This window comes from Bos indicus, chromosome 16, assembly GCF_029378745.1.
Source record: "Bos indicus isolate NIAB-ARS_2022 breed Sahiwal x Tharparkar chromosome 16, NIAB-ARS_B.indTharparkar_mat_pri_1.0, whole genome shotgun sequence".
NCBI lineage: Eukaryota > Metazoa > Chordata > Mammalia > Artiodactyla > Bovidae > Bos > Bos indicus.
The window spans coordinates 76,617,349-76,750,192 of NC_091775.1; the positions used below are offsets into that span (position 1 = coordinate 76,617,349).

A 132,844-nucleotide genomic window follows, 5' to 3' on the forward strand; every position below is an offset into this window, starting at 1 on the left:
ATTATAGTTGTGGTTGAGCGTCTACTACTGAAATCTCTCATGGCCTGATAGATTTCAGAATCAGAAAAGATTTGCCCATTCCTCTCCCAATTGCTAGGATCAGTCAGTCTCCCACATATTTCCGAGAGAGTGCCCTGGGAAGGTAAATTATTAAATAACATAGGCCGTTAGCATCAGTTCAGTTCAGTTTCAGTTCAGTTGCTCAGTCGTGTCCGACTCTTTGCAACCCCATGAATTGCAGCACGCCAGGCCTCCCTGTCCATCACCAACTCCCAGAGTTCACTCAAACTCAGGTCCATCGAGTCCGTGATGCCATCCAGCCATCTCATCCTCTGTCGTCCCCTTCTCCTCCCGCCCCCAATCCCTCCCAGCATCAGAGTCTTTTCCAATGAGTCAACTCTTTGCATGAGGTGGCCAAAGTATTGGAGTTTCAGTTTTAGCAACAGTCCTTCAAAGAACACCCAAGACTGATCTCCTTTAGAATGGACTGATTGGATCTCCTTGCAGTCCAAGGGACTCTCAAGAGTCTTCTCCAACACCACAGTTCAAAAGCATCAATTCTTCGGCGCTCAGCTTTCTTTACAGTCCAACTCTCACATCCATACATGACCACTGGAAAAACTATAGCCTTGACTAGACGGACCTTTGTTGGTAATGTCTCTGTTTTTGAATGTGCTATCTAGGTTGGTTATAACTTTCCTTCAAAGGAGTAAGCGTCTTTTAATTTCATGGCTGCAATCACCATCTGCAGTGACTTTGGAGCCCCTGCAAAATAAAATCTGACACTGTTTCCACTGTTTCCCCATCCATTTCCCATGAAGTGATGGGACCAGATGCCATGATCTTATGGGTTTCTACTCTCAGGAACCCTTGTCATTGAATGACTAAATGTTTTATTAAAGATGAAATACACTTTTATTGAAAAGGTGAAGACAAGGATGCATTAAGTGCAAAATTCTTGGAAGCAATGAATGTCATTAGAGTTGGGAGGGGTAGGAATTGGTTAGGTGAAGTGGCAAGGGGGAGAACTTTTCTGTTGAAACAGTCTTGCAAAGATGCTGCAAAATCAAGAGTGAGCACAATTTATTTGTAAAGTTATAAGTAAACCTGTATGCTTAGTAGAAGAAAGACAAAAGTAACATGACTGGCAGTAAAGAGCAGACAAAAGGAGTTGACAGTTTCTTATTCTTAGTTGAGAAAAACTAAAAAGGGCAACCAATGTGAGTAAACATATTGGGAGACCAGTACTCTCAAATTTTTATATTTAACATAACATTTTATATGCCACAAGTTTTAAAATGAACATGACTTCTTAACAATTTAGCCATCCCATTTAGAGTTTATCCCAAAGAATCATCTATGAGCAAAGATTTATAGTTTTGGGAAAAAATTTAAGCCCTATGTACTTAGCAGAAGTCTTAAGGATTCTATGATAGGTAATTTAAAGGATGGAATTCTGTGCAGCAGCTTAAAAAATATCAATGTGGGAAACTATGATATATTTTAAGTGGACAAAACAGACTCCAAACCACTTCATAACGTTTGTCATTCCTTCCATTAAAACAAAAGTACTACTTGATACACATAAAGGGATTAGCTGGAAATATTCCAAAATTAAGTAATAGTTGATAGGATTATGGATATTTCATTTTCCTTGTGCTTTTCAGCTTTCTATATTGACCCTATGTTACATTCGAACCAGGTAAAGAAAAAAATTTACATGTAACCTGCATTTCAAATGTTACTTTGTTCATAGAATGGCTGGGACAGAGCCTGTATCACAGAGTAAAGGTTTGAGAGGATTGTGAGGAAATGAAAATTCTCCTTATAAAGTCAAATGTATCAGGTGGAACTATTATACTTTATAAACATTTAAGCAATTTTATATCAAATATGCTAAAGATATTCTGGGATACACAAACCATGGAATTTCTTCTTCCTCCCAGACCAACACAATTTTTTGAATTCTTGGAAGAGCATATAAAACCCAAAGTGTTGGTGTGATGTATAAAAGAAATACCTTAGTGTCTTGGGTTGTAAAAGCCAGATATTTCATCCATGATAATGCAATTAATGGAGTTATAATTATAAAGACAATGAAAGGAAACACAATGAGAGAGAACTGAAATTTCTTTTAATTCTTGTATTTGTGGAAGAGTGATATAACAGAAATAATCTGTGGTTTATTGTTGGCAATTATTTGTGAAAGGAGAATCCATTTAATTATATTTCAATAAAACTGAGAACAGTTTCCTGTGTATTTTTAGGTTTGTAAGTAAGTTGTGTGTTTCCTCATCCGATTTTTAAAAGGTACATGTATGCAACATACATATGTTACATACATATGTTACATGGTACATATACACAATGGAGTATTACTCAGCCATTAAAAAGAATACATTTGAATCAGTTCTAATGCGATGGATGAAACTGGAACCTATTATACAGAGTGAAGTAAGCCAGAAAGAAAAACACCAATACAGTATACTAACGCATATATATGGAATTTAGAAAGATGGAAACAATAACCCTGTGTACAAGACAGCAAAAGAGACACCGATGTATAGATCAGTCTTATGGACTCTGTGGGAGAGGGAGAGGGTGGGGAGATTTGGGAAAATAGCATTGAAACATGTATAATATCATGTATGAAACGAGTCGCCAGTCCAGGTTCGATGCACGGTACTGGATGCTTGGGGCTGGTGCACTGGGACGACCCAGAGGGAGGGGAGGAGAGGGAGGAGGGTGGAGGGTTCAGGATGGGGAACGAGGGTATACCTGTGGTGGATTCATTTCAATATTTGGCAAAACTAATACAATATTGTAAAGTTTAAAAATAAAATAAAATTTAAAAAAAGTAAAACACACAAAAAAAAAATGGTAGGAAAGAGATAAGGCTATTTTTTGGTTTCCTAGTTTCAGTTGGTATATCAGATTTAAAGGTTGGGTTTTACTGAAATGTTCTTATGATCTCTAAAATTTCTACACCTGGGATCCATCAAATTATTCTAGATTAAAAACTTTCACATGGATTTCTTCAGCTTATTTTGATTTGACAAAAAGGAGGTTCCATTTGCAAGGTTTTGAGTCTTGTTTTCTATTTTTCTGTATGAGTTCCATTGGGCAGAGATAGTTTTCTTGCTGTATCTCCAATACTGAGACAGTTCTGGACCTATATTAGGTGCATAATACATACCATTAAATGCTGAATAAAATAAATGGGTGTTGCTGTCAGATGCATTTAACATGTCTCTACTATTCCTCCCCCAGTGTGGATTTACCCAAATCTTGGGAAGGTTATGAGAGATTTTAATAATGTTAGGTTCTGGGAACAAAGCAGGATTTGCCTCTGAAAAGAATGACCTACAAGTGTCTGCACAGAAAACTTTCCTAAATCAGGCAGACAAGCTGACCTATGAAGTGGATCTGTTCACTGTCTAACCCTTAGCTTTGAGATCATTTTAGTGACAGAGTTCAAAGGGGTGGGGGGTTATTGACTGTGAACTTCCTAAGGTCCTGAGAGGAATAGAACTTAAGAGTCAAGGCTCTGAGTGAAGTAGGGGCTTAAACACTAGTGGTTCCTCCAAATCCCCCTAAAGATTTTGTGAAAGTGCCAATGAGAAAATGAGGAGAGAACGGAGAGTATAGGCTTTGAGCTCTGTAGTAGCTCTCCTGCAAACTTTAGGAATGATGACAGGGTAGAGGGAGGTGTCTGGGGATGTCATTAAATGAAGAGTTGCAGCGACTTCCCTGGAGGTCCCGTGGTTAAGACTCTGTGCTTCCACCAGGGAGCATGGGTTCTATCCCTGGCCAGGGAACTAACTAAGCTCTTGTATGCGACTAAGTGCAACCAAAGAATAAAAATAAATGAACCGATGGGGACTTCATTAAATGAACAATGTTAGATGATCCTTTGCCTCCTCAATGGGTATATTTGCATTCTGCTTTTCAGAAGTGGGCACAGCAGCATGAAGGGACCTGTGAACGCTCTCAGAAGGGGCTTGCCCCCCTCTCTACAGGTTGGGTGTTTGCGGAAACCTGAAAGAGAATGGCTTAACGAAGCATAGTTAAGCCGCCTTCTGATGTTGGTCCTGGGAGCCCCGCCACCTCTGCTTGCACCTGGTAGGCACCTGCCAGACCTCAGGAGGATCCCTGTGGAGCCACACCCGACACAGGGATCCGGAACCGCCAGGCGCAGGGAGGAGGGCCTTGCAGAAGGACCACGCACTCGCTTTCTTTCCTCTTGGTTTTTGGAAGCTTCACACTGTAAATATGTTACGTTACAAACCGTATTCCAGAAGTAGCCTTGCAAAGATAGTATCTTTTATTCCTTTCTCATTATAATGCTAGAGACAGTACATTTAAACATCGTAGACTTAAACTGACTTACATCTCACGCTTAACCACACAAAAAAAGCAAATGAAACAAAATTAGAATGCTGTCACTAGGGATAGCTTCCAGACCAATTGTTGCAGTTTCTGCTTTTCAGATAAAAAATGTAAGGCCAGAGGTGAACAGAGTTGCTCAACACTACAAGTAAAGTTAGGCAATATAGTATTTCATCCATAGTTAATACAGTATTTCCATAGATAACTGAAGTTTTAAAAAAATCATGGATCTCTTGCAATTACCTTTTTTCCCTTAAGAAAGGAAAAAACTGATACACTATATATATTACTTTAGTCTGTCTACAGGAAATATATTATAAATCTATAAAATAATAATAACTTAAAAATAATAACTATAAAAATAATAGCTATTTTAAAAAGGTATATGTGTATAAAGAAATATAAAGAAAGATTACAAGAAAATTAAAGAATTAATAATGGTTATCATTGAGTAGTATAAGTACATGTGACTGATACGTGTTACATATTATCTTCCTGCATTTTCTAAATTCTCCTTGATGACTCCGTTCTATATTATAAACATTTGAACATAAGAAAGATGACAAAGATGTAAGCAGAAACCCTACGTGACATCTTTCTTTTAAGTAATTGAGATTACTTATAAGTCCCAACGGAGAAGGCAATGGCACCCCACTCCAGTACTTTTGCCTGGAAAATCCCATGGACGCAGGAGCCTGGTGGGCTGCAGTCCCTGGGGTCGCTGAGGGTCGGACACGACTGAGTGACTTCACTTTCACCCTTCACCTTCCTGCACTGGAGAAGGAAATGGCAACCCACTCCAGTGTTCTTGCCTGGAGAATCCCAGGGACGGGGGAGCCCAGTGGGCTGCCCTCTATGAGGTCGCACAGAGTCGGACACGACTGAAGCGACTTAGCAGCAGCAGCAGACTAGTGTGTCTACATTTGGGGGCAGTTTGAGAGTTTTCCTTGAACACAAGGAACGTATGCTTTGTGTCTATTCTAATGTGAGTCTGTCCTACCCACCTTCCCATCACAATCACCCAAGGGGCCGTCAGAGTAGCGGTTTTCAGGTCCCACCCCTACAGTTCTGATTTGTGAGTTGCCCAGGTTATGCTGCTGTGCGGTCAGCGGCGAGAGCCCCTCTGTCTTAGCTTTTCTGTGGCTGCTTTCACAAAGTACAGCAAACCTGGTGTTTGTCGTAGTGGCTTCGGGCGGCTATAACAAACACTCCAGACAAGGCAGCCTGGAAACAACAGATTTGTTTCTCTCAGTTTGGAATCTGGGAAGACCAAGATCAAGGCCCTGGCGGAGGTGGTGTCTGGGGAGAACCAGCTTTCTGGTTTGCAGACAGTGCCCTCTAGCGGTAACTTCCTGGGGCAGCAGGGTGAGCAAATTTTACTGGGTCTTTTTCCATAAGGACACTAACCCCAGTCATCAGGCCTCCACCCTCGTGACCTAATCACTTCTCAGTGGCTCCCACTGGCTAATGCTGTCACCTCTGGAGTAGTATTTTAACAGAAATTTCGATGTGATGCAAACACTCACACAATTACTGTTTAAAACAACGCATCTGTGTTCTTTGAGTTCTGGAGGTCAGAGTCTGAGATCAGGTTACAGGCAGGGCCACATTCCCCGCAAGATGTACTGGAAGGGAATCCGTTTCCACGCCTTCTTCAGCTTCCAGAGCGGCATGCTGTGGCTTGCGGCCCCTCCTGCGTCCTCCAAGCCAGCACCCTGGCACGCGGCCTCAGCGGTCTCACCACCTTTCTGCTGTTCTCAGGTCTCCCTCTGCATGCTTCTCGTGAGGATTAAATGTGGTTACATTTAGGGCCCCACCTGGGGGTGGGGGGATAATCTTCTCATCCAAGATCTTTTCTTCAAAGACCTTTTTTTTTAATTACAAGAAAACATTCCCAGTTTGCAGGCATTAGGACTCAGATACCTCTGGAGGCTGTTAGACATCCCCCACAAACAGTGTATGGAACACAAAGAAATACAGAACCCCAGCAATCTCAAAAACGATGAGTGATTTCTGTTTTTTGTCAAGGCAAACCATTCAATATCACGGTAATCCAAGTCCCTGACCTGTAATGCTGAAGAAGCTGAAGTTGAGCAGTATTATGAAGACCTATAAGACCTTCTAGAGTTAAAACCCCCCAAAAGATGTCCTTTTAATTATAGGGGACAGGAATTCAAAAGTAGGAAGTCAAGAAACACCTGGAGTAACACGCAAATTTGGCCATGGAGTACAGAATGAAGCAGGGCAAAGGCTAATAGAGTTCTGCCAAGAGAATGCACTGGTCATAGCAAACACCCTCTTCCAACAACACAAGAGAAGACTCTACACATGGACATCACCAGATGGTCAACACTGAAATCAGAATGATTATATTATTTGCAGCCAAAGATGGAGAAGCTCTGTACAGTCAGCAAAAACAAGACTGGAGCTCACTGTGGCTCAGATCATGAACTCCTTATTGCCAACTTCTGCTGCTAAGAAGCTTCAGTCATGTCCAACTCTGTGCAACCCCATAGATGGCAGCCCACCAGGCTCCCCCGTCCCTGGGATTCTCCAGGCAAGAACACTGGAGTGGGTTGCCATTTCCTTCTCCAATGCATGAAAGTGAAAAGTGAAAGTGAAGTCGCTCAATTGTGTCTGACTCTAAGTGACCCCATGGACTGCAGCCTACCAGGCTCCTCTCTCCATGGGGTTTTCCAGGCAAGAGTACTGGAATGGGGTGCCATTGCCTTCTCCACCTTATTGTCAAATTCAGACTTAAATTGAAGAAAGTAGGGAAAACCACTAGACCACTCAGGTATGACCTAAATCAAATCGCTAATGATTATACAGTGGAAGTGAGAAATAGATTTAAGGGACTAGATCTGATAGAGTGCTTGATGAACTATAGACTGAGGTTTGTGACATGTACAGGAGACAGGGAGCAAGACCATCCCAAGAAAAAGAAATGCAAAACAGAAAAATGGCTATCTGAGGAGGCCTTACAAATAGCTGTGAAAAGAGAAGCAAAAAGCAAAGGAGAAAAAGAAAGATATACCCATTTGAATGCAGAGTTCCAAAGACTAGCAAGGAGAGATAAGAAAGCCTTCTTCAGCGATCAATGCAAAGAAATAGAGGAAAACCGTAGAATGGGAAAGACTAGAGATCTCTTCAAGAAAATTAGAGATACCAAGGGAACATTTCATGCAAAGATGGGCTCAATAAGGGACAGAAATGGTATGGACCTAACAGAAGAAGAAGATATTCAGAAGAGGTGGCAAGAATACACAGAACTGTACAAAAAAGAGCTTCATGACCCAGATAATCACGATGGTGTGATCACTCACCTAGAGCCAGACATCCTGGAATGTGAAGTCAAGTGGGCCTTAGGAAGCATCACTATGAACAAAGCTAGTGGAGGTGATGGAATTCCAGTTGAGCTATTTCAAATCCTGAAGGAGGATGCTGTGAAAGTGCTGCACTCAATATGCCAACAAATTTGGAAAACTCAGCAGTGGCCACAGGACTGGAAAAGGTCAGTTTTCATCCCAACCCCAAAGAAAGGCAATGCCAAAGAATGCTCAAACTACCACACAATTGCACTCATCTCACACGCTAGTAAAGTAATGCTCAAAATTCTCCAAGCCAGGCTTCAGCAGTACGTGAACCGTGAACTTCCAGATGTTCAAGCTGGTTTTAGAAAAGGCAGAGGAACCAGAGATCAAATTGCCAACATCCACTGGATCATGGAAAAAGCAAGAGAGTTCCAGAAAAACATCTACTTCTGCTTTATTGACTATGCCAAAGCCTTTGACTGTGTGGATCACAATAAACTGTGGAAAATTCTGAAAGAGATGGGAATACCAGACCACCTGACCTTTCTCCTGAGAAATCTGTATGCAGGTCAGGAAGCATCAGTTAGAACTAGACATGGAACAACAGACTGGTTCCAAATAGGAAAAGGAGTACGTCAAGGCTGTATATTGTCACCCTGCTTATGTAATTTCTATGCAGAGTACATCATGAGAAATGCTGGGCTGGAAGAAGCACAAGCTGGAATCAAGATTGCCGGGAGAAATATCAATGACCTCAGATATGTAGATGACACCACCCTTATGGCAGAAAGTGAAGAGGAACTCAAAAGCCTCTTGATGAAAGTGAAAGAGGAGAGTGAAAAAGTTGGCTTAAAGCTCAACATTCAGAAAACGAAGATCATGGCATCTGCTCCCATCACTTCATGGCAAATAGATGGCGAATCAGAAGAAATAGTGTCAGACTTTATTTTTTGGGGCTCCAAAATCACTGCAGATGGTGACTGCAGCCATGAAATTAAAAGACGCTTACTCCTTGGAAGGAAAGTTATGACCAACCTAGACAGCATATTAAAAAGCAGAGACATTACTTTGCCAACCAAAGGTCCGTCTAGTCAAAGCTATGGTTTTTCCAGTAGTCATGTGTGGATGTGAGAGCTGGACAATAAAAAAGACTGAGTGCCTAAGTTTGATGCCCAGCTAATATGAGTTTACTACCCCAAACAAGTTTGTTTTCTTGGGGGGGTTGCAGGTGGCTACCAAGTCAGGAATCAGGGCGGTTCCTTTCTCAGTGTGATTCATACTTAAGGCAATTTAGTCACTTTCTTTAGATTTTTAAGCCAGAGGGAAGGAAAAACAGTTGATTGACCACACAGATGTTAGCCTCTTTTCAAAAGTTAATTTCCTAGAAGGGAAGCAGAAAATAGATAATTAATTAAAACAAAATAAAAAATGGCTTCTGGGAATCCGCAATGTCGGAAATCTGACCAAGTTAAGGGAAGGGACTGTCAAATACCTTAATAGTCCACATGAGGGCAGCAGCGCTAAGACTATAAAGCCGGACCATTCCAGGGTAAGCGTTTCTGAATGGATGAGCCTGGGAAGTGATGAAAGCAATGCAGGTTAGGGGAAAAAAATGTGTGCGCTCACTCAGTTTTGCAGTATTTCTGGAAGTCAATAGACGATGTTAAATTCTGCTCTTGAGTACAAATATATAAACTTTTATTATACAAAATTATTCATTCTTGTTTGCAATATTGCCAAGAATTAAAGTTTTAGAATGCCAGATTTGCCTATTTTCCTTAGGCCTAGAATGTTCTTCAACAATTTAAAAATTCCTGCCTACACCAGCTGTCTTCAGAATTCTTGTACAGGACTTTTATTATTCACTTTAAAAGAGCTTCCTGTGTATTTAATACCAACTTAAAAAATATACTATAGTCTCAAGTTAAAGAAAAATTTTGATAAAACACATTTTAAAATTAGAGCCAAACTAATGTTCATCTAGTGTGGATATTAGAAAGATTGCTTCTGTTTTATTTTGTTTTGCTTTTTAAACCACAGATAGTCTCCTTTGGTTAGGCAGGAAACAAGATTTTATTCACTTTTCAGATTTTTAAAAAAAATATCTTTAATAAGCTGAATTGCAACACCATGGTTATATTTTGTAATTAAAATCATTTTTACCATATGTCTTTATAAGTTCATATGCAGAAGTGGACTCTGGGACTTGAAAACCAATAATGAGGACATTCTCACACTTAGCTACATGTTATAATCACTTGGGAAGCTTGTAATGATGCCTAGGTCACACTCCAGGTCAAGGGCATGTCAAATCTCAGAGGGGTGGGATCTCAGAGGGGTGGGATCCAGGCATTAGTAAAACTTCCCAGGATATTCCAGGGCACAGCTGTGGTTCAGAAAGACTGAGGATGGATCTCAAGGTATCACAATGAGATTCAAATCTGCCAAGAAAGCATTTTTTTTTTTTTTGCATAATTTGAAAGAAATTCCATTATTAGTTCCATACAGAAACATGTTATGCTTTCATGGTTGGACCTTGGGATTTTACTCAGCTATAGGCATGCAATAACGTGAAGTGGAAGATAGGTCTTCTACCAAACACATGTACTTGGATACTAAAATGTGGTTCTCTCAAGGCCGGGTGATCATAGAGACTATGAGAGCTGGGTAGAATCCCGGAGCGCACTTCGTGAGCTGGGCCTTGAAGGATGCTCAGGATCAGACAGGAGAGGGGGCGCTTCGGACAACAGTGAGCTAGGATTACAGCTGAGAGCGGGGAGCAGATGGTCTAGCTGGACTGGGAGCAGGTTATCTGAAGTGCAGCAGAAAGAGGCGGCTTGGAAGCGAAAAGCTGGGATTTAGTGGTTCAAAGTCTTCGAGCATCACGAAAGAAAGTTGAACTTCGTGCTGTAGGTAATATGGCGGGACTGAACGCCTCTGAGCAGGCGAGACACAGGACCGACTCGGAGAGAAGGCTGAACATACTGCCGACTCTGAGACGGGAGGGACGGGAGTGGTGACGGGGCGGCGGGGGGCATGTTCAGAGAAGGTGGGCCCCGTTAGAAGCATACTCTCATTTGAGTTAAAACGCATTAGAAACCAATGCACCATTCCAAACGTAACTTCTGCAAAAGGACATTTTATTTTTTAAATAGACTTGAAGATCCAATTCTCAAAAAAAAAAAAAAAAAAGAACAATACACAGACATTAGACCACGGGGGATACATTCTTGCAGTTTTAAGACACCTTTGAACTCAAATACATGTTTCCTCTCTCATTTAAACAAACTTTCCTAGAGAAAAAGTTTCACTATATATTTAGGTAATTGACAAATCATTTGACACATAGAACATAATTTATATTAATATACATATATCAATCTCACATATAAAACAAACAACTATAAAAGTCAATTTATTTTGATTAGCATAAAACTTTTGTTTGAAAAACTCCCCAGTCAGGGTTAAAAAGATAAATCATACAGTCACCCCTTGCTTCTAAGCAAGTGCTCCATTCTTGAAAAGGATGTGAAAATGGTTACAAGTGCAACTTCAACTCTGTATTTATTTCAGAAATCCTGTTTATTTCTGCTCAAACTTATCTACCTAAAGTTCCTCACCAGAGATTACAAAGGGAAGGACCTCAAATATGTCCTTAAGGAGTAAAACAATATTTACTCTGGTCCACTCTTAATTTCTCATTTATATCCTTCTCAAGGCAACATTTCTTTGGCCCAGTTTATGCTACTACCTATAAAAGTCTGAGAAAACACCTATAAAAACATAATCTGAGTTAGAGCAGAGTCCCTCCTCTGTGGCCGCTGGCATGAGGACAGAGGAGAGGGCTGAGGTCTGTCCCACCCGAGTGTTCAGACCCCCCTGAGCTGTTTCCTCTTTCCATTCCACTGCATGCATGCACACTCAGGCACGTCTGACTCTTCTGCAATGCCATGGACTGTAGCCCGCCAGGCTCCCCTGTCCCTGGGATTCTCCAGGCAGGAATACTGTAGTGGGTTGCCATTTCTTTCTCCACATTCTGTTGTATGACCTACAGCAAATCCGCAAAGCCTGCTTTTCTGAAATACGGGGCTTCATTTTCACTCCGCCCTTTATAGATGAGGTGAGGAGCCCACAAAGACTCTCATGCAACTTGAGGTTATCTGATGTGGCCCTACAGACTGCTGACATTCAGGTAACATGTTTAAAGTAAGACATCTCCTTTATTAAAGTGGGGAGAGAATACCATCTACAGCCAGAATTTAGACTGGATTCCAATTCTCTTAAAGAGTGGAATTCTTTGTTAAGAAAACATCAAGCCTGCTGTGTTCACTTTGGCCTGAGCTGGCATTCCTGCTACGAGTAGGAGCCCTCTGTTTACAGAAGCCTGAAACTGATGCTGAATTCTTTTTGATTTCTTAGACTGGTTTACTGTTATTAAAAGGGTGAAGAACAAATGCCAGACATAAATTTTATTGCTTTTCTAAATCATTAGGAAGTTACAACTAATTTTTAAACACAGAATTTTACCCTACTACTTTAAGCATATTTTCTAGCAATATGCTTAGTTAAGGAAGTCAGACTTGTTCAAATTCCAAATCTGCAGTGTTGTCCTTTTTACTGTCTAAGGGCTGATGTGATGTACATATATTTCTAAAGGCTTTTTATGATAAACATATAAAATACATTGTGTGGGTGTTAAATAATTACTCAATAGTCAGCATTCATCTTTGAACAAAAATCCTTTCAAAATCATTTTCTTTAAGAAACAAAATGCAGTTTCATTTTGAATTATATTTCTCTGAGTTTGGAGATTTTATTTCTTAAAAATTTCTTCACCTAATACTACCAGGGATGCTGTGTTGACTTGCCCTTATAAATTCAACTGTTATTTGAGGGAAAACACACACAACGTTCAGTTCCAAATCCTACACGTTTCAGTTCAGTTCAGTCGCTCAGTCGTGTCCGACTCTTTGCGACCCCATGAATCGCAGCACGCCAGGCCTCCCTGTCCATCACCAACTCCTGGAGTTCACTCAAACTACATGTTTCAGAAAAGTGTAAAGGATGGTGAGTATGTTCAAGCCACAGTAAAATACTAGCACTGTGACTTAACAGTTGCATTTGTGAGATTAAAAAGAAACTGGAGAATAAACTTTGTGGATTGTTCTTCTCCTTCTGTTTTCACTGAGACATAACTGACATACAGGCATAACTTGGAGACATTGTGGGCTTGGTTCTAGACTACTGTGTTAAAGTGGGCATCTCAATAAAGCGAGTAGTATAAATTGTTCTATTTCCCAGTTTTATGTTTAAACTGTCCTTCAGTCTATTATGTGTGCAGTTTTTTGTGTCTAACAAAAAAGTACAAGTCTTAACTAAAAATAAGTTATCGCTAAGACTGCTAATCACCACCTGAGCCTTCAGTGAGTCATAGCAGTAACTGGAATGATAACTGAACACAGATCACCATCACAAACAGAAAAATAATTTTTAAAATTTGAATTATTGCAAGAATTACCAAAATGTGAAACAGATACATGAAATGAGCAAATGCTATTGGAAAAATGGCACCAATAAACTTGTTCATAAAGGGCTGCCATAAACCTTCAATTTGTAAAAAAAAAAAAACCAAAAAAGCAGTATCTGCAAAGTGCAACAAAACAGGAAAATGAGGTATGGCTATGTAACACTGTATAAGTTCATGGTGTATAGCATGATTTGATAATGTATACATTGTGAAATAGTTATGACAATACATTTCTTAACACCCAATCATTCTTATGATTAGAAATGTTAAGATCTACTCTCTTAGCAATTTGCCAGTGCCATCATTCCTTGGATCTGAGGCTGATTGGTTCTGGATCCCCCATTCCTTCCCCAGCAAATAAAAATCTGAACGCGCGAGTCCTTTAACATGGCACAGCACCGGCAGCTCTCTCTATCTGGGAATGAGCAACTGTCAGGATGTCAACTGTTGTACAATGTAGCGTCACTGATTACAGTCACTATGCTGAACTGTGGTGTTGGAGAAGACTCTTGAGAGTCCCTTGGACTGCAAGGACATCCAACCAGTCCATCCGAAAGGATATCAGTCCTGGGTGTTCATTGGAAGGACTGATGCTGAAGCTGAAACTCCAGTACTTTAGCCACCTGACACAAAGAGCTGACTCATTTGAAAAGACCCTGATGCTGGGAAAGATTGAAGGCAGGAGGAGAAGGGGACGACAGAGGATGAGATGGTTGGATGGCATCACTGACTCAATGGACACAGGTTTGGGTGAACTCCAGGAGCTGGTGATGGACAGGGAGGCCTGGCGTGCTGCGGTTCACGGGGTCACAAAGAGTCGGACACGACTGAGCGACTGAACTGAACTGAACAGATGCTGTACATTGTGTCTCAGTATTGTTTATCTTATAACTGGGATTTTATACCTTTTGACACCCTTCACCCAGTTCCTCCATCATCCTTAGCCCCTGCCTCTGAAAACCAGAAATCTGGTTTCTTTTCCTGTGAGTGTAGATTTTTGGATTCCATGTATCAGTGAGGTCATTCAGTATTTGTCTCTTTCTGTATGACTGATTCACTTAGTGTAATGCCCTAGAGTTCTACAAACGCTGTTGCAAATGACAGGATTTCCTTATTTTTTATGTTGAATGGTATTCCACTGTATGTGTATATATGTGTATGTACATACACATACATGTGTGTGTGTGTGTGTGTGTATATATATATATATATATATATATATATATATATATAATCTATATATCTCACGTTTTATTTGCCCATTCATCTGGCAATGAACACTGATATTTCTTTCATGTCACAGTTATTATAAATAATTCTGCAACACACAGGGAGGTGTAGTTATCTTTTCCATACGGTGATTTTGCTTCCTTTGGGCATATACCTGCGGTGGAATTATGGAATCATATGGTGGTGCTATTTTTAACTTTTTGAGGAACCTGTATACTGTTTTCCATAGTTGATGTATGAGTTTACTGTAGATCTTAACATATTAGTATAATCAAAATATAAATTGATGCACGGGTTTGTGGAAAATAATTAGCGCTTCTGCACCACTGGACTGGTAGGTTTTTTCTGCTGAGTGGTGGGTCCAGCACCAACTCCCTTTTTCCTACAAGGAAAGACAAAAAGACAGCATCAGAGGTAAACATAGTTGAGTACAGAAATTAAACTCTAGCAGCCCATTTGGAAACAATGAAAAAAAAATGCATTTTCAACACAAAAAGTCACTGAACTGGGAAATGATTTCTTTCTTAAAAATGATTTGGTTTCTTTAAAATGGTTCTTTTAAAGACATTTCAAATGTTCAATTAGTCTCACTCCAGAAATCCCCTTTCTATATCTGCATTATACTTTTGATTCCCTCTAAAACAAGAAATAGAGCAGTTGCATATACTCAGTAAATATTTCCCTATTTTAGTTTAGGACCAGTGGGAAAGGCTAGAGAGAAACATGCATTTTCCCTAAAATGCAATTTTAATTCTGGCTCTGAGATGAAACCTTTACAAAGGTAATGATATTGAGCATGTTAAAGTTCAGTAATGCCTCATTTATCCCTCACTGTAAGGAAAGCACATGTTCTGGTTAGAGCCTCCTAAGTAACTAAAACTCACATTACACTGTTTTGGGAAACAGTGGACAGCTTAATAATATCTATTATCCAAGACCATCATTGCCCAAAGAAATACAGTGCGAGTCATATAGGTAATTTTGAATTTTCTAGAAGCTACATTTAAAAAAACAAAAAGAAGCAGGAAAATTAGTTTTAATTATATCTTGCCTAATCCAGTATTCATGGAGTGTACATATTTTGTATTAGGTCTTTGAATCTTATGTGTACTGTGCACTCAAGCTCATTTTACATAGAATGAAACACTTTTGATGTCCTTGGCAGCCACTGGCTCTGGAGCTGGAAAACGCAGTTCCACTCCCTGCTTCGGAAACTGACTACAACAGACAAAGTGAATCGTGAAGCCGCTCAGTCGTGTCCAACTCTGTGACCCCATGGACTATACAGTCCATGAATTCTCCAGGCCAGAATACTGGAGTGCGTAGCTGTTCCCTTCTCCAGGGGATGTTCCCAACTCAGGGATCGAACTCAGGTCTCCTGCATTGCAGGAGGCTAATTATTTTACAATATTGTAGTGGTTTTTGCCATATATTGACATGAATCGGCCATAGGTGTACATGTGTTCCCCATCCTGAGCCCCCCCTCCCACCTTCCTCCCCATCGCATCCCTCAGGGTCATCCCAGTGCACCAGCCCTGAACACCCTGTCTCATGCATCAAACCTGAACTGACAATCTATTTCACATACAGTAATATACATGTTTCAATGTTATTCTTTCAAATCATCCCACCCTCACCTTCTCCCACAGAGTCCAAAAGTCTGTTCTTTATATCTGTGTTTCTTTTGCTGTCTCACATATAGGGTCATCGTTACCATCTTTCTAAATTCCATATATATGTGTTAGTATACTGTATTGGTGTTTTTCTTTCTGGCTTACTTCACCCTGTATAATAGGCTCCAGTTTCATCCACCTCATTAGCACTGATTCAAATGTATTCTTTTTAATGGCTGAGTAATACTCCATTGTGTATATGTACCACAGCTTTCTTATCCATTCATCTGCTGATGGACATCTAGGTTGCTTCCATGTCCTGACTATTATAAACAGTGCTGCGATGAACATTGGGGTACATGTGTCTCTTTCCCTTCTGGTTTCCTCAGTGTGTATGCCCAGCAGTGGGATTGCTGGATCATAAGGCAGTTCTATTTCCAGTTTTTTAAGGAATCTCCACACTGTTCTCCATAGTGGCTGTACTAGTTTGCATTCCCCCCAACAGTGAAAGAGGATTCCCTTTTCTCTGCACCCTCGCCAGCATTTATTGTCTGTAGACTTTTTGATAGCAGCCACTTTGACTGGTGTGAGATGGTACCTCACTGTGGTTTTGATTTGCATTTCTCTGATAATGAGTGATGTTGAGCATCTTTTCATGTGTTTGTTAGCCATCTGTATGTCTTCTTTGGAGAAATGTCTGTTTAGTTCTTTGGCCCATTTTTTGATTGGGTCGTTTGTTTTTCTGGAATTGAGCTGCAAGAGCTGCTTGTATATTTTTGAGATTAATTCTTTGTCAATTGCTTCATTTGCTATTATTTTCTCCCATTCTGAAGGCTGCCTTTTCACCATGCTTATAGTTTCCTTAATTGTGCAAAAACTTTTAAGTTTAATTAGGTCCCATTTGTTTATTTTTGCTTTTATTTCCATTACTCTGGGAGGTGGGTCACAGAGGATCCTGCTGTGATTTCTGTCAGAGACTGTTTTGCCTATGTATTCCTCTAGGAGTTTTATACTTTCTGGTCTTACATTTAGATCTTTAATCCAATTTGGGTTTATTTTTGTGTATGGTGTTAGAAAGTGTTCTAGTTTCATTCTTGAGCTATTTCAAATCCTGGAAGATGATGCTGTGAAAATGCTGCACTCAATATGCCAGCAAATTTGGAAAACTCAGCAGTGGCCACAGGACTGGAAAAGGTCAATTTTCATTCCAATCCCAAGGAAAGGCAATGCCAAAGAATGCTCAAACTACCGCACAACTGCTCTAATTTCACACACTAGTAATGTAATGCTGAAAATTCTCCAAGCCAGGCTTCAGCAATACATGAACCGTGAATTTCCAGATGTTCAAGCTGGTTTTAGAAAAGGCAGAGGAACCAGAGATCAAATTGCCAACATCTGCTGGATCATGGAAAAAGCAAGAGAGTTCCAGAAAAACATCTATTTCTGCTTTATTGACTATGCCAAAGCCTTTGACTGTGTGAATCACAATAAACTGTGGGAAATTCTTATAGAGATGGGCATACCAGACCACCTGACCTGCCTCTTGAGAAACCTGTATGCAGGTCAGGAAGCAATAGTTAGAACTGGACATGGAACAACAGACTGGTTCCAAATAGGAAAAGGAGTTCGTCAAGGCTGTATATTGTCACCCTGCTTATTTAACTTATATCCAGAGTACATCATGAGAAATGCTGGGCTGGAAGAAGCACAAGCTGGAATTAAGATTGCCGGGAGAAATATCAATAACCTCAGATATGCAGATGATAGCACCCTTATGGCAGAAAGTGAAGAGGAACTAAAAAGCCTCTTGATGAAAGTGAAAGAGGAGAGTGAAAAAGTTGGCTTAAAGCTCAACATTCATAAAACTAAGATCATGGCATCTGGTCCCGTCACTTCATGGCAAAGAGAGGGGGAAACAGTGGAAACAGTGTCAGACTTTATTTTTTTGGGCTCCAAAATCACTGCAGATGGTGACTGAAGCCATGAAATTAAAAGACGCTTACTCCTTGGAAGGAAAGTTATGACCAACCTAGATAGCACATTCAAAAGCAGAGACATTATGTTGCCAACAAAGGTCCGTCTAGTCAAGGCTATGGTTCTTCCAGTGGTCGTGTATGGATGTGAGAGTTGGACTGTGAAGAAAGCTGAGCACCGAAGAATTGATGCTTTTGAACTGTGGTGTTGGAGAAGACTCTTGAGAGTCCCTTGGACTGCAAGGATATCCAACCAGTCCATTTTAAAGGAGATCAGTCCTGGGTGTTCATCGAAAGGACTGATGCTAAAGCTGACACTCCAATACTTTGGCCACCTGATGCAAAGAGTTGACTCATTGGAAAAGACTCTGATGCTGGCAAGGATTGGGGGCAGGAGGAGAAGGGGACGACAGAGGATTAGATGGCTGGATGGCATCACCGACTCGATGGATATGAGTTTGGGTGAACTCTGGGAGTTGGCAATGGACAGGGAACCTGGTGTGCTGCAAGTCATGGGGTCGCAAAGAGTTGGTCACAACTGAGCGACTGAACTGAACTGAACTGAACTGACCAGTTTTCCCAGCACCACTTGTTAAAGAGATTGTCTTTTCTCCATTGTATGTTCTTGCCTCCTTTGTCAAAGATAAGGTGTCAGTAGGTGCGTGGATTTATCTCTAGGCTTTCTATTTTGTTGCATTGATCTATATTTCTGTCTTTGTGCCAGTACCATACTGTCTTGATGGGTGTAGCTTTATAGTATAGTCTGAAGTCAGACAGGTTGATTCCTCCGGTTCCATTCTTCTTTCTCAAGATGGCTTTGGCTATTCAAGATTTTTTGTATTCCCATACAAATTGTGAAATTATTTGTTATAGTTCTCTGAAGAATACTATTGGTAGCTTGATAGGGATTGCATTGAATCTATAAATTGCATTGGGTAGTATACTCATTTTCACTATATTGATTATTCCAATCCATGAACATTGTATATTTCTCCATCTATTTGTGTCACCTTTGATTTCTTTCATCAGTGTTCTATAGTTTTCTATAGATAGGTCTTTTGTTTCTTTAGGTAGATTTATTCATAAGTATTTTATTCTTTTCATTGCAATGGTGAATGGAATTGTTTCCTTAATTTCTCTTTCTGTTTTATCCCTGTTAGTGATAGGAATGCAAGGGATTTCTGTGTTGATTTTATATCCTGCAACTTTACTATATTCATTGATTAGTTCTAGTAATTTTCTGGTGGTGTCTTTAGGGTTTTCTACGTAGAGGATCATGTCATCTGCAAACAGTGAGAGTTTTACTTCTTCTTTTCCAATCTGGATTCCTTTTATTTCTTTTTCTGCTCTGATTGCTGTGGCTAAAATTTCCAAAACTATGTTGAATAGTAGTGGTGAGACTGGGCACCCTTGTCTTGCTCCTGACTTTAGGGAAAATGCTTTCAGTTTTTCACCATTGAGGATAATGTTTGCTGTGGGTTTATCATATATGGCTTTTATTATGTTGAGGTATGTTCCTTTTATGCCTGTTTTCTGGAGGGTTTTTATCATAAATGAATGTTGAATTTTGTCAAAGGCTTTTTCTGCATCTATTGAGATAATGTGGTGTATCACATTGATTGATTTGTGAATATTGAAGAATCCTTGCATCCCTGGGATAAAGCCCACTTGGTCATGGTGTATGATCTTTTTAATATGTTGTTGGATTATGTTTGCTAGAATTTTGTTAAGGATTTTTGCATCTATGTTCATCAGTGATATTGGCCTGTAGTTTTCTTTTTTTGTGGCATCTTTGTCTGGTTTTGGTATTAGGGTGATGGTGGCCTCAGAATGAGTTGGGAAGTTTACCTTCCTCTGCAATTTTCTGAAAGAGTTCGAGTAGGATAGGTGTTAGCTCTTCTCTAAATTTTTGGTAGAATTCACCTGTGAAGCCATCTGGTCCTGGGCTTTTGTTTGTTGGAAGATTTCTGATTACAGTTTCAATTTCCATACTTGTGATGGGTCTGTTAAGATTTTCTATTTCTTCCTTATTCAGTTTTGGAAAGTTATACTTTTCTAAGAATTTGTCCATTTCTTCAAAGTCGTCTATTTTATTGGCATATAGTTGCTGATAGTAGTGTCTTATGAGCCTTTGTATTTCTGTCTTGTCTGTTGTGATTCTCCATTTTCATTTCTAATTTTGTTTATTTGGTTCTCCCTGTTTTTCTTGATGAGTCTGGCTATTATCTTCTCAAAGAACCAGCTTTTAGCTTTGTTGATTTTTGGTATAGTCTCCTTTGTTTCTCTTTCATTTATTTCTGCCCTAATTTTTATGATTTCTTTCCTTTTACTAACCCTACGGTTCTTCTTTCCTTTTTCTAGTTGCTTTAGGTGTAGAGTTAGGTTATTTATTTAATTTTTCTCTTGTATCTTGAGGTAAGCTTGTATTGCTATAGAACCTTCCCCTTAGCACTGCTTTTACTGAATCCCATAGATTTGGGGTCGTTGTTTTCATTTTCATTTGTTTCTGTGAATATTTTGATTTCTTTTTTGATTTCTTCTGTGGTTTGTTGGTTATTCAGAAACATGTTGTTTAGCTTCCATATGTGTGTGTGTTTAATATTTTTTTCCTGTAGTTGACATGTAATCTTACTGCGTTGTGATCAGAAAAGATGCTTGAAATGATTTCATTTTTTAAAAATTTACCAAGGCTAGATTTATGGCCCAGGATGTGATCTATCCTGGAGAAGGTTCCATGTGCACTTGAGAAAAAGGTGAAATTCATTGTTTTGGTGTGAAATGTCCTATAGATATCAATTAGGTCTAACTGGTCCATTGTATCATTTTAAGTTTGTGTTTCCTTGCTAATTTTCTGTTTAGTTGATCTATCCATAGGTGTGAGTGGGGTATAGAAGTCTCCCACTATTATTGTGTTACTGTTAATTTCCCCTTTCACATTTGTTAGCATTTGCCTTACATATTGTGGTGCTCCTATGTTGGGTGCATATATATATATATATATATATATATATATATATATATATATAATTGTTATATCTTCTGCTTGGATTGATCCTTTGATCATTATGTAGTGTCCTTCTCTGTCTCTTTTCACAGCCTTTATTTCAAAGTCTATTTTATCTGATATGAATATTGCTACTCCTGCTTTCTTTTGGTCTCCATTTGCATGAAATATCTTTTTCAAGCCCTTCACTTTCAGTCTGTATGTGTCCCTTGTTTTGAGGTGGGTCTCTTGTAGACAACATATATAGGGGTCTTGTTTTTGTATCCATTCAGCCAGTCTTTGTCTTTTGCTTGGGGCATTCAACCCATTTACATTTAAGGTAATTATTGATAAGTATGATCCCATTGCCATTTGCTTTGTTGTTTTGGGTTTGAGTTTATAAACCTTTTCTGTGTTTCCTGTCTAGAGAAGATCCTTCAGCATTTGTTGAAGAGCTGGTTTGGTGGTGCTGAATTCTCCCAGCTTTTGCTTGTGTGTAAAGCTTTTGATTTCTCCTTCATATTTGAATGAGATCCTTGTTTGGTACAGTAAAATCTGGATTGTGGGTTTTTCTCTTTCATCACTTTAAGTATGTCCTGCCATTCCCTTCTGGCCTGAAGAGTGTCTACTGAAAGATCAGCTGTCATCCTTATTGGAATCCCCTTGTGTGTTATTTGTTGTTTTTCCCTTGCTGCTTTTAATATTTGCTCTTTTTGTTTGATCTTTGTTAATTTGATTAATATGTGTCTTGGGGTGTTTCACCTTGGGTTTATCCTGTTTGGGACTCTATGGGTTTCTTGGACTTGGATGGCTATTTCCTTCCCCATTTTAGGGAAGTTTTCAACTATTATCTCAAGTATTTTTGTCTTCTTCTTCTGAGACTCCTATGATTTGAATGTTGGGGCATTTAACATTGTCCCAGAGGTCTCTGAGATTGTCCTTGTTTCTTTTAATTCTTTTTTCCTCTCTGCTTCATTTATTTCCATCATTCTATCTTCCACTTCACTTATCCTATCTTCTGCCTAAAGGCAGATTCTTTACCAACTGAGCCACCAGGGAACCACAAAAGGAACCAAACGTGGACCCGTTGGTTATTTACAGTATGCCTGCCCCAGCAAACCCTTGGGGTGCCTACTTCGTGTAAGAGTTAACCATGTTAATGCTGGAGACTCTAATGTTTCCCCTGGTGGGAGAGGCATCACTGTGAACCAGCACTGTCCAGCACAGCACCTGTTCCACTGCTATTTCCTCAGGGTTATTGTGGAGAGAGATTCAATAGTTAGGTCTGATCACTATATTTTTCTAATGGAATCCTTTTTTAAAATAGAGTTATAAATAGAATACTAATATGTGAGAAAGATAAATAGCATTAGTATAAACTTAAATATTCATTTTACATAACAATGTAGATATTTGAAGATGATTAAAATGCAAAAATGAATTACTAATTACAGCTTTGTTATATTACCTTTGGCATTTGTTAACTTCAAGTATTTACAGACACTTGTTTTTTTGGGCTCCAAAATCACTGCAGATGGTGACTGCAGCCATGAAATTAAAAGATTCTTACTCCTTGGAAGGAAAGTTATGACCAACCTAGATAGCATATTCAAAAGCAGAGACATGACTTTGCCAGCAAAGGTCCATCTAGTTAAGGCTATGGTTTTTACTGTGGTCATGTATGGATGTGAGAGTTGGACTGTGAAGAAAGCTGAGCACTGAAGAATTTATGCTTTTGAAGTGTGGTGTTGGAGAAGACTCTTGAGAGTCCCTTGGACTGCAAAGAGATCCAACCAGTCCATTCTGAAGGAGATCAGTCCTGGGATTTCTTTGGAAGGAATGATGCTAAAGCTGAAACTCTAGTACTTTAGCCACATCATGAGAAGAGTTGACTCATTGGAAAAGACTCTGATGCTGGGAGGGATTGGGGGCAAGAGGAGAAGGGGATGACAGAGGATGAGATGGCTGGATGGCATCACGGACTCTATAGACGTGAGTTTGAGTGAACTCCGGGAGTTGGTGATGGACAGGGAGGCCTGGCGTGCTGCAATTCATGGGGTTGCAAAGAGTCAGCCACTACTGAGCGACTGAACTAACTAACAGAAGCATAAGATATTAAGAAGAGGTGGCAAGAATACACAGAAGAACTGTACTAAAAAGATCTTCACGATGGTGTGATCACTCACCTAGAGCCAGACATCCTGGAATGTGAAGTCAAGGGGGCCTTAGGAAGCATTGCTATGAACAAAGTTAGTGGAAGTGACAGAATTCCAGTTGAGCTATTTCAAATCCTGAAAGATGATGCTGTGAAAATGCTGCACTCAATATGCCAGCAAATATGGAAAACTGAGCAGTAGCCACAGGACTGGAAAAGGTCAGTTTTCATTCTAATCCCAAAGAAAGTCAATGCCAAAGAATGCTCAAACTACCGCACAGTTGCATTCATCTCACACGCTAGTAAAGTAATGCTCAAAATTCTCCAAGCCAGGCTTCAGCAATATGTGAACCATGAACTTCCAGATGTTCAAGCTGGTTTTAGAAAAGGCAGAGGAACCAGAGATCAAATTGCCAACCTTCACTGTATCATCAAAAAAGCAAGAGAGTTCCAGAAAAATATCTATTTCTGCTTATTGACTTTGCATGCCAGTCTTTGACAGTGTGGATCACAATAAACTGTGGAAAATTCTGAAAGAGATGGGAATACCAGATCCAAGGAGATCCAACCAGTCCATCCTAAAGGAGATCAGTCCTGGGTGTTCATTGGAAGGACTGACGTTGAAGCTGAAACTCCAATACTTTGGCCACCGGATGTGAAGAGCTGACTCATTGGAAAAGACCCTGATGCTAGGAGGCATTGGGGGCAGGAGGAGAAGGGGATGACAGACGATGAGATGGTTGGATGGCATCACCGACTCAGTGGACATGAGTTTGAGTAGACTCCGGGAGTTGGTGATGGACAGGCATGCCTGGCGTGCTGTGGTTCATGGGGTCGCAAAGAGTCAGACATGACTGAGCGACTGAATGGAACTGAACTGAACTGATTGATAAGATTGTATAACTTTTATTCTATATTTTGTTAATGTGGTATAGCACATTGATTATTTTGCAGATGTTGAACCATCCTTGCATCACTGCTACAAATTCTACTTGATCACAGTGTGTGATCCATTTAATGTTTTGTTGAATTCTGTTTGTTAAGGATTTTTTGTGCCTATGTTAATCAGGTTTATTAGCCATGACTTATTCTAAATATTTCATTAAACTGTGAATTATTTCCTTAAAATTTAAGTTTTATGTTTAAAACCTCAATTTTCCTTAAACAATATGAATTTGTGCACTTTTTAAACTCTCAGTCCCCCTAGCAGACTTTTCATTTTTATAGATCAAGACAAAACTAATGAGATGCCTTGTAAATCCTACTCCTTTCAGTAATTTTAACCCCATCAGTTTCACTGCAACTTAGCAAATTAAGAAAACATAAAGGGAAATCAAAAATGCTGCTTTTAGTTCTTCAGTATAACATAAATAACAACTCTAAATGAATCTGTTTTTAGCTACACAGCTTCTTACAATGACCTAAGTTATACAGACAAATGGAGATCTTCATCATAAAAATTCTAGTGAATACAAATGCCAAAGTCTTCACAGTGAACCATTTAAAAATTCATCTGGGCCACTAGTCCAATCCAGGGAGGAGGGTATACCTAGGGTGGGAAAAACCCCATAACCGTTCATGATTTGCTGTAGAACTTAAACCTCAAACTCCACAGAAATTTTTCTTACAGTCATAGTAGCTGATAAAATTCTGCACAATTTCCTCCTGTTGCAGTGATATTAAAAGCAGCTAAAAACATTTCTAGTAATGAAATGAAATTCAGACAGTGTACTCATGCAGGCACATTTTAAAAAGCAAAAGAAACAAAAGAGACCATAGCAAAAATCAACAAAGCCAAAAGCTGGTTCTTTGAAAGGATAAATAAAATTGACAAACCATTAGCCAGACTCATCAAGAAACAAAGGGATAAAAATCAAATCAATAAAATTAGAAATGAAAATGGAGAGATCACAACAGACAACAGAGAAATACAAAGGACCATAAGAGACTACTATCAGCAATTATATGCCAATAAAATAGACAACGTGGAAGAAATGGAAAAATTCTTAGAAAAGGACAACTTTCCAAAACTGAATAAGGAAGAAATAGAAAATATTAACAGACCCATCACAAGCACGGATTGAAACTGTAATCAAAAATCTTCCAGCAAACAAAAGCCCAGGTCCAGACGGCTTCACAGCTGAATTCTACCAAAAATTTAGAGAAGAGCTAACACCTATCCTTCTCAAACTCTTCCAGAAAATTGCAATGGAAGGTAAACTTCCAAACTCATTCCCTGAGGCCACCATCACCCTAATACCAAAACCAGACAAAGATGCCACAAAAAAAGAAAACTACAGGCCAATATCACTGATGAACATAGATGCAAAAATCCTTAACAAAATTCTAGCAATCAGAATCCAACAACACATTAAAAAGATCATACACCATGACCAAGTGGGCTTTATCCCAGGGATGCAAGGATTCTTCAATATTCACAAATCAATCAATGTGATACACCACATTATCTCAATAGATGCAGAGAAAGCCGTTGACAAAATTCAACATTCATTTATGATAAAAACCCTCCAGAAAACAGGCATAAAAGGAACATACCTCAACATAATAAAAGCCATATATGATAAACCCACAGCAAACATTATCCTCAATGGTGAAAAATTGAAAGCATTTCCTCTAAAGTCAGGAACAAGACAAGGGTGCCCACTTTCACCATTACTATTCAACATAGTTTTGGAAATATTAGCCACAGCAATCAGAGCAGAAAAAGAAATAAAAGGAATCCAGATTGGAAAAGAAGAAGTAAAACTCTCACTGTTTGCAGATGACATGATCCTCTATATAGAAAACCCTAAAGACTCCACCAGAAAATTACTAGAACTAATCAATGAATATAGTAAAGTTGCAGGATATAAAATCAACACACAGAAATCCCTTGCATTCCTATCACTAACAGGGATAAATAGAAAGAGAAATTAAGGAAACAATTCCATTCACCATTGCAACAAAAAGTATAAAATACTTAGGAATATATCTACCTAAAGAAACTAAAGACCTATATATAGAAAACTATAAAACACTGGTGAAAAAAATCAAAGAGGACACTAATAGATGGAGAAATATACCATGTTCATGGATTGGAAGAATCAATATAGTGAAAATGAGTATACTACCCAAAGCAATCTATAGATTCAATGCAATCCCTATCAAGCTACCAACGGTATTCTTCACAGAGCTAGAACAAATAATTTCACAATTTGTATGGAAATACAAAAAACCTCAAATAGACAAAGCCATCTTGAGAAAGAAGAATGGAACCGGAGGAATCAGCCTGCCTGACTTCAGGTTCTACTACAAAGCCACAGTCATCAAGACAGTATGGTACTGGCACAAAGACAGAAATATAGATCAATGGAACAAAATAGAAAGCCCAGAGATAAATCCACACACATATGGACAACTTATCTTTGACAAAGGAGGCAAGAATATACAATGGATTAAAGACAATCTCTTTAACAAGTGGTGCTGGGAAAACTGGTCAACCACTTGTAAAAGAATAAAACTAGAACACTTTCTAACACCATACACAAAAATAAACTCAAAATGGATTAAAGATCTAAATGTAAGACCAGAAACTATAAAACTTCTAGAGGAGAACATAGGCAAAACACTCTCTGACATACATCACAGCAGGATCCTCTATGAACCACCTCCCAGAATATTGGAAATAAAAGCAAAAATAAACAAATGGGACCTAATTAAAATTAAAAGCTTCTGCACAACAAAGGAAACTATAAGCAAGGTGAAAAGACAGCCTTCAGAATGGGAGAAAATAATAGCAAATGAAGCAACTGACAAACAACTAATCTCAAAAATATACAAGCAACTCCTACAGCTCAATTCCAGAAAAATAAATGACCCTATCAAAAAATGGGCCAAAGAACTAAATAGACATTTCTTCAAAGAAGACATACAGATGGCTAACAAACACATGAAAAGATGCTCAACATCACTCATTATCAGAGAAATGCAAATCAAAACCACAATGAGGTACCATTTCACGCCAGTCAGAATGGCTGCGATCCAAAAGTCTACAAGTAATAAATGCTGGAGAGGGTGTGGAGAAAAGGGAACCCTCTTACACTGTTGGTGGGAATGCAAACTAGTACAGCTACTATGGAGAACAGTGTGGAGATTCCTTAAAAAACTGGAAATAGAACTGCCTTATGATCCAGCAGTCCCACTGCTGGGCATACACACTGAGGAAACCAGAATTGAAAGAGACACGTGTACCCCAATGTTCATCGCAGCACTGTTTACAATAGCCAGGACATGGAAGCAACCTAGATGTCCATCAGCAGATGAATGGATAAGAAAGCTATGGTATATATACACAATGGAATATTACTAAGCTATTAAAAAGAATACATATGAATCAGTTCTAATGAGGTGGATGAAACTGGAGCCTATTATACAGAGTGAAGTAAGGCAGAAAGAAAAACACCAATACAGTATACTATCACATATATATGGAATTTAGAAAGATGGTAACAATAACTCTGTATACGAGACAGCAAAAGAGACACTGATGTATAGAACAGTCTTTTGGACTCTGTGGGAGAGGGAGAGGGTGGGATGATTTGGGAGAATGGCATTGAAATATGTATAATATCATATATGAAATGAGTCACCAGTCCAGGTTCGATACATGATACTGGATGCTTGGGGCTGGTGCACTGGGGCAACCCAGAGGGATGGTATGGGGAGTGAGGAGGGAGGAGGGTTCAGGATGGGGAACACATGTATTCCTGTGGTGGATTCATTTCGATATATGGCAGAATCAATACAATATTGTAAAGTTTAAAAATAAAATAAAAATTAAAAAAATATATAGCATGCAATACAGAAGACAAACAAAAACTGCATAAAAATATGTCAAAAGTAAAAAGGCTAGAATAAGTTAGAAGAAATGTGTTTTGATTTACCCTTTCATCTCCTTCTCCTCTTTCTGCTTCTTCTCTTTCTCCTTCTTCTCCTTCATCTCCTTTTCCTTCTGCTTCTTCTCCTTCTCTTTCTCCTTCCTCTCCTTCTCTTTTTCCTTCCTCTCCTTCTCTTTCTTCTCCTCCTTCTCCTTCTCCTCCTTCCTCTGCTTCTCCTCCTTCTCCCTCTCCTCTTCTTTCATATCCCTCACTTCCTTCTCCTTTACTTCCTTCGCCTTCTCTTTCATATCCTTCTCTTCCTTCTTCCCACTGAAAAGACATCTGTACAGGCACGTGCAAACTACTACAACAGCAACAACTACAAGAAAACAGGAAGCAAATGGCGTGTGACTCTGGAAACTAACTGCCAAGATTCCAGACCAAGCAGAAGAAATCAGTGTTAGTTATGTTTATTTCTGACCATTTCTATCATCAGAAAATACTGTTTTATTTAAGCCCGTGTACATTTACATTCCATCTTGATTCTTCAGTATCTAAATCCAGCCCCCTGGAATCACTTGAACAGTCTACAGTAAGTTAGAGCCCTTACTTAATTTAGGAAATTATCCAAAGCATATTTGGGAAATAGACTCACATGACCAATCGTCATGGTCATTTCCATGACCAATTGGAAAAACATGTATTATTTAGGGCTTGTTACTAAGAGGATATGTAGAATATAAAACAATATACAATCACCAACATAAGGCAGTATATCATAGAAAAGGTCAGATATTATTAGACTATTCTACTGTAAAAACTATAGTAATGGAAAATCATTGAAAAAATGCACATCTCATCTTCATATTACATCATTATTTAAGTGGTATTAAAATTTGAGACACTTACTTGCAGTAAGAATAGCCAGAGCAATGATTCCTGCATCTGAGAAAAAGTTTTAAAAGTTTTGAAGATATGGAACACATATGGATCCCAGATAGCAGCTATACTTTAATTTTGATCAGATCATCTAAGAACTACAGCAAAAATGTTTATCAATATAGTTTGCACATGACTGCTGAGTGCATCCAAGTCATTTTGATCACAGAACCCTTTTAAATAGATTCCAGGTACAGGATCCATCTTGTTAAACTCTTAACAGGAACCTCCCTTTTCATTGTGTTCTGCTATAGCTACCACTCCAGGTTACTGAGTACAGCTTATCAAGGGCTTCCTAAGTGGCTCAGTGGTAAAGAATCTGTCTTCCAATGCAGGACATGCAAGAGACAGGGTTCAATCCCTGGGTTGGGAAAAATCCCCTGGAGGAGGAAATGGCAACCCACTCCAGTATTCTGGCAGGCTTACAGTCCATGGGGTCACGAGTTGGACATGACTTAGTGATTTAGCATACAAGCACACGAAGACTATTAGAATCCACTAGATTAGAGAAAATTACCTACATGTGTCTCTATATCCCACCACTTAACATCTGTCGTGGTATCTGCATTAATAACACAATTGTAAATGTCAATTATTACCAATTATTTGTGACACATTATTTCTTCCCTACCTACAAATGATTGAACCATGATGTTTCTATATAGAAATCTAAGGTTTCGTAATGCAGGTTATTAATAATCAAAATAATACCTAAATCCTCAAAGTCTTCAAGTGATGGTATTTCGTCACTGGGATTGGGGTATCCTAGGGGAAAAAATTGGAAATAAGTTAAAAGGAAGACTAAATAAATCTTAAAGATCTATAAATTCATTGCTGTTGGTTTTGTACCTTTTTATAATTCATAATTATAATTTAATTTTCCTTAGAAATTATATTAATGTTTCTCATTCAAAGTTGCATCATTAAATTTTATAAATTTTTATTTTAACTTATATTATATTATTATATTCAATGCCATTAGCATTCTTCTTCTGGTCTATTGATAGTCCTGTGACTAACTCTATGTACAGCAAGCAAATTTATCATCAGCATAGTCTCAAAATCAGCCTTGAATTCAATGTGATTCTAGATAGCTGCTACTGCTAAGTCACTTCAGTTGTGTCCAGCTCTGGGCGACCCCATAAACGGCAGCCCACCAGGCTTCCCCATCCCTGGGATTCTCCAGGCAAGAATACTGGAGTGGGTTGCCATTTCCTTCTCCAGTGCATGAAAGTGAGAAGTGAAAGTGAAGTCATTCAGTCGTGTCCGACTCTTCGAGACCCCATGGACTGCAGCCTACCAGGCTCCTCCATCCATGGGATTTTCCAGGCAAGAGTACTGGAGTGGAGTGCCATTGCCTTCTCCGGATTCTAGATAGAGGAGAGCTTAAAAGTGATTTGGAAATTGCTCTGGAGTACACTCCTCAACATAATACAGGCCATTTATATAATACTCATAGCTAACATCATACTCAATGTCGAACGACTAAAACTTTATTTTCAGGTCAAGAACAAGACAGAATTCCTGCATGTGCCACTTCAAGTCAACATAATATTGGAAGTTTGGGTCACAGTCATTGTGCAAAAAAGAAGTTAAAAATATCCAGATGGGAAGGAAGAAATAAAATGATCTGTTTATAGATGACATGATCTTTCACATAGAAAGCTCTCTAAAGATCACACATACATTCACACAAATGCACACAACTGCTAGAACTAGTGCATTAATTCCTCAAAGCTGAAGGATACAAAATCAACACACACAACAGCTGTGTTTCTACACACTAACAATGAACAATCCAAACAGGAAAGTAAGCAAACAATTCAATTAACAATGGCATCAAAAATAAGAAAATACTCAAATAAGTTTAACCAAGAAGATAGAAGACTTGTACATTGAAAACTGTAAGAAAATTGCTGAAAGTGAAGAAGACTTAAATGAATGAAGGAGATTTCAAAACTTACCAAAATCAGGACAATAATCAGGACAATACTGGTATACAGACAGACATACAGACCGATGGTATAGAATATAGGGCCCAGAAATAAACCCTTGCTTATATGGTCAAATGATTGTTCACAAGGGTGCTAAGAGCATTCAGTGGGGAAAGGGCAGCTTTTCTCAACAAACGATTTTCAGAAAACTGGATATCCACATGCAAAGGATGAAATTTGACATCTATGTTATACTATATACAAAAAGTAATTAAAATGAATTGAAAAACAAAGGACATAGAACTATAAAACTCTTAGAAGAAAATAACGAGGACAATTTCATAATATTGAACTGGAAACGATTTCTTAGATGTGACATCAAAAGCACATGTAACAAAGAGAATAATAGATATATCAGACTACATCAAAACTAAAAACTTTTGTGCATCAAAGGACACTATTAATAGAGTGAAAAGCAACTCACAGAACAAGCAGAAACATCTGCAAACAATAAACCTGATAAGGGATTAATATCCAAAATATATCATACACTTCTAAAACTCAACAACAACACAAAGCCATTTTACAAATAGGCAAGAGACATGAATAGACATTTCTCCAAAGAAGATATATAAATGGCCAAGTAGCACATGAAAAGCTGCTCACATCGCCAATCATTAGGGAAATGCAAATAAAAGCCATGAGATACTACTTCACACCTGTTAACTAACATAGATAATTTTGGTTATTATAAAAACCAGAAATTAACATGTATTGGAAAAGAGGGCAAGAAATTAGAAACTTTTCACTGGTGGGAATGAAAATGGTGCAACCAAATGAGATGGATGAAACTGGAACCTATTATACAGAGTGAAGTAAGCCAGAAAGAAAAACACCAATACAGTATACTAACGCATATATATGGAATTTAGAAAGATGGTAACAATAGCCCTGTGTATGAGACAGCAAAAGAGACACTGATGTATAGATCAGTCTTATGGACCCTGTGGGAGAGGGAGAGGGTGGGGAGATTTGGGAAAATAGCAGTGAAACATGTATAATATCATGTATGAAACGAGTCGCCAGTCCAGGTTCGATGCACGATACTGGATGCTTGGGGCTGGTGCACTGGGACGACCCAGAGGGAGGGTATGGGGAGGGAGGAGGGAGGAGGGTTCAAGATGGGGAACACAGGTATACCTGTGGCGGATTCATTTCGATATTTGGCAAAACTAATACAATATTGTAAAGTTTAAAAATAAAATAAAATTTAAAAAAAATGGAGGATAGTATTTTCAGTTCCTCTGTAAATTAAACAAGAATTAACATATAACCCAATAATTCCAGTCCATGGTATATACCCACTCCCAAAATTCAAAACAGGGGCTCCAAATAGATACTTAGATGCCAATATTCTGAGAGGCATCATTTAGAATTGTAAAAAGGTAAAAACAACCCAGTATCTATTGACAGATGAAATTACAAATAAAATGTGGTATATACAAACACTGGAATATTTTCGGCCATAAAAGGAATAAAGTTCTGAGATAAGGTAGATGAGCTTTGAAGACATTATGCTAAGAGAAATAACCCAGACACAAAAAGACACATGCAAAATTCTAATTAAATGAGCTATCTAGGTAAGTTAAATTCATAGATAAAGAAAGTAGAATAGAGGTTACTGAAGCTGGGATGATGGTTGAGAAAGAAGCATTACTGCTTATAATGGGTATAAAGTTTAGTCTGAGGTGGTGAAAAAGTTTGAGAGATAGTAGTGATGGTTGTACAACAATGTGAATACGTTTAATGCTACTGAATTGGCTGAAGTGGTAAGGAAAAGTACATAAATGCTGATCTCAAAACACTCAGAGAAAAGACAAGTTATTCAACAAATGGTGTCACTTTGCCATTGGATGGGAGTTGGGTGAAGTGAAGAGGGATCCGATCTCATTCCGTATCATAATAAATTTCAGACGTACCAAAGGATGCAGTCAGTATGCATGGTTGATATGTTTATAAAGTTTTGGCATGGGGAAATCCTAAAGCTTTTATAAGAAAGACACAACACTCATAGCCGGCAGACAAAAGATGCATACATCCGGCTACCTATTAACATACAACTTTTGCACATATAAATGACCTCTGATAGGAGAATAGTTAAATAAAATATAATGGTGCATATTAAAGTCATCATTTAAAAGGATAAGAATAACACAAACTATAATCCCAATACAAGACATTAAGTAGAAAAAATCAAGTTTCAGAAAAATATGAACAGTATGATGTCATTTTTGCTTAAGAAAAAGAGAAACACACCAAATTAAATGTGTAGCTACACATGTGAGGATTTTGATAAACAGAAATAGATACAAAGACACCTTAAACTATTTTTCTTTGTTTTTAGTTTTAATTTTTAAAATTTTCTTAAAATTATGAAAGCATAAAACTGGAGCCTATTATACAGAGTGAAGTAAGCCAGAAAGAAAAACACCAATACAGTATACTAACGTATATATATGGAATTTAGAAAGATGGTAACAATAACCCTGTATATGAGACAGCAAAAGAGACACTGATGTATAGAACAGTCTTGTGGACTCTGTGGGACAGGGAGAGGGTGGGATGATTTGGGAGAATGGCACTGAAATATGTATAATATCATATATGAAATGAGTCGCCAGTCCAGGTTCGATGCACGATACTGGATGCTTGGGGCTGGTGCACTGGGATGACCCAGAGGGATGGTATAGGGAGGAAGGAGGGAAGAGGGTTCAGGATGGGGAACACATGTATACCTGTGGCGGATTCATGTTGATATATGTCAAAACCAATACAATATTGTAAAGTTAAAAAATAAAATTAAAAAAAGAAAAAAATTATGAAAGCATAATAACATATTTTCAGGAGACTTGGAAAATACAGAACAAAGTTACATATAATTCTACTATATATTATAATTATTTTTAAGTAGATAAATTAAGATTTTTGGTTAGAGTTTCAATATCAAAATCTCAAAAGTTAATAGGATGAGTAGACAGAAAAGTAGAAGGATATAGTAGACCTGAAAGGCACTATGAGCCAATTAAACATAATTAAATTTATATAATTTTCACACAAAGGCAGGATATAAATTCTATTCAAGTTTCCATAGACTATAAACCAGGAGACACTGGAACATATCCAATGACTTAAGGTGCAAAAATTTCATGGTTTAAAGGTATTGAAATCATACAGAGTCTATTCTCTTATTGTGGAATTATGCTAGAAATCATTATTAAAAGATATTTGAAACTAACCTGCATAGTTTCAAGAGCAATGTGACATTTACCAAGAGAAATCTTTGACTTAGCCATTTGAAATCTTCAATGAAGTTAAGACAAAAAACACAGAAGGCAATTGCAGAGAAGAAAGTATTTAAATGAGAAACTGATATCAAAATGAGAAATTAATATCAAAGATACTTTAGAAAGCCAATCAATTCAGAACTGTCTACTTTTATATGATGAAGACACCCTAAATTATTACGAATGATAATAGTAATAGGCTATAGAAAGAAAAGAAGAATTCACCTTTTACTCTGTACACATTGGTAATATTTGAAAATTTAAAAACATATATTCATATATAAAACTAGTGACTAGTGAAAATAAAGCAAAAAAAAAGAAAGAAAAAATAAACTAACAACCCTCTGGAAAAATTTCATATTAAAGGATTTTATAAGTTCAAATTAACAATAAAAAATATTTTAGAAACAATAGAAAAATGAACAAAAAACATGAATAAATAAATGTAGACAATAAAACTTCAGTCTCACTGATTAAAGAAATGCAAATTAAAATAAAACATATGATTTTGCACCCGTATAAAGCAACTTTTGCACCTTATAAAGCTCTTAAGAAGTAGGATAAAGAATTACTGAACCTGGATATTTTGAAAGTGGAGTCTTCGTTGGATGAGTTGGCTTGTAACCTGGAAACATAAATTTGACTTCATTTACCAGCCATATCAATACAAAATTATGAATTTAATTTTGGTCTTTATTCTTTAAAAATTATTTCTTAAAATAAATAACAACATAGGCTCAGAACTTTGCACTTCTCTTTCTGGGTTTAACCTAAATAAATATTAGCACAAGCACATAAGGATGTATGTGTAAAATGTTCACTACAACTAAGTATTTTATAAAGAACATCCTAGTAGTTAATTAACTAATAATAAATCATAAAATTTATGTTTCTTTAAAAAAATCCAGGTAGTACCATATTCCAAACTTCTTCTTTTTCACTAAGGATTTCTTGGATCTAAATTAGCACATTTAGATCTGACTTAACACCAGTAACTCAGATGACCATTATATGTACTACTGTGGGCAAGAATACCTTAGAAGAAATGGAGTAGTCATCATAGTCAACAAAAGAGTCCAAAATGCAGTACTTGGATGCAATCTCAAAAATGACAGAATGATCTCCGTTTGTTTCCAAGGCAAACCATTCAATATCATGGTATTCCAAGTCTACGCCCCAACCAGTAATGCTGAAGAAGCTGAAGTTGAACAGTTCTATGAAGAACTACAAGACCTTCTAGAACTAACACCAAAAAAAAGATGTCTTTTTCATTATAGGGGACTGGAATGCAAAAGTAGGAAGTCAAGAAACACCTGGAGTAACACGCAAATTTGGCCTTGGAGTACAGAATGAAGCAGGGCAAAGGCTAATAGAGTTCTGCCAAGAGAATGCACGGGTCATAGCAAACACCCTCTTCCAACAACGCAAGAGAAGACTACATATGGACATCACCAGATGGTCGACACCAAAATCAGACTGATTATATTCTTTGCAGCCAAAGATGGAGAAGCTCTATACAGTCAGCAAAAACAAGACCAGGAGCTGACTGTGGCTCAGATCATGAACTCCTTATTGCAAAATTCAGATTTAAATTTAAAAAGGTGAGGAAAACCACTAGACCATTCAGGTATGACCTAAATCAAATCCCTTATGATATACAGTGGAAGTGAGAAACAGATTTAAGGGACTAGATGTGATAGACAGAGTGCCTGATGAACTATGGACGGAGGTTCATTACATTATACAGGAGACAGGAATCAAGACCATCCCCAAGAAAAGGAAATGCAAAAAAAGCAAAACGGCTGAGGAGGCCTTACAAATAGCTGTGAAAAGAAGAGAAGAGAAAAGCAAAGGAGAAAAGGAAAGATATACCCATTTGAATGCAGAGTTCCAAAGAATAGTAAGGAGAGATAAGAAAGCCTTCCTCAGTGATCAATGCAAAGAAATAGAGGAAAACAATAGAATGGGAAAGACTAGAGATCTCTTCAAGAAAATTAGAGATACCAAGGGAACATTTCAAGGATGGCTTAACAAAGGACAGAAATGGTAAGGACCTAACAGAAGCAGAAGATATTAAGAAGAGGTGGCAAGAATACACAGAAGAACTGTACAAAAAAGGTCTTCATGAGCCAGGTAATCATGATGGTGTGATCACTCACACTCACCTAGAGCCAGACATCCTGGAATGTGAAGTCAAGTGGGCCTTAGGAAGCATCACTACGAACAAAGCTAGTGGAGGTGATGGAATTCCAGTTGAGCTATTTCAAATCCTGAAAGATGTTGCTGTGAAAGTGCTGCAGTCAATATGCCAACAAATTTGGAAAACTCAGCAGTGGCCACAGGACTGGAAAAGGTCAGTTTTCATCCCAATGCCAAAGAAAGGCAATGCCAAAGAATGTTCAAACTACTGCATAATTGCACTCATCTCACATGTTAGTAAAGTAACACTCAAAATTTTCCAAGCCAGGCTTCAGCAATGCATGAACTGTGAACTTCCAGATGTTCAAGCTGGTTTTAGAAAAGGCAGAGGAACCAGAGATCATATTGCCAACATCTGCTGGATCATCAAAAAAGCAAGAGAGTTCCAGAAAAACATCTATTTCTGCCTTATTGACTATGCCAAAGCCTTTGACTGTGTGGATCACAATAAGCTGTGGGAAATTCTTATAGAGATGGGCATACCAGACCACGTGACCTGCCTCTTGAGAAACCTGTATGCAGGTCAGGAAGCAACAGTTAGAACTGGACATGCCAGTTGGAACCAGACAACAGACTGGTTCCAAATAGGAAAAGGAGTACATCAAGGCTGTATGTTGTCACACTGCTTATTTAACTTATATCCAGAGTACATCATGAGAAACGCTGGGCTGGAAGAAGCACAAGCTGGAATCAAGATTGCCGGGAGAAATATCAATAACCTCAGATATGCAGATGACACCACCCTTATGGCAGAAAGTGAAGAACTAAAGAGCCTCTTGATGAAAGTAAAAGTGGAGAGTGAAAAAGTTGGCTTAAATCTCAACTTTCAGAAAACTAAGATCATGGCATCCAGTCCCATCACTTCATGGCAAATAGATGGGGAAACAGCGGAAACAGTGGCTGACTTTATTATTATTATTATTATTATTTTGGCTCCAACATCTCTGCAGCTGGTGATTGCAGCCATGAAATAAAAGACGCTTACTCCTTGGAAGGAAAGTTATGACCAACCTAGACAGCTTACTGAAAAGCAGAGACATTACTTTGTTAACAAAGGTCCGTCTAGTCAAGGCTATGGCTTTTCCAGTAGTCATGTATGGATGTGAGAGTTGGACTGTGAAGAAGGCTGAGCGCCAAAGAATTGATGCTTTTGAAGTGTGGTGTTGGAGAAGACTCTTGAGAGTCCCTTGGACTGCAAGGAGATCCAAGCAGTCCATCCTAAAGGAGATCAGTCCTGGGTGTTCATTGGAAGGACTGATGTTGAAGCTGAAACTCCAATAGTTTGGCTACCTGATGCGAAGAGTTGACTCATTGGAAAAGACCCTGATGCTGAGAAAGATTGAAGGCAGAAGGAGAAGGGGACAACAGAGTACGAGATGGTTGGATGGCATCACTGACTCAATGGACATGGGTTTGGGTGGACTCCAGGAGTTGGTGATGGACAGGGATGCCTGGCATGCTGCGGTTAATGGGGTCGCAAAGAGTTGGACAGGACTGAGTGTCTGAACTAACACCATTATATATTGCTAGTGATCCTTTGTTGGATTATTTCTCTAACTGAGGATAAAAAATGACTGACAATTCTATAATGAAAGTTTATTTTTTATTAGTAAAGGAAAGATCCCTGTAGTCTTTTCATGTGCTTTTTCTCACAAAATATTCACCTCTTCTTCTAACAGTAAACTGTATCAGTGTTTTAAAAATCCTTGATTATTGTTCAGTTTCTTTGATCATGTTTGACTCTTTGCCACTCTGTAGACAGCGGCATGCCAGGCCCCCCTGTTCTTCACTGTCTCCTGGAGTTTGTTCAGATTCATGTTCATTGAGTTGGTGATGCCATCCAACCATCTCATCCTCTGTCATCCCTTTCTCCTCCTGCCTTCAATCTTTCCCAGCATCAGGGTCTTTCCCAATGAGTCAGCTCTTCGCATCAGGTGGCCAAAGTATTGGAGTATCAGCTTCAGCATCAACAGCATCAGTCCTTCCAATGAATATTCAGGGTTTATTTCCTTTAGGATGGACTCATTTGATCTCCTTGCTGTCCAAGAGACTCCAAGAGTCCTCCCAGAACCACAATTCAAAAGCATCAGTTCTTCAGCATTCAACTTTCTTTGTGGTCCAACTCTTACATCTGTACATGGCTATTGGAAAACCATAACTTTGACTATATGGACCTTAGTTGGCAAAGGGATGTCTCTGATTTTTAATACACTGTCTAGGCTTGTCATAGCTTTTCTTTCAAGGAGCAGGCATCTTAACTTCATGGCTGCAGTCACTGTCCACAGTGATTTTGGAACTGAAGAAAATAAAATCTGTCACTGCTTCTACTTTTATCCCTTCTATTTGCCATGAAGTGGGGAGACCAGATGCCATGATGTTAGTTTTATCAGTGATGAGTTTTAAGCCAGCTTTTTCACTCTCCTCTTTCAATTTCATCAAGAGGCTCTTTAGTTCCTCCTTCACTTTCTGCCGTTAGAGTGGTATCATCTGCATATGAGGTTGTTGATACTTTTCTCAGCAATCTTGATCCCAGCTTATGCTTCATCTAGCCTAGCATTTTGCATGATGTGATCTGCATAGAAGTTAAATAAGCAGGGCAACAATATATAGCCTTGATGTACTCCTTTCCCAATTTTGAACCAGTCTGTTGTTCCATGTCCAGTTCAAACTGTTGCTTCTTGCTCTGCATACAGGTTTCTCAGGAGGCAGGTAACCTGGTCTGGTGTTCCTATCTCTTTAAGAATTTTCCACAGTTTTTTTGATCCACACATCAAAGACTTTCGCATAGTCAGTGAATCAGTAGATGCTTTTCTGGAATTCCCTTGCTCTGTATGATCCAACGGATGTTGGCAATTTGATCTCTGGTTTGTCTGCCTTTTCTAAACCCAGTTTTTACATCTGGAAGTTTTCATTTCACATACTGCTGAAGCTTAGCTTGAAGGATTTTGATCATTACCTTACTAGCATGTGAACTGAGCACCCTTGTACGATGGTTTGAACATTCGTGGCATTGTCGTTCTTTAGGATTGAAACAAAAACTGACCTTTGCCAGTCCTGTGGCCACTGATGAGTTTTCCAAATTTGCTGACATATTGAGGGCAGCACTTTAACAGTCACATCTTTTAGAACTTTAAATGGCTCAGTTGGAATTCCATCACCTCCATTAGGTTTGCTCATATAATACTTCTTGAGGCCCACTTGACTTCACACCCCAGGATGCCTGGCTCTAGGTGAGTCACCACACGATTGCGGTCGTTCAGGTCATTGAGACCTTTGTCTGTGCAGTTCTCCTCTGTACTCTTGCTCCCTCTGCTTCATCTCTTCTGCTTCTGTTAGCGCCCTGTCGTTTCTGTCCTTTGTGGTCTGCATCCTTGCAGAATATGCTCCCTTGATATCTCCAATATTCGTGAAGAGATCTCCAGTCTTTCCCATTCTATTGTTTCCCTCTTTCTTTGTTCATTTAAGAAGGCCTTCCTATCTCTCCTTGCTATTCTCTGGAACTCTGCATTCAGTTGGATATATCTTTCCTTTTCTCCCTTGCCTTTAGCATCTCTTCTTTTCATGGCTATTTGTAAAGACTCCTCAGACAATCACTTTGCCATCTTGTATTGCTTTTTCTTCTTATGAAATGTTTATGGTCAACTTTGAAAAAGACATATCGACAAACACTGTATACCACAGTGCATAGTCTCACTAACCATATGAGTAAACATGGGTGGGACTGTGAGTATAGATTTAATATGCAATATTTATATATATAATATAATATATAAAATATTTACATAAAATATGTAATTATATAATTTATCTATAAAATTTTATAATTTATATAGTTCAGTTCAGTTGCTCAGTCGTGTCCAATTCTTTGCGACCCCATGAATCGCAGCATGCCAGGCCTCCCTGTCCATCACCAACTCCCAGAGTTCACTCAAACTTATGTCCATCGAGTCAGTGATGCCATCCAGCCATCTCATCCTCTGTTGTCCCCTTCTCCTCCTGCCCCCAATCCCTCCCAGCATCAGAGTCTTTTCCAATGAGTCAACTCTTCACATGAGGTGGCCAAAGTCCTGGAGTTTCAGCTTTAGCATCATTCCTTCCAAAGAAATCCCAGGACTTATCTCCTTCAGAATGGACTGGTTGGATCTCCTTGCAGTCCAAGGGACTCTCAAGAGTCTTCTCCAATACCACAGTTCAAAAGCATCAATTCTTCGGCGCTCAGCCTTCTTCACAGTCCAACTCTCACATCCATACATGACCACTGGAAAAACCATGGCCTTGACTAGATGGACCTTTGTTGGCAAAGTAATGTCTCTGCTTTTGAATATACTATCTAGGTTGGTCACAACTTTCCTTCCAAGGAGTAAGAGTCTTTTAATTTCATGGCTGCAGTTACCATCTGCAGTGATTTTGGAGCCCCCAAAAATAAAGTCTGACACTGTTTCCCCATCTATTTCCCACGAAGTGATAGGACCGGATGCCATGATCTTCGTTTTCTGAATGTTGAGCCTTAAACCAACTTTTTCACTCTCCACTTTCACTTTCATCAAGAGGCTTTTTAGTTCCTCTTCACTTTCTACTATAAGGGTGGTATCATCTGCATATGGAGAAGGCAATGGCACCCTACTCCAATACTGTTGCCCGGAAAATCCCATGGATAGAGGAGCCTGGTAGGCTGCAGTCCATGGGGTCGCTAAGAGTCAGACACGACTGAGCAACTTCACTTTCATTTTCCACTTTCATGCATTGGAGAAGGAAATGGCAACCCACTCCAGTGTTCTTGCCTGGAGAATCCCATGGACGGAGAAGCCTGGTAGGCTGCAGTCCATGGGGTCGCACAGAGTCGGACATGACTGAAGCAACTTAGCAGCAGCAGCATCTGCATATCTGAGGTTATTGATATTTCTCCCGGCAATCTTGATTCCAGCTTGTGTTTCTTCCAGCCCAGCACTTCTCATGATGTACTCTGCATATAAATTAAATAAGCAGGGTGACAATATACAACCTTGACGTACTCCTTTTCCTATTTGGAACCAGTCTGTTGTTCCATGTCCAGTTCTAAATAAATAAATATATTTATATATAAATATATGAGATATACATATATATCTCATCCATCAGAAAAACATATTTTTCCCCACAAAACTTCATAGCACTCACCAAAGTACTCAAAGAGGCTACTGGGTACCAGGTTTACAGGAATTACAAAAAGGAGTTCTAATTACCATGTTAACATGAATAATGCCCCTCAATACTCTAAACTATTTGGACAATAGGAAACACATTAGAAGCCAGTAAGTGACATTTGTTTGTGTCAATGGACAACAGGAAACTAGAACCCACAGAAATGATGTTATTTGACTGAGCAGAGCCAGCTAGGACCCTGAGAGCACCTGCCCAGGCTAACCCTCTTCAGAGTGTTCCTCTTGTCTCTAGCTTCTGATGCAACTAAATAGAAGCAGCCAGATAAAGCAACCCCGAAATTAGGAAGACAATTTCTTCCACCATATCAAATAGTCTCTTAAGTCTTAGGAAGAGCAGCTGACAAATAGTCCCTGCCAGAAATCCTCCATGTCATTTCAGTAAGGACTTTTCCTGTTTTTCAGTTGTTAAGAAATTTACATTCTGTTGCAAAATAAAAATGCCCAGTAAACAGAAAAATAATAATTGTATGAGGTGGGAATGATGGGGGTGGTAGAAACACTGGTATTATTCTGGTGACAGCAGAAATTACCCAGTTTTATGAAAAGAAGTGGGTGCAGTCTGGAAAATGAAACACAGTCTTGGATCTGGAAAATATTCTCTAAATGTGATGCTGGAAGTCACACAAGCTGCCTTTAAAGAGCTTTCTAAATCCAGGCATTGTGCTACAGGGTTTAAATGGGCCTATTTTAACTTTGCTTCACCCAGTGAGGAAAGCACAAACCTTTACATGGAAGTAAGCATATGTAAAGCTTACATACCTTGCCCAAGTTTACATACCTGTTGATATCTGCAGACCTCAACAAATACTTTTAGAATCACTAAGTATAACTAAATGGCTGTGAATATATTCTTCTTCTTTTTATTACTGAAAATGATGAATGAGTGTAAATTGTATGAATTTAAAGAATTTTTTGTAAAATATAAGCAAGAAGATACTAAATCTGAATGGCTCAAAGTTGTGATCTTTGTATTGAGAGAAATCACCACTGAAAAAGAAATAATGTAGGGCCAACCAGGTGAGATTATGGCTTTCATTTACATGAATTACGCCTCTCATTCTTTTCTTGACTTCAATAGATAAAAATTCTCATGCTTCAGTTTACTTTGAAAGATGGTTCCCCATTTATTTTTATACATAAAAATACTGAACAAGAGAAATACATACTCCTGTGTTATTTGAAACAGAACGTGCTAAGACTCCATAAAGCATACCAAATCACAATAGAATTCTATGTAAATTCTGACATACATCTGCCATGGAAATGGGTACAAGACAGAGTTAAATACAAAGATTTTTTTCAATTATTATCAATGTTTCAATTAGTCTTAAAAACTAAAAGACAAAATTAGAAAAAGTAAAAAACCACTTGTACCTTTAATACAGGTTGGCATCTCAGGTTCCCAAGTGTCATTACCACCACAGAACACTAGGTTGCTGCCATTCAGGTAAAAACCCTGGAGGCACTCAAACACCACCACTGACTGGTACGAAAATTTGTCTCTACTTCCTGACACCATTATTCCATGTTCGAGAAATGGCCGTTGACATTTGACAACTGGAAAGTGGAGAAATTCCAGAATTAATAAAAAGCTGCTTTCACACGGGACCTGAAAAACCAGTGCAAAGTGGGAAGAAAGAGGCCAGGAGTAAAAAGCAAGAGGCTAACTGGAAAAGAAGACTTCATTTGTGCATTGAATCCCAGGGAAACAGATTTAGAAAAACAGTATTTTTCCACGTAGAAGAGACTGTTGTTATAGTTGATTGGCTCCCTACAATTTTTGTATGTTGATCCTATAGTTTGCGATCTTGCTAAAACATCAGTTTTTGAGACAATCGTGTTGTAAGTGAATACGGACTATTTTATTTCTTTCTCTCCAATGTAGTTGTTCAGTCATTCAGTTGTATCCAACTCTTTGTGACCCCATGGACTGTGGCATGCAGGACTTCCATGGACTGTGGCATGCAGGACTTCCCTTTGTTGAGAAGTTCTATATTAAGTAAGGATCATGTTTATAATTTTCTTTCACATTTTTTGTCTGCCTTTGGTACCAGGGTAAAGTCCCCATGAAATGAGTTGCGAAGCACTTGTTTCTCAAATTTCTTGAAGAGTTTGTGTAGAGGTGCTATTATTTATTCCTGCAGTGTATGGTAAATTCCCCCAAGAAGGCCATCTCTCAGATCAAGGAGGTCTCTGTTCTCATTGTGGGAAGGTTTTTAAATACAAATTATATTTCCTTAATAGGTATAAGACTATTCAGGCTACCTACATCTTTGTGTGGAGATATTTTGGTATATTTTTCTTCAAGTTCAGTTCAGTCGCTCAGTCGTGTCCGACTCTTTGCGACCCCATGAACTGCAGCATGCCATCACCTCCCTGTCCATCACCAACTCCCGGAGTTCACTCAGACTCACGTCCTTTGAGTCATTGATGCCATCCAGCCATCTCATCCTCTGTCGTCCCCTTCTCCACCTGCCCTCAATCTTTCCCAGCATCAGGGTCTTTTCCAATGAGTCAACTCTTCGCATGAGGTGGCCAAAGTACTGGAGTTTCAGCTTCAACATCAGTCCTTTCAATGAATACCCAGGACTGATCTCCTTTAGGATGGACTGCTTGGATCTCTTTGCAGTCCAAGGTACTCTTAAGACTCTTCTCCAACACCACAGTTCAAAAGCAGCAATTCTTTGGCACTCAGCTTTCTTTATAGTCCAAATCTCACATCCATACATGACCATTGGAAAAACCATAGCCTTGACTAGACTGATCTTTGTTGGCAAAATAATGTCTCTGCTTTTTAATATGCTGTCTAGGTTGGTCATAACTTTCCTTCCAAGGAGTAAGTGTCTTAATTTCATGGCTGCAATCACAATCTGCAGTGATTTTGGAGCCCAGAAAAATAAAATCAGCCACTGTTTCCACTGATTCCCCATCTATCTGTCATGAAGTGATGGGACCAGATACCATGATCTTAGTTTTCTGAATGTTGAGCTTTAAGCCAACTTTTTCACTCTCCACTTTCACTTTCATCAAGAGGCTTTTTAGTTCTTCACTTTCTGCCATAAGGGTGGTGTCATCTGCATATCTGAGGTTATTGATATCTCTCCTAGCAATCTTGATTCCACCTTGTGCTTCACCCAGCCCAGCATTTATCATGATGTACTCTGCATAGAAGTTAAATAAGCAGGGTGACAATATATAGCCTTGATGAACTCCTTTTCCTATTTGGAACCAGTCTGTTGTTCCATGTCTAGTTCTAACTGTTGCTTCCTGACCTGCATACAGGTTTCTCAAGAGGCAGGTCAGGTGGTCTGGTATTCCCATCTCTTTCAGAATTTTCCACAGTTTATTGTGATCCACACAGTCAAAGGCTTTGGCATAGTCAATAAACAAGAAATAGATGTTTTTCTGGAACTCTCTTGCTTTTTCCATGATCCAGCGGATGTTGGCAATTTGATCTCTGGTTCCTCTGCCTTTTCTAAAACCAGCTTGAATATCAGGAAGTTCACGGTCCACGTATTGCTAAAGCCTAGCTTGGAGAATTTTGAGCATTACTTTACTAGCGTGTGAGATGAGTGCAATTGTGTGGTAGTTTGAGCATTCTTTGGCATTGCCTTTCTTTGGGATTGGAATGAAAACTGCCCTTTTCCAGTCCTGTGGCCACTGCTGAGTTTTCCAAATGTGCTGGCATATTGAGTGCAGCACTTTCACAGCATCATCTTTTAGGATTTGAAATAGCTCAACTGGAATTCCATCACCTCCCCTAGCTTTATTTGTAGTGATGCTTCCTAAGGCCCACTTGACTTCACATTCCAGGATGTCTGGCTCTAGGTGAGTGATCACACCATTGTGATTATCTGGGTCATGAAGATCTTTTTTGTACAGTTCTTCTGTGTATTCTTTCTGTCCTTTATTGAGTCCATCTTTGCATGAAATGTTCCCTTGGTATCTCTAATTTTCTTAAAGAGATCTCTACTCTTTCCTATTCTATTTTTTTCCCTCTATTTCTTTGCATTTATCGCTGAGGAAGGCTTTCTTATCTCTCCTTGCTATTCGTTGGAACTCTGCATTCAAAAGGGTATATCTTTCCTTTTCTCCTCTGCTTTTCACTTCCCTTCTTTTCACAGCTACTTGTAAGGCCTCCTCAGACAGCCATTTTTCTTTTTTGCATTTCTTTTTCTTGGGGATGGTCTTGATCCCTGTCTCCTGTACAATGTCATGAACCTCCATCCATAGTTCATCAGGCACTCTGTCTATCAGATCTAGTCCCTTAAATCTATTTCTCACTCCACTGTATAGTCATAAGGGATTTGATTTAGGTCATACCTGAATGGTCTAGTGGTTTTCTCCACTTTCTTCAATTTAAGTCTGAATTTGGCAATAAGAAGTTCACGATCTGAGCCACAGTCAGCTCCCGGTCTTGTTTTTGCTGACTGTACAGAGCTTCTCCATCTTTGGCTGCAAAGAATATAATCAGTCTGATTTCGGTGTTGAGCATCTGGTGATGTCCACATGCAGAGTCTTCTCTTGTGTTGTTGGAAGAGGGTGTTCGCTATGACCCGTGCATTCTCTTGGCAGAACTCTATTAGCCTTTGCCCTGCTTCATTCTGTACTCCAAGGCCAAATTTGCGTGTTACTCCAGGTGTTTCTTGACTTCTTACTTTTGCATTTCAGTCCCCTATAATGAAAAGGACATCTTTTTGGGGTGTTAGTTCTAGAAGGTCTTGCAGGTCTCCATAGAACTGTTCAACTTCAGCTTCTTAAGCATTACTGGTTGGGGCATAGACTTGAATTACCGTGATACTGAATGGTTTGCTCTGGAAACGAATGGAGATCATTCTGTCATTTCTGAGATTGCATCCAAGTACTGCATTTCAGACTCTTTTGTTGATTATGATGGCTACTCCATTTCTTCTAAGGGATTCCTGCCCACAGTAGTAGATATAATGGTCATCTGAGTTAAATTCACCCATCCCAGTCCATCTTAGTTCACTGATTCCTAGAATGTCAATGTTCACTCTTGCCATCTCCTGTTTGACTACCTGCAATTTGCCTTGATTCATGGACCTAATATTCCAGGTTCCTATGCAATATTGCTCTTTACAGTATGGAATGTTGCTTCTATCACCAGTCCCATTCACAACTGGGTGTTGTTTTTGCTTTGGCTCCATCCCTTCATTCTTTCTGGAGTTATTTCTCCACTGATCTCCAGTAGCATATTGGGTACCTTCTGAGCTGGGGAGTTCATCTTTCTTTGTCCTATCTTTTTGCCTTTTCATACTGTTCATGGGGTTCTCAAGGCAAGAATACTGAAGTGGTTTGTTTTTTATTTTTTCAAAGGAATTTTGAAAACTTTTCTTCAAAGCAATTTGTTAATTTCATTTGTTGTCAAATTTATAAGCATGAATTTGTGATATTACAACTATCATCATCATCGTATTCTTTAATCATCCCTTTAAATGTCTGTATAATATATTAGCAATGTCTTCTTTTATATTCTTTGTAAAAGTTTATTTTTAATTTTTAAACAGCTTTTAAAGGGAACATTCCATTTACGGTTATTACAAAATAGCGACTATGTTCCTCATGTCATACAACACATTCTTGTAGCCTGTCTTATAGCCATGCTCCCTACCCCTATATTGCCTCTCTTTCCTCTCCCTGCTAATAACCAGTAGCTTGTTCTCTGTATCTGTGAGTCTGTTTCTTTTTTGTTATATTTACTAGTTTGTTGTATTATTTAGATTTTCTATATAAATGATATCATATGATATTTTTCTTTCTCTGATTTATTAAATATCTTTTTTCTTTCTTGTCAGCCTAGTTATAGCTTTATTTATCAACCTTCTCCAAGAACCACAGAGTTTCATTGGTTTTCTGTATTATTTTCTCTTTACAATTTTATTGATCTTTCTCTATTTATGATTATCTTATGTCTCCTTATTTTGAGTTCGTTTGCTCTTTCTTTTTTAGTTTTGTAAGGTGGAAGCTTCAATTATTGACTTGAGACTTTTCTTTTTCCTAACACAAATTCATGCTATAAATTTCCCTCTAAGCAATGCTTTTGCTTATCATACACATTTTGCTATTTTGATATATCATGTTTTTCACTTTTATTCAATTCAGAATATGTTCTAACTTTCCTTGTTACTTAACTATGGGTTATTTATGAGTATCTTTCATAATTTTCAAATATTTGAGAATTTTCTAGACTAGATGTTTTAATTTCTGCATTTATTCCATTTTGATCAGATAATGTATTCAGAATGATTTTAATTCTTTGGAATGTGGTAGAGTATGATCTCCCTTAGAAAATGTTCCCTGCACAGCTGAAAAGAGTAAACATTATCCTGTGCTCGGTGATTGTTTCCTTCCAAGAGTCAAAGCCCCTCTAGCATCTCCTTGCTTCATGTCACTCGAGTGCCTTAAACATTGTTTTAAAAATATATTTTGTCCAGAGCTTATCATTATTATCAATGAGAGAGTTAGCCTTTAAAAATCTGCCCTGTCATTGTTTGTAGCCAGAATGCTCAGACATCTTGCAATATAAGGAAAAACTTTACTTTTAAGGCAGTGTGTGTTGAATTTTTTAGTTTTTGAAGCAAAAAATCCCAACTTTTACACACACACACATATTAGTTCACAATGTGTAAACTGGAATGTCAGTAACATCTGGGGTGAGGAGTGGGAAACCCCACAACTAGAACTATTTTCTATTCAATTCGGCCTAAATTAAATTAGAAGTCAATGTAAACAGAGGAGGAAACTTGTATGATTGTTTTACTCATTGGAAAAATTATTTACTTATTGGTAAAACCCAATGGACATGAGTTTGAGCAAGCTCCAAGAAATGGTGAAGGACAGAGAAGCCTGGCGTCCTGCAGTCCATGAGGTTGCAAAGAGTCGGACACAGCTAAGTGACTGAACAACAACAAAACTATTTACAAAGTATTCCACAGTATTTACAAATAAAGGAGATAAATGGAAATATGATTACCTTTACATAGAGGAGGGTCACTACTCCATTTGTTAGGTTCAATACAAATTAGCTTGTTCTGTCCAACAAGTGAATATTCATCTGGTCCATTTGAAGGATCACAACTATAAGTTATTAATTCATTATATTCAAATATATTCCTGTAGCTATTGGTGTGTTTTCCATGTTTTATTTTTGGAGGTTGTCCACAATAAATCTCTTAAAAAGGGAAAAAAAGAGCAAACGAAGGCAAAAGAAAGGCGAAAGAGTAAGACAGCATTAGTAAAGTCCTATGCGCTACCTTCAATACGCTCTTTAACTTAGGATTTCTAGAAGTTAACTGTGAATCCATTACCCATTTAGAGAAAGTTTCCATGAGAGAATGTATTATCCCAAATTCAACTCATATAGAAATTAACTTTTAAGAACCAAACTCATTTCCTTAAATACCTATTAAAGTATCTATATGAAATTCCTATATTATCTATAAGGACATGCAAAGTTTTGTTCTAGACATCATAAGAGATGAAAATTTAATGAGAAAATATGCTTGTGGCTACATGAAAACTTACATTACCATATGTAAAATAGGTAGCCAACGGGAATTTGCTGTATGGCCCAGGAAACTCAAACAGGGGCTCTGTATCAACCTAGAGGGGTGGAGTGGGGAGGGAGATGGGAGGGAGTTCCAAAAGGGAGGGGATACATGTATGCCTATGGCTGATTTATATTGAGGTTTGACAGAAAACATCAAAATTCTGTAAAGCAATTGTCCTTCAATTAAAAAAATTAATTAATTTAAAAATAATAATAAAATCCACCACTAGCTAAGAAATTCCTTATAATTTATAAACATATCCATTCACTAGATCAGAGTCTTATTTCACTGTCATCCTTGTAACTGTATAGTGAAATTTCCCAGAATCTACAAATTGTGTGAATTTGAAACAGACTGAATCCAGATGTCTTCCTTTAAGCCAGATATTTGCAAAAAAATGTAAAACAATGCCACTATTCTCACTGTTTTGGAAATTTTTTATTTTTTCATAAAAATATGGTGTATATGTTAACATGTATTGACTTTATACAAGTCTTAAAATTGATTTAATAAAAAATGATTTTAAAAACTTTCATTCTAATTTCAGTAAAATGAATACCAGTAGACATAAATCACACAAAGAAAGTTTCCCAGGCGGCGCTAGTAGTAAGAACCCGTCTGCCAATACAGGAGACATAAGAGACGCAAGTTCATTCTCTGGGTGGGGAAGATCCCAAGGAGAGTGACATGGTAACCCACTCTAGCATTCTTGCCTGGAGAATCCCAGGGTGGGCTACAGTCCATAGGTCACAGAGTTGGACACGACTGAAGCAACTTAGCACAGCAAGGCACATAAAGAAAAGCTCTTTGGGATAACTGCTGATTTAAAAGCAAAAACACTTTTGATTTCTCCTTCATATTTGAAAGAGATCCTTGCTGGGTACAATAATCTGGGCTGTAGGTTATTTTCTTTCATCACTTTAAGTATGTCTTGCCATTCTCTCCTGGCTTGGAGAGTTTCTATTGAAAGATCAGCTGTTTATCCTTATGGGAATTCCCTTGTGTGTTATTTGTTGTTTTTCCCTTGCTGCTTTTAATATTTGTTCTTTGTGTTTGATCTTTGTTAATTTGATTAATATGTGTCTTGGAGTGTTTCGCCTTGGGTTTATCCTGTTTGGGATTCTCTGGGTTTCTTGGACTTGAGTGATTATTTCCTTCCCCATTATGGGAAGTTTTCAACTATTATCTCCTCAAGTATTTTCTCATGGTCTTTCTTTTTGTCTTCTTCTTCTGGAACCCCTATGATTTGAATGTTGTAGCGTTTAATATTGTCCTGGAGGTCTCTGAGATTGTCCTCATTTCTTTTAATTAGATTTTCTTTTTTCCTCTCTGATTCATTTATTTCTACCATTCTATCTTCTAATTCACTAATCCTATCTTCTGCCTCTGTTATTCTACTATTTGTTGCCTTCAGAGTGTTTTTGATCTCATTTATTGCATTATTCATTATATATTGACTCTTTTTTATTTCTTCTAGGTCCTTGTTAAACCTTTCTTGCATCTTCTCAATCCTTGTCTCCAGGCTATTTATCTGTGATTCCATTTTGATTTCAAGATTTTGGATCAACTTCACTATCATTATTCGGAATTCTTTATCAGGTAGATTCCCTATCTCTTCCTCTTTTGTTTGGTTTGGTGGGCATTTATCCTGTTCCTTTATCTGCTGGGTATTCCTCTGTCTCTTCATCTTGTTTAAATTGCTGAGTTTGGGGTGTCCTTTCTGTATTCTGGCAGTTTGTGGAGTTCTCTTTATTGTGGCATTTCCTCACTGTGTGTGGGTTTGTACAGGTGGCTTGTCAAGGTTTCTTGGTTAGGGAAGCTTGTGTCGGTATTCTGGTGGGTGGAGCTGGATTTCTTCTCTCTGGAGTGCAATGAAGATGCAGAGAAAGCCTTTGACAAAATTCAACATCCATTTATGATAAAAACTCTCCAGAAAGCAGGAATAGAAGGAACATACCCCAACATAATAAAAGCTATATATGACAAGCCAACAGCAAACATTATCCTCAATGGTGAAAAATTGAAAGCATTTCCTCTAAAGTCAGGAACAAGACAAGGGTGCCCACTTTCACCATTACTATTCAACATAGTTTTGGAAGTTTTGGCCACAGCAATCAGAGCAGAAAAAGAAATAAAAGGAATCCAAATTGGAAAAGAAGAAGTAAAACTCTCACTGTTTGCAGATGACATGATTCTCCACATAGAAAACCCTAAAGACTCCACCAGAAAATTACTAGAACTAATCAATGAATATAGTAAAGTTGCAGGATATAAAATCAACACACAGAAATCCCTTGCATTCCTATACACTAATAATGAGAAAATAGAAAGAGAAGTTAAGGAAACAATTCCATTCACCATTGCAACAAAAAGAATAAAATACTTAGGAATATATCTACCTAAAGAAACTATAAGACCTATATATAGAAAATTATAAAACACTGGTGAAAGAAATCAAAGAGTACACTAATAGATAGAGAAATATACCATGTTCATGGATTGGAAGACTCAATATAGTGAAAATGAGTATACTACCCAAAGCAATTTATAGATTCAATGCAATCCCTATCAAGCTACCAACGGTATTCTTCACAGAGCTAGAACAAATAATTTCACAATTTGTATGGAAATACAAAAAACCTCAAATAGCCAAAGCCATCTTGAGAAAGAAGAATGGAACCAGAGGAATCAGCCTGCCTGACTTCAGGCTCTACTACAAAGCCACAGTCATCAAGACAGTATGGTACTGGCACAAAGACAGAAATATAGATCAATGGAACAAAATAGAAAGCCCAGAGATAAACCCACACACATATGGACAACTTATCTTTGACAAAGGAGGCAAGAATATACAATGGATTAAAGACAATCTCTTTAACAAGTGGTGCTGGGAAAACTGGTCAACCACTTGTAAGAATGAAACTAGAACACTGTCTAACACCATACACAAAAATAAACTCAAAATGGATTAAAGATCTAAATGTAAGACCAGAAACTATAAAACTCCTAGAGGAGAACATAGGCAAAACACTCTCCGACATACATCACAGCAGGATCCTCTATGACCCACCTCCCAGAATATTGGAAATGCAAAAATAAACAAATGGGACCTAATTAAACTTAAAAGCTTCTGCACAACAAAGGAAACTATAAGCAAGGTGAAAAGACAGCCTTCAGAATGGGAGAAAATAATAGCAAATGAAGCAACTGACAAACAACTAATCTCAAAAATATACAAGCAACTCCTACAGCTCAATTCCAGAAAAATAAATGACCCAATCAAAAAATGGGCCAAAGAACTAAATAGACATTTCTCCAAAGAAGACATACAGATGGCTAACAAACACATGAAAAGATGCTCAACATCACTCATTATCAGAGAAATGCAAATCAAAACCACCATGAGGTACCATTTCACGCCAGTCAGAATGGCTGCGGTCCAAAAGTCTACAAGTAATAAATGCTGGAGAGGGTGTGGAGAAAAGGGAATCCTCTTACACTGTTGGTGGGAATGCAAACTAGTACAGCCACTATGGAGAACAGTGTGGAGATTCCGTAACAAACTGGAAATAGAACTGCCTTATGATCCAGCAATCCCACTGCTGGGCATACACACTGAGGAAACCAGAAGGGAAAGAGACACGTGTATGCCAATGTTCATCGCAGCACTGTCTATAATAGCCAGGACATGGAAGCAACCTAGATGTCCATCAGCAGATGAGTGGATAAGAAAGCTGTGGTACATATACACAATGGAGTATTACTCAACCATTAAAAAGAATACATTTGAATCAGTTCTAATGAGGTGGATGAAACTGGAGCCTATTATACAGGGTGAAGTAAGCCAGAAAGAAAAACACCAATACAGTATACTAACACATATATATGGAATTTATAAAGATGGTAACAATAACCCTGTATACGAGACAGCAAAAGAGACACTGATGTATAGAACAGTCTTTTGGACTCTGTGGGAGAGGGAGAGAGTGGGATGATTTGGGAGAATGGCATTGAAATATGTATAATATCATATATGAAATGAGTTGCCAGTCCAGGTTCGATACACGATACTGGATGCTTGGGGCTGGTGCACTGGGACGACCCAGAGGGATGGTATGGGGAGGGAGGAGGGAGAAGGGTTCAGGATGGAGAACACATGTATACCTGTGGCAGATTCATTTTGATATATGGCAAAACCAATACAATATTGTAAAGTTAAATAAAATAAAATTAAAAAAAATAAAAGCAAAAACAGATCCTGAAGCCAAAAAGTTTGAACATTCTTGATCTAAATTCTAAAGTGAGAATTTACTTACTTTCACAGTGTGGAATTGTATCACTCCAAGACACATTCTCTCCAATAAGGTTACAAATTATAATAGGTTTTCCTCTTAAGAAATAACTAAATAGAAAAAAGAAAAGGTTACTATTTCTTTAACAGCACACATAATAATGAAAACTTGTATCTGGCTGTTTTTCTATACTCTAGTACTTGGAGGGAGACATTTCTTAAGTGACATGATAAAAATGAAAGTGCTAACCAGGTCTGCAATTCTAATCAAATAAAGAGTTATTGCCTGTGAACACACATTGGCCCACAGCAAAAAGCCTCCATGACTGTCATGCTGTCAGGCTGGCATCTTTGCTCTCTCTGGCAAATGCATCACTTTCACCTCTAAGCTTTTGCTCCCACCACTGTGTTCAGTTAGAACTGAGAAAGAGAGACCAGGCTCTAGAGCTTGGCTGCCTGGATTCAAATTCTAGTTGCATGACGGACTTGTTATTTGAGCTTGGGAAAGTCTTTCTACTGTTTTTCTTGTTCAATTTCCTCATCTATGTAAATGACACAATAGCATACCTCATGGGATTGTTTAGAGAATAAGGTAGCATCTGACACATAGTGAGTGCTGGGTAAGTTTTAGCTCTTTTTAATATTCTTTAGATCAGAATATCTTCCTAGGAACAGCTTAGGACTGCTACTTAATGCAATCTTCTCTTAATCTTTTCTGATAATTTAAATTCACAGTGCTCTCTCCTCCCTCTGGACTCTCATTGTAATGATCACAAATAATTTTATGTATTCGTCACTTCTTATTTACTATTTTGCTTTAATATATTATACTAGTATATATTGTGTTTCAATTTTTTTATTTTTTTTGAGAACAGTCTATGCTTTAAGTTTTTGGAACCTCTCAAAGTGCCTAATAGGCTCTCTATATCTATGACAGGACGTTTTAATATCTTTATTTGATCAATTTAAAACTAATCAGTGAAACTGCTTGCACAGGGTTCTAGTAGACTTGTCCATCAAGTTCCCTCATTTTTTGTATATTGTAGTGTTTTAGGAGAGGACTTGGATAAGGTGGCAGAGTTGGAGGCACTAGGAATCTGTCTCCATAACTCGACAAAAACTACAAGGGCAGAGTCTGCCTGATGTCACTATTTTTGGGCTTTGGAGTCTGTTGAAGAATTGTAAGTTCCAGAGGAAAACTCAGACAGGAAAATCACATTCATTTCAGTCAATTTTAGCTCTTAGGAAAATAGCAGCTACCCATTCCCACTCTCAGCAGTGTAGCAGGCAGCTGTGCATGTGTTCCTGAGCAGCTCACACACAGATTGCAGGAGGCAGAGCACCCAGAAAGGACTGTCCTCCAAGAACCAAGGATTTGTACTCTGATCGCTGACTTTTGTTCCTGATCACAGGAAATGGTGGGTAGCCATTGTTGTCATGTCTTGCTGATGCTTGCAAGGACCTTCCTTGTTGGTTGAAGTGAATTACATGGGATTTAAAGATCGAGCACCATTTGCTTCCAATTTGATTTTTGCTTTCAACTTCATTTTAATGCTTCAGGAGCCAATAATTAAAGATTAGACATTCAAAAACAACTGCATATGAGGGGAAATTTAGAAAGTAAGTGTGCATATTCAGGGAAAAACTCAGAAATGGCCTGAGAAGACCTTCAGTTTACAACTCAGGCTGATTTCTGGCAGAGAAATATCCTACAGCAATCAAAAAACAATAACAAAAACTGCAATGTCCAGGGAAAGGGGAGGATCTGACTTCCAAAGTTACCATATTATTAAATTCCAATGTCCAGTATTCCACAAAAAATCACCAGGCATACAAAGAAACAGGAAAGTATGGCCCATTCAAAATAAAAATAAAATTAAATGAACAGAAACTGCTCCTGAAAAACATCTGATGACAGATAGATTAGACAAGGACTATCTTAAATATGCTCAAACAACTAAAGAAAGATGTGCAGAAAATCAAGAAAATGATGTATGAGCAAAGCAGAACAGTCATAAGGAGAATGCTCATGTGTGCCCGCTCAGTTGTGTCTGACTGTGACCCCATGGACTGCAGCTTGCCAGGCTTCTCTGCCATGAAATTTTCCAGGCAAGAACACTGGAGTTGGTTGGCATCTCTTACTCCAGAGTATCTTCCCAACTCAGGGATCCATCCCTCATCTCTCATGTCTCCTGCATTGACAGGCAGATTCTTTACCATTGTGCCACCTAGGAAGCCCATCATGAGGAGACAGATAACCTAAGAAGAAATCAAGAAGGAATTCTGGGCTTAAAGTACAATACCTGGTATACAAAATTCAGTAGAGGGATTTAAAGAAAATTTGAGCAGACAGAAAGAAGAATTAGTGAACCTAAATATAGAATGGGCGAAGTTATTGAATCTGAGCAACAGAAAGAAAAAAGAGTAAAGAAAAATGAGCAGTCCCTAAAGGACTTGTGTGACATCATCAAGTGGATCATACACACCGGGGGAATCTCAGAGGGAGAGGAGAGATAGAAAGCGACAGAGAGAACATTTTAACAATAATGGCAGACCACTTCCAAAACTTGATGAGAAACACAAATACAACTTCCAGGTGAAAAGAACTCAAAGAAGTCCACACTAAGACACATAATAATCAAACTCTCAAAAGACAAAGACAGAGCAGCTAAGATGGCAGAGTAGAAGGACCCTGAACTCACATCCTCTAACAAGAATACCAAAATCACAACAATCTACAGGACAATCATCATCGAAAAAGACGGAAGCCTACCAGAAGAGGTGCCCTAGAGCTAGAAACAAAAAGATGGAACCACAAAGAGACTGGTAGGAGGGCAGATTAGGAATATAATCAAATCCCATTCCCTTAGGTGGGTGCCCCACAAATTGGAGAATAATTATAGAGGTTTTACCACTAGAGTGAATTCTGAGTCCAAATGACGTGCCCCTAGCCCAAGACTCCAGCACTGGGAAGAGGAGATCCCAGAGCATCTGGCTTTGAAAGCCACCAGAGCTTGATTACAGGAGCTCACAGGACTGGGAGAAACAGAAACTTCACTCTAAAAGGGTACACAAAAGTCTCATAGACACCAGGAACAAAGGCGAAAGCAATAACTTCATAGGATCCTGGGTCAGAACTACCTATGGATCTTGAAAGGTGTCCTGAGGAAGCAGGGGGTGGCTGTGATTCACTCTGGGAATATAGACATTGGTGGCAGATATACAGGACTTCTCAGATGGCCCAGTAAAGAATCTCCCTGTCAGTGTAGGAGATGCAGGTTGATCCCTGGGTTGGGGAGATTCCCTGGAGAAGAAAATGGTAACACACTCCAGTAGTCTTGCCTGGGAAAGTCCATGGACAGAGGAGCCTGGAGGGCTACAGCCCACAGGGTCACAAAGTTGAACACGACTGAGCACACATGCACGGCAGGTATATCAGGGAACATTCATCTGTGTGAGCTCTCCCAGAGGCTGATATTTTGGCAACAAGACCTGGCCCCACCCAACAGTCTGTAGGATCCAGTGCTGGAAACACCTCAGGCCAAACAACAAATGAGCATGAGCAGACAGGCCGCCTAAAGACTTCCTGAGCCCACAGCCTCATGTGGGCTTCCCTTGTGGCTCAGCTGGGGAAGAATCTGCTCACAGTGCAGGAGACCTGGGTTCAGTCCCTGGACTGGGAAAATCCCCTGGAGAAGGAAAAGGCTAGCCAGTCCAGTATTCTGGCCTGGAGAATTCCATGTACTGTATAGATCACGGGGTTGCAAAGAGTCAGACATGACTGAGCGACTTTCACTTTCACTTCACTAGACAGGACCCTGCCCAACAGAGGACCAAGATCCACCTCCAGGGGCCATGGGGCTGACACTAGAAGCAAGAACATTACAGCCCTGCAGCCTGCAGATTGAGTCAACAAATGCAGGCCAGCTAATCCTGGGCCCTTGAGTGATGAGAGGGGAGTGCACTGCTGGGATGCTTTGAAGGTCATATTTACTATCATTACTCTGAACTCTTTCTTGGGTAGATTCCATTTCTCCATGTCAATTAGTTCTTCTGGGGTTTTATCTTGTTGCTTCATCTGAAATATATTTTTCTGTTTTCATTTTCTTTAATTTGCTATTTGTAGTTTTTGTATGTGATAAGTTGGTTACTCTTTTTTGATTTTGGAGAAGTGACCCTCTGTAGGAAATGTTCAAAGCATCCCAGCGGTGCACTGGATCCTACAGACTGTTGGGTGGGGCCAGGTCTTGGTGCCAAAATATCAGCCTCTGGGAGAGCTCACACAGATGAATGTTCCCTGATATACCTGCCGTGCATGTGTGCTCGGTCGTGTTCAACTTTGCAACCCCGTGGGCTGTAGCCCTCCAGGCTCCTCTGTCCATGGACTTTCCCAGGCAAGACTACTGGAGTGTGTTACCATTTTCTTCTCCAGGGGATCTTCCTAACCCAGGGATCAACCAAAAGTAGGAAGTCAAGAAACACCTGGAGTAACAGGCAAATTTGGCCTTGGAATACGGAATGAAGCAGGGCAAAGACTAATAGAGTTTTGCCAAGAAAAAGCACTGGTCATACCAAACACTCTCTTCCAACAACACAAGAGAAGACTCTATACATGGACATCACCAGATGGTTAACACTGAAGTCAGATTGATTATATTATTTGCAGCCAAAGATGGAGAAGCTCTATACAGTCAGCAAAAACAAGACCAGGAGCTGACTGTGGCTCAGACCATGAACTCCTTATTGCCAAATTCAGGCTTAAATTGAAGAAAGTAGGGAAAACCACTAGACCATTCAGGTATGACCTAAATCAAATCCCTTATGATTATACAGTGGAAGTGAGAAATAGATTTAAGGGCCTAGATCTGATAGATAGAGTGCCTGATGAACTATGGAATGAGGTTCGTGACATTGTACAGGAGACAGATCAAGATCATCCCCATGGAAAAGAAATGCAAAAAAGCAAAATGGCTGTCTGGGAGGCCTTACAAATAGCTGTGAAAAGAAGAGAAGCAAAAAGCAAAGGAGAAATGGAAAGATATAAGCATCTGAATGCAGAGTTCCAAAGACTAGCAAGAAGAGATAAGAAAGCCTTCTTCAGCGATCAATGCAAAGAAATAGAGGAAAACAACAGAATGGGAAAGACTAGAGATCTCTTCAAGAAAATTAGAGATACCAAGGGAACATTTCATGCAAAGATGGGCTCGATAAAGGACAGAAATGGTATGGACCTAACAGAAGCAGAAGATATTAAGAAGAGATGGCAAGAATACACAAAAGAACTATACAAAAAAGATCTTCACGAGCCAGATAATCAGGATGGTGTGATCACTGACCTAGAGCCAGACATCCTGGAATGTGAAGTCAAGTGGGCCTTAGAAAGCATCACTACGAACAAAGCTAGTGGAGGTGATGGAATTCCAGTTGAGCTATTCCAAATCCTGAAAGATGATGCTGTGAAAGTGCTGCACTCAATATGCCAGCAAATCTGGAAAACTCAGCAGTGGCCACAGGACTGGAAAAGGTCAATTTTCATTCCAATCCCAAAGAAAGGCAAGGCCAAAGAATGCTTAAACTACCTCACAACTGCACTCATCTCACACGCTAGTAAAGTAATGCTCAAAATTCTCCAAGCCAGGCTTCAGCAGTACGTGAACCGTGAACTTCCAGATGTTCAAGCTGGTTTTAGAAAAGGCAGAGGAACCAGAGATCATATTGCCAACATCTGCTGGATCATGGAGAAAGCAAGAGAGTTCCAGAAAAACATCTATTTCTGCTTTATTGACTATGCCAAAGCCTTTGACTGTGTGGATCACAATAAACTGTGGAAAATTCTGAAAGAGATGGGAATACCAGACCACCTGATCTGCCTCTTGAGAAACCTGTATGCAGGTCAGGAAGCAACAGTTAGAACTGGACATGGAACAACAGACTGGTTCCAAATAGGAAAAGGAGTACGTCAAGGCTGTATATTGTCACCCTGCTTATTTAACTTCTATGCAGAGTACATCATGAGAAACGCTGGGCTGGAAGAAGCACAAGCTGGAATCAAGATTGCTGGGAGAAATATCAATAACCTCAGATATGCAGATGACACCACCCTTATGGCAGAAAGTGAAGAGGAACTCAAAAGGCTTTTGATGAAAGTGAAAGAGGAGAGTGAAAAAGTTGGCTTAAAGCTCAACATTCAGAAAATGAAGATCATGGCATCTGGTCCCACCACTTCATGGGAAATAGATGGGGAAACAGTGGAAACAGTGTCAGATTTTATTTTTCTGGGCTCCAAAATCACTGCAGATGGTGACTGCAGCCATGAAATTAAAAGATGCTTACTCCTTGGAAGGAAAGTTATGACCAACCTAGATAGCATATTCAAAAGCAGAGACATTACCTTGCCAACAAAGGTTCGTCTAGTCAAGGCTATGGTTTTTCCTGTGGTCATGTATGGATGAGAGAGTTGGACTGTGAAGAAGGCTGAGCACTGAAGAATTGATGCTTTTGAACTGTGGTGTTGGAGAAGACTCTTGAGAGTCCCTTGGACTGCAAGGAGATCCAGCCAGTCCATTCTGAAGGAGATCAGCCCTGGGATTTCTTTGGAAGGAATGATGCTAAAGCTGAAACTCCAGTCCTTTGGCCACCTCATGCGAAGAGTCGACTCATTGGAAAAGACTCTGATGCTGGGAAGGATTGGGGGCAGGAGGAGAAGGGGACGACAGAAGATGAGATGGCTGATGGCATCACTGACTTGATGGACGTGAGTCTGAGTGAACTCTGGGAGTTGGTGATGGACAGGGAGGCCTGGCATGCTGCGATTCATGGGGTCGCAAAGAGTCGGACAGAACTGAGGGACTGAACTGAACTGAGTAAATATGACCAAAGAACTCAGGCGAACTGGATGCACAAAGTGAAAAATTAGACGTTTTTAACAAAGAATTAGAAAACATAAAGAGAAACCAATACAATTAAAGAATACAATAACTGAAATGAAAACTACACTAGAAGGAATCAATAGTAGAGTAAATGAGGCAGAAGGACTGGTTGAACTGACCGACTGAACTGAATTGAACTACAAGAGACAAAGAAGGACACTATATAATGAGCAAAGAATCAATCCAAGAAGAAAAATATAACAATTTAAATACATATGCACCCAATATAGGAGCATCTTGGTACATATGACCAAGTGCTAACAGCCAAAAAGGGAAAATTGACAGTAATACAGTAATAGTAGGGCACTTTAACACCCCACTTACATCAGTGGATAGATCATCCAGACAGAAAATTAATAAGGAAACAAGAGCCATAAGTGACATGTTGAACTAGATGGACTTAATTGATATTTATATAGCATTTCATCCAAGAACAGCAGAATACACATTCTTTTCAAGTACACATGGAACATTTTCTAGCGTAGATCACACGCTGGGCCAAAAAGCAGTTCCTGCTAATTTAAGAAAACTGAAATCATACCAACCATCTTTTTCAACCATGACCCTCAGTTCAGTTCAGTTGCTCAGTTGTGTCTGACTCTTTGCGATCCCATGAATCGCAGCACGCCAGGCCTCCCTGTCCATCACCAACTCCCAGAGTTCACTCAAACTCACGTCCATCAAGTCGGTGATGCCATCAGCCATCTCATCCTCTGTTGTCCCCTTCTCCTCCTGCCCCCAATCTTTCCCAGCATCAGAGTCTTTTCCAATGAGTCAACTCTTTGTGTGAGCTAGCCAAAGTATTGGAGTTTCAGCTTTAGCATCAGTCCTTCCAATGAACACCCAGGACTGATCTCCTTTAGAATGGACTGGTTGGATCTCCTTGCAGTCCAAGGGACTCTCAAGAGTCTTCTCCAATACCACAGTTCAAAAGCATCAATTCTTCGGCTCTCAGCCTTCTTCACAGTCCAACTCTCACATCCATACATGACCACTGGAAAAACCATAGCCTTGACTAGACAGACCTTTGTTGGCAAAGTAATGTCTCTGCTTTTTAATATGCTATCTATCTATGACCCTATGAGGTCAGAAATCAACTATAAGGAAAAAAAAAAAACTGCAAAAAACACAAGCATGTGGAGGCTACATGGTTTGCTACAGAACAACCAATGAATCACTGAAGAAACCAAAGAGGAAATTTTTTAAAAATACATAGACACAAATGAAAATGAAAACATGATCTAAAGCCTATGGGCTGCAGCAAAAGCAGTAAGAGGGAATGTTACAGTGATACAAACTTACCTCAGGAAACAAGAAATATCTCAAATAAACAACCTAACATTACACTTAAAGCAACTAGAGAAAGAAGAATAAATAAAAGTCAAAGTCAGTAAAAAGAAGGAAATCATAAGATCAGAGCAGCAACAAACGAAATAGAGACTTCGAAAACAGTTCCAATAAGATGCATGAAACTGGAACCTATTATACAGAGAGAAGTAAGTCAGAGAAAAACACCAATACAGTATATTAACTCATATATATGGAATTTAGAAAGATGGTAACGAAAACCCTATATGCAAAACAGCAAAAGAGGCACAGATACAAAGAACAGACTTTTGGACTCTGTGGGAGAAGGCAAGGGTGGGATGATTTGAGAGAATAGCACTGAAACATGTATACTACCGTATGTGGAATAGACGACCACTCCAAGCTCGATGCATGAACCAGGGAACTCAAAGTCGGTGCACTGGGACAACCCAGAGGGATGGGATGGGGAGGGAGGTGGAAGAGGGGTTCAGGATGGGGGACACATGTACACCCATGGCTGATTCATGTCAATGTATGGTAAAACCATCACAACATTGTAAAGTAATTAGCCTCCAATTTAAATAAATAAACTTTAAAAAATAGAAAAGACCAATGAAACTAAAAGCTGCTTCTTTGAAAAGATAAAAAAATTGATAGATTTTTAGCCAGACTCATCAAGAAAAAAGAGGAGAGGGCCCAAATCAATAGAACCAGAAAGGGAAAAGAACTTACAACCAAGACATCAGAAATACAAAGGATCACAAAAGACTACTACAGGCAACTATCTGCCAATAAAATGGACAATCTACTGTAGAAGAAATGGAAATATTCTTAGAAAGAGATAATCTCCCAAGACTGAACCAAGACGAAATAGAAAGTAAGAACAGACTAATCACCAGTACTGAAATTGAATCAGTAATTTAAAAACTCCCAAAAAGCAAAATATTCCAGGACCAGATGGCTTCACAGGTGAATTCTACCAAACATCCATCTATCTTTCTGAAACTATTCCAAAAATTTGCAGAAGAAAGAACAGTTCCAAATGTATAAGACCAGCATCACCCTAATACCAAAACCAGATATCACACAAAAAAGAAAATTTTTTGTCACTCACTGATGAAAATATAAATGAAAATTCTCAACAAAATACTAGCAGACCAACTCCAACAATACATTAAAAGGATCATACATCATGATCCAGTGAGATTTATCCCAGGGATATGATTTTTAAATACTCATTAATCAACCAGTGCATTACACCATATTAACAAATTGAAGAACAAAAACCATGTGATCCTTTCAATAGATGCAGAAAAAACTTATGATAAAATTCAATATCCATTTATGATTTTAAAAATCCTCTTTAGAAAGTGAGCTTAGAGAAAACATGGCTCAACATAATAAGGCCATATATGACAAATCCACAGCTAATATCATACTCAATGATGAAAATGGATAACATTTTCTCTAAGATCAGGAAAAATACCAGCATGCCCACTCTTATCACTTTAATTTAACCTAGTTTTGGAAGTTCTGGCCACAGGAAATGGAGAAGAAAAATGAATAAAAGGAGTACAAATTGGAAAAGAAGTAAAACCATCACTATTTGCAGATGATGTGATGCTATACATAGAAAATCCTAAAGACACTACCAGAAAACTACTGGAGCTCATCATTGAATTTTGAAAAGTTGCTGAATACTAAATTAATATACAGAAATTGTTGCACTTCTATACTCTAGCAATGAAATATCAGAAAAAGAAATTAAGGAAACAATCCCATTTACTATTGCATCAAAAAGAATAAAATATATAGAAATAAACCTATATCTGAGGAGGCAAAAAACCTATACTCTGAAAACTATAAGATACTGATGAAAGGAACTGAAGATGACTCAAACAGATGGAAAGATATTCTGTGTTCTTGTATTTGGAGAATCAGCATTGTCAAAATAACTATACTACCCAAGACAATCTATAGATTCAATGCAATCCCTACCAAATTACCAAAGGCACTTTTAACAGAACTAGAGTAAAAAATGTTTTAAGTTGTATGGAAACACAAAAGACCCCTAACAGCCAAAACAATCTTGAGAAGGAAGAATGGAGCTGGAGGAATCATGGTCCCTGACTTCAAACTATACTGTAATGCTACAGTCTTCAAAATAGTATGGTACTGGCAGAAAAGGAGATGCACAGAACCATAGAACAGGATAGAAAGCCCACCAATAAACTCATACACTGATAACTAATCTAGAACAAAGGAGGCAAGAATAGACAATGGAGATAAGGCAGTCTCTTCAATAAGTGGTGCTGGGAAAACTAGACAGCTATATGTGAAAAGAATGAAACATTGTTTTACACCACATAGAACATTCTACACAGAGAACACTTTACACCATATAGAACGTAGAATATTCTTTTACACCATATACAAATAAATACAAAACCAAACTCAAAATGGATTAAAGACCTAAATGTAAGACCTGATATTATAAAACTCTTCAAGGAAAACATAGGCAGAACACTCTTTAACATAAATTGTGGCAATATTTTTTTGGGTACATCTCCTAGAGTAATGAAAATAAAAACAAATAAAAAAACTGGGATCTAATTAAATGGGAAGCCCTTTTGCATGGCAAAGGAAATCATAAATAAAGGAAACCTATGGACTGGGAGAAAATATTTATAAATGATGCTACCAAGAAGGGATTAATTTCCAATATATGGAGTTCACACAGCTTAATACCAAAAACAACAACATAATCAAAAAATGAGCAGAAGGACTAGACAGACATTTTTTCAAAGAAGCATACGAGTGTCTTTTTCAGGCACATGAAAAAAAGTGCTAAATATTGCTAATTATTAGAGAAATGCAAATCAAAACTACAGTGAGATATTACCTTATATCTGTAAGAATGGCCATCATTTAAAAGTCTACCAATAATAAATGCTGGAAAGGGTGTGGAGAAAAAGGAGCCCTTCTACACTGTTGATATCAGTCATTTCTGTGAGCCCTCCTTCAACTCTGAGAATGTCCATTTTAAACAGGTGTACTTTGTAGTTTAGGATAAAGCTATCATAATTATTACATTTTTGCCACATCCAATAGGCTTATTCTAATATATAATAAGTATACAATCTTGCTTTTCTTCAATTTAAATTTCTGTCTATTAATTACACATTTTTTGAGTGTAACTTATCATTTCAGTATAACACATCATTTCAAGTCAACTTACCACATAGAAAGAAAAATGAAATCAACTTTAAGGAAATGATCAAGTTGAGAAGCAAATAAAAATGAAATTCACAATGTTTACCTTATTTCTTTCTAAAGAGTAACTTACCCCTCATCACAAGAAATGTGAGCTTCTGATTCCCACTCAAATGTGTCATTTGGGGCAACTACTTTACCATGTTTTACTTGTGGATCTGGACATGATTTTCCTAAAAGAAAATTTTCAAATTTGTTTTTTCATACCAATTTCAAAACATTTAAATCAAGATCAAAATTCTACACTGCTCTTTTCTATTGATGAAATATTATTTTCTTTATTTAATTATTATAAGGGCAAACTTGAAATTCACATTTATCGAGGGACCAATCCCCAAGAAAGATTCCCTGGAGATTTCTCAAAACCAGAAGAAATGGATTGCTATCTACAACCTAGTTTCTTATGAGAAAATCATTACTGTTGTAGTGGAAAATTAACTCTTAAAATGTGTAAAAATCTCTAGAGAATGGAAAAAACAAGAAATAAAAATGGTTTAGTTTCCTTACTTAAACATGCTTCTTCGATACGGCTCCATGAGCCATTAGGCTCACAAGTGGCTGAGAGGAGATAAGGCCACACATAAAAGTATCCTCGGTAACACTCGTAGTCTATTCTGTCCCCAGGATAATAGTGGCGCTTAATGACACCCTTAAGCTTCATACTGTCCAATACTGGTGGATCAATGCAGCGTACTAGGAATAAGAGAATAAAAACAGAAAATTAGGAATTTAATCCCTGGGTTGGGAAGATCCCCTGGAGGAGGGCATGGCAACAGACTAAAGCGTTCTTGCCTGGAGAATCCCATGGAAAGAGGATCCTGGCTGGCTACAGTCCAGGGGGTGGCAAAAAAGTCAGGCACGACTAAAGCAACTTAGCACAGCACAGCACATGTTTCCTTACATATTTTTTCTCTAAATTTATTTCAAAACTCACCTCTCATCTTAAAAGTTCTTTTATAGTCTGTAACACTCTGCTCAGATTACTCTTCCATAGTTTGAAACACAAGCATATGATCACTTGTCAATTCAGGCTCAGTTTCCTCTCAGAAGGCAAGATTCTAGAGGGAAGGGATCATATACTTTCTTTTTCTACTACACTCTGTACACACTGGGTGCTCAAGACTTGCTGTAGTAGGAAGAGATTATTAACTAAGCCTTGTGGATTTCAAAGACCAAAATAGATGTGGACTATGTATTTCAAAATATGACTTCACTTTATATATTCACAAAAGTAATTGTGGCTTCACACTGAATTTTAAATCATTGTAACTAGGCTCAAACACACCTTTATTAACCAAAATAGGATCCATTACAATCAACACATTTTTGCCAATGAGAAATAAGTTTTTTGATTCCAGTAGCATAAAAATCCGTGCTTTGGGATTCGAAGAACTCTTGGAAACCATTTTCTACCTCTTGCTTTTTGTGGAAGCATTTTCCCTACAAAAAGTTGTCAAGACACTTGGAGAAGTGGCCGTTGGTTGGTGAGAGGTCAGGTGAATATGGAGGATGTTCAACTTTTGAAGTGCTGTTTGTGTGATGTGTGGTTGGGTGCAGTTGGGGAGAAGAACTGGGCCCTTTCTCTTCACCAGTGTTGGCTGCGGGCGCTGCAGCTTCTGGTCCATCTCACTGACTTGCTGAGCATACTTCTCAGCTGTAATGGTTTTGTCAGGATTCAGAAAGCTATAGTGGATTAAATGGGCAGCAGACCACCAAACAGTGACCATGACCTTTTTTGAGGGGGTGCAAGTTTGGTTTTAGGCGGTGCTTTGGAGATTCTCAGTCAAACCCCTGAGCTGGTTGTTGTCAGTTGTCATAGAAAATCCACTTTTCATCGCATGTCACAATCTGATCAAGAAATGCTGCATTGGTGCTGTGTAAAATAAGAGAAAACAACACTTCAAAATGATGATTTATTTGATTTTCAGTCAGCTCATCAGACACCCATTTATCAAGCTTTTTCACCTTTCCAGTTTGCTTCAAATGCTGAATGACTGTAGAATGGTCGAAACTGAGTTCTTTGACAACTTCTTGTGTAATTGTAGAGGATAAGCTTTGATAATCCTCTCAACTGGTCATTATCAACTTTCCATGGCCAGCCACTATGCTCCTCATCTTCAAGGCTCTCATCTCCTTTGCAAAACTTCTTGAACTTCCACTCCACTGTACGTTTGTTAGCAGTTCCAGGGCCAAATAGAGTGTTAATGTTGTAACTTGTCTCCAATGCTTTACGACCCACTTTGAACTCAAATAAAAATTCACTCAAATTTGCTTTTTGTCTAATGTCATTTCTATAGTCTCAAGTAAATACAAACTAAATATCAAATAATAAGTCATTAGCAAAAAATAAGGCAAGAAATGCAATATTACACTTTAAAAATAGGTATTATTACATAATATAATAGGCTGAATTCAGAAAATTCCCCAGTACTCCAGGTAAGTGATAGAAAAGTGATATAGTACTCTGCTATGAATCAAGAGAACTGTTCACTTTCTACACACTTGCAAAAATTATGCAGTCACTCTCTGCTGCTGCTGCTAAGTCACTTCAGTCATGTCCGACTCTGTGCAACCCCATAGACGGCAGCCCACCAGGCTCCCCCGTCCCTGGGATTCTCCAGGCAGGAACACTGGAGTGGGTTGCCATTTCCTTCTCCAATGCATGAAAGTGAAAAGTGAAAGGGAAGTTGCTCAGTTGTGTCCAACTCTTCGCGACCCCATGGACTGCAGCCTATCAGGCTCATCCATCCATGGGATTTTCCAGGCAAGAGTACTGGAGTGGGGTGCCATCGCCTTCTCCTACCTGCCGGGAGCTGATGAGGCATTCCACTCGTGACAAAGGTCATGAGGAAGGAGGCTCGGCATACACAAAGGTGGGATCGAGCCTCAGGAGTCCCCCCGGATATTCTCGAGCATCTATCCCCCAAAAACCAGAGTCTGCCTACTTTATTGCTTTGTGCTCTCACCTGACTTTACTGGGGGCTGTCCCCTACCACCATCTCACTCTCTCTGTCAAAGAGTTAACTTACAGCTCCAATTAATAAAGTTCCTGGGCAATTAGGAGTGTTTAAATCCAAACCCCTCAGATGGCTCTCTAACTCGCCTGACAAGTTTACCCGGACTCCTACAGCTATGCATAAGATTGTTTACAGTCTCCCAGCCTCGAGAGGCATGGGAAGCTTAAGATATTCAAATAGCTTAGAGCCTCTCAGAGAGTTAGAAACTGTCAGAATAAAACTAGTAAAAGATTTCATTGATGAGCCAATGCTTGCTGCCAAGTTTTCACATCCCCTGAATTGTATCCTTGAATATGTATTAATTATAGTTGGTATATGGAAAAAATAAGTAGTGGCCTTGGTGTTAGTAACTTTAGACCCTTAAGGTAATAAGTTCTTTGCTTTGTTGTAAACCCATTGCACATCCGCCCTATAGGCATGCAATTTTATCTTCGGAAGATGGCACCAAACCTTAAAATAATTACTCTTAGAGAAAATACGTCTTTGTTGATAAGTCCTTGTCAAGAGTCATAAAATGTTAGTAGACCTTCTGGCCAGATGATGTAAATCACCTAAACAATTTGTATACGATAAATTTGCAGGAAAGAAACCCTGGTTTTTGATAAGACTCAAAGACTGCTGACTTTGCATCCCCTATTATCCTCTATGTGTAACTTAGGGTATATAAGCCCCTGTTAAAAATAAAGCTACGGGCCTTGCTCACCAACGCTTGGTCTCCCCATGTCATTCCTCCCTTTAACTTCTGGCTGAAGTCTCCATCTGGAGCGTGGATATCCTCTACGACCATTTATTTGCCTGGGCTTCTAAGACCCACTCGAGAAGGTGTCTAAGGTGGGGCACCTTCCGCTATTCGAGAGGGCGCCTGCGGCCTCCATGGTCAGAGCTAACCTGGTGTCACGGGTTATATTGATTTTCTGCGTAAACCAAGCTACTCAGCCTCTTTTCTCCACTGAATTTTCCTACTGAGCTATCCTCATTCTATTACTCTTTATATCTCTAATTAGCATATAAATAGTCGCCTAGGCTGTCTCTCCTTCGAATACCCTGGATCAGCCGGGGCTGGATCCCGGCACCTACCCACTTGCAAAAATTAAAAATAAGTCTCTGACACAAGCATACACCCATACCCCTTCTCATGTAGTCCCCTCAGGAAATCATGGTCTCTGACCCAAGACATAATTCCCCCAAATCTTATCTATTTTTAAAATGTCTTTGCTTCTTCAAAGTGAAAATTCTAACACATAATCTGTCAATTTTACTTCTAAATTTCCACTCATTTATAACATACTTTCAAAGTCATTAAGTAGCCTCCTTCTAGGTAAATTCACCCTAACACTTTCCTTTGCTCCTTCATGCCCGAAAAGCTCTTTCCCTTGGTTTTCAGGAAACAGATGACCTTGATGTTCAGTCTGTCCTCTGGCTACTCTTCCTTCTATGTCTGATTGCATTATGTGACATTACTTGTGGGTTATTCTAGGAACGTTCCTAATTTTCATTCTGCAAATCCCCCTGGGTGAGAATACGTACTCTCATGACATCATTAACACTGAGAAGAGCTACCTCCCAAACCCCTCTATCCATCACAGATCTCTAGCTGGGGTGCCAGGTCTATGTATCCAATTCCCTCCCAACACAGCTCTACTTGGAAGATGTTGCCCTTTCTCAAATAACATAATGAAGCCAGAGTGTGGTCTCTTTTGACTCTTCATATCCAGTTTCCACAACTGCATGCCTGTTCTCTATTTCCACCTTTACTTCTACTAAAAACTCAAGCCACTATCATTTCTTATTTGAACTGCTGCAAGAGTTTCTGAACAGGTCTCCGTACTGGTCTTGCTGCCATGAAATTAAAAAAACACTTACTCCTTGGAAGGAAAGTTATGACCAACCTAGATAGCATATTCAAAAGCAGAGACATTACTTTGCCAACAAAGTCCGTCTAGTCAAGGCTATGGTTTTTCCAGTGGTCATGTATGGATGTGAGAGTTGGACAGTGAAGAAGGCTGAGCACCAAAGAATTGATGCTTTTGAACTGTGGTGTTGGAGAAGACTCTTGAGAGTCCCTTGGACTGCAAGGAGATCCAACCAGTCCATTCTAAAGGAGATCAGTCCTGGTCAAAGCTGAAACTCCAGTACTTTGGCCACCTCATGCAAAGAGTGGAAAAGATTTTGACTCATTGGAAAAGACTCTGATGCTGGGAGGGATTGGGGGCAGGAGGAGAAGGGGATGACAGAGGATGAGATGGCTGGATGGCATCACTGACTCGATGGACGTGAGTTTGAGTGAACTCTGGGAGATGGTGATGGACAGGGAGGCCTGGCATGCTGCAATTCATGGGGTCGCAAAGAGTCGGACACGACTGAGTGACTGAACTGAACTGAACTGAACCATATAATACTAATACTATGACCAGAGCTCTTCCAAGTCAGATATATTTCAATGGCTCCCTTATTCCCTCATGATAATGTATAAGGTTCCTTGATACGGCTAAGACAGCTTTAGTATCTGCTCACTCTTGCACACTTGTCTAAGCCACATTCAATTCCACCAGCAGTGCCCATTAAGTCACTCAGCTTCCTGTAGCACTCTGGACCTCTATGCATCATTTGACTTCAGCTTTGACCAGAGACCTTGCCATTCCTCCTTCAGTGTCATCTTAGATGCCACTTCTTCCCTGAGGCTCTTAACATCTATCACGCAAAAAACTGGGTCAAGTGTCCTCACGGCTGCCACAATTTACTTCTTTCATAGCACTTTTCATGCCGGATTGCTCATTGCTTATATTCCTAGGACATGGTAACCTTCCTGGGAGCCATGTCTCATTCATCACTGCGTTTCTAGTTCCTAGGGCCACAGCTGAAGGAGCACTGTTATCAGCTTTACATACTTTTGATAAAATTAAAACTCTTTATTCTTCAGCCAAACTGCTCCAGAAATATATTCAAACCATCACTTTTTTTTTTTACTGCTGTTTTTGTCTGTTTCCATTTTGGGGGGGTTTCTTTACAAAAATTTCATTTTATCAGAATTTTTCACTTCTTTCATGTCAAAATATTTGTTTCAATATTTTATTATAAACCTATTTTATATCACTTATATGACTAGAAATAGTATTTTAACATTAAAAGTGAACTTCAAAGACTGTAGGTTATATTTTCCCTAAAGATTAGCAATGGACAATTCCAGAACATGTTTCTTACAAAAACATTGGTGATATCAATCATTTTAGAAACAGCAAATCAGGCATTACCTGTGCCAATCATTGTTTCCGTGTTTTTTAAACTAACGTATCCTTCACAGTCTTCCTATGAATTGAGTGCTACTTTCCCTTCTTCAAGATAAGCAATCTGAACTTTCCCATGAATACATTCCTAGTAGGTAGCACACCCAGGGTCAAGCCAGGAATCTTGGTTCCATTACCAACACTGTGTTCCCTCACTGTCAGTCATCTGAAACCCTCTATGGTAACGACAGCATCCGCATTTAGTCCTTAAGAAATGGTCTTATACTGAGCCTGGGGAAATTAAAGCAACCTGGTTTAGATGTGGTTTCCTGGGTGGTGCAGTGGTAAAGGGTCTGCCTACAAACGCAAGAGACACCAGTTAGATCCCTGGGTCAGAAGATCCCCTGGAGTAGGAACTGGCAACTCACTTCAGTATTCTTGCCTAGAAAATTCCATGGACAAAGGAGCCTGGCAGGCTGCAGTCCAAGGGTCGCAAAAAGTCAGACACAACCGAGTACACACACACGCAGAGTTTAGATGTGCATTTGCTAGAGCCCACAAAAAGTCTCACGGTGCCCAAAAAGAACAAGTAATAATATCGTAATCTGATTTTTAGGATTTTAATTGTTCATTCCTAACTATCCTGTTTCTCCACAATTATTCACTCTGTGATCTACGCTGCTTCCTTCCTCTTGCCTCCTTCACCCCACTGCTGCCACACGGGGTAGCTGGACAGGTCAACACTGCCCCAAGCCACGTCATCTCTCTGAGCCTTTGCTCACACTCCTCCCTCTGCTCTGAACACCTTTCTTCCTTCTCTGGAGCAACTCCTTCAGCTCCTGTCTTCCTTGTTCACTCAACGTCTCCTCTAGGAAGTAGTTTCTGCTTCCCTAGGGAGGCAGTGACCAGTCCCTTTTCTTGTGTAAGCAGCTTTTTGTAGGAAAGAGCTATCTGTAGGAGGTCCCCTTTGGCTTGTCACTTGATCAAAGCTATATTTTAACTAACCTCTGGCCTAATCATACTTTTCACATCTTTTGATCACACAATACTCTGCCTATTGGCTCTTTTCTAAGTTCGAGAAATAGAAATGAAGAATAATTAAGAGATGGCCAGCTCTTTCCCCCAGTTTTCCCTTCAGTAATCTTGAGAGCAAACTCTGGGAGAGAGAATCTAAAGAAAGATCACAAGGAGTCAAGAAGTCTGCAGGCAATTGGAGATGTCAACAAATATGACTCCCTATTACAATGACTGGGCTTCACGGTGATGCAGTGGTAAAGAATCTGCCTGTACACGTATGAGACGTGGGTTCAATCTCTGGGATCAGGAAGATTCTCCCGGAGTAGGAAATGGCAACCAACTCCAGCATTCTTGCCTCGAGAACCCCATGGACAGAGGAGCCTGGTGGGCTACAGTTCATGGGGTTGCAAAGAGTCAGACACGACTGAGCATGCACGGCCATCACAATGATTAACTTTGGAGATTACTTTCCCTTTAAAAACTTCCAGGGCCAAGCAGAATCTTCAGAGTAGGTTCTGGGACAGAAGTCTGCCTTCTCCCCAGATGCCAGCCTTCTGCTTAAAGCAACCTTTCCATTCCTACCAGCACTTGTCTCTTAAGTATTGACCTTCTGAGCGGTGAGTCGTCCAACCGAAGTTGAGCAGCACTTGGACTTTCCTCTGCATGCTTCTCATTACATGATTTTATGTTTAGCACATAATAGAGTGGACTCCCTTCATCCCTGTGGCCAACATCATCTCACACAGCATGTCCGTCACAGTCACTCTTTAAAACACTTTGGTTTTCAAAGTATCACTACCGTTCAACAGAAATCAATGGTAAAAAATATAGTACAATAAATCCAACCATTGAAAATAATCATTTAAAACTTTATGCACTGGAGAAGTATTTGACCACATCATTTCCTTTGTTGTCTATCTCCCGGTAGTATGGTAACCTAGCAACTGACCGATAAGGACTGTTCTTCTTGCACTGTAATACGAAGAGTAGGAAAACTAAGAAACTATCATGTAAGCATTTACTGGTCTTGGCTTCTTTCATTAGGAAGAAAGAAAAGACTTAATATAGGCAGAAGAGATCACCTATGAAAAGAAATTATAGGTTTTGGCCCAAAAAACAGACCTTGCTCTGGAGGAATGAGACTGGTCCCTTCTGTGGGATCCTGCCATTTGGCAACTACCTCTGAGCTAGCAAGCCTTCCAGGCACAACAACTGCTGCTGCTGAGTCGCTTCAGTTGTGTCCGACTCTGTGCGACCCCATAGACGGCAGTGCACCAGGCTCCACCATCCCTGGGATTCTCCAGGCAAGAGCACTGGATGGGGTTGCCATTTCCTTCAGGCACAACAACTACTACTTCTTAAACCTGCTCCTCAAGAGCCACTTCTGTGACTGTTAGTACCCACATACTTTCCATGCCCAGTATAGTGAGCTCCCATTTATACCTTATTTAGGTTTCCTACCTATCCTGATTTTACCTTTCAACCTTAAACATAACCTTTTAATCTATTCATTTTATCTTTTTTTCTCTATTTTGAACAATTTTCATCATCTCATTCAACTTCTAGCCTTAAGCATATTTTAAACATCATTAAAGAATTCCTTTTAATGTCTTGTTAGCACGGCCGTTCCATCACTCACACCTCTCCTGCAGAGAAATAAACTTTTTAAATCATCTGTAACAAGCAAGACTGTAGTCGTGTGAGCCCTGAGGAGTCTACTATCAGGAGCATATAAATCCTTTCTGATCCTCAGCTGCCTCTGCCTTAGCTTTTAGGCACCACAGAAAGGCCATCCTAAGTGTGGCTCTTTAGAGAACATTCCTCCTGGAAGCAAGAGAAGTTGTTTCTGGGATCTAAGCCCCAGCTGAAAGTTACCTGTAATTTTCCAGTACTTGATAGTTATACGAGAGTGTTGACACTGAGGCAAAAAAAAAAAAAAAAAGGGCATTTTGAACCACGAGTGTGCCAAGACAGCCAAGATCTCTGCATTCTAGTGAGGAGAGAATGGAGAACACAGTTTGGGTGGGTGACTACCAGTTAGCAGGGGGACTAAACTGAAGTGTGTGTGTCCACTGGGAATGGTAGGTCAGAGAAGGTCCCTCTGAAAAGGTGACATCACAGAGCTTGAAGAATAAGAAAGAGTTAATTATGCATAAGGCAGAAGAATTTTCCAAGCCCTCTGAGGAAATAGCAAGTGCACAAGACAGGGTGGCAGAGTCTAGCCTGTTTGTTGAGCAGAAAGTCTTCCCTCCCACCGGCCCTTTGTTAAATGCCATCAGAGAATCACGCTTCTTTCCTCTTGGGCACTTCTCTTGGGTTATAACATATTCATTAATCTTATGTGTTGGCTACCGTCTGCCACTCCCAACAAATTCTAGCAAATATTAATATTTGATTTCCTAATGTGTGCCTGGCACTGGGGATGTAACAGTGAGCAAAACTCAGTCCCTGCATACACTCACATGTGTGTGCGGGAGGGGGACAGACAGACAGTGAAATCAGGATAGTGAAAATAGGAATGCTGCGTTTATTGTTCACCAGTGCATCCTCAGGACCTGGACAGGACCTGGCATACAGAAGACAAGTATTTGTTGAGTGAATGCTGCTAAGAAAAACTGCAGCAAACAAACTACATGAAATAGATCCTAAAAATATCCGGGGCATAGAAACACATCTGTGGACAAAGACCAGGAGATATACCAAAATACTAAAAAATGGTTGTCCTTGTTTATGTGTTATACAATAAGCATGTATTTTTGTACATATTTAAAGTATTATTTATTTGATTCAATGAAACACACAAACTTAGTGAACGGGGTCTCAGCTCTAATTTGTGAGCTTTAAGGGAACACCAGGTGAACATCATTTATAGTTCATTTCCAGGATACTCATTTCTCACCAGGTTTGACTACCAATGTGTTTTTGGTTGCTTTGGTAAGCCCCATGCAAAGCAAACAGTAAGCTTCCTAGTCCCACACTGGGCACCACTGGGTTGGTGACTTTCACAAAGCTTATACCGGGGTACACTTCTCCCGGCTCCCCCAGCGGGACACAACCCACCGCCCCCCCGCAACCGCTCAGGGAACACAAGGCAAACTCTTCCCCTCGCAACATCCTCAGACACTTAAGCCCTCCCCACCAGCACCAGGGCCCTGCACCTGTCCTCATTAGGCTCTGTCCTGTAAACACCCTACAAGCTCTTGCCAGGGAACCAGCCTGGCCCTGGTCAACCCAGGCCGAGCCCACCATCGCGCAGCTCTCAGTGCCCCCCAACAAGCAAGCCTTCTCCTTAGGTGTCCGCACAGCTAAACCCGGGAAACACCCGCCCCGCCCTCTACCCCAGCTCCGCCCTCTACCCCAACTCCGCAGGATCGCCGGTGGATCCAACTCCGTGTCAGCGCCCCCCGCCCCGGGTTCTGGCCTGCCCGCCTCCGACCCACTCCAGTTCGCCGCCTGGGCGCACGCTGTCTACAGTCTCCTACCGGAGAATATGGGTAACGGGAGCACTAGAGCCGCCAAGAGCATCCCGACGCAGCACCAAGGGAAGGGGGGACTCTCGGGGCGAGCGGGAGGTGCCTGGCGAGGCGCGCAAGACGCTGTCATTTTCTGGACGAACAGCGGGACACCGCAGACCAACGCGGGACAGACCTTTCCGAATTGAGTTACCGCGCGCAACAATCCGCGGATTCACCCAGTCCGGTGCTGTCACGAAGGTGGGCGTGGCCTGGAACGCGGCCCGGCCGGCCAATGGGCGGGCTGCAACGCGGGGCCTCGGGCCAGGGGCGGTCCTTAGGCCGGGAAGGGCGGGGTGTTGCCCCCGCCCAGGTCTAACCCGTGAGCATGCGGGCCGCTTTGCACCTCCTGCTCAGACCCGGCCCAGACATCACTTCTCCGTCTGCAGACCTAAAGGAGAACCTCAGCGGCTCGGGGGAAATGTTCACCGCCTCTTCGTGAACACACTGTCACTGCCCTACTTAGGAAGGATGGGAAGGAATCAAGGGCAGGCGCAGTCGTCGTTGGCCCTTTTCCAGAACGCTGTACTAAATAAAAAGAATCAAGCGCCTCCATCTGAAAACAGTCTGGATCCCTGTGGGGCAGACACAGCTCAGGACTCCACTTTGGACCTGGGGCCCTCCAGACTGTCCCGACACCTAGGCCCTTGCTCAGTCTTTGGCGTTGCTGCTGCTGCTGCTGCTAAGTCGCTTCAGTCGTGTCCGACTCTGTGCGACCCCATGGACAGCAGCCCACCAGGCTCCCCCGTCCCTGGGATTCTCCAGGCAAGAACACTGGAGTGGGTTGTCATTTCCTTCTCCAATGCAGGAAAGTGAAAAGTCAAAGTGAAGTCGCTCAGTTGTGTCCAACTCTTAGCGACCCCATGGACTGCAGCTCACCAGGCTCCTCCGTCCATGGGATTTTCTAGGCAAGAGTACTGGAGTGGGGTGCCATTGCCTCCGCCTACAACAAGGATTAGATGAGGTATTTTGGATGGAGCACTTATGAACAGGATTGGGGTCACCCGAAGACGTGCTTCCTTTTGCTTCCATTTGTTCTTTTTATTTCATGCTCTCCCTGAGAATTGGTAGAATGTTCGTTCCTGCTCTGTAGCTTCTAGGAGTGGGCATCTATCTTTGTTTTTTTTTTGGCTTGTAGCTGCATCATTCTAATCTCTGCCTCTCTGGTCACAAAAATATCTCCCTGATTGTCTTTGTCTTTACATGTATTTTCTTCTTCTTACAAGAATGTCAGTCATATTTGATTGGAGGTCACCATAATGACCTTATCTTAATTTGATTACATCTGGTAGACACCCTAATTCCAAATAAGGTAACACTTTTAGGTCCTGGCTGTAAGGGACCCTGTTTGACACATAACTGTTCACATTGCAATCTCTCAGATTCCTATTTTCCCATATGTCAAATAGATTCACCCAATTCCAACATCCTCCAAAGTTTTCATTCTTTACAGCATCAACTCGAAGGCCCAAATTTTACTTAAATGTCTTCTAAATAAGTTATGAGCGAGACTCAGTTTCTGGACCATCCCTGGGAAAAATTTGTAGTCACATGTGACCCTGTGAACCAGAAAACAAGTAATGTGCTTCCAAAGTACAATGTTAATATTGACGTAGGATAGAAATTACCATTCATAAATGGAGAAAGAGATAAGAAAGGGGTCATAAGTCTTAAATTCAAAACCCACCAAGAGAAATCTCATTAGATTCTGGGACCAGAGAACACTCCTCTGTGAAAGTAATGCTCCATGTCAGCCCCTACGCAGGCAGACTCAGCTTTATGGACCACCAGGGAGGTAAGACTATTTTCTCAGCTGGAACAGGCCCTGTTGGCCCCGCCTCTTCCTGTTGGCCCCGCCTCTTCCTGTCGGCCCCGCCTCCCAGGGCGCTATCTCTGGAGACATTCCTCCTCTACATGTATGATGCCTGCTCCTTTCAGTCCTAGCTGGAAGCATTTCTGCTAGAATAACCTTCTCAAAAACTTTGTCAGTCTCTTGTGCCCTAATACATGCCAGCTGTTAGTTGTGTGTGTACATCATACATCTTCCCTGGATAACATATCCGTGCTTCTGGCTTAGGCTGAGACAACTGATTGGATCTCTACACTCACCTGCATACCCTTGTAAGCAAAGGACTGTCCAGCCTCACTATGGGCTTGATTGGTGAGTATAGTATGTGGATAGGCTGACTCATTTCAAATCATCTCACATTGGTTCCTTCTTCTTTGACAGTTCATTCTTCAATTTTCATCGCATTGAATGTATTTTACTACAAGAAGCAAGACAAAATCAGGTGGATCTTTCATAGTTGGGTTGGGAATCTTTGGAACTAAATATCCAAGTTCATCTTGGATATTTTGTGTGGTGGTTAATTTTGTGTCAACTTGGCTAGACAGTAGTATTCAGATGCTTGGTGAAATTATCAGCTAGATGTTTATGTGAAGGTATCTTAAAGATTAGATACATACAGTTATATAACCACCCTATTATCAAGATGTAGAATATTTTCATCATCCCAAAGGTTCCTTCATGCCTTTTGAAATCACTCCCTATTCCATAATTATATTATTATTTTTTTAGGGTGAAAGTTTGAGTTCAATGAAAAAAATGAACATTTGAAATAAAACAGTAACTGTTAACTTTATTCTTCAGAAAAATGGTATTTTTAAAGCTAAAGTAAACATATAAATAGTTAAGTACCTAAAGTGAAATTAACCTTAAGTGTTCTGATTGATGTCTCTTAATCACATATATATACCCATATAACTACTACCTAGAACTAAAGAGAGCAAATTTCCAGTACAACATAAGATTTCCTTTTGTCTTTTCCCATTCTGTACCACACCTTACCTCCATAGGCAACCACCCTTATGGTCAGGTTTTCCACGTTTTAAAATTTATATCAATAATAAATTGATTAACCTAGTGAGTGTGTTTGACTTTTTTGTTTAGCTCATGAGAACTGTGAGATTTTGTGAAATTGCTGTCAACAGCTATACTTCATTTTGGTTTCTAAATTAGTGAATATTAATCCATTGTATGAAAATGCTACAAATGCTTTGTCCAGTCTCTGAATGTTCATGGGAACAATTTGTACTTTTGCCATTTATAAATAAAGCTACCGTGGACCCTGCTGTATGTGTCTTTTTATGGGCATGCACTCCTGATCCTCTGGTGAGGGAGGTTAGGGAGGACAAACTGCCAGTCCAAAATATGTGAGTCAGGAGCATGAAATATTCAATGTAAAGAATATGATCATTAATTGTGTAATTTTTAAAATGTTGATAGATGGTAATTAGATTTATTGTGGTGATTATTTTGAAATAAACAGAAACGTGTAATCACTACACTGGGTAACAGGAAGTAACAGTGTTCTTGGCCAATTCTACGTAAAAAAACAAGCACACTGAAAAAGATCTGGTATGTGTTTATCAAGGCTAAGGCTGGGGATGGGAGAATTGGATGAAGGCAGTCAAAAGGTAACAACTTCCAGGTGTGAGATAAATTAGAACCAAGGATGTAGCATACAATGTGGTAAATATGGTTAATATTGCTGTATCTTATGTATGAAAGTTAGTAGAACAGTAAGTCCTAAGAGTTATTTTCACACAAAAAAATTTTTTTCTATCTTTAATTTTGTATTTATATGAGATGATCTGAAAGTGAAAGTTGTTCAGTTGTGTCCAACTCTTTGTGAGGCCGTGGACTAGACAGTCCAGGAATTCTCCAGGCCAGAATCCTGGAGTGGGGAGCCTTTCCCTTCTCCAGGGAATCTTCCCAACCCAGGGATCGAACTCAAGTCTCCTGCATTGCAGGCGATTCTTTACCAGCTGAGCCACAAGGGAAGCCCAAGAATACTGGTGTGAATAGCCTATCCCTTTGCCAGTGGATCTTCCCAACCCAAGAATTGAACTGGGGTCTTCTGCATTGCAGGGGGATTCTTTACCACCTGAGCTATCAGGGAAGCCCATATGAGATGATAGATATTCACAAAAGTTGTAGTCATCATTTCAAGATATATATAAATTAAATGATTATGCTCTATATATGGAATCTAGAAAGATTGTACTAACGATCCTACATACAAGACAGCAAAGGAGACACAGATGTAAAGAACAGATGTTTGGACTCAGTAGGAGAAGGCAAGGGTGGGATGCCTTGAGAGAACAGCACTGAAATACATACATTACTGTATGTAAAATAGATAACCAGTGTGAGTTTGATGTATGAAGCAGGGCACCCAAAGCCAGTGCTCTATGACAACCTGGAGGGGTAGAGTGGGGAGGGATGTGGGAGGGGAGCTCAGGATGTATACCTATGGCTGATTCACACTGATATATGGCAAAGCCCATCACAATATTCTAAGATAATTATCCTTCAATTAAAATAAATACAATTTAAAAACAGAACAAAACAATTATGCTCTGCACACTTGAAACTTATGCAGTGCTGCATGTCAAGTATATGTCAAAAGAGCTGGAAAAAATAACAACCATAAAATATGCTCCCCAGTCCCTGGGATTCTCCAGGCAAGAACATTGGACTGGGTTGCCATTTCCTTCTCCAGTGCATGAAAGTGAAAAGTGAAAGTGATGTTGCTCAGTCGTATCCGACTCTTAGGGACCCCACGAACTGAGCCTACCAGGCTCCTCCGTCCATGGGATTTTCCAGGCAAGAGTACTGGAGTGGGGTGCCATTGCCTTCTCTGACCCACACATAAGTATCATATAAATACAAAGAATTCACCATAACTTGTGTACTTGGTATTAAGATCTAATGTAATTTTTTAATAATCTCCTCACTTCCCTGCTGCTGCTGCTAAGTCACTTCAGTCGTGTCCGACTCTGTGCGACCCCATAGATGGCAGCCCATCAGGCTCCACCGTCCCTGGGATTTTCCAGGCAAGAACACTGGAGTGGGTTGCCATTTCCTTCTCCAGCGCATGAAAGTGAAAAGTGAAAGTGAAGTCGCTCAGTCGTGTCCGACTCTTAGCGACCCCATGGACTGCAGCCTACCAGGCTCCTCCATCCATGGGATTTTCCAGGCAAGAGTACTGGAGTGGGGTGCTTGCCACTGCCTTCTCTGCCTCACTTCCCTAGGCATGTGAAAATACAGATAATTCAAAGGCTGGGAAAAACTTTACCTATTCTCTAGAAATGTTTTAATAAAAATTAATATTTTATGTTACTTTGAAGCCAGTCCACACCCAGTCCCACACAAAGTTGTACACGGACATAACAGGTGTTGAACACAATAGCTTATTGTGAAACCACCAATAGAAATCATTTATGGACATTGTAAAACATTGAACTTTGATATTTATTAAATGGCACTAATTAACTAGCTTCATTGTAAGGCACTTAAATTCGAAGTCACATTTGCTAGCTGCAAATGAAGTAGATTTTAAACCTCAAAGACGGCCACTGGAGTATTTGTGTGAATGTATCATCAGAAAATCGAACATGTTTTTGCTAATCAATATTGTTCTCACCTTGTGGTTTTCCTGTGCTCATGGGCAAGGTAAGTTGAAAAAGGTATGAACACTCACCCTTCCTCCTACTTCGTTTCTACTTTCATGTATGTATTTTTGATTGAATCAACTGGCAGAAATAGTCTTCAGGATGTGATAACCATAAAGAATATCTTAATGAAATAATGATCACATATTCACCTGAGGGGGAAATAAGATAAATTATCTTCTACATCCTCTGAGTACCACAGTATGCAGAGCCACTGAATATTGATTTGTGAGGTCATGTGAATATGCTCATGAAAATGTGAACAGAAAATATGTCACAGAAAAGCTAGAGTATGACTCCAAAATGTTTAGGGGATTCTTCTTTGTAATACAAGAAATTTAGAGAACAATGTATATCTTCATAATCTTATATGTGGTAAGATTATTGATTTTGCAGATTCACACTTCATCAAATACTAAATTTTAAGTATGTTCAGTTGACTGTATTTCAATTATATCTTAGTAAAGCTACTAAAAGTCATTAACATCACTGCCAAATTAATGTTTTAACAAAATTAGCTACAGGTAACAGGCATCTCTTTTAACAAAATCCGGAGTATATTCTTTATTTCTGCTGCAATGCCAAAACTTTAAAATTGTTTTCAGAGAGCATTAGAAATTGTGAATTAAAAAAAAAAATTAATCACTTCTATCTTGAAATTTATAAGTTCTTCATTATGATGCTTTTCTTCTGTTTTTCTTTTTTAATAATTCAGTCCTTTCTTTCTTGTAAATATGTCTTCTAATGAGTTTTACAATTCCTCATTAAACACTGCTACTGCTAAGTCGCTTCAGTTGTGTCCGACTCTGTGCGACCCCAGAAATGGCAGCAGGCTCCCCCGTCCCTGGGATTCTCCAGGCAAGAACACTGGCGTGGGTTGCCATTTCCTCCTCCAATACATGAAACTGAAAAGTGAAAGTGAAGTCGCTCAGTCATGTCCAACTCCTAGCGACCCCATGGACTGCAGCCCACCAGGCTCCTCTGTCTATGGGATTTGCCAGGCAAGAGTACTGGAGTGGGGTGCCATTGCCTTCCCCAACACTAGGTGTGACTATAATATGCATTGCTCTGCATTATTGATTTCATAATATGTTGCATGTTGGGTTTTGCATATTATTTAAATCAATTTGTCAATTTTCCTCATAAACAATGTTTACAACACAACAGAGCTTCCTGTCCAGTCCTAAAGGTAACAATTAAAAGCACCTCAGGTCCCAGGTCACCTATAAGAATGGCTCCATTACCAGAGTGCTTGCTGAAAGGGAAGACAGATGTGTTACTCAGTTTATCCCTGGTTCTCAGGTATATGGGAGATGGTCTATTAATCAGTTACAGAAAATATTAAAGGCATATTTCTAAGTAAGAGAGATAGCAGAGGAGAAGGAGTATACAAGAATGAGAGAAATTTGGAATTTTGACAAATCCTTGCCTGATATTCCAGTTGAAAACCAGTCGTCTCATTAGCAAGGGAACTCTTTCTAAAAGTGGCCTTAGAGATAAATGTTCTGAATATTTGTGAATAATTATTTTTCACAATAGATAAGTGCTTCACAATTGTAGACTTCTTGTAAGAACTACTTCCTCATCCAACAGAAATAGAAAGTCATATCTTTTTCTTAATTGAAACTCAAAATTACAGAAATAGATTCATCATCTGTTGTTCATGACCCATTCTCATCATGAAATCACACTTGTTAACGACATATGCTGAAAACTGAAAAATCCAAGAGTAAAGAATAATTATTCCAAATCTCCAACAGTGTTGGAAACATACACTAGAATGTTAACCAAAAGGAATGAGATTAAATTAGTAGTTTATTCCCAATATGGGAAGTGAAGGGGAAGGGGAAAAAAATCCAACATTACAACATGTTACAGCATTAGAGTATCCTGCATGCAACCGTACACTTACATTTACCAGTGTACTGTGTATTTTCATGATATTAATTCACATGCTTCAATTTCACCTTGAATAACTCTTTTCAGGGTTTCTAGTAAGGCAAGTCTAGAGGTATTCAGTTCCCTCAGCATTTGTTGGTCTGGAGAAGTCTTTATCTTCAATTCATTTCTGAATGACAGTATTCTTGGCAGTTTTCTCTTTCAGCACTTGGAATATATCATCCCACTTTCTCCTGGCTACTTAGGATTCTGCTTTGAAATATGCTTAGAGACATATGAGTGTTCCTTTGTAAGTTTCAAGCTTTTATGTTTTGCTTTGATTTTTTTTTTCATGCTTTAAGATTTTAAGCCTTTAAGACTTCAAGCCCTTAAATCTTCTCTGTTTTTCTTTAATTTTTGAAGCTTCATTATAGTATGTGTTGTAGCTGCGTCTTAATGTTGATTTTGTTTCAGTTCAGTTCAGTTCAGTCACTCAGTTGTGTCCGACTCTTTGCGACCCCATGAATCGCAGCATGCCAGGCCTCCCTGTTCATCACCAACTCCCGGAGTTCACTCAAACTCACGTTCGTCAATTCAGTGATGCCATCCAGCCATCTCATCCTCTGTCGTCCCCTTCTCCTCCTGCCCCCAATTCCTCCCAGCATCAGAGTCTTTTCCAATGAGTCAACTCTTCACATGAGGTGGCCAAAGTACTGGAGTTTCAGCTTCAGCATCATTCCTTCCAAAGAAATCCCAGGGCTGATCTCCTTCAGAATGGACTGGTTGGATCTCCTTGCAGTCCAAGGGACTCTCAAGAGTCTTCTCCAACACCACAGTTCAAAAGCATCAATTCTTCGGCGCTCAGCTTTCTTCACAGTCCAACTCTCACATCCATACATGACCACAGGAAAAACCATAGCCTTGACCAGACGAACCTTTGTTGGCAAAGTAACGTCTCTGCTTTTGAATATGCTATCCAGGTTGGTCATAACTTTCCTTCCAAGAAGTAAGCGTCTTTTAATTTCATGGCTGCAGTCACCATCTGCAGTGATTTTGGAGCCCAAAAAAATAAAGTCTGACACTGTTCCCACTGTTTCCCCATCTATTTCCCATGAAGTGATGGGACCGGATGCCATGATCTTCGTTTTCTGAATGTTGAGCTTTAAGCCAACTTTTTCACTCTCCACTTTCACTTTCATCAAGAGGCTTTTTAGCTCCTCTTCACTTTCTGCCATAAGGGTGGTGTCATGTGCATATCTGAGGTTATTGATATTTCTCCCGGCAATCTTGATTCCAGCTTGTGCTTCTTCCAGTCCAGCATTTCTCATAATGTACTCTGCATATAAGTTAAATAAACAGGGTGACAATATACAGCCTTGACCCACTCCTTTTCCTATTTGGAACCAGTCTGTTGTTCCATGTCCAGTTCTAACTGTTGCTTTCTGACCTGCATACAGGTTTCTCAAGAGGCAGGTCAGGTGGTCTGGTATTCCCATCTCTTTCAGAATTTTCCACAGTTTATTGTGATCCACACAGTCAAAGGCTTTGGCATAGTCAATAAAGCAGACATAGATGTTTTTCTGGAACTCTCTTGCTTTTTCCATGATCCAGCGGATGTTGCCACTTTGATCTCTGGTTCCTAAAACCAGCTTGACCATCAGGAAGTTCACGGTTCACATATTGCTGAAGCCTGGCTTGGAGAATTTTGAGCATTACTAGCGTGTGAGATGAGTGCAATTATGCGGTAGTTTGAGCATTCTTTGGCATTGCCTTTCTTTGGGATTGGAATGAAAACTGCCCTTTTCCAGTCCTGTGGCCACTGCTGAGTTTTCCAAATTTGCTGGCATATTGAGTGCAGCACTTTCACAACATCATCTTTCAGGATTTGGAATAGCTCAACTGGAATTCCATCACCTCCACTAGCTTTGTTCATAGTGATGCTTTCTAAGGCCCACTTGACTTCACATTCCAGGATGTCTGGCTCTAGGTCAGTGATCACACCATCCTGATTATCTGGCTCGTGAAGATCTTTTTTGTACAGTTCTTCTGTGTATTCTTGTCACCTCTTCTTAATATCTTCTGCTTCTGTTAGGTCCATACCATTTCTGTCCTTTATCGAGCCCATCTTTGCATGAAATGTTCCCTTGGTATCTCTAATTTTCTTGAAGAGATCTCTAGTCTTTCCCATTCTGTTGTTTTCCTCTATTTCTTTGCATTGATCGCTGAAGAAGGCTTTCTTATCTCTTCTTGCTAGTCTTTGGAACTCTGCATTCAGATGTTTATATCTTTCCTTTTCTCCTTTGCTTTTTGCTTCTCTTCTTTTCACAGCTATTTGTAAGGCCTCCCCAGACAGCCATTTTGCTTTTTTGCATTTCTGTTCCATGGGGATGGTCTTGATCCCTGTCTCCTGTACAATGTCACGAACCTCATTCCATAGTTCATCAGGCACTCTGTCTATCAGATCTAATCCCTTGAATCTATTTCTCACTTCCACTGTATAATCATAAGGGATTTGATTTAGGTCATACCTGAATGGTCTAGTGGTTTTCCCTATTTTCTTCAATTTAAGTCGGAATTTGGTAATAAGGAATTCATGATCTGAGCCACAGTCAGCTCCCGGTCTTATTTTTGCTGACTATATAGCGCTTCCTCATCTTTGGCTGCAAATAATATAATCAATCTGATTTCGGTGTTGACCATCTGGTGATGTCCATGTGTAGAGTCTTCTTTTGTGTTGTTGGAAGAGGATGTTTGATTTTGTTTAGTCACATATAAACTTCATGAACTTCGATATCCAATCACACCCCTGATTTTGGAAGTTCTCAGTTATTCTTTAAATTAGCTTTCACACTCATCTCCCCTTTCCTCCTTCTGAAAATTCAAGAGTTCACAAGTTAGTTCTGTTGATGCTGCTCCATAGATCATATAGACTTTTTTCATTCTTTTTTTGTTTTTTATTTTTATTTTTGTTGTTGTTGTTTTATTTTCTTTTTGTTCTCCTCTAACTGGATAACTTCAATATGTCACCTATCTCACAGATTCTTTCTTCTGCTTGTTTCATTCTGTGGTTGATGCTCTCTAAAGCATTTTCATTTCATCCTTGAATCCTTCAGTACCACAATTTCTGGAGTTTTTATATGATTTGTTTATTTTTTTAAACTGCTCGTTTTGTTCATTTATTGTTTTCCTGCTTTTGTTTGACTGTCTTACTGTATTTTCTTGTAGCACATGGAGTTTTTAAAAACAGCTGTTTTTAAATCTTCATTGGGTAAATCACAGGTCTCCAATCTTTGGGTGGAAATGTGCATGCATGCATGCTAAGTCACTTCAGTTCAGTTCAGTCGCTCAGTCGTGTCTGACTCTTTGCGAGCTGTAGCACGCCAGGCCTTCCTATCCAACACCATCTCCCGGAGTTTACTCCAACTCATGTCCATTGAGTTGGTGATGCCATCCAACCATCTCATCCTCTGTCGTCCCCTTCTCCTCCTGCCCTCAATCTTTCCCAGCATCAGGGTCTTTTCAAATGAGTCAGCTCTTTGCATCAGGTGGCCAAAGTATTGGAGTTTCCGCTTCAACATCAGATTTTCCAATGAACACCCAGGACTGATCTCCTTTAGGTTGGACTGGTTGGATCTCCTTGCAGTCCAAGGGACTCTCAAGAGTCTTCTCCAACACCACAGTTCAAAAGCATCAATTCTTCGGTGCTCAGCTTTCTTTATAGTCCAACTCTCACATCCATACACGACTACTGGAAAAGCCTTGACTAGACGGACCTTTGTTGGCAAAGTAATATCTCTGCTTTTTAATATGGTGTCTGCTGCTGCTAAGTCACTTCAGTCATGTCTGACTCTGTGCGACCCCAGAGATGGCAGCCCACCAGGGTCCCCCGTCCCTGGGATTCTGTAGGCAAGAACACTGGAGTGGGTTACCATTTCCTTCTCCAGTGGGTGAACGTGAAAAGTGAAAGTGAAGTCACTCAGTCGTGTTCAACTCCTAGCAGTCCCATGGACTGCAGCATACCAGGCTCCTCCGTCCATGGGATTTGCCAGGCAAGAGTACTGGAGTGGGTTGCCATTGCCTTCACCGAATATACTGTCTAGGTTGGTCATAACTTTTCTTCCAAGGAACAAGCGTCTTTTAATTTCATGGCTGCAGTCACCATCTGCAGTGATTTTGGAGCCCAGAAAAATAAAGTCTATCACTGTTACCATTGTCTCCCCATCTATTTGCCATGAAATGATGGAACCAGATGCCATGATCTTAGTTTTCTGAATGTTGAGCTCTAAGCCAAAATTTTCACTCTCCTCTTTCACTTTCAATAGGCTCTTTAGTTCTTCTTCACTTTCTGCCATAAGGGTGGTGTCATCTGAGTATCTGAGGTTATTGATATTTCTCCTGGCAAACTTGATTCCAACTTGTGCATCATCCAGCCCAGCATTTCTCATGATGTACTCTGCATAGAAGTTAAATAAGCAGGGTGACAATATACAGCCTTGATGTACACCTTTCCCAATTTGGAAGCAGTCTGTTGTTCCATGTCCAGTTCTAACTGTTGCTTATTGACCTGCATACAGATTTCTCAAGAGGCAGGTCAGGTGGTCTGGTATTCCCACCTCTTTAAGAATTTTCCACAGTTTGTTGTGATCCACACAGTCAAAGGCTTTGGCATAGTCAATAAAGCATAGTCAACCTTTCTAGAGACTCTCAAACTAACTCAGATCTTCTACCGGGCACCTTCTGACACTTATTATCCCTCTTTTCCCAGAATTTCTGCGCCTTGTCTGTATCCTGTAATGCACAAGAAAGGGCACTGACAGCCTGTCTTTTGTTTCCCCAAAAGCAGCACCACACCTTGAACTCATGGTCTCCTCCTGTCCCACAGATTTGAGCCAGATTTCTGTGCACACTCACTGGTGACCTGTCAAAGCTTGCTCTTGCCTCCGATGTCAGTTGTACCCACAGGGAGCTGGCTATAAGGTGGGAAGGTGTGTGAGTGAGGAAGACAGAGTTTCTGTGAAAACTGGACTTCTGCATAAGGACTTAGCTCCATGTTGATTTTCTAAGATAGTGTTTACAGGGGCTCTTGGACTGTGGCTGAGAGGTTGAAAGCTGGTTCATGAGCCACTGTAGGCACCACAGTCAGGACAGAGGCCTGTCTGCCTTTACCTCATGCATGTATGGGTGAGACTCCTTCTGGGTCCCTTGGCATAGGGTGTTGAGTCAGACACCTCCATCCAGGGCAGGTTTCTCTGTGGATGGATGTCTAATTTCTGTTGTTGGGTTAGAAGCAAAAATAATGGATGTCTTATTATTCTGATGTGAATATATTTCTTGTTTTATCATTTTTCTGGATTTCTGTGTTGATATCTGTACATTATATTAAATGTCCACTTTTCCTAGTCTTCACAGACCTGTCTCATACATAGAACCCTTTCATCAACCAGCCTAGCCAGAGATTCTGGGTGCCTCTCTAACCTCTGTGCTCATCCAAACCACCGTCTTTATTTTTAGCATCTTTCAGGGGTCTAGAGTATGCCAACTCCCATTAGTGTCCTGAGAGAGGTAGGCTAGGAGCCAGAATAGTTGGTAAACCTGGGAACTGGAGGTTATCATTTCATTCACTCTGGACTGAGCTGGGGAGAGGAGCTGTGCAAATGCATGCACGCTCCTTCAAACCTTGTGCTCTTCGAAACCATGATTCAGCTCTCTGTAGTCCCCAGGCACCAAGCAAACTCTGGGCTTCCTCAGCTCTCAGGGACAGGTTAGTTAGAAGCCAATTCCTCGGGCAGCAGCTAAAGAAGATGAGGGTCTAGATGTGTGGTGTGACTCTTCCATGAAGAAACTTGGAGCTGCTCACTCCACATGTAGCTGGGAAATGACTTGTGAGGAGTGCTGGCACAGCCATTCACAACTGCTATTTCGTTCTCTGTAATCCCAGGAAACTGGAAATTCTGGGCCTCCCAGAGGCAGGCAAGGAGAAACCAGACCCTGGACTAGCAGCTACATTAGCATGGATCTCCTTACATATGTTAGTCATCTCAAGTTTTTATACATTTTTTGGTCCTAGAATCCCTAGTGCAATGAGTGTAATTGTGCTAGTAAGAGGATATAATTAATAGATGAAACCATTTTGATTATTAAGATAAAATATTATTTATACTTTTTTTTCATTTCAAGTGAAACCTTGTGATGTTCCAGTAATAAAACATGGAAGGTTATATTATGCATTTAAAGGATACTTTCCAGCGAGTGTAGGTCAACAGTTTTCCTATCGCTGCAACCGGTATTTTGTGACTCCTTCACAAAGTTCCTGGGATTACATGACTTGCACCCTGAAAGGATGGTCTCCAGAAGTGCCCTGCCTCAGTAAGTAAACCTCTTAAATTTTATGTGTATAAATCTTTCAAAGTGTGAAGAGACACTAGTACTCACTAGTAAGTGAGTACAATTAGGTCTTGTATACAACAGGAAGGCTGAGGGACAAGTTCTATGAGTAAAAAGATCCAAATAGGTCTTCCTTTCCTGAGGAGCTCTTCCTGGAAATCACAGGAGAATTATAGAGACCTTACAAGAATATCTGCATCATTTATACGTATTTTAATTATAAAAACTAAAGATAAATGACATGGAGTGTTCATTTATTTTTTTTCCTTTTTAATAAGTGTGGTAGTAACTTTCCTTTTTATTAAGTTATATGTTATTTTAGAATACTAATGCACTGTCAGGTAAATACTATAAAGTTAATTTTTGCTGTGCTTTTACCAAACATATGTTATTTTTCTATTCTGTTGTTTTTATGATCCTTAGGACAATGCACTTTCAATTATTTGGAAAATGGATATTACACAAACTCCCAAGAAAAGTATTTACAAGGTAAAACTGTAAGAGTCCGCTGCCATGATGGCTATAGTCTTCACAATAATCAGAACACGATGACTTGCACAGAGAAGGGCTGGTACCCTCCTCCAATATGCGTCCGCGTCGGTGAGTAAACTGGGCTCAGACCCCAGTATGTTTATAAGTTTCTAAGACTCAGCTGTATTATCCACTGAAAAATGTGTAGATCAGCCTCTTGTTTTGTCAAAGGACCTATTTAATTTTATTCTTTAACAAGCGTGTATGAGTGTACAGATTCCTAGATAAGTGTATAACCAAATAAATGTGCCTATTGATGGACATTAGTCAAGAAAATGAAAAGAATCACAAAGAAGAAACCTGTAATAACAGGGTGAAGTTAGAAAGCTGGCAGAATAGGAGTTTTGCTGTCTCTCCTGATATAAACACAGCCTTTGACAGTCACGCATGAAGGAGTATCTTTGTGGGAGGCAAGGAGTCTAGCAGAGCGATTACAGCAAATACTCAAGACCCGGCACGTCACAGAGGCTTGGAGGAACAGCCTCACCCTTCGTGTGTCACCCTCCCCTAAAGCGGCACAGCTTAGTGCCAAGAGACACCGCTCAGCATGGGATTTTACCTGTGGGGGAATCAGAGCATCTGACCAAGCGTGGCTTCCTCAGCCTCCAGCACTAATGAGAAGGCGCCCTTCTCTCTCCCCTCATCCAGGACACAGGACATGGGGGTCACCTGCCTGGCTGAGGGGTGGGGAGAGGCCGGCTGTACAGCTTCCAGGCCTAGAACTCATTGAGGGACATGGATCCCACTGATCATGTTGGAGACACTACCAGGAAGCCCACCCTGTAGGCGTTGCAGACACCTTGCTTGTGGGTCCTGCTCACCCATGGGCACCTCAACACATCCACATCCCCCTGCCCCAGGGCCAGCTCCCTGTGTAGGTCCTCACGGTGGTGTCCCAAGCCTTTGATCTGTGAGACGTCCAGAAGCCAGACTGACCCCTGGGACTGTGAGAAAGCACACAAACTGACTATTCAGCATTGCCCAGGGAAGCAGCCGGGAAGCTGTCAGCACAGAGACCGGCTTTCCTGGGTGGAGAGAAGCATACAAGCTTCAGAATTCTCTCCCAAGAGAAACTGAGATATGTGGCCAGGTGTATCCTTAAAAGAGGTCTGGAAAAGCCTCAAAATCCTATCAGTGACAGAGTGAACTTCTCTCCCCAAGGCAAGTCTGTAAAGACTAGAGGAAGTGACTGCTGCTTTAAATGCAAACAGCGTGCTTTAAACGCAAAACAAACATGAGACTATAAGGAACACAAAGATCAAGGACTATAACACAAACAGAAGAACATAATAATTATACAGCAACTGATATCAAACAATGAAATGATGGGTGTTCACTAAACTTACTGTTGTAAACATATCATTATATATAAGTCAAATCATTACACTGTGAGTGATCGGTCACTTCAGTTGTGTCCGACTCTTTGCGACTCCATGGACTGTAGCCTGCCAGGCTTCTCAGTCCATGGAATTCTTGAGGCAGGAATACTGGAGTGGGTGGCCATGACTTTCTTCAAGGGATCTTCCCAATCCAGGGATCAAACTCACGTCTCCTGCACTGGCAGGTGGATTCTTTAACACTATCACCACATTTAACACCCCATAACCTGTGTAGTACATAAGATCTACTGTAATTTTAAAAAATTTATCAGTTTCCATAGCCCATGAAAATACAGATGATTCAACAGGCAGAAAGAACTTCACCTACTGTCTTGAGATGTTTTCTTGAAAATTAGTATTTTATATTACTTCTGGAGCCAGTTCATACCTGGTCGCACATAAAGCTATGGCTATACTTGTCAGGTGATGAATAAAGTAACTTACCATGAAACTACCAACAGAAAACATTTAGGGATAGTGTAAGACATTGAACTTTGATATTTACTAAATGATGCATTAACCAGCTTCGCTGTAATACACTTAATTTCGGAGTCACATTTGAGAACTGCAAATGAGGCAGATTTTAAACCTCAAATGGTGCAACTGGAATATTTGTGTGACTGTACCATCGAGATAAACCTAACGTGCTGTTACTAATCAATGTCTTTCTCACCTTGCGGGCTTCCACTGCTTAAGGACAGGGTAAGTTGAAATTGATTCAGACACTCAGCCTTCCTCCTTAATATAATTTTATCTACTTTCATGTGCATATATTTTTGATTGAATCTCCTGGTAGAAATAACCTGCAAGGTGAGATACTTATAAATAATACTTTAATGAAAAAATCAACATGTTCACCTAAGGGGGAAATAAAATGAATTGTTTTCTGTATTCTGAGTACCACAGTGCGAAAGGCCACTGAATATTGCTTGTGAGGTCATGTGGATATGCTCATGAAAATGTGAATAGAAAATATGTCACAGAAAAGCTAGAGTATGACTCGAACATGTTTGGGAGATTCTTATTTGTAATATGAAGAAACTTTGGGGAACAATGGTTATTTTCATAATCTTGCATAGGGAGATGATTTTGCAGATTCAAACCTCATCAACTCCTATATTTTAAATATGTTTAGTTGACTATATTTCAAAGTCACTAACAACGCTGTCATGCTAATGTTTTAACAAAATTAGATCTAGGTAACAGGCATATCTCTTTTCACAAAATGTAGAATATATTCTTAATTTTCAGTGTAATGCCAGTATATTTAAATGCCAGTTCATTTAAAAATTGTTTTCAGAGAGCGCTGAAAACGTTGAAAACGTAAAAAACTGTTCAATGAAAAACTCTGGGCTGCAATCCTGACACTGTCCTAAAGGTTCCCAAGGGATTCTGTGCACATTTCAGTCTAGGAGCCATGGCTACAGCCTCTTGTACCTTACATCCCCTCAATCTCACTGAGGAATTATACACATCACTCACTGCGGTGTCCTTAAGCATTTGCCCAAAATATCATTAAAGAGTAGTTTTGTAAATTATACCTTTATTTTTCTGTTATTTTGTCAGATCTTCTATTTGGATCTTTTGGTTATCTTCTTCCTTCAACCATGTTATCCTCAATGTGTGTTAATCCCACTTTTTTACACTAATGAATTGGCAACAAAGTCATGAGACAGACTCCTTTATTCAGTATATCAAACTTTGTATGTATTATGGCACTTATATGTAATTTATATATTAATGCATTTAATTAATTTTTTGCATATTCAAATCATTCTTTTTCTTAATTTCACTGGTTTCATATAGAATCACTTTTAATTTTGGCAAATTTTTTGTGTTGGCAATGGATGTATATCAAAATTAAACCTTCCTATTCATATCAGTAAATGTATTCATAATTTGACTATTCATAGAAGTTGAAGTGTTTGCACTGCCACCAAGTTTTTTTCCAAAAAATGTCCTCTGTCCTTCCTACAATGTCCCTTCTAATAACTTACAATATATAGCACTTCTTCTAAGATGATGGAATCTCAGTGTGCTTTTCTTTAATTACCCATGATTGGTTAGAGAGCGCAGATAGTCTCCTTCATATATTGGTACTTTTGGTTTCAAGTTCTTGCTTATGTGGACAGCTGGACACACATCAGAATGGTGATTTTAGGACACATGTGTGCACTTCGGTGTGATATCATGTAAGCTCCTGTAAAATCGTTTATTACTTTCAATTAAACTATCAAATATGACAAGCAGTACATAAGTTAAATTTCAGAGTTAGTGAAACATAAAATCTTTCTTCCATTTATTCCTAGGACTTCCCTGTGGACTTCCACCTTCAATTCAGAATGGTGCTGTACGTCACAAGAAAGACAGTTACCAATATGGAGAAAAAGTCACATACACCTGTGACGAAGGATTTAGGATTTATGGATTTGCATCTATAAGATGTTTAGGAGGAAAATGGTCCCGTACACCAAAATGCATAAGTATAGTGCATTTCATTTTATTCTAATGCTGATAAATATCTTTAATTAAGAGCATAGATGGTACAAATATGAAACTAAGCAGTAATTCTAGAACTTTACAAGGCATCTTGTGAAAGTTCTGAATTCTAGTAGGGAATTAACAATCCTAGTAATAACAGAAGTTTGAAAACAGGAGCTAAATTATCTCATTTTCATATCAACTTGGGTGCAGTTTGGACATCCTCTGATAAACATTCTCAGATTTCTGGTCTTTGTTCCACACGACTGTATCACAGTTGACCTCTGCTTATCAGTCTTATCACTACTCAATGTACTGTTAATTTATCAATCATTTCTTTATAATACATAATTTTCTAAGACACGTGACGTAATTCAAGGTAACAGATTTTGATACAAGAAACAGAAACACGTTTATAATGTAGGCGGCCTGCAATGGGGAAAAAGAATTTAAGTGTGAGAAGTATGCTCTCAAGCATCACACGCATCCCTATCTCTTTGAATATCACCATTCCCATGTTGTACTTCTGATGAGTATAGAGACACTCAGTGTGACTAGGTCAAGATGTCTGACATGTGTTTTAAGTTATAAGAGAAATTTGTACAATATTCATTGGTTTGATATGTACCTATCTATTTTTCTGGAATATAATCATTGGTCACTATGTATTTTTAAAGATGGACTAAACTAATATATATTCCTTTTTTTTCAGGCACAGATTGTTTTAACTTGCCCAGCTTTGATGATGCTGTACTCACAGGCAAGAAGAAGAAATCATACAGATCAGGAGAACAAGTGGCTTTTAAATGTCGACCATATTATCAGCTGAATGGATCCAACACTATACAGTGTGTTAAGAGCAAGTGGATAGGAAGGCCAGTGTGCAGAGGTACTTTGGTAAAATTTTTAAATTTTATTGTTAAAGTATCTTAAGTAATATAATATTCACCATCATTAAATGGCCATAGATTATTCGTTGTTCTTATTGTCGTTCAGTCGATAAGTCGTGCCTGACTCTTTGCGACCCCATGGACTACAGCACACCAGGCTTCCCCATCCTTCACTATCTCCCAGAGTTTGCTCAGACTCATGTCCATTGAGTTCATCTCATCCTCTGTCACCCCCTTCTCCTGCCTTCAATCTTTCCTAGCATCAGGGTCTTTTCCTGTGAGTTGGCTCTTCACATCAGGTGGCCAAAGTATTAGAGGTTCAGCTTCAGCATCAGTCCTTCCAATGAATATTCAGGGTTGATTTCCTTTACAGTTGACTGGTTTGATCTCCTTGCAGTCCAAGGGACTCTCAACAGCACCACAGCTTGAACCCATCAATTCTTCAGCACTTAGCCTTCTTTATGATCTAACTCACCCATCCATACATGATGAATGGAAAAAAACATAGCTTTGACTATACTGCCCTCTGTAGGCAAAGTGATGTCTCTACTTTTTAATACGCTGTCTAGGTTTGATACAGCTTTCCTCTAAAGGAGCAAGCATCTGTTAATTTCATGGCTGCACTCACCGTCCACATTGATTTTGGAGCCCAAGAAAATAAAATCAGTCACTGCTTCTACTTTTTCCCCTTCTATTTGCCATTAGGTGATGGGACTGGATGCCACGATCTTAGTTTCTTGAACACTGACTTTCAAGCCAGCTTTTTCTCTTCTCTTTCACTCTCAAGACTCTTTAGTTCCTCTTTACTCTCAGCCATTAGAGTGGTACCATCTGCATATCTGAGGTTGTTGATATTATTCCAAGAAATCTTGATTCCAGCTTGTGATTCAGCCAGCCTAGCATTTCACATGATGTACTCTGCATAGAAGTTAAACAAGCAGGGTGACGATATACAGCTTTGTCATACATCCTTCCCAATTTTGAACCAGACAATTGTTCCATGTCAAGTTCTAACTGTTACTCCTTGACCCGCATACAGGCCAAAAAAGTTTATGTCTCAACATAAAAAGAGATGGGATTGTGTTCTCAGTGTTTAGCGTTGTAGCCCAATAATTCTAAAAGCACATCCCTGGCACAGCAATCTCAGCATATTCTGGAAAACTGTTAGATATGCAAGCAGATTCACAGGCTCATTCAGACCTGTTGAATGAAAACCTCTGAGGCTGCAACTCTGACACTGTTTTAAGGAATCCCAAGGGATTCTTTGCATATTTCAGTTTAGGAGTCAAGGCTACAGCCTCTTGTACCTTACATCCCCTGAATCTCACTGAGGGATGACCCATCACTCACTGTGGTATCCTTAAGCATTTCCAAAAAATACCATCAAAGAATAGTTTTGTTTCCCAGATATGTTTGAATCTTTTAATTAATCATGTTCTTCCTTCAACAATGGTATTCTTCAAAGTGTGCTAATTCTTAATCAAGTTTCTAAAGAAGTATCTACTGTGTTTATTTTTCTAGGTGTCTTAAGTTACAGTTAATAAACAGAATGACTATAAACCAAATCCTGATGATTTAAATCAAATCCATATGATCTTATTATTATGACTTTCTTATGGTTTATAAATTCATTGTGAATTTATATAACACTGATTTTACTAAACTCAGAAAGAGTTGTCCAGAAAAGCTCTCATTTTCACTGGCCTGAAATCGTGTATTAACCTGCTAGTGAAGGCTGGGGCAGAGATTTAAGGTAAAAAAAGCTTAATTTGCACTGAAAAATATTGCTTTATCTCCTTTTCCTTAATCTTATATGTAAACTTATTGAATTTAGCAGTCTTTCATGACAGATTACCTATTGAATTTAAGTAACCATGGAATATATATGACATTCACTCATTGGCTTATTGTTCATAAGGATCATTATATTAGAAATACTTTTTTTCTTTTTTTCAGATGTTTCCTGTGTGAATCCACCCAGAGTGGAAAATGCAGTTATACAAAGTGAGAAGCCTAGGTATCAAAATGGTGAGAGAGTACGTTATAAATGCACCGGAACTTACGACATTTTGGGGGACATAGAAGTGACATGTTTAAATGGAACTTGGACAAAACCACCTCAGTGCAAAGGTAGAGTATCTTGTCTACCCACTCCTTGATTTAAGAGAAAGTTCTATACAGTCAGCAAACAAGACCAGGAGCTGACTGTGGCTCAGACCATGAACTCCTTATTGCCAAATTCAGACTTAAATTGAAGAAAGTAGGGAAAACCACTAGACCATTCAGGTATGACCTAAATCAAATCCCTTATGATTATACAGTGGAAGTGAGAAATAGATTTAAGGGCCTAGATCTGATAGATAGAGTGCCTGATGAACTATGGAATGAGGTTCGTGACATTGTACAGGAGACAGGGATCAAGACCATCCCTATGGAAAAGAAATGCAAAAAAGCAAAATGGCTGTCTGGGGAGGCCTTACAAATAGCTGTGAAAAGAAGAGAAGCAAAAAGCAAAGGAGAAAAGGAAAGATATAAACATCTGAATGCAGAGTTCCAAAGACTAGCAAGAAGACATAAGAAAGCCTTCTTCAGCGATCAATGCAAAGAAATAGAGGAAAACAACAGAATGGGAAGGACTAGAGATATCTTCAAGAAAATTAGAGATACCAAGGGAACATTTCATGCAAAGATGGGCTCGATAAAGGACATAAATGGTATGGACCTAAGAGAAGCAGAAGATATTAAGAAGAGATGGCAAGAATACACAGAACTGTACAAAAAAAGAATATTGGAGTGGATTGCCATCCCATTCTCTAGGGGATCGTCCCAACCTAGGGATCGAACCTGGGTCTCGTTCATTGCTGGTGGGTTCTTTACCAGCTGAGCCACCCACATGCTCCTGCACATCAACCAGTAGACATTTAGGTTGTCTCTGTGGCCTGGCTATTGTAAATAGTGCTGCAGTGAACTGTGGTGTTGGGGAAGACTCTTGAGAGTCCCTTGGACTGCAAGGAGATCCAACCAGTCCATTCTGAAGGAGATCAGCCCTGGGATTTCTTTGGAAGGAATGATGCTAAAGCTGAAACTCCAGTACTTTGGCCACCTCATGCGAAGAGTTGACTCATTGGAAAAGACTCTGAGGCTGGGAGGGATTGGGGGCAGGAGGAGAAGGGGACGACAGAGGATGAGATGGCTGGATGGCATCACTGACTCAATGGACGTGAGTCTGAGTGAACTCCGGGAGTTGGTGATGGACAGGGAGGCCTGGCGTGCTGCAATTCATGGGGTCGCAAAGAGTTGGACACGACTGAGAGACTGATCTGGTCTGATCTGATCTGATTAGGAATAAAATATGTTGATATAAATAGATATTGAAGAAGTTCTTAGGGAATAATTTTTTTATTAAAAGAAAATGATGGTGCTTAACATGTTCTTTTGTGGAATGAATAAATAATCTCACATACATATTTTATGAAATATGTTTACCAGATTTGAACGGTTGGAATCATGGAACATTTCCAGTCTTAAATATTAAGATAGTTATTTCTTGAAGAATAAATGTGTTAAAGATACCATAAGTACATTTGACAGCCCAAGGAATTTCACTCTGAGACATGCAATAGGCAACTGGGGTCTGATAATAGAATGTGGCGTCTTTGGGGCTTCTTCACATATGGGTGATATTTAAAGGTATGAATGAGTTGAACTCCTTCACGGAATTAGTGTACACATAAAAAAAAAAAAAGTCTGAAACTTGATCTTAGGACGCTTCAGTGTTTAGAGTTCAGAAAGGAAATCTAAACAAGAAATTGTTGTAAGTCATGTCCCTAAGTCATGTCCAACTCTTTGTGACCCCATAGACTACAGCACACCAGGATTCCCTGTCCTTCACTATCTCCCAGACTTTGCTCAAACTCATCTCCGTTGAGTCCGTGATGTCATCCAACCATCTTATCTTCTATCGCTTCCCTTCTCCTCCTGTCCTCAATCTTCCCCATCATTACAGTCTTTTCCAATGAGTTGGCTCTTCACATCAGGTGGCCAAAGTATGGAAGCTTTAGTTTCAGCATCAGTCCTTCCAATGAATATTCAGGGTTGATTTTCTTTAAGATTGACTGGTTTAATCTCCTTGCTGTCCAAGGGACTCTCAAGAGTCTTCCAGTTTATCAAGTTAATTTTTGCCTGGTGTGAATTTTTGGCAAATTCTACTTGAATATGTTTTCCTGTTTAAACAGCATACAGCTCAGCATACTGTTTTTGTGTTCACCTGCCACTCTGTCTTTAAACTGAAGTATCTAGACCATTTACATTTAAAGTAACTACTCTTAGGGACAGTGTCTGCCATTTTATTATTTGTTTTGTGTGTGTTTTCTTTGTTTCTCATCTCCATTTCCTTTTCTTCACTGTGGCATTTTGAACACTATAGAATAATTTAACTGTGACACATCTGCATTGCTTTTGAGTACATGCTTTCTCTGCAGGGCTTTATTAATATTGCTCTAGGCATTAAGGTAACATAGGTAGTTTATCACTCCCTACTGTTGCTGACATTTCATCACCTCAGGTGAAATGTGGAAACCTTATTTCCATTTAGATTTATTTACCCTCCCCACATTTTTAACATAAATTCCTTAAATATTCCCTCAACATATACTGAGCACTATATCAAATGACATAATTTTGCATGACCATGATCTAATAAAATCATTAGGGAAAAGACAGTCTTATTATATTTACCCCTGAATTTTAAAAATCAATTCTATTATTTTTCCTTCCTTCCTAAAGTCTCAATCCCTTTTCTATTTTCCTTTCTATCTTAAGAATTCCCTTAGCAATTCTTTACGTAGGTCTGCTGGCGACAAATTCTGTTTTCCTTTGTCTGGGATGTCTTTCTTTCTCCTTTTAATCCTATAGGATGGTATCACTGGATATAGAATTTGGGGTTGATGATTCTTTTCTTCCAGGATTGGAAAAATGATGTCACTTTTTCCTGGCTCTGTTGTTATGGATGAGAACTCTACTGATGCTTGGATCCTTTTTCTGTATAAGTATTGCATAATATCTATCTAGCTGCTTTTGAGATTTTTTCCTTTGGTTTCCAGCGATTTAGTTATGATGTATCTTGACATTAATTTCTATGGGTTTATACTGTTTGGAATTCTTCAGATGTTTTAATATGTGGTGTTGGGGAAGACTCTTGAGAGTCCCTTGGACTGCAAGGAGATCCAGCCAGTCCATTGTAAAGGAGATCAGTCCTGCGTGTTCTTTGGAAGGAATGATGCTAAAGCTGAAACTCCAATACTCTGGCCACCTCATGCGAAGAGTTGACTCACTGGAAAAGACTCTGATGCTGGGAGGGATTGGGGGCAGGAGGAAAAGGGGACGACAGAGGATGAGATGGCTGGATGGCATCACCAACTCGATGGACATGAGTTTGGGTGAACTCCGGGAGTTGGTGATGGACAGGGAGGCCTGGCGTGTTGCAATTCATGGGGTCGCAAAGAGTCGGACATGACTGAGCAACTGAACTGAACTGAACTTTAATATGTAGACTTGTGCTTTGTGCCCTATTTGGGAAATATTCAATCATCATAGTTATTTTTTCATCTCAATCCTCTTTCTTTTTACCTTCGGGGTCTCCAATCTTTTACTATCTTCCTATGGTTGCCTGAAGCTCTGTCCATTTTTTTTTTCAGTCTATATTCAAAGTTAGTCTGTAGTTAAGCTTTTATCCCTCTGTCATCTGCAGTGTATTATTGAGCCTATCCAATGTGTTTTTAAAATTATATTAGTCTTTTTTTTTAGTTCTATAAATTCAATTCCATTAAGAAAAAGCATTTACCAGTTATTTCAATATCTGTGTCATCTCGGTGTTGTCTTCTGTGGATTTGTTTTTTCTTTTGAGGCTTTCCAGGTCCTTGGTATTATGAATGATCTGTATCCTAGACTTTTGGGGTATTATCATTTTTGAGACCCTAGATTTTATGGAATCTTTCATATATCAGGCCTCCATTACTGCCAAGCAGGGTGTAAGTCAGGGTCCCCACCTGGCCTCCACTGACTCAGGGAGAAAGGGCAGAGCGATCTTGCTTCCCAGCCATGTGAGTGGAGGTCTGGGCTTCTCGCTCGGCCCCTGCTGATCAAGGCAGGGAGAGAGTTAGTCTTAGGCTTCTGTTATGGTGTATTTCTAGAGTAAGTCAGTATTATAAAAATTCTTTGTCTCGCTAGCCTACTCCGTTTCTGGGCTTCCCCAATGTCTCAGCAGTAAAGAATCCGCCCACAGTGTAGGAGCTGCAGGAGATGTAGGATTGATCCCTGGAGGAAGATCCCCTGGGTTGCATGGCAACCAGTATTCTTGCCTGGAGAACCCCATGGACAGAGGAGCCTGGCGGGCTACAATCCATAGGGTCGCCAAGAGTTGGATACAAGTAACTCAGCAGGCATACACACACCACTTTCTGGGCCTCTGATGAAAAAGATCAAGTATTTCTTGAGACCTTTTTTTTTTCTTTTTGCTTGAAGTTGTTATCATTTCTGGGTTGTCATCTCAGTGGCTTGACCAAGATACACAGAAAGCAAATTAAAACCCAAGCCACCGTCTGCAGTGTAATTTCTTGAATCTCAAGATCTCTAATCAGATTGACATCTTCTCTACATCTTTTAAAATCTCCTGTGTTGGTTTTTATAATGTCAGGATTTTTAATTATAAGAAGGAATACTTCACAGATGTAATAAGCATCTCAACTTGTCCCAGAAAGGAAGTCCACTATTCAAATCTGTAATTGTTTGAATTTTATTTAAGGAGTTGATGGAGCTAATGTTTTTTTGTAAACAATTTGAAAATCAATAAAAATGACTAGAGATTCAAGACACTGCAGTATGTTGTACATAAGGACAAAAGAAATGTTTTATTTCCCTTCAGTATCCATCTGCCTAGCATACATTCACTAAGAAAATGTATTTTAATACCAGAACCCTGCACAGAAGACATATTTGTGAATGTATTATGTGTGATTTCAAGTGGGGTAAAAGTAAACCTTAAAAATATGCCTTTCCTGTTAAGTGATTGGATTTTCTTCAATAAATCATTTCTGTCATCAGAAGTCACAAGTCTCAATATTACATAGTAGGCTACATTTTTTTCCTTTATTTTAAACTGTGGGGGGTGGTGGTTTTTCAGTAAATCAAACAACACAGAATTTAGACTCTCAAGGAAAATGTGGGCCTCCTCCAAAAATAGATAACGGAGACATCACCTCATTCCTCACACCTGTATATCCTCTGCGGTCAATTGTCAGTGTCAGTGCCAGGCCTACTGTGAGCTTCAGGGAAACAGAAACGTGGGTGAGAATGGAGAGTGGGCTGAGCTGCCAAAGTGCTTGGGCAAATGCCCCAGTCTTCCCATGGATCCTGGGGAAATCCTGGTACTGGGCATGAGGCTTAGCTGTTTATAATAGAGCTTTCGTGGACTAACAAGCCATTCTGTTGCATGCTTGATTACCAAATATTACTATGTGTGGAAATAAAGTTTGAAAATCTTCTGGTCAGGAACAATAGCAACAAGAGGTTCCTTAATGAAATCTTTCATAAGTTAATTGACATTGTAAGTCTATGATTATAACATTTAATTATTACATTAAATATAGTACCTCATTCTTACTTTTAAAATAATGAAACCTGCATGATAGATTTTCAATGAGTTGGTTTGGAAAAGGTTTTGAGAAGGAATTTTTGGACTAGAGAAGATTCTACTCGAAAGCTTGAAATTCTGTGTAAAATATTTGTTCACTATATAATATTTTATGTTTATATTTTTATCTTCAGAGGCCTGTGAAATTTCAGAAGAAATGATGAAGAAACATAACCTACAGTTAAAATGGACTTCAAAAAAACTTTACTCAAAAACACAGGATCATATTGAATTTATATGTAAACGTGGATATCATCCAGTGACACCATATCCCACATTTCGAGCAGCTTGTCGGGAAGGACAAGTGGTGTATCCTCACTGTGGACAAGACACTGGTTAAATGCAGTTGTATATACATGTACTGAGAAGTTTCATTATTAATCCAGTTCTCAGTTTATCAAGTATTGTTTAACTCATTTTGATTCATAAATCAGATGTTATGGGGACGATGAAATTATAATCAGGAAGACTAATGAATCACTTCTTTAAAGCACCTCATTAAACTTGGCAAACCAAGTGCTATGCGTCCTGTTGATAAAATACCCGAGTATGAAATTAATGCAATCACTTCAATGCCTCTTCTATAGATCAGTTTCCTAACTTTCTCAAAGATTTCTCCATAACTTCTGAGGTTTTCTGAGACTCTTTCAGAAGAAAAAGGAAAAGAATCCTTGTTGGTATCTTCAAAATAATATCATTTCCAAACATGTAAAGAGCGAACTATGTCATACATATGATAGTAACAAGATGTAAGTAGATATTTCTTATTTTTGCTCATCTACCAAAAGGTAAATATACCAAAAAGTGATGAAATACATAACCATTTACAATATGCATATCTAGCACACAGCAATTCAAAGAAAGAGGAATTAGAATCCAATTGGGTACATAATGATTATAACATGACATTAAAAGTGATTAAAGTGGTTAAAAACATTTGACATCTAGCATAAACACACATGTACATAAACACACTATGCTTTAAACACTGAATGTGTTTTTATAGAAAAATATTGGCAAGAAGCATAATAGAATATTTAGAATAACTATAGTTGAATTTAGAGATAATGGGGTAAAATATGGTGTTTAACTCCTTTTTGCGTACATGCATTCTTGAATTTTTCTATCTTTAATGTGTATCACCTCTGAAACATAGAATATGTTATTTTAACATAAAGACATATACAAAGTAAGGGTATATATTCCTTGGTGGCTCAGTGGTTAAGAATCTACCTGCAATTCAGAGACACAGGAGATAAGGGTTCAATCTCGGGGTTGGGAAGATGCTCTGGAGTAGGAAATGACAACCCACTCCAGTATTATTGCCTGGGAAATGTCATGGACAGAGAGCCTGGTGGGCTACAGTCCATGGGGTCCCACATAGTCAGACATGATTGAGCAACTGAACACACATATAAGGTAAGATAACATGTGTTGGGAATTCTAGAGCCCTCTTTTGTAATGATCTTCAGATCTAATAACATTTTCATGATTTTGCTGGTATAGAGTTTTTGAAACATTAAACCACAAAGGTCTGAAATGTGATTTTTATGTTCATACATTACAAACAGCATAGTTAGCTTCAATCAGTTGACATAAACATTTTTAATGTCTAAAAATCATGACATAATAGTTCACTTTGTGGCCACACGAATTCCTACCTTTCCCATATGTAAAATATATTCACCCATTTCCAACAGCCCTCAAAGTTTTAATCTGTTCGAGCATCAACTCTAAGGCCCAGATTTTACTTAAATATCTTCTAAATAAGTTATGAGTGAGACTCAGTTACAGGTCCACCCTTGGGCAAAATTTCTATTCATGTATGATTCTGTGAACCCAGAAAATAAGTAATGCATTTCTAAAATTAAAACAGACATAGGATAGATATTACCATTCAAGAATTGACAAATGGAAAATTTTTGAAAAAAAAGGGTAACAGATCACAAACTCAAAACCCATCAGGAGAATTTTCATTAGGTTCCAAGAACAGAGAACAATCAACGGTGAAGGTGATGTTCTGTCCTTGTGCCACTAGGGGGCACCCCAGCTTCTTGGCCCCCCAGGCAGGTGAGCCTACTTTCTCAACTGGAAGAGGCCCTGTTGGCCCAGACTTCTGGTGCAGGGCTCTGTCTTTGAAGACATTCTTCCTTTATTTATATGATGACTGTTACTTTCAGCTCAGGCTGGAAGCATTTCTACTGGTATAGAAATGCTTTCTACTGGGATGACATTCTCAAAACTTTGTCAGTCTCTTGCACACTAATAGGTGCCAGTTCTCAGCTCTGCAGGTACATCACAGGTCTTTCCTGGATAACAGCCTCTCTATTTCTGGCTTAGGCTGAGACAGTTTTTTGGATCTCAAGTCACGTGCCAAACCTTTTAAGCCAAGGACCGGCCAGCTTCACTCTGGGCTTGACTGGGGAGTACACTCTGGATAGGCTGAGAAATGTCAACTCATCTCATGCTGATTTCTTTTGGCTTGACAGTTCATCCTTCAATTTACATCTTATCACATGTATTTTACTACAGGCAGCAAGAGGAAATCAGGTGGATCTTCCATAGTTGGTTTGCGAATCTCCAAGTTCATCTTAAATATTTTGTTAATTTTGTGTCAGCTTGGCTAGACTACAGTACTCAAGCACTTGGTCAAATTATCAACCTAGATGTTTCTCTAAAGGCATCTTAAGATGTGATTAAAATTTAATCACAGACTTTGAACAAAGCAAAGTACCTTCCATAAAGTAGGTGTCCATCCAATCTGTTGATGGCTTTAAGAGAAAACACTGAGCTCCTTCCAGAAAGAAGGAACTCTACCTCCAGACAGCCTTCAAACTCAAAACTGCAACACACATGCTTTCTAGGTTTCCAGGCTGCCCCCTGCAGGTTTCAGACTTGCCAGTCTCACAATCACATGAGACAATTCTTTAAACAAATCTTCACTTCTCCATGTATGTCTGTCCCTCTGTCCGTGTGTGTGTGTGTGTGCGCGCGCACGCGTGTATTATACTAATTTAGAATATGCTTCTATTCCTCTAAAAAGAACTCTTAATTCTTTATATAGACTTTGGCAATGAGGGATCCTAAAGGAAGAAAACCTTTAGGATAAGTTTTCAAAATTGGTTCTGGAATTTCTGAAATTTATTCTCAAATCTGATTTTTCTTTTTTTTAGATTTTCTTGATGGACCATTTTTAAAGTCTTTATGGAGTTTGTTACAATATTTCTTCTGTTTACATTTTGGTTTTTTGGTCACAAGGTATGTGGGATCCTAGCTCCTCAACTGAGGCTCAGACCCACACCCCCCGGGGTTGGAAGGTAAAATCTTAACCAGTGAACCACCAGGGAAGTCTCCTCAAATCTGACTTTTTTAACAGCACGAATGCATCTACTGCCCAGAGGAAAGATGACGCTAATAGTCCATGGCATGCTGTGATGATAAAGATACACAAAATATCAACAATCGATACCTCCAATTGTATTTATAGGAGACAAGTATTTGATATCGTAGAGCATTTTTGTAAAACTAATGAGTAGAATTGGGTGGGCTGGTTGATCCTCGTTGCAAGAGACAAAGTGAAGAAAGAATGAGACGAGCTCGGGAACTGAAACAGACAGTTCAGATGCTGCACAAATGCCCTTAAAGTTTCCCTGCTGACCCTGAATAAAATCCTTATCTCCTGTACCCACTGAGCTGGGATCCCTGAAAAGGAAACCCAGAGTTTCATTCTACCAGTAGCTAGATTACAGTGAAAATTATGTTTTCAACCACACTAGGATGTCTGCAGTTAAAGTTGAAAAGAATGGGGTCCAAGAATTAGAATGAAAATAGTTGGAAAATTGGCCACGAGATGGAAAGATGTATGTGGATAGATCTCTCTGATGAGCAAAAAAGGTGAGGAAATGTATGTCCAATGTGATCCTCACCAAAGATTGATCTCAGCAGAGGCAAATTTAAAAGTCAAGTGGGTAAGATGATGTGTTTGGTGGATACAGTCAGACTGTCCCCAGCCTCTGCTGTTATGTCCTGGTGGGTTCACGTACAAATGGGCCATGGTTTCAGAACGAAAGTTATTTATGCTCTCAGAAACATGACTTCCACTCCACAAAGCCTATCCCCTTAGCCCCTGCTGAGTGTCCTGTCTGCTAGCAGCAGAGACCAGCTGAGTCTCTAGTGTGGCACAATCCCAGGGTGAGGACCACCCACCTGATGGCAGGTGATTCCTCTGACACTTAATCATGGAAGGGGCTGTGCTTTGTTCTTCCTGGAATACAAAGTCACTCTGGATGGACATGCTTTCCCTGCACAATGCATCTGCCAAAACAACCCTCTGTGGACGGTGGCGGTCCACAGAGCAATGCTTCTGATCAAGGAACTCACGTCACAGGAAAAGAAATGCAGCAGTGGCCTAGTGAATTTTGGAATTCACTAGTGAATGTATAGGCCCCAGCAACCTGAAGCAGTTCGATTGATAGAACAGTGGCAGAGCAGTCAGAAAACTCAGTTTCAGTGAGTTTCCAAGGTGTCAGTCCTTTGCCCGGTTGTGGCCATTTTCCCTCTGCGCTAAGTCAGCATCTGATACATGGTGGTGTGTCTCCTTGGACAAGATTAATAGCACCAGGAATCCAGTGGAAATGGGAGTGACACACTCTTGTGGTGTGCTGTGCTTAGTCGCTCAGTCATGTCCAACTCTTTGTGACCCCATGGACCGTAGCCTGCCAGGTACCACTGTCCATGAGGATTCTCCAGGTAAGAATACTGGAGTGGGTTGCCATGCCCCCTCCAGGGTATCTTTGTGTGCATCTGAATATATTTTTAAATTAAAAGGTGCCTCAAAGCACATTAAAGAATATTTAATGTCAATAATATGCTGAAACTCTTGTACTCACTACTGTTATCTCAAGTGATTTTTTTTTCTTTTTTTTAAATTGGTGCTTCCCTAAGCACCAGCTTCCCTGGTGGCTCAGACACTAAAGAATCTGCCTGCAATGTGAGAGACCCGAGTTTGATTCCTGGGTCAGGAAGATCTCCTTGGGAAGGAAATGGCAATCCACTCCAGCATTCTTGCCTGGAGAATCCCATGGACAGAGGCTGGTGGGCTATAGTCCACTGGGTCTCAAAGAGTCAGAGATGACTGAGGGACTTTCCCTTTATAAGCACAAGAAAGAATACACGGTGGAGTGAGGTCCAAAGACACGTTGGTTTCCATAGAGCCCCAAGCAAAGCATGAGAAAGTGATGGTGAGATGGAATCAGTTATTCACATACGCTTCACCTGGCTGAGAGGGAACTTCAACGATTTTTGAGAAGTGTTTAATTTAAAAATTAGATTTTTATATCACTTTTGGAGTCAGTCTGTTACTGTCTTAAAAAAAAAAAAAAAGACTTGTAAAAGTACATATCAGGGAATGAATTCAAGAAACTGTTGGGAAACCACTACTAGGAAATCAGGGATTTTTAAAGCTCTTTGAACTTTGATATTTACTAAGTAACCTCACTTAACTAGCATCATATTGATAGAAATCCCCTTAAATTCAGTCACACTTGATGAGCCGCTAAACAACCAAACAACACAACTGGAATATGTATATGAACATGCCGTTGGGAATGTCTAATATACTGTTATACTCAATGTCGTCCTCACCCCGTGGGTTTCCTGTGCTCATGGAAAAAGTTGAAACAGATCTGAACACTCAGTTCCCCTCCTGAGTGTAACTTCATGTTTATCCACCTCCATGTGCCTCTGTAGAAATCGTCTATATTTGTCATCACGATGGAGAGTAAACTTACAGGAAAATTCCCACACACTCTCCTAGGGAAAAAGAAAAGTCATAAATTAATTAAGTTTTCTGGTTTTTGAGTTGCACATCAAAAGGATTCTCAATACTAACTATGCAAATAGAGAAAGACAAATGCCATATGATATCACTTATATGTGGAGTCTAAAATATGACAAAAGGAACCCATTTATGAAACAGACTCACAGACATGGAGAGCAGACCCGTGGCTGCCAACGGTGTGGGGGAGGAAGAGTAGGGAGAGTGGCATTAGCAGACACGAGCTACTATAGATACGAAAGATAAAACAAAGCTACCATACGGCACAGCGAACTGTATTCAGTATTGTGAGACAAACCACAAAGGAAATGAATGTGAAGAAGAATATATGCATAACTGAACTATTTTACTATACAAGAGAAATAAACACAGCATCGTAAATCAACTATACTTCAATAAAAACATTTTTTTAAAGGGTTCTATTTTGTTTACCAACCAAAAGGCAACTGTCTGTCACCTCACTCTTTCTGGGGAAAACTTCTCTTCCCTGCTGAATTACATTGGTGCACAAAACGTAATCTCTGGGTGGGTGTGTATTTCTGAACTCTCTTCTTTCTACTGATCAGTTTGACTATCATTAGCCAACTACCACATGGTGATAAACACAATACCTTAATTATAAATCTAGATATCTGGTATTATGAATCTTCTTTTATTTTCAAGATTGATCTGGCCATTGGCACATGCATTTTTAAATCATATCATTAACTTTTGGAGGACAAATTAAAGAATCACCATCTACTTCTTCCTTGATTTGCATTTTAACATTTTTCTCAGTTTTGTTTTACAATTTGCAGTGTAGCACTCTTCAAACATTTTCTCAAATGCATTTCATAAAGTTTTTTAACTATTTATAAAAGTCAGTGTGGCTTTTAATAAAAGCCACAGTGTGGCTTTTCAATTTTTGTTTCGTATGAATTTTTTAATACAATTGGTCTAACAGCCTTTTTTTGGTGGAAGCCTTAATTTGTAAACATTACGTGTTATAATTACATTTTGCTCTGCCCTTACCACTTACCAGCGTAATGGCTTTTTTTCTTTTGCCTCAGTGAATTCAACACCATCTGGACTATTTATTATAAAACACTCTTTATTATTATATGGTAATTCTCTTTTTAATTTTATTTTATCTGATTTTGCAGTTTCACCCCATAAATACTCATGTGGATTTTGTAGATAAGGAGAAATATGAAGATTTGGGGGAATTTCCCCAAAAATGGGTAAATACAGGGCCCAGTTTAGTTCCATTTTTTCAAGGGTTGGACACTTACCATTTTTTGCTTTCTTTCAGTATGTCAAGTACTCATTGTTGTAGTTTGTATTAGTTTATAATATTTCTTTAGAGAAGGGTTAGTTGCTATAAGCTGTTTTTCTATTCTGGAAGTTTTAATGACATTAATAAATAATTTAGTATTTTGAAACTATTATAGTAATATTATGTAAGGAAATAATAATTTCTGTGCATTAACTCTCACATTGGTGACTGATCTATTTTCTTTTCCTTTATAATAGTATTATATTTTCCATGTTAATTATCTGCTTGATAATTAGATAATAGAATTTCTTGATAATAGAAATTCTCTTCTATTAAAAGAATTACAGTTTAAATGATGACAAATATAATTGGTTATATAAATACACACATATAAACAAAATAAAGAATAAAAGCAAATAAGTCAGTGAAAGAACAGATGCAGATTCTTGAGTTATATTCCTATAAAAAGAAGATTATCATTGTGTACATCTGAATATGTTTTAAAATTAAAAGGTGCCTCAAAGTACGTTATAGAAAAGTAAATGGTAACCCACTCCAGTATCTCTTCCTGGGAAATCCCATGGACAGAGGAGCCTAGCAGCTAGAGTCCATGGGGTCACAAAGAGTCAGACTCAAGGAAGCACACACACAAAGCACATTCAATACTTAATGCCGAGAATACACTGAAACTCCTGTACTTATTAGCATGATCCCAAGTGAGTTCCAAAAAAACTGGTGCTTCCCTAAGCACAAGAAAATATAGAGGGTGGAGTAAGGTCCAAAAACACATCCATTTTCATAAATCCCTACCCCACGCAAAGCTGGGAAAAGGTAAGTAAAGGCCATGAGAAAGTGTTAGTGACATGGACTCGGTTACTCATTTGGCTGAGAAAGAAATGGTGTTTTTTCAAGAAGTGTTTAATTTAAAAATCAGTGTTTTATATCACTTTGGAGGCCAGTCTAGTACTCTCCCTAAAAAGAAACAAACTCATACAAGTACATTTGTTGTTGTTCAGTCACTCAATCGTGTCCGACTCTTTGGGACCCCATGGACTGCAACACACCAGACTTCCCTGTGCTTCACCATTTCCCGGAGCTTACTCCAACACGTATCCACTGAGGTGGTGATACCGTTCAACCGTCTCATCCTCTGGGTTCCCTTCTCTTCTTGCCTTCTGTCTTTCCCAACAGACAAGTACATATCTGGGAATGAATTCAAGAAATTGTTTTGAAACCACTTCCAGGAATTCAGGGATTTGGCAAAGTTCTTTGAACTTTGATACTAAGTGACCTCACTTAACTAGCATCACATTGATAGATATCCCCTTAAATTCGGAGTCACACTTGAGGAGCTGCTAAACAACCAAACCACACAACTGGAACATCTGCATGAACCTGCCTTTGAGAATGTCTAACATGCTGTTACTACTCAATGTCATCCTCACCCTGTGGGTTTGCTGTGCTCATGGGCGAGGTAAGTTGAAACAGATCTGAACACTCAGCTTCCCTCTTAAGCGTAGCTTCGTGTTTTACCTACTTTCATGGGTCTTTATATTTTAATAGGCGACTTGTGGAAATTGTCCGCATTGTGTCGTCATGATGAAGAGTAAACTTATAGGGAAATTACCTCATACTCTAAGGAAAAGAAAATACATTATGTTTTCTCTCTCTTCTTTTCCCCTGTATAATGTCAATATTAGAAACACTTCCAAAGAACATAAACATCCTGCGTTTCTCCAGGACCTTTGCACCCTGTTAGTTATAGACTGTCCCAGATCTCTATCACTACTACAAGTGAGATAATTAAGCTAAGAAGAAGAATAAATTCATCAGTGGGATTATTAACAAACATAAAACTACTCACTAATGTACAATAACTATTTTTTTTCTTAAGGAAAAACGTGTGATTTTCCAGAAATAAAACATGGAAGCATATATAATGAAAATAGATATAAAAAAATCTTCCCAGCTGATGTAGGGAAATATTTCTACTACACCTGTGAACACAGCTTTGTGACTCCTTCACAATCACTCTGGACTCGAATAAACTGTACAGAGGAAGGATGGTCCCCAACACCAAAGTGCCTCAGTGAGTAAGCACCCTACTCATTACTGGGATGAATTATCAGTGTGTCCAGTGGGTGGAGAGGCTGTGCCTGAAGGAATTTCAGGGTCTGGACAGTGGAGACCAGAGGAGCCAGCAAAGATGACCTAAGACAGTTATTATGAGAAGATGTCTGTGGAAAGTGACTTTACAAATGAAAAATGTTTTCATTATACAAGTTGGAATTAATGACATGGCATACTAATTTTTTACATGCATGGCCAAATTTTAAGAAGCAATTTTTTTGTACTTGATTTCTCTTTGGAACTTCGCAAAATGTCATACTCTTTCATTGCAAAATGAGTACCAGTCATTTTTTGCCTTTTAGGACAGTGCTTTTTCCCTTGGGTGGAAAATGGTCAATCTACATCTTCAGGACAAACGCACCGAGAAGGTGACATCGTTCACATTGTGTGTGATACTGGCTACAGCCTCCCAAATGGTCAGAGCAGCATTACATGTGGAGAAAGAGGCTGGTCCTCCCCTCCTGAATGCCGTCATGTCTGTGAGTAACATGCTGTGCTCTCAGGTCCGGTATTCACTTATATTTTATAGAGAAATAACAATATTAAGTACAGGCAATATTGCTGTTGCTACCATCATCACCTTTTCAGTTCAAGGTTCCAACTCTGCCTAAGTAGAGCTGCAAATATCTGGGTCATCACTAGAAAATCATTTTGTCTACTTACATAAGTTAAATGTAGGTAATAATAGCAAACACTAGCCAAGAACATGGTGAAAAACTATAATTCTCACATTATATAGTTTCTTCAGTGAACGATTTTTATCAGAATCAACAAATCTTGGTAATACATATTGTGCTGCTTTTGAATATACAGCATTTTAATGTGAATCCTAATAGCTTCACATAATGTAACAATGCATCAAAAGAAGCAAGTCAAAATATGGTTCTCTCATGGAACTTTAATGGAGAAGGCAATGGCACCCCACTCCAGTACTCTTGCCTGGCAAATCCCATGGATGGAGGAGCCTGGTAGGCTGCAGTCCATGGGGTCGCACAGAGTCAGACACGACTGAAGCGACTTAGCAGCAACAGAGCCTGGTAGGCTGCAGTCCATGGGGTCACTAAGAGTCAGACACAACTGAGCGACTTCACTTTCTCTTTTCACCTTCATGCCTTGGAAAAGGAAATGGCAACCCACTCCAGTGTTCTTGCCTGGAGAATCCCAGGGACGGGGGAGCCTGGTGGGCTGCCGACTATGGGGTCGCACAGAGTCGGACACGACTGAAGTGACTTAGCAGCAGCAGCATGGAACTTTAAAAGGCAGCCAGTTGACTCTGACAAGGTCCTTCAGCAAGTAAGTGAATGATACATAGGGAGGAAACAAAGGGAAAGAAAACTAGCCTTTTTCAAATTTGTCAAGTTGAATATTTCAGTTACCACACATGGCTTTTACTTGAACTTAGGACAAACCTAGTTATAGTTGTTGAAATAGGCCATTCCAGTTGTTTAATGATCTTTCCTATCACGACGATGCATGTTTTCCATAGCACCAAGCAATTCCCTGAAACTGTCTAACTGGAAATATGATCAGTTCCCACAGGCAGACGCTCAGGCCCCCAAGACTTCTTCCTCCCACCGCCCACTTCACAAGTCAGTCACCAGTCTAGCTTGTCATCTATGCTTTTGTCTACGGGCTATGTATTAGAGGGTCCCACCTCTTCTTCCCATTCAATTAATTTGCTAGAGTGGTTCACAGAACTGAAAGAAACATTTGGTTTCCCAGATTCCCAGCTTAAAGAATATAAAGAACATAACTGAGGAACACTCAGATGGAAGAGATGCACAGGGTGAGGTGTGTAGAAGGCGAGGAACTTCCAGGCCCCTCGTAGTAGCCACTCTTCCAGCACATCCACATGTTCACCAACCAGGAATCTCTCAGAATCCCATCCTTTTTTTCTTATGGAGGTTTTATGGCAGGGGCAATTGATTACGCCATGGGCCATCAGCAGTTGATGCGATCTGCAGCCACTCTTCCCTCCCTGGAGGTCAGGGTTGTGGGATTGAAACTTGTAATCTTCTCATCACAAGGTTGGCCCCCCTGGCAACCAACTCAGGTGTTTTCCATTGTATATATACAGTGGAATACTACACAGCCACAAAAGAGAATGAAGTAGTGCCATCTGTAACAGCATGGATAGCCCCAGAGAATATAATCTTCAGTGAAATGCACTCAACTCAGAAAGTCAAATACTCTGATATCATTTATATATGGAATCTAAAAAATAATATAACTGAATGTATATGCAAAACAGAAACAGACTCCCAGATATAGGAAAAAATTCATAGTTACCAAAAGATGGAAGGAAGTAGGGAGGGGCAAGTTAGAGGTATGGGACTAAGGGGTACTAAGTACCATGTATTATATAGAACAGATATGCCACACGGGTATATGGTATAGCAGAGGGAATTACAGTCTCTGTCTTAAACTACAAGGGAGTATAATCTATAAAAGTACTGCATCACCATGCTATACACCTCAGACTAACACAGTATTGGAAACCAATTGTACCTCAGTTAAAAAAAACCCTATCATTCTGTTTGTTAGTGAGGATTCAACTGGAACTCTCACACATTGCTGGTGGGAATGTAAGATGGTACAATCACTCTGAATATCAGTGTGGCAGTTTCCTATAGATTTAATCATGCATGTATCAGATAGCCCAGCAATTTCACTTTTAAATATACAGCAGGAAATAGGAAATACATGTTTACTCGAAGACTTGAGTTCAGGTGCTCATAAATAGCTCAATTATAACTGCCACAAGCTGGAAGCACTTCAAAAGACAGTCAACAGAGGATAAAATGGATAAACATACTTATGTTTATATAAAGCTACCCTGCTCCACAATGAAAAGGAGTGAGCTAATGATGCAAGACACCACAGAGCAGACGGGGCCCGACATTTGATGCCATAAAGCAGCCAGATGCAAGAGAAGGCATGTTGTATGAATCCATAAACAAAGTTGTAGGAAGACAGCATTGCTCCGGAGGGACAGAAAACATGAGCTTCCAAGCGGAGGAGAGTTGTGGGGGAGGGATGGAGTAGAAATGGAACAGCAGAACTGTAAAGGGAGAAGAAAACTGCCTCTAGTGGGTTGGGTTTGTGACACTTACACATTGTCACATCATTGGCTGACACGTGGATTTTATTGTATGTAATTCAAATCTGAATACAGATGATTTTAACAATTTTTAAAAATCACCTTTATTGGGTGATTATGGGAAATGAATCTAAAAAAGAGTCGATATATGTATAAGAGATTCACTTTGCTTTCCGCCTGAAACTAACACAACACTGCAAATCAACTATACTGCAATAAAAACAATTTCCAGGAAGAGATACATGTATATGTATAACTGAGTCACTTTACTGAACACTGTACTGAACACCTGAGTCACTTTACTGAACAGTTCAGCTGTGCTCTGATATAGAATAATTTTTTTTTTAAATGAGCATTTGCAAACCAAACATATAGGTGTCCAAAAAACTGTAATGTGATTGAATTATTATTAATTGAAGAAAGGAAACAGAAGCAATCTGCTAAACAGAGATTAATAAAATAGAGAATATACAAAATTATTAGAAACAAGAAATTCCAAACAGAAAGAAGAGAACAATTATGAAATACAGACAAAAATAGCACAGAGATTAGAGTGATGTCAGCAAGATAAAGGATAAGATGCTCCTCCTGGTATCCCACCTTCCATAATAAAAATTTAGCATCTATCCACAAAAGTAACTTTACGGCAGATGTAAGATCCAGGTTCCAGGAGACCATGAAACCCCCAGGGTGCAGTCCAAACACAAGGACAGGCATCTTGTTCCCTTCCAGCGCGGGTGAAAAGTCTAGGCTCATCAAAGGCCCCTGCTGATCAAGGTGAAGAGAGGGTTACTCTTAGGTTTCCTCTGTGGTGTTTTTCTAGACTAAGTCCTGTACTGTGAAAAATGTTTCTGCCTTGCTAGGTTGGTCCTTTCCTGGGCCTGTGCCTAAAGAAAGCAGAACCTTCTTGTGACCTTTTTGTTTGTTAATTTTGCCTGAATGTGAGATCATTTCTGGGTTGCAATCTCAGTGCCCGGTCCTGATACATACAAAGCAAAGTGAAAGCTCCAACAACCAGTGCATCGTAACTCCTTGAATCCCAAGGTCTCAAAACAATCGACTTCTTTTCTACACTCTTCACAACCTCTTGTGTTGGTTTTTATAATTCTGTTCAGGATTTTTAGTTAACAGAGGGAATATGTAACAGAAGAAATAAGCAGAAATGTTCCCTTCTCATTTTGTCCAGACAGAAAGCCTGAAATTCCCTTCACATTATACACATTTGTAATTCCTTGAGTTTTATTTAAGAAGTTGATGTTTCTCTTGGAAAAAAAATGAAAATCAATTTTAAAAATAACTAAAGATTCAATAGCCATTGCAGTATGCTTAATACCTAAGACCAAGAAACTTCCTTTGTTTATGGTAGCAGTCCATCTTTCTAGCATACATTCATTAAGGAAAACATTTTTAAGTACCAGAATACCACGAAGCAGACATGTTTGTTAATGTCTAATGTATGCTTTCACATGGGGTGAAAGGAAGGCCTTAAAATTTGACTCTCAGTTTAACTGATTAAAATTCCTTAAATGAATCATTTCTGTCATCAGAAATCATAAATCTTGATATTACATATTGTGGTATATTTTTATTTGCTTTCTTTCACCTCTGTTTTTCTTTGGTCTCTCAATAAGTCAAATTATGTGTTTAGACCCTCGAGGAAGATGTGGGCCTCCTCCACCAATAGACAATGGAGACACTGTCTCATTCCCATTATCACAGTATCCTCCAGGATCGGCTGTTGAGTACCAGTGCCAGGCCTACTACGTACTTCAGGGAAACAGACACATAGTGTGTCGGAATGGAGAGTGGTCTGAACCACCAAAGTGCTTAGGTAATGCTTTCATCTTCTCATAGGTCCTGGGAAACTCAGTGTAATTCGTATAACATTTTGCTATTTAGAATAGAAATATTATGGACTAACAACAATTCTATTGAATGCGTGACTAACAGATAATAATACATGAGAAAATAAAGTTTGAAAAACTCTTGTTCAAGGAATCATAGCAATGAAAGATTATTTAATATAAACTCAATGTGATATTGACTTCATGACTCCTTCATTATAACACTTAATAAATTAAACGTAGCACCTCATTTTAATATCATTAATTGGAATCTACATAATGGATTTTCAGTAAGTTGGCTTGGAAAAGATTTTGAGAATAAAATCCTGGACCAGTGTAGAAGATTCTACTTGGAAGTCTAAAATCCTGAGGGATATACTTGTATACTACTTAATGTTCTATGTTTCTTTTTAACTTCAGATGCATGTGTAATTTCAGAAGAAATGATGAAACAACATAACATACAGTTAAAATGGAGAGATGATAAAAAACTTTATACTAGAACAGATGACACTATTGAATTTACATGTAAACGTGGATATCGCCCAACGACACCAAATCGTACATTTCGAACAACCTGTCATGAAGGAAAAGTGGTGTATCCTCATTGTGAATGAAACATTGGTTAAATGCAGTCATAAAACTGAACTTTTCATTATTAATCCAATTCTTATTTTATCAAGTAAACCAGAATTTATATTAAATATTATGTGGATGGTGCAATTATAATCCAGGTGACCAACTAATCACTTCTTAAAAGCACTTCATTAACACTTGGAAAGTCAAAATGTTACATGTCCTATTTATAAAACATCTTTGGGAAGAAATTAGATGCAATCACTTCAGTGCCTCCTTCCATCCATCATTCTAACTTTCTAAAACATTCTCCATAACTTCTGAAGTTTTCTGAGACTTTATTTCATAAAAAATGCTTATCTCCATCCTCATAATATCATTTCACAAACACGTGAAAACCTGTGTGTCATACCTACATTAGTCATTAGATCTAGTTTATTAGATTAGTAATTAGATTTCATTTCTTTTTATGACTATGTAATATTCCACTGTGTTTTTGTACCACATCTTCTTTATCCATTTATCCGTTGATACACATCTAGGCTGCTTCCATGTCTGGCCTATTGTAAATAGTGTTCCAATGAACACTGGAGTACATGTGTCATTTTAAGTTATAAATTTTTAAATCCCTGGTTTTCTCAGGGATATCCCAGCAGTGGAATTGCTGGGTCATATGGTAGTTCTATTTTTACCTTTTAAAGGACCCTCCATAGTGTTCTCCACAAGGATGTATCAATTTACATTCCTAACAATAGAGCAAAAGGGTTCCCTTTTCTCCACACCCTCTCCAGCATTTATTGTCTGTAGATTTTTTATGATGGCCACTCTGACTGGTGTGAGGTGATAACTCATGGCAGTTTTGATTTGCATTTCTCTAATAATTAGTGATGTTTAGATCTTTTCATGTGCCTCTTTCATGTATGTCTTCTTTGAAGAAAGGTCTATTTCGGTCTTCTGCCCATTTTTTGATTGGGTTGTTTGTTGTTTTGCTATTGAGTTGCATGAACTATTTGTATATTTTGGAGATGAATCCTTTGTCAGTTGCTTGAGTCTGTCATGCAGAGTGAAGTAAGTCATAAAGAGAAAAAAAATCATATACTAATGCATATAGGTGGAATCTAGGAAAAATGATACAGATGAACCTCATTGCAGGGCAGGAATAGAGACACAGTTGTGAACAAACATGTGTACACAGTGGGGGAAGAGGAAGGTAGATGAAATCGGGAGATTAGGATTGACATACACACACTACCAAGGGTAAAACAGGCAGCTAGTGGGAACCCGCTGTAGCACAGGAAGCTCCAGCCGGTGCTCCGTGACAACTGAGATGGTGGGATGACGCGGGTTGGGGGGAGGGAGGGGATATATGTAAACATATGGTGGTTTCACTTTGTTGTACAGCAGAAATCAACACAACACTGTAAAGCAATTGTATTCCAATGAACAAATCAGTTGATTAGAAACATTTCAAATTTCTACAAAAATATGAACACTGAAAGATGAAAATAAATATAAATAAAGCAAAAATATTTTAAGGTAATACTTTGTTACTCTTTTGTTTAAATATCTATTACTATACATTGTTATAAAAATTTTTTTTGTGGTAAGAAATTTTAAGATCTACTGTCTACAGCTTTAAAATATATTATTTTAACACATTATTAGCTGTGCTTACCTGCTGTATGTTACATCCCAACGACTTTTTTTTTTTCCCACAACTGAAAGTTTTTACTTTTTCTTCACCCGTTTTGCCCAACTCCCTATTCTACCTCCAGACTCTGGCAACCACTAATCAACCCTTGGTATCCTTAAGCTCAGTTTTTGGTTGGTTTGTTTATTTGTTTTTATGGGTTTGTTTTTTATTTTACATGTAAGTAAGATCATATGTTCTTTGTCTTTCTCTGACATTTCATTTAGCGTAATGCCCTCAAGGTCCATCCATGTTTTCACAAATGGAAAAATTTCATCTTTTTAAGGCTGGATAATATTTCTCTGAATACATATACCACATTCTCTTTATCCATTCTGCCATCTATGAATACTTGGGTTGCTTCCATATCTTTGCTACTGTAAATAATGTAGTGGACACTGGGCGCATGTATCTTTTTGAATTAGTATTTTCATTTTCTTTGTATAAGTGGAATTGCTGGATCATATAGTAGTTCCATTTTTAATTATTTGAGGAACTTCCATACTGTTTACCAAACTGGCTGAACCAGTTTGTGTGTGTGCTAAGTTGCTTCAGTCATGTTGGACTCCTTATGACTCCACAGACGGCCGCCCGCCAGGCTTCTCTGTCCATGGGATTTTCCAGGTAAGAATACTGGAGTGGGTTGCCACATCTTCCTCCAGGGGATCGTCCTGACTCAGGGATCAAACCCACAACTCCTGCACTGACAGGCAGGTTCTTTACCACTAGCGCCACCTGGGAAGTCCAACCAGCAAACCAGTTTGCACTCTACCGAAAGTGCTGAGGTTTCTCTTGTCATACCCCTGATGCTAAGTCGCCTCAGTCGTGTCCGACTCTGTTCGACCCCATACACGGCAGCCCACCAGGCTCCCCTGTCCCTGGGATTCTCCAGGCAAGAACCCTGGAGTGGGTTGCCATTTCCTTCTCCAATGCATGCATGCATGCTAAGTTGCTTCAGTCGTGTCTGACTCTGTGCGACCCCATGGACAGGAGCCCACCAGGCTCCTCTGTCTACGGGATTCTCCAGGCCAGAATACCAGAATGGGTTGCCATTTCCTTCTCCATCATACCCCTGCTGGCACTTGGTAACTTTGTCTTTTTAACAACAGCCTTTCTGGCAGGTGTAAGGTGACATCTCACTATGGTTTTGATCTCTTCATCTGGCTTGTGATTTGTAGTCTTTAATGTCCTTTGTAATAAGCTGATAATCTAGTGAGAAAACCATTTTAGTAAATTAATCAAACCCAAGGAGGGGAAAATGGGAACCTCTGATTGATAGCCAGTCGGTCAGAAGTACATGTGACAACCTAGACCCTGACTGGCATCCTGAGTTGGAGGAGGTTGTAGGAACCTCCAGTTTGTAGTGGTTGGTCAGAAGCACAGGTAACAAACTGAGTTATAACTAGTGTTTGAAGTATAGGGTGATCTTATGGGAATGACCCCTTTACCTGTGGAATCTGATTTTATCTCTGGATAGTGTCACAATTAAATTGATTTCTTGGACACCCTGCTGGCATCTGGGAACTGCTTACTGGTGTTAGAAAGGCTTCACACAGATACACAAGCACAGTGGAATGGGGTCCAGGAAGTCTTTTAGTGGGTATCCTTGTCCGTCTTGATGATAGACAAAAAAACTTTCAGCTTTTCATCATTAAATATTAGTTGTGCCATGTACGGCCATTCCCTGTACACCCACTTTATTGATAGCATTAACATAAATGGATGTGGAATTTTGTTAAATGCTTTTGCTACAACTATTGCAATGATCTTATGATTTTTATCCTTCATTGTGTTAATGTGTTATATCACAGTGGTTAGTGAATGTTGAACCATTTCCACATCCTTGGAATAAAAGCTACCTGAGCATCAGCAGCAGATCACAGCCTATGATCCTTTAATGTGTTGATAAATTCAGTTTGCTAATATTTTACTGAAAATTGTTATATTTATATTCACCAGCGATATTGGCCTGCAATTTTCTTTTCTTGTGGTGTCATTATCTGATCTTATTATCAGAGTAATGTTGGCCTCTTAGAATGAGTTCAGAAGAGTTTCCTTCCGTCAAATTGTGATTTATAAAAATGTGTGTATAATTTGACATTCAGATCACCAAACTCTATTTCTCATACATTTAGTCTCCCTACAAGGTTTGTGCTTCACAGTTCTAAACACTAGCATAACATAAATGGATGTGGAATTTTGTTAAATGCTTTTTCTGCATCTACTGCAATGATCATATGATTTTTACTAAGTGCTGAGAGTAATAAATGTATATATTGCTATGTTAACGAGGTGACTTTGGGAAAGCCCCTAAAACTAGAGCTGGCTGCCAGTTTTGGCTGGCAGAGCCAATTTTATGATCAGAGAATCAGAACATTCAGTCTTATCTCCTAACCTCCAGGTAAGACTGCACTGACTAAGGTTATTAAGAAGTAAATGGAAACCCACTCCAGTACTCTTGCCTGGAAAATCCCATGGTCAGAGAAGCCTGGTGGGCCACAGTTCATGGGGTAGCAAAAGAGCTGGACACAACTGAGTGCCTGAGCACATTAAGAAGTAGGAAAGCTGTGGGGCCTAACTTATTTTACATATATAAAGTTCGTAGGAGCAAAAGGAGAAAAAGCAAGACTGTTTTATAACTGTCCTAATAGTTCAGAATGCCAGGCACAAATAAAATTCATTAAAAATTTCTTTAGTCTGTAGGCAACTATTTATGATTTTAAAAAGAACTCTGTACAAAGTGGTTATAGAGGGAACATTTATCAACATAATAAGAACATCCAAATTGGAAAAGATGGAGTAAAACTGTCACTATTTGTAGTGCTGTGTGGGACACCTAATTCTCCACCGCTGTGTAACAAATTAGACCGATTGTAACCACTTAGAACAACAGATATTTGTTACCTGACAGGTCCAGTGGGTCAGGAGTCTAGGGGCTAAGCTGGTGGCTCTGGCTCAAGATTTCCCCTGGGGCTGAGGTCAAAGTTCATGGCAGTGAGGTCTCCAGAGACTGTCCTGGAGCAAGCTTCTCCTCCGAGCTCACTTCTGGGCCCGAGTTCTCCCCACATGGCCTCTCTCCACAGGGCTGCCTGGTGATGGGCAGCTGGCTACTCCCAGGAAAAAATAAGAAGAAAGAGTGAGAACACAGGCAGAATTTAAGCTGCAGGCTTTTATAACCTAGTCTAGGAAGAGATACTATGTCACTTCTGCCATTGTGAATCCCTAAGTCTACACCACCCAAAGACATAGATTATTTTCCTTCTTGAATGAAAAGAGGAATGGCTAAGACTTTTTAGACACATTTTGAAAACCACCACGGATTCTTTAGTTCTAGAAGAAGCATTCTATTGTTCATGGGGATGTACAGCCTCCAGACTCAGAAAATACATCTACTCCAGAGAGGACAATACCACCTCGTCCATCATAGAAAGAGTTTAAAGTAAACCACAGCCCACAAGTAGGTGGTTGGTTCCTAGCCTGTTAAAAAGAGTTGAAACAAACATTGCAGTGACTTGAGCTTAAGAGGGCTTATATTTGCAATGTTAATGTGATGAATAGCATTGCAGTATGAAATAATAAACATAAATTTAGTGTATTAGAAAGTATCATCGTTCACATTAACATTTTGCTTAAAAATTATAGTGTTCTCATTGAGAATCAATCCTAAGGGATTCAAAAATACCTTTATAAACATTTTTGAGTAAGTATTGTCCAGGTGGCACTAGTGGTAAAGAATCCGCCTGCCAAAGCAGGCAACACAGGTTAGATCCCTGGGTCAGGAAAATCCCCTGGAGAAGGAAATGGCAACCCACTCCAGTATTCTCACCTGGACAATCCCATGGACAGAGGAGCCTGGCGGGCTCTGGTCCATAGGGTCACAAAGAGCCGGACACGACTGAAGCGACTTAGCATAGAGTGTTCTCATTGTGAATCAGTCCTAAGGGATTCAAAAACACCTCTATAAAAATTTTTGGGTAAGTGTTGTTAAGCTAACAGGGTTCAACATCAGGTCAAATTGGGTGTCAGTGAATACAATTTCCTATCTCACTTTCCTCATTTTGGTTTTCCATTCAGGGAGTTTTTTTTCATGTATTCTGTGTGGCTGTACGCACATCCACAGGTTATTTTTTAGTCTCCTCATGTCTTTAGAGGAAGCGCGAGCAGCAGGGACAGCAAAAGAAGCCGAACCGCCGGTGTCCCTCCTGGCCTCGCCACTCCCAGCTGGCTGGACGCCGGCCTTGCTCTTCTGTGAATCGCGAATAACGGTCTCTGCTCCAAGGGTGGAAGGGAAGGTGGAGATAAACACGTGCAGGGCTTAACACAACCCCTGGCAGAGAGTAACATGTAGGCTACAATCATTACTATCAGATATATACAATTTAAATGAAAACCGAGAAGTTATCTGTTGAGGGCCATGCCCGTAAAGACCACCGCTTATGAATTACTGGGAATCTCGGGTTTTGTTTGTTTACCTGGTTTAGCTCCCAGAATCCCGAGGTAAGAACCAGCAGGTAAATTACTGAGCCACTGCACCGACACCACGCACTGACATCAGCACGTTCGCACTAACTGTACATTTAATTTCCATTTTCCTCATTTTCTCCCTTTTGGGCCCAGGAAGTGGCGGAGGGATCCCGGGCGAGTACATTGATCTCCCTCAAAGTACTGTGAGGGAATGACTATGCCGGCAACCGCCAAGACAGCTGCATTTACGGTGGAAGAGCTGTGACTCTCTTCACTTCAACCAAAGTGAAGTCGCTCAGTCGTGTCCAATTCTTTGCGACTCCATGGACTGTACCCTACAGGCTCCTCCGTCCGTGGGATTTTTCAGGCAAGAGTACTGGAGTGGGTTGCCATTTCCTTCTCCAGGAGATCTTCCCCACCCAGGGATTGAACCCCCGTCTCTCGCGTAGTAGGCAGATGCTTTACCATCAACCAACCGGTTCACCAGACATCCTGGAATGTGAAGTCAAGTAGGCCTTAGGAAGCATCACTACTAACAAAGCTAGTGGAAGTGATGGAATTCCAGTTGAGCTATTCCAAATCCTGAAAGATGATGCTGTGAAAGTGCTGCACTCAATATGCCAGCAAATTTGGAAAACTCAGCAGTGGCCACAGGACTGGAAAAGGTCAGTTTTCATCCCAATCGCAAAGAAAGGCAATGCCAAAGAATGCTCAAACTACCGCACAATTGCACTCATCTCACATGCTAGTAAAGTAATGCTCAAAATTCTCCAAGCCAGGCTTCAGCAATATTTGAACCGTGAACTTCCTGATGTTCAAGCTGGTTTTAGAAAAGGCAGAGGAACCAGAGATCAAATTGCCAACATCCACTGGATCATGGAAAAAGCAAGAGAGTTCCAGAAAAACATCTATTTCTGCTTTATCGACTATGCCAAAGCCTTTGACTGCGTGGATCACAATAAACTGTAGAAAATTCTGAAAGAGATGGGAATACCAGACCACCTGACCTGCCTCTTGAGAAATTTGTATGCAGGCCAGGAAGCAACAGTTAGAACTGGACATGGAACAACAGACTGGTTCCAAATAGGAAAAGGAGTACGTCAAGGCTGTATATTGTCACCCTGCTTATTTAACTTCTATGCAGAGTACATCATGAGAAACGCTGGACTGGAAGAAACACAAGCTGGAATCAAGATTGCCGGGAGAAATATCAATAACCTCAGATATGCAGATGACACCACCCTTATGGCAGAAAGTGAAGAGGAACTCAAAAGCCTCTTGATGAAAGTGAAAGTGGAGAGTGAAAAAGTTGGCTTAAAGCTCAACATTCAGAAAACGAAGATCATGGCATCTGGTCCCATCACTTCATGGCAAATAGATGGGGAAACAGTGGAAACAGTGTCAGACTTTATTTTTTGGGGGCTCCAAAATCACTACAGATGGTGACTGCAGCCATGAAATTAAAAGACGCTTACTCCTTGGAAGGAAAGTTATGACCAACCTAGATAGCATATTCAAAAGCAGAGACATTACTTTGCCAACAAAGGTTCATCTAGTCAAGGCTATGGTTTTTCCAGTGGTCATGTATGGATGTGAGAGTTGGACTGTGAAGAAGGCTGAGCACCGAAGAATTGATGCTTTTGAAGTGTGGTGTTGGAGAAGACTCTTGAGAGTCCCTTGGACTGCAAGGAGATCCAACCAGTCCATTCTGAAGGAGATCAGCCCTGGGATTTCTTTGGAAGGAATGATGCTAAAGCTGGAACTCCAGTACTTTGGCCACCTCATGCGAAGAGTTGACTCATTGGAAAAGACTCTGATGCTGGGAGGGATTGGGGGCAGGAGGAGAAGGGGACGACAGAGGATGAGATGGCTGGATGGCATCACTGACTTGATGGACGTGGGTCTGAGTGAACTCCGGGAGTTGGTGATGGACAGGGAGGCCTGGTGTGCTGCGATTCATGGGGTCGCAAAGAGTGGGACACGACTGAGCGACTGATCTGATCTGAACCTGTTCACAAAACCGAAAAGCGAATTCCGAACCTAAGCCCCGGCCCTCAGAGGCCGCGGAGACCCCGCTGCCCTCGCTGCCTCCTCAAGGAAAGCGACGCGCCAAGTTTAAATAAGGCGCCGTCTCCTCATTGGCTGGCGCTGCTGCTGGTTGATTGGCTTCGCGCGAAGGTGGGCGGTACCGGGCGTGCCCATTGGTAGAGGCGGGAATTTTAAACTGGGCGATGCCCCTGCGCCATTAGCTCCTCCTTGCAGTTTGAGAGTCTCTTGGCCTGGCTATCTTCCTGGGACTCGGCGATTCGAGAAGGGGCGAATTCTCTCTAGATCCCCGCAGCTCCTGGAGGGGACGCGGTGCGCCTTCCTTCGGAGGCCGCTCGGAGCATCCCGGCGGACCCGGAGGCCTCGGTGGCGACCTGGCACCCAGGTGGGGGGCGGGGCGCTGCTGCTGGGAGAGAAGCCCGCCAGAGCCAAGGCCGCGGGCGGGGCAGAGAGGTCCCAGGGCAAAGAAGGCGGCGTCCCGGCCCGCCCTGTCCCTCAGCCACTTCACGGAGCACTTGAGCATCCTGTTTGCACGTGTGCTCTTCTTCTGGATTAGTCAATTAAACTTTCAGCTCCCTGGTGGCTTCGACAGTAAAGTGAAGTGAAAGTCGCTGAGTCCTGATCGACTCTTTGCGACCCCATGGACTCTCCAGGCCAGAATACTGGAGTGGGTAGCCTTTCCCTTCTCCAGGGGATCTTCCCAACCCAGGGATCGAACCCAGGTCTCCCACATTGCAGGCAGATTCTTTACCAGCTGAGCCACCAGGGAAGCTCAAGAATGCTGGAGCCTTTCCCTTCTCCAGGGGGTCTCCTGCATTGCAGGATGATTCTTTACCAACTGAGCTATCAGGGAAGGTCCAGACAGTAAAGAATCTGCCTGCAAGGCTAGAGACAGGAGTTCCATCCTTGGCGGGAAGGTGGGAAGGAGCAATCTCTGGAGGTGGGAAAGATCCTCTAGGGAAGTAAATGGCAGCCCACTCCAGTATTCTTGCCTGAAGAATCCCATGGACAGAAGAGCCTGGCTGGCTACAGTCCATGAGGTCACAGAGTTGGGACACAACTGAGTGCCTAGCACTTTTACTTAAGGAAGAAAAGAATAGTACTACATTTTGTCATGCCTTAAAAAAGGAAATAGACAAACTAAAACACCTTTGCAGCCCCCAAATATACATCTAAGTAATGTTTATAATTCAAATCTGCTAAATTACGTGTCCCCAATCTTTTGAAAGATTTTCATTTTAATGAGAAAGTCATAACTGAAACTTCCTTTGACTCCATAGATAATGGCCAAATTAAAGAGAAAAGTTAACTCATTCTTACCCCAAACTATTCTTCAGCTTTGAACATCATACAAAGTCAAGGACATTTTCTAAGTCCAGATTTTTTTTTTTTTTGGTGGGGGAGGAGGTGTGTGTGAATAATAGCTGTGCAGCTACTAATCAGAATTAGTGGAGAGTCTTTCACAAGACATATTTGTAAAAAAATATTCAAAGACTGTGTTTGGAATCAAAATGTGTGCATGAGATTCACTGGACAATTGTAAGTCCCGATTCTTTCATAAATGATAATTACAGGCTAAATTAGGATCTAGAATCAGGGTAAATTAATCCAGTTCTATCTCCAAGTCAATGTGTAAAAGATACCATGGCATGTGTATATGTATATCTCAGCAAATATGTAAATTGTCACCATCATCAAATGGAAGTTCTTTGATTTGAACTCACAATCTTCTCAAGATGAGACAATGAAGTTTTACCTTGATTCCTGAATTTCAGGGTTCAAAATCTCCAAAAGCTACTTTTGGAAAACTCAAATAAACAGTACCAGAACTAAAGTTTCTGCAGTTCAGGATATCTCCAATCATGGCCGTAATAAACAACTTAAGTGCTGGCTGCATGAAATGACCTAAGATACAGGACTCTGACAGTGCCTGAGACAAAATATTCAACTATGAGCCATCACCGTCATTTTTCATATTGTTGAATTCCTTTCTTCCTCTTCCAACCTCTTTTTCGTCTTGCTTTTCTTGTCTGTGTTCTTGGCTCCAGGCACCACCATGCAGTTCGTTCAGAGGCCCCGTTCCTGGTGCGTCGTGTCCACTGCAGGGTCAGCCCAGGGGCGCTCCCGCCAGGAGGCTGTCTGCCTTCCAGGTGACTCAACTTTCCCTCCCCTGTACTGGACCCAGAACGTCCTGAGAGAAGAAAATCAGTGTTTTATAAAAATTCAAATTGCATTTCAAAATTTAATTTTAACAAATCATATTCTTTAAGGGCTTACCTTTTTAATTTATAAAGCCAGGGAAGCAGAGAGACCAGATAGGAGGCTGTCTCCTTAGTCTGAGTTGTGTGTGTGTGTGTGTGTGTGTGAGATGTGCTCACTCTTGTCTGACTCTTTGCCATACCATGGACTGTAGACCACCAGACTCCTTTGTCTGTGGAATTTTCCAGGGAACCATGGTTGCCATTTCCTCCTCTAGGGGATCTTCCCGACTCAGGGATGGAACCCGAGTCTCTTGAGTCTCCTGTATTGGCAGTCAAATCCTTTGCCAGTGAACACCTGGGAAACCCTAGTCTGGATTAGAGGTGACCACGTTTGACTTTGTTTGACCACAGCAGTGGAGGGTGTGAAGAGTGGTTAGACTTGAGATGCAGTTTGCAGGTGTATCTCGAGTATGTTAGTCACTCAGTTGTAACAGACTCTTTGTGGCCACATGGACTGTAGCCTGCCAGGCTCCTCTGTCCATGAAATTCTTCAGGAAAGAATACTGGAGTTGGTAGCCTTTCCCTTCTCCATGGGAATTCCCGACCCAGGGATTGAACCCAGGTCTCCTGCATTGGCAGGCAGATTCTTTACCACTGAGCCACCAGGGAATCCCAGAATAAAGATTACACTATATTAAAGAAAAACTATGAATGTATTATTTCCAATATACTTCTGTGTTGGGTGAGTTTATTACTGGTGAAGTTAGGTGAATTTCAAATTCACTATCTTGTTACCTGTAATTAACCCAAAATTTCAGTAGATGCCATGATGACACTAGAGTGACATTATTAATTTAGTTTTAAATATATACATACATAATGTTACAACCTATGATTTTTGCAAATAAAACCCATACTTTTACATTCTTCAAAATTTTTATCTATGCATTCCTAATTGAGGTCAAGTGGGCCTTAGGAAGCATCACTATGAACAAAGCTAGTGGAGGTGATGGAATTCCAGTTGAGCTATTCCAAATCCTGAAAGATGATGCTGTTAAAGTTCTGCCCTCAATATGCCAGCAAATTTGGAAAACACAGCACTAGCCACAGGACTGGAAAAGGTCAGTTTTCATCCTAATCCCAAAGAAAGGCAATGCCAAAGAATGCTCAAACTACTGCACAGTTGCATTCATCTCACACACTAGCAAAGTAAAGCTCAAAATTCCCCAGGCCAAGCTTCAACAGTACATGAACCATGAAATTCCAGATGTTCAAGCTGGATTTAGAAAAGGCAGAGAACCAGAGATCAAATTGCCAACATCCACTGGATCATCAAAAAAGCAAGAGAGTTCCAGAAAAACATCTATTTCTGCCTTTTTTAATACACCAAATCTTTTGGCTGTGTGGATCACAACAAACTGTGGAAAATTCTTCAAGAGATGGGAATACCAGACCACCTTATCTGCCTCTTGAGAAATCTGTATGCAGGTCAAGAAGCAACAGTTAGAACCGAACATGGAACAACGGACTGATTCAAAATTGGGAAAGGAGTACGTCAAGGCTGTATATTGTCACCCTGCTTATTTAACTTATATGCAGAGTACATCATGTGAAATGCTGGGCTGGATGAAGCACAGCTGGAATCAAGATTGCTGGGAGGAATATCAAGAACCTCAGATATGCAGATGACACCACCCTTATGGCAGAAATTAAAGAGGAACTAAAGAGCCTCTCAATGAGAGTGAAAGAAGAGAGTGAAAAAGCTGGCTTAAAACTCAACATTCAAAAAACAAAGATCATGGCATCTGGTCCCATCACTTCATGTCAAATAGATGGGGAAACAATGGAAACAGTGACAGACTTTATTTTTTTGGGCTCCAAAATCACTGCAGATGGTGACTGCAGCCATGGAATTAAAAGACGCTTACTCCTTAGAAGAAAAGCTATGACCAACATAGACAGCATATTAAAAAGCAGAGACATTATTATTTTGCCAACAAAGATCCGTCTAGTCAAAGCTATGGTTTTTCCAGTAGTAATGTTTGGATGTGAGAGATGGACCATAAAGAAACATGTATGGCAAAATCAATACAATATTGTAAAGTAATTCAGTTCAGTTCAGTTCAGTCACTCAGTCGTGTCCCACTCAATGCGACACCATGAATCGCAGCACGCCAGGCCTCCCTGTCCATCACCAACTCCCGGAGTTCACTCAGACCCACGTCCATCAAGTCAGTGATGCCATCCAGCCATCTCATCCTCTGTCGTCCCCTTCTCCTCCTGCCCCCAATCCCTCCCAGCATCAGAGTCTTTTCCAATGAGTCAACTCTTCGCATGAGGTGGCCAAAGTACTGGAGTTTCAGCTTTAGCATCATTCCTTCCAAAGAAATCCCAGGGCTGATCTCCTTCAGAATGGACTGGTTGGATCTCCTTGCAGTCCAAGGGACTCTCAAGAGTCTTCTCCAACACCACACTTCAAAAGCATCAATTCTTCGATGCTCAGCCTTCTTCACAGTCCAACTCTCACATCCATACATGACCACTGGAAAAACCATAGCCTTGACTAGATGAACCTTTGTTGGCAAAGTAATGTCTCTGCTTTTGAATATGCTATCTAGGTTGGTCATAACTTTCCTTCCAAGGAGTAAGCGTCTTTTAATTTCATGGCTGCAGTCACCATCTGTAGTGATTTTGGAGCCCCAAAAAATAAAGTCTGACACTGTTTCCCCATCTATTTGCCATGAAGTGATGGGACCGGATGCCATGATCTTCGTTTTCTGAATGTTGAGCTTTAAGCCAACTTTTTCACTCTCCACTTTCACTTTCATCAAGAGGCTTTTGAGTTCCTCTTCACTTTCTGCCATAAGGGTGGTGTCATCTGCATATCTGAGGTTATTGATATTTCTCCCGGCAATCTTGATTCCAGCTTGTGTTTCTTCCAGTCCAGCGTTTCTCATGATGTACTCTGCATAGAAGTTAAATAAGCAGGGTGACAATATACAGCCTTGATGTACTCCTTTTCCTATTTGGAACCAGTCTGTTGTTCCATGTCCAGTTCTAACTGTTGCTTCCTGGCCTGCATACAAATTTCTCAAGAGGCAGGTCAGGTGGTCTGGTATTCCCATCTCTTTCAGAATTTTCTACAGTTTATTGTGATCCACACAGTCAAAGGCTTTGGCGTAGTCAATAAAGCAGAAATAGATGTTTTTCTGGAACTCTCTTGTTTTTTCCATGATCCAGCAGATGTTGGCAATTTGATCTCTGGTTCCTCTGCCTTTTCTAAAACCAGCTTGAACATCAGGAAGTTCACGGTTCAAATATTGCTGAAGCCTGGCTTGGAGAATTTTGAGCATTACTTTACTAGCATGTGAGATGAATGCAATTGTGCGGTAGTTTGAGCATTCTTTGGCATTGCCTTTCTTTGCGATTGGGATGAAAACTGACCTTTTCCAGTCCTGTGGCCACTGCTGAGTTTTCCAAATTTGCTGGCATATTGAGTGCAGCACTTTCACAGCATCATCTTTCAGGATTTGGAATAGCTCAACTGGAATTCCATCACCTCCACTAGCTTTGTTCGTAGTGATGCTTTCTAAGGCCCACTTGACTTCACATTCCAGGATGTCTGGCTCTAGGTCAGTGATCACACCATCCTGATTATCTGGGTCATGAAGATCTTTTTTGTACAGTTCTTCTGTGTATTCTTGCCATCTCTTCTTAATATCTTCTGCTTCTGTTAGGTCCATACCATTTCTGTCCTTTATCGAGCCCACCTTTGCATGAAATGTTCCCTTGGTATCTCTAATTTTCTTGAAGTAATTAGCCTCTAATTAAAATAAATTTTAAAAAAAATCCTAAAATCACACACACCAAAAAAGAAAGCTGAGTACCGAAGAATTGATGCTTTTGAACTGTGGTGTTGGAGAAGACTCTTGAGAGTCCATTGGACTGCAAGGAGATCCAACCAGTCCATCCTAAAGGAAATTAGTCCTGAATATTCATTGGAGGAACTGATGCTGAAGCTGAAACACCAATACTTTGATCACCTGATGAGAAGAACTGACTATTGGAAAAGACCCTTATGCTGGGAAAGATCGAAGGCAGGAGGAGAAGGGGACGACAGAGGATGAGATGGTTGTATGGCATCACCAACTCGATGGAAATGAGTTTGAGCAAACTCTGGGGTTTGGTGATGGACAGGGAAATCTGACATGCTACAGTCCGTGGGGTCGCAGAGTCCAACATGATTGCGCAACAGAACTGAACTGAATACAGTTTATTATCCATACTGTTTTTTGACTTTATGCTTGAAAGCAAGAAACTGACATTGTGCATTCTGTACTGAAAATTATTGAATTTTTCTCAGTAGGCAAGTGATTTGTTTTGAAGTTTTATTGTCTGTATAACATCCAATTTTTGTTTATAACAATTAAAAACTAATACATTTAAAAATCTTTACTGATTAAGAAAATACTGCCTTTTGGGTAGCTTGTTGCTAGTAGCTAGGCTTGCTAACAGGCTTTATTTTAATTTTTATATTGTTCATTCAGTCAAGAAAGAATGATAACCTACTGTAGTTCTGCTTTCAATGAAGAGGGAGAACTCCGATGAAAGTACTTTACTTATGACTTCTTAATCAGAGGTAAAAATAGTGCAGATAAGTATTTATTTACAATTTTTATTTGATCGTATATGTATTTGTTGCTATGTGTAAAATATTTTGGCCTACGTAAAGGAAGAAAGAAATAGTCCAAAAACTTGCTTATTTCTAGGAATACTTATGGGGGCCTATCTAAAATAGTGCTTCTTCATCTCACATAAAGTATGGACCCTTTTTTTCCCTCCAATTTTGCAAAAGCCTACTTCAGAAACAAGTCTTAGAGGGTAGAGTTTTATTCTATGAATAACATTCTACCATTGCTACAGATAACTTTTATATTTGGTATACTTGTGGTTTATTTTCAATTACCCGAATGAGGAGGCATAAGAGACATGGGTTTGAGCCCTGGATGGGAGAGATCCTCTGGAGGAGGGCATGGCAACCCACTCCAGTATTCTTGCCTGGAAAATCCCATGGATGGATTCTGTAGTCTATGGTGTCGCAAAGAGTTGGACATGACTGAAGCCACTCAGCA

The 132,844-nt window shown here is 39.7% G+C and overlaps 2 protein-coding genes and 1 long non-coding RNA gene across 3 annotated transcripts; 2 read left to right on the forward strand and 1 right to left on the reverse strand.

Moving 5' to 3' along the window:
* Positions 1–14,484: 14,484 nt before the first annotated feature.
* Positions 14,485–75,970, reverse strand: LOC109570214 (membrane cofactor protein-like). The gene is made up of 11 exons (XM_070767668.1): positions 75,791–75,970; positions 65,558–65,743; positions 65,124–65,223; positions 53,566–53,651; positions 48,673–48,870; positions 43,053–43,235; positions 34,856–34,903; positions 29,712–29,765; positions 28,971–29,006; positions 28,128–28,440; positions 14,485–14,842 (listed from the first exon to the last, which is right to left on the reverse strand). The coding sequence occupies exons 1-11, from the start codon at positions 75,909–75,911 to the stop codon at positions 14,770–14,772; spliced, it is 1,398 nt and encodes a 465-aa protein (XP_070623769.1). The 5' UTR covers positions 75,912–75,970; the 3' UTR covers positions 14,485–14,769.
* An 18,202-nt stretch (positions 75,971–94,172) lies between these two features.
* Positions 94,173–103,077, forward strand: LOC109570541 (uncharacterized). Its single transcript, XR_011560959.1, has 4 exons — positions 94,173–94,369; positions 94,703–94,879; positions 96,837–97,010; positions 102,705–103,077. It is a non-coding gene; the product is annotated as an uncharacterized lncRNA (long non-coding RNA).
* Positions 103,078–110,976: 7,899 nt separating this feature from the next.
* LOC109570540 (complement factor H-related protein 2-like) lies at positions 110,977–118,851 on the forward strand. Its single transcript, XM_019976573.2, has 5 exons — positions 110,977–111,135; positions 111,556–111,750; positions 112,094–112,270; positions 116,540–116,722; positions 117,156–118,851. Exons 1-5 carry the CDS (start codon positions 111,051–111,053, stop codon positions 117,350–117,352), a joined length of 837 nt encoding a protein of 278 aa, XP_019832132.2. The 5' UTR covers positions 110,977–111,050; the 3' UTR covers positions 117,353–118,851.
* The last annotated feature ends 13,993 nt before the right edge of the window (positions 118,852–132,844 follow it).

Bases quoted from the DNA above. Each gene is read 5' to 3' on its own strand.
- LOC109570214 (XM_070767668.1), bottom strand. From the start codon at position 75,911: ATGACAGCGTCTTGCGCGCCTCGCCAGGCACCTCCCGCTCGCCCCGAG. The intron at 65,224-65,557 runs GTAAGGAAACTA...ATTTTCTTTTAG, and splicing joins TATCGAAGAAGCATGTTTAA to GAAAATCATGTCCAGATCCA. The intron at 34,904-43,052 runs GTACAAGTGGTT...TTATGTTTCCAG, and splicing joins GATGCCAACCTGTATTAAAG to GTTACAAGCCAACTCATCCA.
- LOC109570540 (XM_019976573.2), top strand. From the start codon at position 111,051: ATGAACCTGCCTTTGAGAATGTCTAACATGCTGTTACTACTCAATGTC. The intron at 111,751-112,093 runs GTGAGTAAGCAC...TTTGCCTTTTAG, and splicing joins CCCAACACCAAAGTGCCTCA to GACAGTGCTTTTTCCCTTGG. The intron at 112,271-116,539 runs GTGAGTAACATG...TTATGTGTTTAG, and splicing joins TCCTGAATGCCGTCATGTCT to ACCCTCGAGGAAGATGTGGG.